This window comes from Erpetoichthys calabaricus, chromosome 15 (genome assembly GCF_900747795.2).
Source record: "Erpetoichthys calabaricus chromosome 15, fErpCal1.3, whole genome shotgun sequence".
NCBI lineage: Eukaryota > Metazoa > Chordata > Cladistia > Polypteriformes > Polypteridae > Erpetoichthys > Erpetoichthys calabaricus.
Genome location: NC_041408.2, coordinates 82,559,478 through 82,703,656, shown reverse-complemented (window position 1 = coordinate 82,703,656; position 144,179 = coordinate 82,559,478). Strand labels below are relative to the sequence as shown.

General features: G+C 37.7%; 1 protein-coding gene across 3 annotated transcripts; it reads left to right on the top strand.

Annotated features, from left to right (window-relative positions):
* The first annotated feature begins 54,095 nt into the window (after window positions 1-54,095).
* Window positions 54,096-137,516, top strand: edaradd (EDAR-associated death domain). Of its 3 annotated transcripts, none has more exons than XM_028820496.2 (7): window positions 54,096-54,281; window positions 105,840-105,965; window positions 121,216-121,274; window positions 124,410-124,455; window positions 131,220-131,290; window positions 136,620-136,665; window positions 137,105-137,516. In XM_028820496.2, exons 1-7 carry the CDS (start codon window positions 54,242-54,244, stop codon window positions 137,458-137,460), a joined length of 744 nt encoding a protein of 247 aa, XP_028676329.1. In that variant the 5' UTR covers window positions 54,096-54,241; the 3' UTR covers window positions 137,461-137,516. The 3 variants fall into 3 exon arrangements, with proteins under 3 accessions (XP_028676329.1, XP_028676331.1, XP_028676330.1); XM_028820498.2 differs by having other exon boundaries at window positions 131,217-131,290; XM_028820497.2 differs by lacking the exon at window positions 105,840-105,965 and having other exon boundaries at window positions 131,217-131,290.
* Window positions 137,517-144,179: the final 6,663 nt, after the last annotated feature.

Here is a 144,179-nt window from a genome sequence, read left to right as displayed (position 1 = left end):
AAAGACATGCAGTCTAGGTGCATTGGTGATCCTAAATTGGCCCTAGTGTGTGCTTGGTGTGTTTCTGCGTCCTGCGGTGACCCCTGTGACCCTGTGTTCGGATTCAGTGGGTTGGAAAATGGATGGATGGATTATCTCTTATATATATATTTCTCTTGTGGTTTGTCCTGCTTCCACTTCAAAACCGGTCCCGCCCACACGCAGCCAACACGGCATTTCTCGATTCCTATTCATCCTCTTCCATGTCATGCACTATACTGGCCTGTTGAGCGTAACACATCCAACAAGTACTCGAGGTGCTGCCACAACGGTAAAGTAGCTTTACCACCTTTGCGGGAGCCACCTGTGTCTTTACAACAGCTCCTTACACAGCAAACATCAGAAGCTAAAAATTCGAGAATACAACTCTTCTCTAGCGTTTGCTTCCATGGGTGCACAGATAATTCAACCTCCTGGCCACGGACCATACTGTTTTAAAATACACGGGCAAATTTATAACCAAATCTCTCCACTATACGCTAACACCTCTACCTCTCCAAGATATGGACAGTTGTATGTCTTTGACAAAGCGCAAGCTGCTGAAGTACGCTTACAAAATAAAGTAAACTCTGCATGCAGCGAAAATGTACTTCTCCAGCTAGATTTCACACTCAGAACCATCAACCCCTTCGCTAAATCATACAAACACTTGCATGAAATCACTCAGTCCAATCCAACAGCATCTGTACAAATGGTTTTCAAGGAAAACTCTAGGCAGGATTTACGATGATACAATGACCCGACATGTCACACCGATGTTGCAGCGATTTTCGTCGGAGAAGATGGCGAAACGCCTGCCGAAAGGGATATTTGCATCTATCCCATAGGCAACTCCTGTAAACAGATTTCCACGCTCATTATGAATTGTGATCCTATGGTTTACCCACTTTTATTCCCTTACGGAGACATTGGCTGGCACAAAGATTTACAATATGTTCCCGATAAAAGAACCGGCAATTGAATAAGGCTTACTTAATGCCAATTTTATGCGTACAGATTAGCAATGAGGAATACATTTAGTATTTTGCACTCCAGCTGCAAACTATTCCAACTGTACGTCGTAGATGCATATGTTAAAACAGAGGGCGTGCGTCTCAACTATCTCAGATTACATCAACAAGATCAGACGCACTGCAAGCAAACCCTGAAAATAACAACGTACGTGTAGGCAAAATGATCACATTACCGTCCACATTTCCAGGAAGTCTAAGATACATGCAACAAAACTATCAGGATGCCATGGCCATAGTACGTAAATTCGGAAAGCCTGATTTATTTATCACTTTCACCTGTAATCCTGCTTGGCTGGAAATTCCACATGCACACTGTGTCTTTCAAGAAGTATTTGTTTCTTCTTGATTTCTGAATTCCTTTCTCACCGTTTTCCCTTCCTGTTCTTACACCGCCGTTTGCTATGGCGGGCGTCGGCTAGTTATTATTATTATTATTATGATACCAGCCTTTTCAGCATTTCAAAAACGTTTCTTAAAACTCTCGTTGACCTTTAATTTACCTTAATAGTTCGCACTCTCTGGAACACTCTCACATTTAAATAACACCTAGAAATGCATATTTTCACCTCTTACATTTCAATTCATTTCAATCAGCAATACTTCTAAATTTATTCTCTAAATGACTCTTCTGTGGTGATTTTGATTTTACTGCATTTTTAACTCTTACTATTAATCAGTTTGTGTTTCCTTAGGCAGATTGTCGTAATTTCTTATGTTCTGAATAATCTTGTATGATGCCTTTTGTCTTGTTACTTTAAATTGTACTCTTGCTATTCCCATAAAACACCATGCAATTGTTTTACTGTGCGAGGTGCATTATATAAAAAAGATTAATTAACTGGCCATATATTATTGGTTGAGCCTGAAGCAGGATTAAAAAACATTCAGTGAAATTTGAAAGCTGTTTCATAATGAAATAAGGATCATTCAAGCAAAAGACTGACAGCTCTATAAGTTTCAAGCAATGGCTACTGCCAGGTAATTTCAGGTGTCCTCTTTGCCATTCGCCACATTTTAAAATGTATTGTCACAGCCAACTGCAATTGTCTGCCAGTTCACTTCAGCCACTGTTTCTGTTGACATACATCACTCTTTGCTCTCTTATTGTGTCTTTATATTTTAGTCAATGACTTCTTGCTATTGTTAAAACTTACATTTTTACATATTTCTGATCTGTTAACTGCTAATTTAGCCATATTTGCTGGGTTTCGGTTAAATCTGGTGTTAGATAAGTCACTTCAATTACCAAGGAGTTCAGTGGTAGAACGAGAAGATGAAAGCTTTGGAAAATGGAAGGAGATACTGTAGAGGTATAGACATGCTGGAGGAAAGATCGAGGAGAGCATGGGAAGCTAGATGAAGCTAGGAGAGCCTGCATGGTGAAGAGAGGTCGAGGTGATCCTGAGAGTGACAGAAATCACAACCAATGAAACGCTGTATGCTAGAGAGTAGATTGTGAGGGTTTCAACCATCCATCTGCAAGTGTGTGAGAGCAAGTACAATACAATACAATACAATTTATTTTTGTATAGCCCAAAATCACACAAGAAGTGCCGCAATGGGCTTTAACAGGCCCTGCCTCTTGACAGCCCTCCAGCCTTGACTCTCTAAGATATGGGTCTCAAACTCCAGTCCTGGAGGGCTGCAGTGGCTGTAGGTTTTCATTCTAACCATCTTCTTCATTAGTGACCAGCTTTTGCTGCTAATTAACTTCTTTTGCCTTAAGTTTTAATTAACTTGACTCAGGCCCATTTTCCTTAATTAGCAGCCAAACAATAATGAGACACAAAACATGAGCAGCTCACCTGTGGCCATCACACAATATCTGAAAATATAGAAAGGTGAAGGTCTCGGTAAAGTTGATCTGCTCAGGTCACCAAAACATTGTGACGACGTTCTTAGAAAAAACAAATAACATCAACAGTTTTGGAAATGTCTGCTGTGGCAGAATGAGAGCAGCAACAAGCCATGGAATTAAATAACATGTTTAATTAACAGCAAGAATTGACTTCTCATTAAGAGACTGGTTGGAGTGAAACTGGTTGGAGTTTGAAATGTCAGTTTAGCTGGTCATCTGTTGGCTCATTTCACGTCTCATTTCTGTTTGGCTGCCATTTAATGAAGAAACGAATCAATTCACAGGACTGAATCCTTAAAAACAGGGCTATTAAAGTGAATGTAAAAGGAGTTAATTAGCATTGAAAACTGGTCACTGATTAGGAGAAGGGTTACAATGAAAACCTGCAGCCACTGCGGCCCTCCAGGCCTGGAGTTCGACACCCCTGCTCTAAGAAGACAAGGAAAAACTCCCAAATAACCCTTGTAGGGAAAAAATGGAAGAAACCTTGGGAAAGGCAGTTCAAAGAGAGACCCCTTTCCACGTAGGTTGGGCATGCAGTGGGTGTCAAAAAGAAGGGGGTCAATACAATACAATACACAGAACAAAACAAATCCTCAATACAGTATAAAAATAAACATTTTACAAGTACGGAGCAGAATTTAACAGGAGATGATATCACATAATATGATTTGGATTTGTTTAGAGTGAGCATGAGCAAGTGAGCATAACTATCCCACCTTCAAGTGAGGGGGACAAGGCAAGGTGAGCCACTGCTTGCTCTAGTGCCTATAGGTTACTATGGGGTAGGTGTAAATGATTGCCTTTAATCCATAAATTTAGGGACATCACGGTGCTTTGATCAGGTGGTGGGGGCGCAGATCGCCACCACAGAAAACCGGTTAAAGAACAGTAGAGAAAGTAGGGGTTAGTACGGATTTCGGAGCCACCATGAAGGATAATGATAATTAATTGAATATACAGAGCATCAGGATTAAACTAAGATGAAGCTATGAGAAAGCCATGTTAAAGTAATGTGTTTAGCAGTTTTTAAAAGTGCTCCACTGTATTAGCCTGGCGAATTTCTATCGGTAAGCTATTCCAGATTTTAGGTGTATAACAGCAGAAGGCCGACTTACATTTCCAAGTTCCAAGTTTTTCCAAGTTATTCCAAGTTTAGCTCTTGGAATAATAAGCAGACACTCATTTGAAGATTTAGGGTTGCGATTTGGAGTGTAAGGTGAAAGACATTCCGAGATATACGACAGAGTGAGATTATTGAAGGCTTTGTAAACCATTAGCAGTATCCATCCATCCATTTTCCAACCCGCTAAATCCGAACACAGGGTCATGGGGGTCTGCTGGAGCCAATCCCAGCCAACACAGGGCACAAGGCAGGAACCAATCCCAGGCACGGTGCCAACCCACCACAGGACAGACACAAACACACCCACACACCAAGCACACACTAGGGCCAATTTAGAATTGCCAATCCACCTAACCTGCATGTCATCAATTCTAAATGACACAGGTAACCAGTGTAGTGACGTTAAGACTGGTGTGATGTGCTCAGATTTCCTTTTCCTAGTTAAGATTCTAGCAGCTCCATTCTGCACTCGTTGCAGTTGATTGATGTCTTTTTTGGGTGGTCCTGAGAGGAGTGTGTTACAGTAATCTAGCTGACTGAAAACAAAAGCCTGAACTAATTTCTCAGCATCTTGCAATGTTATAAAAGGTCTAACTTTTGCTATATTTCTTAAGTGAAAAAGTGCTGTCCTAGTAATCTGATTAATATCCATCCATCCATTTTCCAACCCACTGAATCCGAACACAGGGTCACGGGGGTCTGCTGGAGCCAGTCCCAGCCAACACAGGGCAGGGTGCCAACCCACCGCAGGACACACACAAACACACACTAGGGCCAATTTAGAATCGCCAATCCACCTAACCTGCATGTCTTTGGACTGTGGGAGGAAACCCACACAGGCACGGGGAGAACATGCAAACTCCACACAGGGAGGACCCGGGTCTCCTAACTGCGAGGCAGCAGCGCTACCACTGCGCCACCGTGCCGCCCAATCTGATTAATATGTTCTTTCTTCACAATCATGGTATCAAATTTTTGCATCATGAAGTTCTAGAGCCCTTCTGAGCAGTATCAACTGTAATGGGGGAACAAACACTGAATGGGATGCCAGTGCATTGTAAACACACACACACAAACTCGCTCACAATTGGCACATTTAAAGTTATTTTTTTGTTCTTTATTTCACCTTATACAATTTCTTGTATTAGGAATTTGTTAGTTTTCACATACCCCTTGGGATCAGAGCGCAGGGTCAGCCATTGTACAGCACCCCTGGAGCAATTGTAGGTTAAGGGCTTTGATCAAGGGCCCAGCAGAGTAGGATCTCTTTTGGCAGTGACGGGGATTCGGATCGGCAACCTTCTGAATACCAGTGCAGATCCTTAGCCTCAGAGCCACCACTCCACCCAGTTAACTAATTGTGCATGTCATTGGGATGTGGTAGGGAAACCAGAAAGCTGCACAAAGAAGCATTGAGAGAATGTGCAAATTTCACAAAGATAGGGTTAGGCTGCTATTTGACAATAGTCCACTGGATCTGAAAGGCAGCCAAACTAACCGCTGTTGAATTAACGTCTTAATGAAGGGTGTTTCATAAAGAACGCAGTTTTTGAATTGCGTGGGATTTTTTCATTTGAAGGTTGTCAGCACTGTTCCTATCATTTTCGTTATCTATTATTACTCTGATTAGAAGCCCATTTGTCGTTTTTCCATTTAGCAGCCATGGAGTGGTTCAGTATCGAGCAACGCATTCTGTGAAGTCGCTTCGCCATCGTTCACAACAGCTGGGTATGTCATCATCTTCGGTGTATCGAATACTGAAAAAAGATCTTCATATGCACCCCTACAAGATTCAGTTGACACAAGAGCTGAAACCAGCAGATCATGCAAAACGGCGAAGATTCGCCGATTGGATTTTGGAACAAGAGGATGACAATTTTTCAAAAAGAATAATCTTCAGTGATGAGGTACATTTCCATCTCTCGGGGTATGTCAATAAACAAAACTGCCACATTTGGGTGATGAAAACCCTAGAGTGATCCAAGAGCACGAAATGTATCCCCTACGAGCCACAGTTTGGTGTGGTATTTGGGTAGGAGGCGTGATTGGCCCCTTCTTTTTTGAAGATGATGATGGAAATTCAATTACTGTAAATGGCAACTGTTATCGGGACATGATCACTAACTTTTTGTGGCCTGCTCTGGAAAAAACGGAGGATGACGGAATTGATGAAATGTAGTTTCAGCAGGACGGGGCTACCTGCCATACATCCCAGGTGCCAATCACCTTGCTTCGTAAAAAATTCCCTGAGCGTCTGATCTCGCTTCATGGCGGCGACCAAGAATGGCCTCCAAGGTCATGTGACCTCACACCTTGTGACTTCTTTTTATGGGGATATGCGAAGTCAGAAGTTTATGTGAACAAACCTCAAACGACTGCCGAACTGAAGAGGGATATTCAACAGGTAATCGGCGAAATCAACAGGGACGTCTGCAAAAAAGTTATCGTTAATTTCAATGATCGGATGACTGCCTGCAGAGAAAGTGGAGGTGGACATATGCTTGATATCATTTTTCATTATTAAATTGAAGTATATGTTGAATGAAATTAAATAAAAGTTCTGAATTTTGCTTCGATTTTGGCTGATTTATTGCATTTTTAGAAACTGCATACTTTATGAAATACCCTCTAGTATCACTTGCTGTTCTCACTCACTCATTAACAGCTAAGTCTCCCTTGCTGTTCTCGATGGGAAAGGTTAGTCATGAGAGATTTTCAGTTAACACCTTCAGGTATGTGACCACCTGTCGTGTAGTTTGACACCCACAGCAACTCAATCAGACTGGTCTGTGATCTGCCCCAACAAAATGTCTTATCTGCTCACACTTCCTCTTCATAATTCTGCAGGGTTATGCTTTGGCTTCCTGTAACCATAACGCTGCATTAAACGGGTTCATATCGTAAAAGATCAAAATGTCTTAAGACATAGTTGCGTGCTCTTGTTTGTTAGAGAGAAACATTCACCCAAAAGTATAATACATGTTTGTGGAAAGAAAAACAGTGGATTGGGCAAAGAGAAGAGAGAGGGTTGTCTGTCTGACGTCTGTTGTTCGTCATACCAATGCAAAACAGAAAAAGGAAAAAGGACGGAGATTGTGGTTGAACACACCATACCTGGAAAACATTCATACAGACACCACCGTGGTTGGGAGGCATATAATCTGGCTGTGAGAATGCAGAGAGCTTGTCGTACTTTAAAAATTGTAAACTGTCCTATAAAGTCATCATGGAGTTGGTCATTACCTGCAATTCAAAGTCATATACCTGTGTTGGCTGGGATTGGCTCCAGCAGACCCCCTTGACCCTATAGTTAGGATATAGCGGGTTGGATAATGGATGGACTGTGGTGGGTTGGCGCCCTGCCCAGGGTTTGTTTCCTGCCTTGCACCCTCTGCTGGCTGGGATTGGCTCCAGCAGACCCCCGTGACCCTGTAGTTAGGATATAGCGGGTTGGATAATGGATGGATAGATGGATGGATGGATGGAAATTTTGACATCCTCAAGGCAAAATCCGGCAACTACAGATGTTAGGTTTGACACTAAATGATGTTTAATGTGTCACCAGCTCATCTCTGCAGCTTCACAATCTCACCACACACATAAACCGAGTCAAGAATTACGATTTTAAATAGCCTCTGACAAGCAAGTGAATATAGTTCAAAAGATTAGAGACAACAGCGACTAATTTGGAAACATGAACACACTATTCTAAGGTACAACATGCATCTGGAAGCATCCTTATCTGATTTCATTTAATTTCTCAGAAAATTCTTAGCAAACCTATCCATCTCATTATGTGCCTCTCTGAAACATTTTGGGGAAGGCCAACAGTGTGTGTGTGTGGTAATTGTGATATTCACAAAGCACAGCACAGCGGAACGATAAATCAAAGGAAAAGGCTGCAGTTTGCCTGCACTGTTAAATATTATTAAGTATAAATGACTAAAAGGGGAATCCCCTTTCAAAACTTTTTTCTTAGTCTTTCCTTGTTTTGTGGTGTGTTTATTAACTGACCGTACTCAACAAAGTTTTTTAATACTTGTCAGATCAGGTTTCTAAGTGATCAACAACACCAACAACTGAAAATATATCTCTAACAGACTGACTGTTATTAGCAGAAAAGAAACATATAGCATATTGTAATATTTTTAGGACTGAAATACAGGGTAGCATATAATTTGTTTGTTTCTAAAAAGGACTTGGCTTACAAGTAATTCAACACTGAATATGTGTGCACTTGATCCATATTCAGTAAATGATAGACCTGATCTTTCCGGTCTGTTGGTTTATAACAAAATAAATCCAAAACCCACGTGTTCCACTCATGTATAAATATCAAGAAAAAGCAAAAGGGAACTGAGAATAAATTAATTAGGACATGTTGTGTAAAGAAAACTTGACATACATGTTTTAAGCATTGCTTGCAATTGTTGAATGTAAAACAATAGTTCTACTTTATACTGTATGGAAACATTTAATATTTAATCACCAGCGTTTGCAAACTGATGACAATGCTTCATTGTTGTTCAACCTGCAGTGTTTGGTCAGCTCACTTCCTTTTGGTGGTTTAGGAGATCGCCTAATCTGCAGTCTTCTTTAACTTTCCAGTTCTAAGCAGTTGTGTCATTTTGCAAACACTGTCATCGGACCCCTGCCCCACTCGGTGATATGTTTTTGGAATGCCCTACATTTAAAATAACTGGGGAAAAAAATGTGCTTATTAGTCAGAAAGGTCTGGACTCACTATTACTCCAGTTAACAGAATTATGCAAAGAAGAAGTGATGTCTCAGTTTACATAAAATAAGATTAAAAATCACAATGGATCACAACTTTGATAGAATTTGGTAAAAAAATGCATTAGTGCAATGGATGGCACAGTGGCGTAGTGGGTAGTGCTGCTGCCTTGCAGTTAGGAGACCTGGGTTCGCTTCCCGGGTCCTCCCTACGTGGAGTTTGCATGTTCTCCCCATGTCTGCGTAGGTTTCCTCCCACAGTCCAAAGACATGCAGGTTAGGTGCATTGGTTGGCCTTTGTGTGTGTGCCCTGCGGTGGGCTGGCACCCTGCCCGGGGTTTGTTTCCTGCCTTGTGCCCTGGGATTGGCTCCTGTGACCCAGTAGTTAGCATATAGCGGGTTGGATAATGGATGGATGGATGTATTAGTGCAATTCTAAAATAAACAGACTTGGCAACAGTTGATTGTTTTTCATATTTTAGTATCTGTAAAAGACTATATCATGTTAGGTTCACTGATTGCACAGTTATCTGAATTGGGTCATGGATGGGTGTTGAGACTAATGTGAAAAATAAAGTGGATTCAGAAAGTATTTAGACCCTTACGGCAGCACGGTGGCGCAGTGGTAGCGTTGCTGCCTTGCAGTTAGGAGACCTTGGTTTGCTTCCCAGGTCCTCCCTGCGTGGAGTTTGCATGTTCTCCCCGTGTCTGCGTGAGTTTCCTCCCACAGTCCAAAGACATGCAGATTAGGTGCATTGGCGGTCCCTAGTGTGTGCTTGGTGTGTGTGTGTGCCCAGTGGTGGGCTGGTGCCCTGCCCAGGGTTTGTTTCCTGCCTTGTGCCCTGTGTTGGCTGGGATTGGCTCCAGCAGACCCCCGTGACCCTGTGTTAGGATATAGCAGGTTGGACAATGACTGACTGACTAACTGAGTTTCTGCACACTTTATCGTGTTATACACTTTATTTTAAACAACTAAATTTACCATTCTTGTCCATCAGTCTACTCTCAATGACCCATTAATGACAAAGCAAAAATATGTTTTCAGAAAGGTTTGCCATTTTTAAAACAATAAAAAACTGAAATTTCTCATTCATAGAAGTATTCAGACTCTTTTCTGTGGCACTCAATTATAGTGGTCAGGTGCATCCAGTTTGCTTGAATTCTCCTTCAGATGTGTCTAGAGCCAGGGCCGGCGCCACCTTTAAGGCACAGATTATAAGGGTGGGGGGGGCCCAGCCACACAGGTTAGCTATTGAATAGTCAGTTGTCACACTATTAATACAATACAATACAATACAATTTATTTTTGTATAGCCCAAAATCACACAAGAAGTGCCGCAATGGGCTTTAACAGGCCCTGCCTCTTGACAGCCCCCCAGCCTCGACTCTCTAAAAAGACAAAAAAAAAAACTTGTAGGAAAAAAATGGAAGAAACCTTGGGAAAGGCAGTTTAAAAAGAGACCCCTTTCCAGGTAGGTTGGGCGTGCAGTGGGTGTCAAAAAGAAGGGGGTCAATACAATACAATACACAGAAGAGAACAAATCCTCAATACAGTATAAAAATAAAAATATTACAAGTTCGGAGCACTAATAAGCTTGGCCTAAAAACTTAGGCTGGTACTGTCTAGAGCCCACCTGTGGCAAACTGAACTAATTGGATCAAGTTTAGAAAGGCACACTTGTACCTGTGCATAGGAGGTCCCACAATTAACACTGTACGTCAGGACAAAATACAAGTCAAGAAGTCCAAGGATCTTGTTGTAGACCTCTATGATCAAATTATGGCTGACATTAGATCAAGGAAAGGGTGTAACACCATTTCTAAACCTTTGAGTGGTCCCAGGAGGACAGTGGCCTCAATAACTGTGAGATGGACTGAGTATGGAACCACCAGGACTCTTCCTTAGGATTAGCTATCCAGCCAGATTGAGTAAATCTGTACATCTCCAACTATACATATAACACCCGGTCATGTCACTTGCAGAAATAGTTAGAGGACTCAATGTGTCTCAATGTCTGGTCACTTTTCAAGAAGTGGATGTAGAGGTAGTGCACTCCTACAAGTACTTGGGGGTCCACATCAATTGGACTGGTCTCTTAACACAAAGGGACCATATAAGAAAAGGTATAGCAGGCTGTTCTTCCTTAGAAGACGGTGTTCCTTTAATGTGAAAAGTGACATTCTTCACATCTTCTACAACTCTGTGATGGCCAGTGCAATTTCATAGGCCAAGCTTCAGAATATTAAACGTGTGTGTTTTGGACATCTGGTGTCGTGTGTCTGTGTTAAAGGGCTGAACTTCCACAACATATACAAAACTTGATGCCTTAGAAAGCAAACAGTATTATTAAAGACCTTAGCTATCCTGCACAGTTGTTTTTCTCACTCCTTCCACACGACAAATGGTACAGTACCAATGGTACTTGAGCCTGTAGATTCAAGGAGTTTCTCACCACAGATCATAAGGTTGCTTAACAGTCAATTTTAAGAACAAACATTGTATTATAACAAGCAATGTACACATCTATCTATCTATCTATCTATCTATCTATCTATCTATCTATCTATCTATCTATCTATCTATCTATCTATCTATCTATCTATTATATAGTGCATTTCACATCTACCTATCTATTTATATATCTATCTATCTTATAGTGCCTTTCATGATATCTATCTATCTATCTATCTATCTATCTATCTATCTATCTATCTATCTATCTATCTATCTATCTATCTATCTATCTATCTATCTATCTATCTATCTATCTATCTATTATATAGTGCATTTCATTTCTTTCTATCTATATATCTACCTATCTAGCTATCTATTATATAGTGCCTTGCACATCTATCTATCTATTTATATATCTATCTTATAGTGCCTTTCATATATATCTATCTATCTATCTATCTATCTATCTATCTATCTATCTATCTATCTATCTATCTATCTATCTATCTATCTATCTATCTATTATATAGTGCCTTTCACATCTATCTATCTATTTATATATCTATCTATCTTATAGTGCCTGTCATGATATCTATCTATCTATCTATCTATCTATCTATCTATCTATCTATCTATCTATCTATCTATCTATCTATCTATCTATCTATCTATCTATCTATTATATAGTGCATTTCATTTCTTTCTATCTATATATCTACCTATCTAGCTATCTATTATATAGTGCCTTGCACATCTATCTATCTATTTATATATCTATCTTATAGTGCCTTTCATAATATCTATCTATCTATCTATCTATCTATCTATCTATCTATCTATCTATCTATCTATCTATCTATTATATAGTGCCTTTCATATCATATCTATCTACCCTAGGTGGGAGGTAATGAGAACGGCACCTGTACGCATGCGCCGCCCTGCTGCCCGCTACAGAGAGTTGATTCTACAATAAAATAAAATAAAAATAAAAAGAGTAATAAAAATCATCACCCCGAAAGCGGACAGTAGAGGTCACATAGTACATGTGCATCAAATTTCAGGTCAATCGGTCAAACAGTTTGTGAGCTACAGGTGATTTAAAATCCTGGACAGACAAACGAACAGCCATGGTAGCGTATTATATAAGAAGATTACAGTACTTTATTATTACATTTATACCTATACATACTTATCTAAATGTATCAATGTAATCTATGATTGTTAGAAATAAATAATAATATACAGACATACATGTGTGTAGAATTTTGTATAAGGGCCCACACACTTTCTTTGCACCAGGGCCCAGATTTTCTCTCTGCAGCCCTGCAAACCTTGCTATGACTTGTGGTCAAGTTTGTGACAATTTCAATACAATATCACGCCAACTGTTTGCTAAATTGGTGGTCTATTTATGAAAATGAGAGCACAGCATACAATAGGCAACAATAAATGACTCCAAAAGCAGATCATAAAGGTAACAAACAAGTAAGCAATGACTCCAAAGACAGATTTAAAGCAACAATGTCACTGAAATTTCACTGCAGTAGTGTTGCAGTACCACATGGTGATGCAGCTGGTCAAGATGCTCTCAACAATGCAGCTGTAAAAGTTGCCGAGGATCTTAGTCGACATACCAAACTTCCTCAGCCTCCTCAGAAAGTACAGCCACTGTTGAGCCCTCTTGACCAGCTGTGTGGTGTTAAGTGTCCAAGTGAGGTCCTCACTGATGTATGATAGTTGACGTAATATTACAGTTATAGCAGCAAGAAAGAGCAGAGAAAGCGCATTTGCTCCTCTCCATGTGTTCTAAAATTGCCGTTGCAATTTCACAATTCATACTTATTCAATACAAATTAAAGTACAGAGTGGTGTACAAAAAAACTTTTTTGACCTTAATTGAAATATTTAATTGTTTTTAAATGCTTTTAATTCTGATGCTTTAATCAATTTTAATACAGACTGCTCAACAAAAGGATATTTTATTTAAGGTCAAAATTTAGTTTTTAAATATTGGATTTTTTTTTCTTATTGTGATCCTATTTTTATAAAATTTAAAACCGTTTATGGTCTTACCTTTATTTGTAAATGAAGTCAATGCGCCTATCCTTCTCCATGAAAATCTTTGTCTCTTTCTTGTATAAGTCCTGCTTATTTTCCTTTAGTTTAAAAACTCTTAATCTTCCATTTTTGGCAGTCAGTCGGAACAAAAAAATAAAAATAAACGGACCGCTGCAGTGCACCTGACTTTCTGATATCGCTAACTTATTGGCGCTTTGAGCCTATGCGTAGAAGAACAGCAGCAACAAGCACATGTTGGGTCACAACCTTGTACCTTTTCACTGCGCTTTTATAAGTTCGATCAGCAAGACTAGATACTGTATGTCATACACATTTATTAAAGATATTAGCCAGACTGTGGAAAGTCAGGGTGTATAATAAACACATCTGTAAACATTTTATTGGCAACATACAGAGAAACAGCAACAGGCACGCGCCATTTGCATGTATCAACCCTGTGTGTGAGGGACAGCCCATTCTGAGGTGAGGGCTCGTCTCGTTGCACCTCACGTTTCTCACGTTGAACAGGAAATGCACAAATTCAGCGCTTTTGACTATAAAATTATCAAAATGATTGGAATCATAGAGAAAACAAATTTATAGCACAGACCAGTGGACACATTTATTTTATGTTATCATTATTAGATTTTTTTTACTTTTTCATGATGACAGGTGAGACCGCATGTCTCTGTATGAAGTGCAGTCATCATGGTCCAGGGAAGTGCTGGACTTTCACTAAGCACTGATCCTGCTGGCCCTGCACTGAACCTCTGAGACTCTTTCCTTCTTCTTGCACGCTACATTTGCTTTTAATATCATAAGCACTGTAATTAAAGTATTTGCACATGTTACTTTCTACCTGTAAACATCTGTGCAAAACTCGCTATCGTCAACCTCAAGCTATTCCTACTTCAACCCGACGAGCTAAATTTGCACTCAACAAACAAACAACAGTCCTTTACGGAAGTTGCGCCATGTGACACCAGTAAGCCCAAGTTACAAGATCACCGCATAGTAAACAGCACAACGTAAGTGAAGGCTCAGGGCGACCTACAAACAACCCCTCTGTACGACTGAGCCAGACTGAATGAAAATGCTACTGCTGTTTTTTTCGTTTTTACTTAATTTTCCTTCTCGTTTTAGTTCGTTCACAAATCACTCATTTTTATTTAGTTTTAGTTTCTCTGTTTGCCTTAATTTCAGTTCTCGTTCTTATAAAACGAAAAATAATATTTTTAGTTCTAGTTCTCATTTTCGTTATGAAAATATCACTGTGCTACTGCAATGGACCACAAACGCCTGCAGAGAGTGGTAAAGACTGCTGAGAAGATCACCAGGACCCCACTGCCCTCTCTGCAGATCATCTACAAGTGCCTCGATCCTCATGGACCCCACCCACTCCCAATACGAACTGTTCACAATTCTACCCTCAGGCAGAAGGTATTGGAGTATGAAATGCAGGACTTCCAGGCTAAAGAACTCTTTCTTTCCCAAGGCCATTAGACTCCTAAATACCTGACTGGAGTTTATAACTGTCGTTCACCTCATTCTATTGACCTCACACAACTGTATTTGACTTGTCCATCACACACCTACCTGCACATTACACTTTATACTTCTATTCTGTTTTTATACTTTATGCGGCCTCTGTTACTTATTATCTATTTGCTACTTATTATTTATGTTTATCTTTATACGTTGGTTTGTTAACCATTGGCATTTCGTGTGGACAGCAAAGAAAGAATTGCATTGTACAAGGAAACGTGGTTCCTTACTGTGCACATGACAATAAACTTTGAACTTGAACTCAGATAGTTATAGATCACATGGTCCACAATACACCAGACTCACCATACAGCAGAAAATCTTCAACTTCTGGTAGACTTGTCCATTTGTTAAAACAAGTGTGACAGATGTCCGGGGACCTTGCCCCACCGGGACACCTGCGAGAAGGGACGGACCGGGAGAAGGGCAGTATCTTCCCTGGAATGTAAAGAGGGCAGCCACCCTGGATTATATGGGGGTCACAGACCTCGGGGATCTCAACCCTGTGGAGCAACGTGGCCACCGCCAGGGGACGCCTGGGCAGCTCCGGAACTGGGGTATGCAGCGCTTCTGCCACACCCGGAAGTGCTACCAGATGTTAATTGGGGACCACCTGGAGCACTTTCGGGTTAGGCTTAGGGTTAGAAAAGAGGCCACCTCACTCCACTCGGGGAGCCGGAGTCGGGTGAAAGAGGACAGAGCTTGCATGCAAGGAGTGGAGGCGGCAGAAGAGAAACAGAAAGAGCGTTATTATTGGTGATTTGCGCACTGTGTTATTGTGTTGTGCAATAAACACGTGTGTTTTGGGACATTCTGTGTCTGCCTGTTTGTGTCAGGGACCGAATCTCGAAATAAGTGATATTTGCATTGTACAGGCATTCATGGTGTGCTGTAGGAGTACAGTAGTGTATAAGATCCCTACAGTCCTACTTTATCTGATCAGGGCCTTTTCATGCTGATCATGGTCATAATGTAAATGAAAACCTACAGTATACCTGATTGTGCTTATGTCCTTATTTATTTTTCTTTCACACTACATCACCACAGCTGAACGCAATGATTTTTTGCTGAAGACAGTATACAGCTGTGTGGGGGCATGGCACCTACAGTATATATAGCTTACTTCAATTCAGGTTGAAAATGTCAACTGTCACCAACACGCACCACCTGACGAGTAGGCGGCACGTGTTTCTGTTGGTATAGATGACTGTCTGCTGTGTGAATTACCATTAAAAATAGCAACATGAGATGGGAAAATAATGACAAAAATGTTCCAATGAACAAAATGGCACCTTCTCACTGATTATTAAGCATCTTTGCCTGGTCAGGATGCAGCACCAGACTTTCACTTCAGCTTCTGTTTAAATGCTTACCTATATATTGTGTAGACTGGCCCGGACACAGACAAGCGGACACCAAAGGCTCAAAACCACACACACATTTATTATACATAATTATATACAAGTGCACACAACCCAGTACTCCGTACTAAATCAACTTCAGTCCAGGCCTCTCAAAATGCCTCTCTCTCTTCTGACCGCCTCCACTCCTCTCCTCCGAGCTCCATCCTCTTCCACCCGACTCCAGCCATCGAATGGAGGGAGGCGGCCCCTTTTATATCCACCTGGACATGCTCCAGGTGCCTCCCAATGAGCTGCTGCCAGTACTCCCTGGTGTGGCAGAAGTGCCGGCTGTGCACCCGGAAGCACTCTGGGTGTCCCTGGTCTTCTTCCCCCCAGCACTTCTGGGTGTGGCAGAAGTGCTGAGGGCCAGGGCTCCACAGGCATCTAGGCACCCCCTGGCAGTGACCACGGGGCCCTATAGGGTTGAGCTTCCATGCTCCTTTCCCGTGGTCCCCATAGCCACCAGGGTGGTCGCCCCCTCGTGGTCAGGAGAAGGCGTAATCCCTCCTTTGGTCCTTCCGGGCGTCCCGGCTGGGTACCACCCCCAGCCACTCGCCACAATATGTTTTATAACTTTAACTCCTATCTCCAAAAACACTGTAATTTCCCTGATCTAAAATCTGCTCTGTACCTGACTTGTTTAGCTCCTTGTTGCCCATTTTGTAATTCCCATTCCATACTCCCTCAGAACCATAATTTTGTTTGGCTCTATTGCTAGAATGGTGTTTTGATCCTGCTAGTCCCTCATTATGCTGTTATCATTTTTGTTAGTGGCCTTTATGGAGGGAATGGTGGCTCTGAGGTTAGGGATCTGCACTGGCAATTGGAAGGTTGCCGGTTTGAATCCCTGAAACACCAAAAGTGACTCTGCTTCGTTGGGACCTTGAACAAGTCCCTTAACCTGCAATTGCTCCATCCTGGGTATGACGTTAATCTGCATGTAGGTCCTCCAACCTGCAGGGAAACACCTGGGGGTTGGTGGCAGAATTGGCACTCCAGCCACCATATAAAAAACCTCCCATTTGTTCCATTCCATCTGAACTGGTGTGGTTCTGAGGTGTCACCCGTCCATCGCATGGATGCACTCGGGTCCTAATCTGGGATCCTGAGGTGGTTTGTCATGTGGTGGGTGCGGCAATGTGCTGTATCAGTGTGTGCTCCTCACCTCTCTCTAATTACATGTCTTTACTCTGTGACATTTATACCACTGAAGGGATACTTGCTATGTTAGTTCTTTACAATGTGAAATACCACGTTCTTCATCTGTTGGTTGGGGCAATTCCTCTAGATAGAATTTAGATAGAACTTTATTTGTTCCCTAAGGTGAAATTTGGTTCTTCTTCATATATCACTGAGGATAGAACCTTGATCTTGGTCTTAATCAAAAGCTTATGACATGTGTGAAAAGGCACTATATAGGCGCCCGACTCGACACAAAGAGACAGGGAGGCATGCGTAAAAATAAAACAAATATTTATTTTTCTTCAGCTGGGAGACATGTCTTCCCTGTGCCCCTCAGCCACAGAACAGTCCCATAAGCACAAAAACACCCAAAAAGCAAACAAAAAGCACACTGGTCTTCACCACCACTCCTCCTGGCAAGCGTTGTTGTTGTTGTTGTTGTTGTTGTTTTCCTCCTCCTCCTCCTCTCGACTCTGGCTCCCGGAGTGGTGGCTGCTGGCTCCTTATATAGCCAACCCGGAAGTGCTTCATGTGATAATTAACCTAATTCAGGTTGCACTTCCGGGTGTGGCTGCTTTCCAGCCCACATGGGCTTGTTAAGCCATGCAGCTCCCCCTGGTGGTGGCCATGGAGTCCAGCAAGGCTGAGCTCCAAAGTCCCACGCCTGTGGCCCCGATGCAAGACAAGGGGGCTGCCACTAAGCATTCTGGGGGAAGTAGTGTGTAACCCATGGCAATTCCCCCATACCAAGTGTCAAAGGGGCATCCTGGCCAGGCATGGGCCCTGGCCATCCGTCACACTAGTGAAGGAAAAACAGTGTCTAGCATTAAGCTTGCCGATGTTTTTGGGGATTGTGTCATTCCTACAGAAAATTGTATAGGTAAACTGATTGAGATGGTGACATGAGAAAAGATTAAAGAAATTGAACCTTTCAAGTTTAAGCAAAGGGAGATTAAGAGGCAGGGGCGAGCTGGCCATTAGGGCATTTGGGTAATGGCCGGTGGGCCACGGACTCTGGTCTGGTCATAGGCCAGCCGTTTCATGAAATAAATTTTATATACTGGTTACTGTTTGACATTAAAATTAATTTTCGAAACTACTAAACATTATTTGTCCGGTACTGTGATTTATATAGTCCTATATAATATACCGTCTTACGTCATCAAGTTGTTTTAGTTGTTAGTACACAACGTTGCAGCAAAAAATTTGGTCAAAACTGTCTGTTTCTGATTTTTTTTTCGATATCGCTACATTCCCGGTTAGCATATACATTATTGCAATTTATTTTGTCTCATATCTAGTATTTAAATTCTTCGGTACTAATAATTAGTTTAGATTATGTATTATGCATTTTATTGTTCTCTGATCGTCAGCGTGAGCGATATGTTTTCAGCTACGATTATTTGCATGATGAAATAAAGTTATAAAGCACAGGATAGGAATTTTTCATATTAGGGCAGAACATTTCTAGTTTATCATTAAGTTAATGGAACATTTCAATCATGTGAGGTTTTCATTATAACCTCGGTTATCATTTATACCATTGTAAATGAGCAGTTACTAGCCTACTAGGGTACTGGCACTTGGACATGACATTGACATTTGACATGCACTCTAATAATGTGTAAGCCGTGTTACTAAATTTTTATTTTTCATTACATTTTATTTCTAAACATGTCGTCAAATTTTAAGGTGTCTCTATACTACAGATTAAGTTTGCCAACAGTTTAGATAGAGTTTATATCATTGGCTCATAGTAAGTAGCGAGCCGCGTACTCATAACAAATTTTAAGAAAATTGCAATGAATAACGGGCCAAGTGGGTCGACCTCGTTACCTCCTCACTCGTTGAAGGATGGTTTTGAGACCCAGTCCGCTCCTGTTAAGAGGACACGATTGACGTGTTTAAAATTATGAAAGGAATTAGAACAGTGGATCCAGACTGTTGCTTTAAAAGCGACAGCAACAACAACAACAAATTATTTCTTACATAGCCCAAAATCACTCAAGGAACACCTCAACGGGCTTTAACTGGGGCTGTCCAATGCACAACGGGCTGTGAACTAAAACACAGGGACACAATTGGAAACTTGTTAGGGGCAAATTTTGCACAAATGTTAAGAACATTTTCTTCACATGGTGAACCACAGAGTAAGTGACAAGTAGTGTGGTAAACAGTTGGACTTTAAGGACCTTCAGTACTCAAACTGGTGTTAATTTAGAGGAAGTAAGTGGTTAGGATTGGCAAGCTTTGTTGGGTTGAATGGCTTGTTCTTGTTAAAAATTTTCTAATGTTCTAATGGCATAAAGAAAAAGAATAGCAGTTACATCTGCTGAGCATGAGGCTATGTGTAGAAAGCAATTATATGATAGGAAAGAGAAGAATGACAACTTCGGCCTCCATGAAGTTGCCAAGGTTCACGTCTTTCTTACGGTAAGCTGATCAAGAAGGTGACACAGTTGCAGAGCATGAAGCAAATTTTAGAAGCCAATTACATGACAGGAAGAAAAAGAATGACAGCTCCAGCATCCCTGCCCGTCAAGAACGTATGACGCAGCAACCTTCTGGTACTCGTGAACTATTGGGGCTGAAACCTAGATCTTGTAGGACCACAGGCGTTCTTTTTTTTTAGTATACTGTCAAACAAAGTAGACCAAAGAGTCATAAAAAGGTTTGGGGCAGCCACCCATATATTGTTCTCTGGCTGCATAGGATATGAATTATGGCACAGATGTGCACATATTGGAGTTCAACATAGAACTGATGCTGTAGATGAAAGATGGCGGCTTTAACTCTTTCAGGGCTAATGTCAACTCTTGTCGGAATTCAGGGGTAGAGGACAGTAACCGGCTGTTAACTGCGACAAAACTTGCCCTTACATTTTAGGTCGACTCTTCTTGTTAGAAGGAATGTTACATAGCTTTGTTGATTTAACGTTGATTCCCTGCACGTGTGTGAATAACGAAGAGCAAACAACCTCTAAAATGGCATCGACATCTGGCGAGAGACCAAAGCGAATGTGCAAATTAAAATACTCCATGGACGTTTTACATATTATCGCTGAATCGGACTCTGGAGATGGATATCGAAAACAAAAGTGTGGTACCAGCATCAGCTGATCAGTCCCCAGCTGATCATGGTGCTGAACACGTTCGTGTAGCTGATACGCCTACAGCAGCATTCGCCTGGGAGGACCACCACTTATGATGAAAAGAGGTGCAAACCATATTGCATCACACTGCATCTGCCGCCACCACCCACCTTTTGTGCGAAGACAGTCAGGCAGCTGGCCCACCGTGCATTCCTGCTGGCCATTGAGGCACCCCTGCACATTTAGGGGTAACTGTTGACTGTGACCTGAATTTTAAATCGCATATTAATCAGATCACTAAGACAGCATTTTTTCACTTAAGAAACATAGCAAAAATTAGACCTCTTATATCAATGAAAGATGCTGAGAAATTAGCTCACGCTCTTGTTTTCAGTCGACTAGATTACTGTAACGCACTCCTCTCAGGACCACCCAAAAAAGACATCAATCAATTGCAACGAGTGCAGAATGGAGCTGCTAGAATCTTAACTAGGAAAAGAAAATCCGAGCACATCTCTCCAGTTTTGATGTCACTACACTGGTTACCTGTGTCATTCAGAATTGACTTTAAAATACTGCTTATGGTTTACAAAGCCTTAAATAATCTCGCTCCATCGTATATATCAGAGTGTCTGACATCTTATATTCCAAATCATAACCTTAGATCTTCAAATGAGTGTCTGCTTAGAATTCCAAGAGCAAAACTTAAAAGAAGTGGTGAGGCGGGCGGCCTTCTGCTGTTATGCACCTAAAATCTGGAATAGCCTGCAAATAGGAATTCGCCGGGCTGATACGGTGGAGCCCTTTAAAAAACTGCTAAAAACTCATTACTTTAACATGGCTTTGTCATAACTTCATTTTAGTTTAATCCTGATGCTCTGCATATTCAGTTAATTATCATTACTATTCATGGTGGCTCCAAAATCCATACTAACCCCTACTCTCTCTTCTGTTCTTTTTCCGGTTTTCTGTGGTGGTGATCTGCGCCGCCATCACCACCTAATCAAAGCACTGTGATGTCCCAACATTGATGGATTTAGGGCCAGAAGTCCACATGACCGTCATCATCAAGTCCTTCCATGAAAACCCTGCTCCAATGCACAGGCCTTCAGCAGTCGTGGCAATACTACATCTGGACCCACTGCTTTGCTGGCACGAAGTCTCCTCAGCTCTCTGCTTACCTGGGCTGCTGTAATTGTGGGCCGGGGGAAAACTTTCTCCTATGCTGGTATCAGAACTCCGAGGTGAGAGTGGGTTAGGGTGGTCAAACCTGCTAAAAAAGTTGTTCATCAGGTTTGTTTCTCCACGTCTCTCTCAATGGTGGCACCCCACTTCGAGCTGCAGTCAGTGATGATCTTCATCACATCCCACACTTCCTTCATGCTCTTATTTTGCAACTTTTGCTCCAGTTTTCTCCTGTACTGCTCCTTTGCCGCCCTGAGCTGGACTCGGAGTTCCTTCTGCTTGCGCTTGAGCTCATGTAAACATGAAGATAAAAAAGAAGAACTAACTGAACCAGAATCCTTTACCCCAATAATGTGTTGCTTTCCAGTGAATTATTAGCTGCATCTTTCACAAAGTTAAACCAGCATTCAAGGGCAAGCTAAGTGCAAACTTCACTAAATTTAAAATATTTTGCTTATTTTGAGGTGTGTGTGTGTGTGTGTGGTGGGGGGATTAGGAAATAGGTCTGATTAGTAAACACTGCCTGATACAGGAACCTGTTTTTCAGGGTGTGTGTGCCTCTTGCAAAACATGCTGTGTTTGTCAATTTTGGGGGCCCCTCCCTCTCACCCTTGGGACATCTCATTCTGTTTCTAAAGTGGCATCAAGAGAATGATAATGAAGCAAATAGAGCTAAATATGACAATACATTAACACATTTACCAAATGTACAGTGGATTCTTCACACTTTACTGTGTTGTAGATTTAATTTTAAATGGACACATTAGCTAAATAGAGTGAAAATATGTTTTCAGAAAACTTAGCAAATTTATTAAAAATCAGAACCTTGTATCTCTGATTTACAGTATGTAAGTATTCAGACACTCTACTGTATCAAATTTTGGTTTGGTGCATCCCGTTTGCTTTAATTATTTTTCAGATGTTTCTAGAACTTGATTGGAGTCCAGCTATAACAACTTGAATCAATTGAACATCATTTAGAAAGTCACACACATGTGTATATAAGGACCCACAATTCAGACTGCATGTCAGGACGAAACTAATCCATGAAGTCCAAGGAACTCTTTGTAGGTCTCCGTGATCAAATTTTGGAGCAGCATAGATTAGGGTAAGGGGATAAAACCATTTCTAAAGGTTTCAATGTTCCCAGGAGCACAGTGACCTTAATAGTTGTGAAATGGAAGACATTTGCAACCAACAGAACTCTCCTATAGTTGGCTGTCCAGTCAAACTGAGTAACTGGACAAGAAGGGCCTTCGTTAAGGAGGTGATAAAGAACCCGATGTTCACTCTAAAAGAGTTTCAAAGGTCTGCTGCTGACATGAGAGAACCTGTCTGATGGATGATCATCTCAAAAGCAGTCCATCGATTAGACATTTATGATTGAGTGTCTGCGGCACGGTGGCACAGTGGTAGTGCTGCTGCCTCACAGTAAGGAGACCTGGGTTCGCTTCCCGGGTCCTCCCTGCATGGAGTTTGCATGTTCTCCCCGTGTCCTGTGGGTTTCCTCCCACAGTCCAAAGGCATGCAGGTTAGGTGCATTGACAATCCTAAATTGTCCCTAGTGTGTGCTGTGAGTGTGTGTGTGTGTGTGTGTGCCCTGCAGTGGGCTGGCGCCCTGCCCGGGGTTTGTTTCCTGCCTTGTGCCCTGTGTTGGCTGGGATTGGCTCCAGCAGGCCCCTGTGACCCTGTAGTTAGGATATAGCGGGTTGGATAATGGATGGATAGATAGGCAAATTAACAATGTGTTGGGTGCAGACACTGCTACAAAATATGCCAATTAACCCAGTTTACCACAGTACAGGCAGAATGCTCAAATCTGTAGTAAAAGTAGAGATCTGGAAAGTCATTTAAAATTGCAAACTGAAATACTGACAGCATAAGTAACATTATTTTTGTTAGTATACAGTGGCTCTTTAGCTTAATAAACTGAAACCATTTTTTGCCCAGAGTACATAGACACTGTACTGTTTGTACCTGAAATCATAAACCCCCAACAAATCCAATCTTTCACCTCATTCACCAGAAGTTAAAGTAAAAATAAAGTAAAAATAAAAATGACGTTCTTTTTAAATATATGTTTAAATTCTTATTTTTTTTGCATTCTGAAAAACCAGACATTGGTTTTTGTTACTGAAAAGTAATGATGGCTTTCCAAATACTTCATAGACATTTCAGCATTCAGGCTATAGTGTGTTAAGCTTTTTTTACAAAACTAAGCAAGCTAGGCCAAACTGAAAAATGCTTCTTGGGTGAGGGTTCCTCTTTTTAATTACTAGGTGTCAGCAATGAATCTGTACAGAAAGCCTAAATGCGAATTTTTAACTGAAACTTTATAAGAAGTCAATACATTTTTTCATTTAAGGTAAAGACAATGCACAAAGCTGTGCTGGCTCACTCTGAACTCCTAAATCATGTTGAGACCTGCAATTGTTGAAGAGGAAGGATTTTTATTTTGTTACTGCTGTATTAATTACTGTACATGCACAGTGTGCCCTTAATTACTTTAATGACTGGGGACAAATGCAAGCAACATCACTAAAAAACACTTTTGATAGAGGAGGTAGAAGATCATCATGTTCTGTACATAATCCCAATTTGTATGTAAACTAAAAGGATATAAAAACGTTCTGCAGGTTATGCTTAATGGAAGAGTTTTAATGACACTATAAATGAATATTTATTTATACAATATGATGCCTTAAAAGTATGAAAGGCTGATGTACTGATACATTTTCATATTTTGCAATATATTTCATTTTTACCAAAAATGAGCTTTACTTTCTCAAACATCTTAACCTATGGAAAAAGGAAAGCTCTCGTTTATGTGCATATAGATTGATTTTGAAAGCATTTCTGCACTTTGTAACCTCCAGGCTATCCACATTAGCAAATCTCATTATGAGATGTTTTGTCTTGGTAGAATATTATATTGCTCTACTTTCCCCTTTTGTATTATTAATGTGTAGCCTCTGTCAGAATGCCTCAAATCTCACAGACTTACCATTGTTTATAAGGTATTATAGTATATAACTTCTCCCCACCTTCCCTCCTACATCTGTAACCTCAGGCAATTAGGTGTAGTAAAAGACAAGCAGGAGTTAAGTTACAATTTAAACAATGTATTATTGGTAACATTCATAAATAATAACAATAAGCAATATTGGCAACCATACAACCTGATTAAATGTTGATGTGTAGTTTCAGGCGGCACACAGAATTGTTAGTTACTTTAAATGTCTCTAGTTAAGTCATCATTTTGTGGTCAGCTTTCTTCAGAACAGGCGGCATTCCTGTCTCAATATGGCTGCCGAGCAGTGCTCTTAATTGTGTTGTGCTTTTCAGTTCATGGTGTGTGTGAGCTGCTCCTTCATCAGAAATTGGTAAGAGAGAGAGAGGGAGATAAAGCAAGCAAGTTTATGGGTTTTCTGTCCAACCCCTGCAGCCAATAGGGCGTCATGGTACTTAAAGACTTCTGATACAAGCCAATTCCAAACAGCCATACTTCAGACCAATGGGGCAAAGAACATCTTAACACCTGCCATCCCCCAAAATCATACGTTAAGGCAGTGGTTCTCAAACTGTGGGGCGGGCCCCCCTAGGGGGGCGTGAAGTAACAAAAAGGGGGGCGCAATGATGTGAAAAAAAGAAAACAAGAATTGAAAATATGAAAAAAACATCTATTGAAACCAAAACAAATTACTTAAACTACATTCTGATACTAGAAAAATAAATATAGAGTTAGATAAATGTCGATAAAAGTTAAGTAGGTATAATAAAATATGCATCTATGATATATCATTAATTAAAAAAGAACAAATTGGTATTAATGGGCTCTTTTCAAACAAACCTTAGGGGGGCACAATTAAAACTGTTATGAAAACTTGGGTTGCAAATACTTAAAAGTTGAGAAACACTGTGTTAAGGTAAAGCTTGGCAGTTAGGCAGCCTGGGTTTGTGTGGGTGTTGAGAGACTTCAGAGAGACATTTACCAAACTTGTTTCAGGCACTTCCCCCAAATCCTGCCGTAAAATTCAAAGAGACTCAGTCCTGTTATTCTGTAAACATGAATGCTTCTCACTAATGTAACACTAATATTACATTGCTTTGCCTAATTTACAAATAAAGACATACAAAATATTTATCAACTTATATGCAAAATTTCACTTCACAACACCAGACTATATAAAATATCAGTTACAAAAAGACTTCTAACTTGAATGAAGCACTGGTATCTTAGCATTTCCACTTACAGAACAGCATGTTAAGTAAAATGATATCTAAAAACACTAGGTTCAAGAACCAGGATAGACGGATGAATGTTTAAACACAGGAAAAATTCTGACAGATTAACAGTATTATGATCCGGTCAGTCAGTCAGTCAGTCATTTTCCAACCCACTATATCCTAACACAGGGTCATGGGGGTCTGCTGGAGCCAATTCCAGCCAGCACAGGGTGCACGGCAGGAACAAACCCAGGGCATGGCACCAGCCCACCGCAGGACAGTTTCTGAAACAGAATTTGAATTGTTAGCGATTAAATGTAAGTTTTAAAATAGAAATTTGAAGGCATTTTTTTCATCAATTCAAGTGACTTGGTACTGTTTTCCTGGTTTATGACTGACAGTGCATTGATAAAGAATGAATTGCTTCTGCTCACTCTGCTAAAGCTAGTTATATCAGATATACAGAATTTTACACCATCTTCACAAATGTATCCTTTCTTTCGAATGTCAAGATCGTGTGATTACAATCTAATTCTAAATTAATCAATGCATCACTGTTTATCTTTTATAATATGCATCACAGTCATCTTTACAATGACAGATAACATTGCAATGTACTACTAAATGTCACTGTTTCGAACAAAGAAAGTACAGTATTGATAAAGAAATTAAATGATAAAATCTATTGATAAGATTTAGTCGGGGTTTCATAAGACTAATCATGTTAATCACATTCTAATAAACTTTGATGTAAGGGAACTCTGCATCATTATGCTTTTAAGATTTGGCAAATTCTGTTTCAGAAACTGTCCTGCGGTGACTGACATGACTGACTGTTTCAGAAACTTGATACTTTTGAGTTCTATTTTAAGGTCATTTAAATCCTACTTTCCAAATCATATATTCAAATGTCTGATAAAAGTCCCCTCTCATTCCTCCTACCAAGCTGCATGGTGCTCCTCAGCATTCAGTGTGGAACTGAGAGCCATTTATCTTCTTATGCTGCCATTACTAGATATAAATTGGAAAACACATAAATTTCCACTCATATGCCAAAGAAATTCATTTGTATTTAATAATAAAACCTGATTAAAATTGTCTGTATCATTTTACTGCTTAGCTATTTCAATTAGGTGAATCACTACTTAAACTATGGAAAAACAGAAGTTACATGGAAATTCTGTAAACATACATACAATATTTCCAAATCTAAACTAAGAGGGGGTAATTTTATTTACATTTCTTTGGCACTTATGTATTATTTAATTTTTCAAATTACCCTAAAATTTAAATTGTGCTTCCTTAACCTTATACAGTTCAGTCATATTAAAAAGTTTGGGAACCCCTCTTAATTCTTTGGAATTTTGTTTATCATTGGCTGAGCTTTCAAAGTAGCAACTTCCTTTTAATAGATGACATGCCTTATGGAAAGAGTAGTATTTCAGCAGTGACATTAAGTTTATTGGATTAATGGAAAATATGCAATATGCATCACAACAAAATTAGACAGGTGCATAAATTAGGGCACTCCAACTGAGATATTACATCAATACTTAGTCGAGCCTCCTTTTGCAAATCTAACAGCCTCTAGACGCCTCCTATAGCCTTTGATGAGTGTCTGATTCTGGATGGAGGTATTTCTGACCATTCTTCATACAAAATCTCTCCAGTTCAGTTCAATTTGATGGACAGCCTGCTTCAAATCATCCCATAGATTTTCGATGATATTCAAGTCAGGGAACCGTGACGGCCATTCCAGAACATTTTACTTCTCTCTCTGCATGAATGCCTTTGTAGATATCGAACTGTGTTTTGGGTCATTGTCTTGTTGGAATATCCAACCCCTGCGTAACTTCAACTTTGTGAATGACGCTTGAACATTATCCTGAAGAATTTGTTGATATTGGGTTGAATTCATCTGACCCTCGACTTTAACAAGAGCCCCAGTCCCTGAACTAGCCACACAGCCCCACAGCATGATGGAACCTCCACCAAATTTGACAGCAAGTAGCAGGTGTTTTTCTTGGAATGTGGCATTCTTCTTCCGCCATGCAAAGCACTTTTTGTTCTGACCAAATAACTCCATTTCTGTCTCATCAGTCCAAAGTACTTTGTTCCAAAATGAATCTGGCTTGTCTAAATGAGCATTGGCATACAACAAGCAACTCTGTTTGTGGCGTGAGTGCAGAAAGGGCTTCTTTCTCATCACCCTGCCATACAGATGTTCTTTGTGCAAATTGCGCTGAATTGTAGAACAATGTACAGATACACCATCTGCAGCAAGATGTTCTTTCAGGTCTTTGGAGGTGATCTGTGGGTTGTCTGTCACCATTCCCACAATCCTGCTCATATGCCACTCCTGTATTTTTCTTGGCCTGCCAGACCTGCTGGGTTTAACAGCAACTGTGCCTGTGGCCTTCCATTTCCTGATTCCATTCCTTACAGTTGAAACTGACCATTTAAACCTCTGAGATAGCTTTTTGTAGCCTTCCCCTAAACCAGGAGACTGAACAATCTTTGTTTTCAGATCTTTGGAGAGTTGCTTTGTGGATCCCATGCTGTCACTCTTCAGAGGAGAGTCAAAGGGAAGGAAGCACAACTTGCAATTGACCACCTTAAATACCTTTATATCTCATGATTGGACACACCTGTCTATGAAGGCTTAACGAGCTCATCCAACCAATTTGGTGTTTCAAGTAATCAGCATTGAGCAGTGACAGGCATTCAAATCAGCAAATTACAAGGGGACCCACATTTGTGCACAGCCAGTTTTTCACATTTGATTTAATTTCATACAACTAAATACTGCTTCACTAAAAATCTTTGTTCGGAAAACACCGCAGTACTCGGATGTTCCTAGGAAATGAAAGAGATACCACTGTTATCTTTTTTGTTGAGAGTCAATTATTATGCAGGCTGAGAGGGGTTCCCAAACTTTTTCATATGACTGTAAATACGGGGAAATTATGTAACACTTTAGTTACCAAAAATGCTTCTATTACTTATATAACTTTTACATAATAAGGCCGTAACAAAGGCTTCTTTAGGTCTTATTAACATTTACAAAGCATCGATAAAGTGAATATTTATCTCTGCAATGCTTCCTACTAAAATAACTTTGGAATGACAGAGGTGGCCTAATTGAGATCTACAGTATTTATCTTGATATGGCACACTTCAGTATAAGAACAGAGAATGGATTAAACTCTCTGAGGAAACCAACACCGTAGCCTTAACTGTGAAGAGAGGAGGCTTGCCTTTTCACACAGTGGCTTCAGGAAAGGAATCTCACCCTTAACATGAGCAAAACCAAGGTGCCATTCATAGAATTGAGGAAGAAGGAGGCAGACCACATTGCCTTCTACATGTTAGAACTTTCAAAGCCTTACTTACAATCTTCATAATAGCCTGGTACAGCACTTGGTCAACTCAGGACCACAAAGCACAGCACAGTGCAGCCAAGGAGTAACAGAATACTCAGATTAACAGCTGCCTTCTATCTAAGACATACAGTATATAATACACACTGCTTTAGAAAAACATACAGGGTCATTAACGATTTCAGTCATGTTGCATGGTCAATTTTCTCATTCTCCTTTCAGGACTATTAGCACTTGCACCACCTGATTTAGGGACATGTTTTATCCAGTGGTCATAAGGCCATTTAATAACAACCCTTTTAGAAAGTCAAGCAAACTCTACAACCCAGAAATTCTTAAGAAGTATGACAAACTTTCAAGGAAATGGCAGACAAAAGGAGTTGAGAAGTATAGTATGCTTAGTAACAGTAAATACAAACAGGGGGTCTTTGTTCAAAAAGCGAACACCACTTGTTTTCCCTGCCCCAAACCCTTATCTGAAGGTTCGTGGAGTGTGGTCCCTAATGTTAAAAATTAGAATGGGTGCATGATCTTAAATTTTAAAAGGCACCTAATCTTAAAATTGTCCTTCCTGTTGTTTGTTTTAGACTGGCCTACCCCTACTGCAAACCCTGAACTTAAAGTCAAACAAGATGGCATCCGCTTTTTGAACAAGACCCCAAACAGGAACCACAATATAATCCAGGTGTCAAGGAGTTGTAGATAGATTAAACTAGAGAAACTGAGATAGTGATGTATTGCTAGCTATGGAGGAAAAATACAATATGATAATCACTAACCAGATTACACTCTTGGTACGCTTCCATATTAAAGAACAGCCGGAAGCAAGGTTGGAAACTGTCTTAACAGGTCACAATGAATGAGCAGCGGCCCATCAAGGACAAATTGTGTATTTGGTATATGATAGAATGGTAAAAACTATAATGAAACTGATTTCAGCCTTTCTGTCTCCTTTAAGAACATAGGCTGCACATTTAGATGCATACTTTGTGCAGCGCAACTGAGTGAAAAAACAGGCCTAATGTTTAATTGTAAACATTGTTCAAAAAAGACATCTTTTATTGAACCTGTCTAATTCAGTTCAGGATTACAAGACCAAAGTCTATCCTAATAGCACTGGGGAGGAATAAATCAAAGACAGGAATCCAGTCCATCTTAAGGCATAATCATGCAAACACACTCAAGCACACAGGGGCAACTTAGATATGTATGGATGCTGGTGTTAGGGACTCCATACAGAAAGTGTTTAAAATGTATGTCAGAAACAGTAAAAATTGCAATAGCCTATATACCATGATTTAAAAAAGTACACACATTAAAACTCCATACAATAACATACAACAGTCCATGCATAATATACATACAGTAGAAATGCATATGGCCAAGGTCCGGCTTACTTGTCTAAACTTATCATGACCTACAAACCAGAGTGCACATTAAGATCTCAAGATGCCAGTCTGCTTATGATACCAAGGATTAATAAAATAACAGTGAGAGGTTGAGCTTTTAGTTACAGGGCCCCTAAACTATGTTGTGGTCTGCCTGCTACTATAAGAGATGCCCCTTCAATCTCAACTTTCAAATCTCACTACTTCAGTTTAGCACACCCTGACTAGAGCTGCTGATTAACTGTACAGACTGCATCTCTGTTGTTAGTCATTAGCACTAAAATATAAGTAACATGATAGTTATAATTTGTTACTCACCCTAACCTATTCTGTTTCTCTTCTCTATACTCAAATGTGGCACTTGGTGCCACGGCCAATCTGCCAAGTTGTTCGGCCTGCCTAAGGTAAAGTCATCTCTGATGGAGGATCACAGGAATCGTCTGGTAGTGGGGTCCTTTCATCGGACTGGCTGGCAAGCACTGACTCAGCTGTGGAATGGCTAAAGGCCAGGACTCTGAACAAATCCAAATCATATTATGTGATATCATTTACTGTTAAATTATGCTCCATACTTGTAAAATTTTTATTTTTATACTGTATTGAGGATTTTTTCTCTTCTGTATATTGTATTGTATTGACCGCCTCCTTTTTGACACCCACTGCATGCCCAACCTACCTTGAACTGCTTATCCCAAGGTTTCTTCCATTTTTTCCCTACAAGGGTTTTTATTGTCTTCATAGAGAGTCGAGGCTGGGGGTCTGTCAAGAGGCCAAGCCTATTAAAGCCCATTGTGGTACTTCTTGTGTGATTTTGGGCTATACAAAAATAAATTGTATTGTATTGTAATTGTATATACACATATGTTCATGTTGAAATCTATGATGCTCTTTAAGGGCATTGATCCTCTAAATATTGTAATAAATTATGATACAAAGTACATTAAAATAACTATACAATATTATAAAATTAATAATAACCTCTTAATTTTAAAAAGGAGCAGCACACTTGAGCAGTGGTAATACCTACTTCTTCATGGATCCAGTGTACCCAGTCATTGTCTGTATGGAGTGTGTATGTTTTTCATGTGTCTGCATGGCTTTTCCTCCTGGTAGTACAATTTTCATCCTGTATCTCGAAAGATGTGCAGGTTAGGTGAACTGTAAATTTGGGAACCCTAAATGTGCCTTGTGCGACTGTGAGTGTGGAGTTGTCCATGTGAGAGGGTCATAAGTTGGACTGAGACTGCTTCCTGCATGCACAAGATGCTGGTCAGATCGAGTTTAGACCAACTGTGATGGTGAACTGAATCAAGCAGACTTTATTGTTATCCATCCAGCCATTATCCAACCTGCTATATCCTAACTACAGGGTCATGGGGGTCTGCTGGAGCCAATCCCAGCCAACACAGGGCACAAGGCAGGAAACAAACACCGGGCAGGGTGTCAGCCCACCACAGGACACACACACACACACACACACACACACACACACACACACACACACACACAATGCACCATGCAGACACGGGGAGAACATGCAAACTACATCCAGGGAGGACCTGGGAAGTGAACCCAGGTCTCCTAACTGCGAGGCAGCAGCGCTACCACTGCGCCACCATGCTGCCCCTTCATTGTTAGGATAATCTTAAAATTAAAATTTTGCCCAGTATTAAGATTATGCAATATTAGAAGAACTGGGACAAAATGAAAAAATGCAACTGAGGGAAATGTCAAAAGATGCATTTCTTCACATACTCAGTGGTTTCAAGTAAAAATGATCAATTCATTTTCTGATCCAGCTTTCGGCATTTGGCACAAAGTACAGCGCACCACAGAAAATACACAAACACTCCACCCCCAACTCTGACCCCCCCACTCACACGCAACATAAGATGTGAATGGTTGAGAGGAAAATGGAGTGTTCAGTCTTATCTACAAAACTCAGCCAAGGTTCACCATTATGCTTACAAACAAAACAGAGTTAGACACTATACACCTTATCCAAAAATTAAAGTAATGAGTAATGCAAGTAAACTCTTGTATTGTGAGTGCTGAAATCAACAATATTCAGAATGGTCAAAATGAAAATGTACATTTCTAAAAACAAATGTGTATAGTACAGTATAGTCTTTCAAAACATTTCTGTAGCAGAAGGGCAAAAGAGGAAGTAAATGTTATTATTAGATAGTCTTAATGATGTAGGATGTAGTCAGCCTATACTTCTTGAAAAAAGTTGCCCCTTCCTCCTTCACTTTTAAGAATTTACCACATTCTGAACATAAACAGCTCGAGTCCCCACCTCCATCTGCTAGTATTACTGCGTCATAACAGTTTTGCGGTGGCTCCCCCTCCTCCAGTGCTGACGTAGCTAAGCTGTAGCAATTCTCATACAAAATCCTTTAACAACCGTTTGGAAAAAAGTTGTTATATATATGTATCTCACAAAAGCGAGTACACCCCTCACATTTTTGTAAATATTTTATTATATCTTTTCATGGGACAGCACTGAAGATATGACACTTTGATACAATGTAGAGTAGTCCGTGTACAGCTTGTATAACAGTGTAAATTTGCTGTCCCCTCAAATACCTCAACACACAGCCATTAATGTCTAAACCGCTGGCAACAAAAGTGAGTACACCCCTAAGTGAAAAATGTCCAAATTGTGCCCAGTTAGCCATTTTTCCCTTTCCTGTTGTCATGTGACTCGTTAGTGTTACAAGGTCTCAGGTGTGTTAAATTTGGTGTTATCGCTCTCACACTCTCTCATACTGGTCACTGGAAGTTCAACATGGCACCTCAAGGCAAAGAACTCTCTGAGGATCTGAAAAAAAGAATTGTTGCTCCACATAAAGATGGCCTCGGCTATAAGAAGATTGCCAACACCCTGAAACTGAGCTGCAGCACGGTGGCCAAGTCCATACAGCGGTTTAACAGGACAGGTTCCACTCAGAACAGGCCTCACCATGGTCGAACAAAGAAGTTGAGTGCACGTGCTCAGCGTCATATCCAGAAGTTGTCTTTTGAAAATAGATGTATGAGTGCTGCCAGCATTTGCTGCAGAGGTTGATGGGGTGGGGGGTCAGTCAGTGCTCACACCATACACCCGCCACACACGGCATCAAATTGGTCTGCATGGCTGTTGTCCCAGAAGGAAGCCTCTTCTAAAGATGATGCACAAGAAAGCCTGCAAAGTTTGCTGAAGACAAGCAGACTAAGGACATGGATTACTGGAACCTGTGGTCTGATGAGAGCACGATCAACTCATTTGGTTCAGATGGTGTCATGCGTGTGTGGCGGCAACCAGGTGAGGAGTACAAAGACAAGTGTGTCTTGCTTTCAGTCAAGCATGATGGTGGGAGTGTCATGGTTTCGGGCCGCATGAGTGCTGCTGGCACTGGGGAATGAATGCCAACATGTACTGTGACATACTGAAACAGAGCATGATCCCCTCCCTTCGGAAACTGGACCGCAGGGCAGTATTCCAACATGATAATGACCCCAAACACACCTCCAAGACAACCACTGCCTTGCTAAAAGAACTGAGGGTAAAGGTGCTGGACTGGCCAAGCATGTCTCCAGACCTAAACCCTATTGAGCATCTGTGGGGCATCCTCAAATGGAAGGTGGAGGAGCGCAAGGTCTCTAACATCCACCAGCTCCGTGATGTCGTCATGGAGGACTGGAAGAGGATTCCAGTGGCAACCTGTGAAGCTCTAGTGAACTCCATGCCCAAGAGAGTTAATAGAGAGAGTTAAGGCAGTGCTGGAAAATATTGGTGGCTACACAAAATATTGACACTTTGGGCACAATTTGGACATTTTTCACTTGGGGGTGTAGTTGTACTCACTTCACTTCATCAAAGTATCATATCTTCAGAGTTGTCCCATAAAATCTTATAATAAAATATTTACAAAAATGTGAGGGGTGTACTCACTTTTGTGAGATACTGTATATCTATATATATATATATATATATATATATATATATATATATATATATATATATATATATATATATATATACATACACACACACACACACACACACACACACACACACATATATATATTCAGTATATATATATATATATATATATTTCTGTGTCATGATCACAAACAAAATTACTCCTCTATATATTTATACTTAATCTCAGCATGCTATACAGTACAATGTTACAAAATAAAGCTGAGTCAAAACAGACAGAAAACTGCATGTAACACAAGTATAAAATATACAATCAGAAAGGGTAATTTAGGAAGTAGCAATGAGACTAGATGCCTTTCCAAAAAACTTATAAGAGAGAGAGAATGATAAAGAATTAGCAAAAAGCAACCAAAACAAGAACAATTATCAGTTGAAAAAACATGAATAACTTCAACAACAACTCTATCATAAGCATTCCATCTAGAAATAATGTAGTGAGCCTTTACTTTACCTGGGCTCGCTTCCCAGGTCCTCCCTGGTGATCCTAAATTGTCCCTAGTGTGTGCTTGGTGTGTGTGTGAGCGCACTGCGGTGGGCTGGCGCCCTGGGTTTGTTCCTGCCATGCGCCCTGTGCTGGCTGGGATTGGCTCCAGCAGACCCCCGTGACTCTGTGTTAGTATATAGCGGGTTGGACAATGACTGACTGGCCTTTACTTTAATACTGAAATTGATGAGTTCTAATTACAGAGTTTGGGGGATCTATAGCTAGAGGTTCTGTCCATAACTAGTTGTTTTAATATGTTTAGAATTTTAAGCAGGCCAGCCAAGCCATTTTAAACCTTGCCGTGTCAAATCTTTGGTGTTAGCCAATGTAGTGATTTAAAAACTGGTGTTGTATGGTCATTCCTTGTAGTTCTAGTTTTAATCCTTGCAAACATTTTTGGTTAAACAGAAATGTTGTAAGAGAAAGATCAGAAATGATTTATTATGTACATAATATTTTAAAAGACTATAATCCAATTCAGGGTCGCAGGGGGCTGCCTATCATTGCAACACTGGCTACCAGTTCATCACAGGGCCATGTCACTCGCACATCCATACCGACATTTAAACAGGTTCAATCACCAATCAACCTAACACACAAAGCTTTGAGCAGAGGTTGAAAAGTTGAAGTACCTTGAGAAAAATCTGCAGAGACATGGGGAGAACATGTAGACTCTGCCCAGTTAGCAGCTGACTACAGGATTCAAACCTAGAATGCTAGTCCCGTGAGGCAGCAGTAATACTAACCCCTCAGTGATAAGTTAAACCTAACTTCTGATTCTCTGAAAAATTTGATTTGGTTTATCCCCTTTACTGTGGTGGGCTGACACCCTGCCTGGGGTTTGTTTCCTGCCTTGTGCCCTGTGTTGGCTGGGATTGGCTCCAGCAGACCCCCGTGATCCTGTAGTTAGGATATAGCGGGTTGGATAATGGAAGGATGGATTATCCCCTTTATTAAAACACTGCCATGATTTTACAAAATTTCTAAAATGTAAAATTTGGATTTAGAAAGTCTGAAAACATGATGAGTAACAAAGATAACACATACATTTGTAGTGAATACAGCCAAACTAAACTTTAAGTGTACTGGAGTTTTAATGTCGGATTGTTTTTGCATACCACTTTATGTGTTGATGTGGACTCTCACAAAGACTGTAATGGAAACAGTGGGTGTAAAAGAACTTTCATATTTCATCTTATTATATTTCTCAAGTGTACATTTAAGGAAGTTTGAAAATATTTGTCAGAATAAATTGATAATGATATAAGCAAACATTTAGTGCAACTCCATTAGCACACCTGCTTAAATATTTGTACAGTTCTCTTTGTTCTCAGACATCCTGAGCATTATTGACATCATTTTTTATAATTCATAGTTAATATTGGTTATCAAAGTTATTAGGACTGCAGTTAAACAAACGAGGTACAAAATATTTTCACTTTAGATAAGTTACAGTTCAACAATCGAAATCCATGGAGATAAGTTTCATAAGAAAAGGCAGAATAGGATTGGCATTGTTAAGGTGTCTCTCAGGTAGAGATTTTAGGTATTAACCTTTTTGGATTTGGATTTGTTGGATTTTTTTGGTGATTTGTTACTTTATTGATAGACTTTTAACTATATTATTTTTTTCCTTCCATGAAATTTAGACTAATATAAATTTAAAATGCATTACCCCAGCTTGTTTCATCAGAGGGGTGGCACGGTGACACAATGGTAGTGCTGCTGCCTCGAGTTTGCATGTTCTCCCTGTGTCTGCGTGGGTTTCCTCCCACAGTCCAAAGACATGCAGACATGCATGAAATTTAGACTAATATAAATTTAAAATGCATTACCCCAGCTTGTTTCATCAGAGGGGTGGCACGGTGACACAATGGTAGTGCTGCTGCCTCGAGTTTGCATGTTCTCCCTGTGTCTGCGTGGGTTTCCTCCCACAGTCCAAAGACATGCAGATTAGGTGCATTGGCGGTCCTAAAATTGTCCCTGGTGTGTGCTTGGTGTGTGTATGTGTGTGTGTGTGTGTGTGTGCCCTCCGGAGGGCTGGCACCCTGCCTGGGGTTTGTTTCCTGCCTTGCACCCTGTGTTGGCTGTTATTGGCTCCAGCAGACCCCCATGACCCTGTAGTTAGAATATAGCGGGTTGGATAATGGATGGATGTTTAATCAGATCAGCTTTATATTATGAGTTATATACTGTAAATGTTCACAAATCTGCATCAGGAATGCAGCATTATTTGACTGTTTTTACTGTTTTATTAAGCCAGAACATATTATCTCATGTGTGGTTTCAGGATCTCTACTAAAAGTACTATTAGATTAAGATCCTTTTACTGAGAGCACCAGGGCATATCAATAACTTTACTATTGTATCCTTCAAATCACTCCAGTTTGAATCCTGCAACGCAGAGTAAAGCAAATAGGAAACTGTTTGCTTTTTCGACAGCTACTCTGTTTCAATGAAAACAACTTCTTAGAAAACAATGTTTATTTTTTAGCTTATTTTTAGCTTTTAAAAGTTTTTAGCTTTTAGCTTCATTTATTTTGGTCTTGATAAATTTTTCTTTAGTCTGTAGTCATTTTTATATGGGTTTTGAAACATTTCAAAATCCACAGTTATATTCATTTTCTATGTGAAATATTTATTTAGTTTTATTTTAACATCATGTTTTGGAAATGCCAAGATGCTGATTGGTTTTCTTATGGGCGCCACTATTTTCCAGTTCTTTTGCCAGACGCGATCCTTAAAGTTGCACTGTGTGACGTCACTGACATGACTGTATTTAAAGTGGACTCCAAGATGGTGGATGTTTTATCGGATTCCAAGATTGTGGATATTTTCCCAAATTGTTTTGAAAATACTTACTGTAGTTATGATCTCTTGGTTTCAAACAAGTAGGCTTTGTACTTTTGACTTTTGAGTTCTGCTTAACGATTCACCTTGAACTTTTTGGTAAAGATTCTCACTTTGATTTTGACTGTTCCTTCATCTCCTGGTCCATCGTGCTTTCCATCTATTCAAATTTCATCTTGCACAGTAGTACTAGGGCAGGGGTCTCCAACCTTTTTTCCCCGTAGAGCTACTTTTACAAAATGAAAATGGCCGAGAGCTCCTCCTGTTTTGTAACATTTATTCTCATAGCTTATTTCAACCCAAACAAACTGAATAAGCTTGATTTGCCTGAACATTTACAAAATCTTGATGTCCACAACTCACATTTTGCATTAAAACATCACAAAGAAAATTTTGTTCACCTACAAGTGCATTTTGTATGTCTGTATGCATTTTCTACACTACTGAATTAAAACATGAATGCTGTCAAAACAAAACAATGCAATTCCAAATACACAGATCTGACTTATTCATTTGTCATTTTGTCACATGTCACTGTGTCACTTTATTCACAGGTCCAGTTGCATGTGCGATGTGTTTTTTAGTTAGCCAGATGACTGGCACTGAGGTGTCTGGTAGAGTGGAGCCACTGAGGTTCACTCTTATGGAGTCATTTCAATGTTCGTCTGTCAGTCTTGGTCTGAACTTTGATTTTATGACATTCATGTCAGACTCACAGAGGTCTGTAGACCCAAACAAAACAGACATTTTCAGAGGTGCTTGGTGAAGCACCTACTAAGCTCTACTAAGCTCCAGAAATGCTGAGAATGCTGCTGAGACTTTAACTGCACATTATTTTGAAGGTTTACTAATCTATAATATACCAGTAATGGAGCACTACACGATAACGTGCAGTGAATCCACTTGACTTGAGCATTTCTAGTTTTCAGACTCTTTCTCTGTACATTTATCATTCGTTTGCTCAGAGGTTGATGTACTTGCTCCTTCCTGACCAGCTCTTCTTTTCTCCATCCTAGCGGCCAGCTTCTTCTCTTCTTCCGTCTGCATCTTTTCGCATTAAAACTGATTAAGCCAGTGTTTGTGTTGCAATTACTTAGTACGTTTTCTTTAATTTTTCACTTAAGCTGGCACTTAAGTCTTCAATCTGCCTAAAGAATGATTTAAAATATGAAGTGGTAGGGGAAGTGACAGCAAAGGTGCAGGGAATGAGAACGACACCCATACGCATGCGCTGCATGGTCGCCTTGCTGGTTGATTCTACAATAAAATAAAATAAAATAAAACATTTTATATGTACTAAATTTCAGGTCAATAGTTTGTCAAAATGGTTTGTGAGCTACAGGTGATTTAAAATCCTTGACAGACAAACAAACAGCCATGGTAGCATATTATATATAAACATATAAAATCCAATGTCTGTCTGTCTGTCTGCTTTTCACGAGAGAACTACTTCACGGATATAGGTCGGGTTTTTTCTATAATTTGCTTGAACATTCCGGTTGATTTTGCGACTTCTCTCATTTCGCTCTGTATCAGAGTTCACTTGCGGTACTGATTTATTTGTGCGAATCCATGAGAGACGTAGCGGGCCGAGGGGAGGGGCCTTCCTCATTCACTCACCAGCTTCGGGGTGTGTTCCTTAACTCTGTTTGGCTAGTGAACGAGAGAACAATTGAATTCAAATTTGTCTGATATTTAAAATAAAGTGTTACTTAGGTCTTGATGAGTTTGAGTCGAGTTTGGCGAGCTACTTGGTAAGGGGTTGTGAGCTACCAGTAGCTCGCAAGCGATGTGTTGGAGACCCCTGTACTAGGGTGGTGTACCGTGTTAGCCATTATGGATGTAGTGAGAAGTCAAGCAAAATAACCCCTTTTATTGGGTAACTAAAAAGATAAATTACAATATGCAAGTTTTCGAGGCAACTCAGGCCCCTTCTTCAGGCAGGATAATATTGTAATCTACTTAGTTAGCCAATAAAAGGTGTCATTTTGCTTGACTTCTTGCACAGTACAAATGGAAAGCATATATTGTGGCAGTCTAAGTTGAGCAGTTTACTTTTACTAATTACATTTTCTCTTTGGTCTAATGTTTTTCTTTTATTTTGTTGTAATGCACAAATTCCCATTTCCTGTTCAGTGATAACAAAGTTCACCTCAACCTTGTTTGCAATACAATTCTCTTTTCTGAAGGAAAGGAATGCTGTAAAGTGGAAAGGAGGTTAATTAATGATTAAATAAAGATTAGTACTGACTTTGTCTAACTTTGCCCTGTGTCATTGTGTAACTGAAAAGACTCTTCACTGTTAGAGATTTTCACACAGGCCTCTATACTTCTAGTTTCCAGTGCCATAATAAGGTGAGATAAACAATGCCCATCTTCAGGTCTTTCTAATTAGTTTTGTGTACTGTTTATACTGTAAATGTGTATTTCCAAGAACAATGATTGCAATTCAACTAAAACATTCACTTAACTGGCACATTCTCAATAGAGTAGTCTTGATAAAACTGCCTTCTAAGGGTATAGTGTGAAATTCTCAATTAATTCATTTTTATATGGCTTCAGCTTTAGCATCCCATGTCAAAGTATAGGGGTAAATCAAAAAGTAAAGGCTATTTGAAAATTACATGGTAACCGCAATGGATAGAAGCTGACACAATACAAAATGTTTGTGATGGCTTATGGGTAGTCTGAACACACAGCACAGCGCTCTGTCGTTAGTCTAGTTGAAGCCGAGGTTAAATAAACATGGATGCTCTCTGCGGGATTGCACCATTATTGAACAACACGACATAGTGAGACGAGGGCTGTTGGATTGGGCAGAACAGTAAGCTGTTCTGGTACTCATTTTGCGAAAACTTAGCGGTACCCCAAGTCATCATGCGCTATGGCACATGCAGATCCATAGCTGATATCCAAATGTGCAGCAACAGTGTAAAACATAATCCGTTGGTCTTCTATGATAAAGGCATTTGCCATGTTAATGTGGGCTTGTGTGGACGATGTTGATGGTCGGCCATTTTGAACTTCATCAGTTACACTTGTTCTTCCTGCTTTGAATCTTTCTACCTATTCATAAACTTTTTGTTGAGTCATGTTGTTTTCACTTCTGTACAGAGCTGAAAACCTTTGGTGAAACCAGGATGACATTTTACTGCATGTTGTATGTATATAATTGTGTATTTGACAAATAAAAAAATCTGAAATTAAAGTAATCTAGTATATCAGAAATGAAATAAGATAAGTCCATGCCAGATTTCATCCTTTATAAAAAGAAACATATAACCTTATACACAACACAACATCACACTGGCAAAGTTCATACTGTGTTTAGTTATGTCTAAAATGTATAAATCTATAGAAACGTCAAAGTCAAAATTTTGACTTCCATTATAATACTTTTTCTTATACTACACAAAGAAAAAAATAAAAAGCAGGTTTTAGAATATTAATAGCTTGAAAGGAAATACCGTATGTGCCATTTGATGGTTCAGAGTACTTTCTAGGGTTACTGTCTTAGGCAAAGTTAAACTCCTGCTCACCATCATTAAAAAATTGAAAAAGAAGGTACAGAAAAACACTAACATGGTAACCATGATAACAGTTGTTTTGTTTTAATATAATGCAGTCAGGAAAGTAACAGTTGTTTTGAAGTTTGCTACTTTGAATCGAAGAGAACAACAGCCACAGCAAATAAAAACAGCAAATTCATCTTTGGCTAGAGACTCCCAAAAGTCAACTTTATTGCAAGTGGTCTAATTAAATTGATGTAAAGGATTGCATTACAGTCACAGCAAATAATGTAACAACTTAGAAAGGAAACTTAGAAATATAATTGTTTTGAAAAGAAATTAATTGCCAGCAGCATATGCACTAAGGTATTCTAAAAATATTTTTAAAATATATTGCATGTGTATTAATCAAATAATGCACATAATGTGAAGGTAATACTGTACTATACTGAAATTCTATATATATTTTTATTTATATTATTTGTTCTGTCTTTTTAAGCCTGCATATGCTGGGCTTGTGTCCAAATGTCTGTTAATGACATTTTCATTTGAGAGCCATGATTCAGCCAGCTCTCTGGCTCTTTTAGCATTAGCCTTGATTTTTTCTTGCACTGTGACCCAGTGTCTCTAAATAATAAAAAAAAACTTTATGACCAACACCCTCTGAACCCCACCTTATTGACCCCCCACCCCCACACCACCCACATTTGCTATAGATTGCCTTTGATTCTTGTATGTCTAATCATTTTCCTCTGATGATCGCACCTGGTAGGTTATTGAAAGCTTAGGATCTCCCTTTGTGGATTACTAGCTAGAAATAGGCAAACTGTATCATAGACTTCCACTTCTATCTATCTATCTATCTATCTATCTATCTATCTATCTATCTATCTATCTATCTATCTATCTATCTATCTATCTATCTATCTATCTATCTATCTATCTATCTATCTATCTATCTACTACATCAGTGACCTTCTCCATCACTATGTGCCTGTCCGCCCACTAAGGTCCTCTGATTCTGGCAATCTTGTTGTGCCTCACACTAATCTACACTCCATGGGTGACAGGGCCTTCAGCTGTATAGCGCCCAGACTCTGGAATGACCTACTGGAATTAATCAGGTCAGCTGACTCCATGAATTCTTTTAAAAACAACTCAAACCTCATCTGTTCAGGGAGGCTTTTAGCTCTACTTGACTTTATTACCCTTCTCTCAGTTTACCTTTATGTCAAGTTGCTCTTGTAACCTGTGTGTGTGTGTGCTAGACCATCAATTATGTTGTCTGTTAGGCTTTTTCTCTGAGTTTACTGTCTTAATCTTCTTTATTTATTTATCTGGTTTATACAATGCTTTATACTGTATACCCTGCCGTTCTATCTTAAACTCTGTGAAGTGCCTTGAGCTTGGGCAAGGTGCTATATAAATAAAATGTATTATCTATCTATCTATCTATCTATCTATCTATCTATCTATCTATCTATCTATCTATCTATCTATCTATCTATCTATCTATCTATCTATCTATCTATCTATCTATCTATCTATCTATCTATCTATCTATCTATTTCATTTTTATACTCTGTAAACTATTGTAATTTTTCCTAATTTATATACTTTAATCATTCACATTCAACTTAAACCTTAATTCTTGCACAAAACCTAAGAAAACTTTTGAGTCAACCTGCCATTTTAGTTTGATCTTACATGGTCTTCTCTAGCATCCTCCCTCTGAAATCAGCAAACTATTTTTTTTATTGCATCTTGAATCAAATAATTGAGGTACTGTAGTTTATGGCTGTGCTTAATTAATAATTTCTTAGTGTTGGTTTGAATCCATTTATTGTTTTTTAATTATTAATGTAACTTGAGTTTATGTCAGTGCTCCCAGATCGGTGGCCTCATGCGTCAAGAAACAGGTTTGCTTCATGCAATGCTTCTTTTAAATCTTCTACTTGGCCAAATAAGTTATGTTTAAGTAGCTGAAAAGTTGATTATAACATGCCCAAGTAAGAAGATATATAGAGATGCACTTAGATGTGCTAAGAAGTAAGTATGCAGTAAGTGAAAAAGTAACAGGGACAATGAAATATGCCCATTCCAGTATGGTAGGAAGTCTTTTGCACTTGTGTATTTTCTTAACATTCATTGATCATTTATTCATTCATTGTTATTAATCTGATTCAGGATCACAGGTATTATTCAGAGCCTATACCAGTAGCACAGGGTGCACAATCCTGGATAGGAAGCCAGTTCATTAAAGAGCCTTCTCACAGCCACATCCAGGACAGTTTAGAGATGGAAACTCCACTATCTTGGACATGTTCTGGAGTAAAACCTTCACAGACAGGACAAGAATGTACAGACTCTACATTGATAATGACTTAGTGTTCAAACTCAGGACACTAGGTCTATGAAGTACCTGCGATATCCACTGCACTATTGTGGCACCATGTATGACCATTTATGTTTTTATTTTGTTTTCAATAATTAACAACATTATATTACACTGCACATGCATATAAAGGTTCTGTTCAAACGGGGGAGGAACGATCTCCTCAGTCTGTCAGTGGAGCAGGACGGTGACAGCAGTCTGTCGCTGAAGCTGCTCCTCTGTCTGGAGATGATACTGTTCAGTGGATGCAGTGGATTCTCCATGATTGACAGGAGCCTGCTGAGCGCCAGTCGCACCGCCACAGATGTCAAACTGTCCAGCTCCGTGCCTACAATAGAGCCTTCCTTCCTCACCAGTTTGTCCAGGCGTGAGGTGTCGCTCTTCTTTATGCTGCCTCCCCAGCACACCACCGCGTAGAAGAGGGCGCTCGCCACAACTGTCTGATAGAACATCAGCAGCATCTTATTGCAGATGTTGAAGGATGCCAGCCTTCTAAGGAAGTATAGTTGGCTCTGTCCTCTCTTGCACAGAGCATCAGCATTGGCAGTACAGTCCAGTTTATCATCCAGCTGCACTCCCAGATATTTATAGGACTGTACCCTCTGCACACAGTCACCTCTGATGATCACAGGGTCCATGAGGGGCCTGGTCCTCCTAAAATCCACCACCAGCTCCTTGGTTTTGCTGGTGTTCAGTTGTAGGTGGTTTGAGTCACACCATTTAACAAGTCCTTGATTAGATTCCTATACTCCTCCTTCTGCCCACTCCTGATGCAGCCCACGATAGCAGTGTCGTCAGGGAACTTTTGCACGTGGCAGGACTCCGAGTTGTATTGGAAGTCCGATGTATATAGGCTGAACAGGACTGGAGAAAGAACAGTCCCCTGCTGTGCTCCTGTGCTGCTGACCACAATGTCAGACCTGCAGTTCCTGAGATGCACATAGTGAGGTCTGTCTGTAAGATAGCTCACGATCCATGCCACCAGGTATGAATCTACTCCCATCTCTGTCAGCTTGTCCCTAAGAAGCAGAGGTTGGATGGTGTTGAAGGCGCTAGAGAAGTCCAGAAACATAATTCTTACTGCACCACTGCCTCTGTCCAAGTGGGAGAGGGATCGGTATAGCATATAGATTTGAACAGTTATAGGCTGGGTTCTCCAGTCTCAAGTTTAAAATGACTTACACTACAGATCCACACTAACCAGACATACCTACAAGTCCATATGAAAGCTTATTCTAGCCACTCAAAAAAATAAAAACAAAAAAGATAAACTGAACCAAATTTTTCCTGTACCAGCAAATGGGGGGAAAGTAGGAATGAACTCTGTAAAAGATGCAAAACCTGCCTTTGTCAGGTATGCTTGCAAAGGCATGAAAGTCAATTTGAGTGTCTTGCAAACCATTGCATTATTATTATTATTATTATTATTATGTACTTATTTGTCTGACCCCTTTATCCAAAATAATTGATTACATGTGTCTTTTTTTCATTTGACGAACAGACAGGTGAAGTGACTTGCTCATGGTCACACAGTGTAAGTAGCTGGACAGTTTACCTCAGGGTTTGTTTCATATATAGCATAATAGTAATCTGGTCACTGAATACACAAATTTGAACATAGCAGCCTTGCTGAGGCCATGCGCATCACCGACTGTAGAAATCCATCGGTGGCATAAAAACAAAGAGCTGCCAGAAGCTGCACAGTGGGATTGAAAGCAAAATTCCAGTGTGTTCCTCATTCCAATTTATCCTGCACCAGACGAAGGAGGGTTATTATTTCATACCCAGGCAGCCTGTATTTATTAATACTGAGATGGTTCAAGGGGTTCATGTCCACCCACAAAACAGCATTTAGACCTGCGACTTGGCTTTTTAGATAGTTGAGTTACACAATTCTCTGGACAGCTGCCATTGGCATTGCTGGTACTAAGGGGTGAGTCACCTTTTGACTATAAAGAATTTGACTGATTACATAGTTAGTTTTATTAGTTAACTCATTATGTACTCAAAATGTCTACAGGAATTAAAAATACTCCTTTTGCACTAGCCTATTGCCTACATTATAATTTTAAATTTACATTGCAAATTCAACTTATTATAATTATTCTATTGATGTTTTTTTACTATTGTTGTTGTTATTTGAATTGAACTGTTCAAAACAAGATTAAAGACTCATTTCTATTCATTTGCATTTCGTGACCTTCAGTAATACTGATGGTCTCCTCATTGTGATTATGTAACATTTCTTCTATTTATTATTTATTTTATTTATGTTCATTTATTTTATTTCTATTTATGTTATTTATGTTAATTGTATGTTTGTTTTCTTCTATTATTGTAAAGCACTTTGGCCACTGCATTCCTATGTTGTTTTAAAAGTGCTAAATATATAGCACATTGTTATTCACTTGTCCAAATAAGAGCATCAGCGTGTTTCTGTGATCTTTCTAAAATGCCCTCAGTCACTCTATGACAGAATTGCAGCAAAAAGTCCAAATAAAGAACGACATTGAAAAAAATGAGTGGGGCAGTTCACTCGTTAATTTGCAAATGCGATTAAGTACTACTTTAGTTATGGAAGGTTTCGGGAATCACTCGTTAGATAACGAACAATCTTGAATACAATGTAACAAAGTATATAGCGTTACAAAGCTTTTGGTAAACGCACAACTGTGTATTTCAGATTACTAACTGGGATTACTAAACAGAACTTGACTACATCACTATTATTGATTACTGATCTGAGTGATTGAATGGGCTTTTTTAGGGGGCTGTTGATCATTATTGATGATTTATACTCTGTGTGGCGGAATGATGCTTTTTTGGTAGTTAATGATAACAATAAGCACTAACTGAATTAGGCTTTAGAATTAGGTGCACCTATCACTATTACCGATTACAGCCTCAACTGATTAGTACTATTTACTAACTTGACAATTAAGCTTAAGAATGAATTGTTTAAAACACATTATGAACTTTTTATTGCTTATTATAGCAAGTTTAGTTTAGGAAGGAGTATTTGTAGTTTGCTACCTGTATCTCAGGTTTAGGAGAAAGGTATATACTGTATATCATTGCTATTGAAAAATGCTATCTAATATAATATGAGAAATTTCTGGGAGAAGGTTGTCCATATCACTATGATTACAACCACATTGTTTAAGTGACATTCACATCTTAGTGACCAATTCCTTCTTGAACTGATAAAGTTATGGAGGTGTTCTACACATTATTATTGTTCATTGATGATTTTTGTTGTTAGGATAGTATTAGGAGGGGGAGTCTTCATCACTGCTGCCCAAAACTAATGTAAATGAGCTAGTGAATTTAAATGAACTATGCAAGGCAGAGTAATTTAAGCAAAAAGTATTACTAATCATCTTGGTTACGTTATGTTTCATATTTTGTATGCCCACATCACAATTACTGATTACTACTTGAATTCTCAAAGCAATGTCAGATAGGTACATCACTTGGGTTGATTAATATTTTGTATGCCTAGTTAAGCTTATGACAGAATGATGACAATACCGCAGTGAGTTATTAACTGTGGTAAGTAGCGCTGCTGCCTCGCAGTTAGGAGACCTGGGTTCGCTTCCCGGGTCCTCCCTGCGTGGAGTTTGCATGTTCTCCCCATGTCTGCGTGGGTTTCCTCTGGGCGCTCCGGTTTCCTCCCACAGTCCAAAGATATGTAGGTTAGGTGGATTGGCGATTCTAAATTGGCCCTTCAGATTCAGCGGGTTGGAAAATGGATGGATGGAAGTTAAGCATGGTAGGGAGATTTCTACATCAGTATTATTGATTGCTGTCCCCAGTGTATCTGTGAGATTTATTTGCAGCATCATCATTTCTCTTAAAAGAAAGAAAATGTTCCACAACCCATCCCCTACACATGTATGTATTGTGCAATAATTGGGAAACAGTTTACTCTGTTCCTGGATAAACGACAACATGTCATTTGCATGGAGGCATTTAAAATTAAATGTGTTGGAGCCTTTGAGGCATATAATATTTACACTTACGACACAGTGGTGCCTAATATTCATGAGAAAAAAAACCTGATACTTCCTGTTTTCTACAAAATAATTGAAAAAAGAAAAGCTTGCAATCACCATCTTTTATCAGGAGATAAATATTGCCTTTGTTTTCCTGCCTTTGAACCACAGAAGAGTGTGTGTGTGTGTGGGTAAAACTACCAGAGTACTCCGGTTTCCCTCTACTCAGAAGCATGTAGTTAACGTTATGTAGCAATTTTAATTTCTAATTTGCACTGTGTGTGTGTGTGTTTCTGTCTGTCTGTGCTTGTGTGATAGTATCATCTACTCTGTTTTTCCTAACACTGCCAGGACAGGTTGAGGCTGCTTGTAACCCTGATTTGGGATAAGGTGGATCAAAAATGAGCTTGTGTGTTACACACGGTTTCTGATGTCAACCTGTGAGATGCACACTACTAAAGCTGCTATATAAAATCAAAACTGATTGCCCACACATTTTGTTATGAATGTAATTTAATATCAATAATTTTATGTCATTCTATTTGCCTATCCACTGGTGACAAACCCAAACATTTTTACATGTAATTGTTGTCCCTGATATGATTTTTAATATCTGTCTTTATCTTGCTGTTTTACCTTATTAACGAAATGTGACAATTTCTTTAGATTTTGTATGTTGTCAACCAAATCTTGTTTTCTTCTGTGAATACATTTTGAAATAATCAAACAATATAATCATCACAGCACAGCAACCAAATACTTTGAACCACATTTGAGAAATCTTTGCACAATCCAAATTTAGTTGTTGTTCTCACATGTAAGTTACTTTTCCATGCCTTCCTTACTTTTTCATAAGGTTACTGAAGTTGACCTTTGAACAAGCCAGATTATACTAAAGATTTGTCTGTTTAGATAGATAGATAGATAGATAGATAGATAGATAGATAGATAGATAGTGCTTATTTTGTCCTAAAGGGAAATTTTACAGTTTCAGAATGCATTTTTACCTTTTATGTGTCTATGTCAGGGATGACATCAACTTATACTTTTAGGAAGTTATTTTTATTTTGCATTAAACAATCAGTAAAGGAATTAATCAAACATTTTTTAAAGTTTATTTCAGTTACAATGCTTCATCTGTCTGAACAATTTCTGGAAAGGAGAAAGTTTTCAAATTTTATCTACACAAATACTTTATCATTCAAGTTAAAAATCAATATAAAATCAACCCAACACATTCAATCTTGCTTTTGAAAGTCAGTAAGTAAAACTAAACTAGCACCATTGCTGAGTAAAACTGGCACCATGAAAATAAACATTGTAATTTTTATTAAGAAATATTATTACACTTATATTGGGCAAAAAGGTTGATGGACTGTTACCTACTAGTTATGCACACAAACTGTTTTTTTCTTGTTGCAACTCAAGTGAACCAAATTCAGTTACACCTGTACCTGTAGGCTATTTTAATACTTTTATTGCAAGGACTCTTTTCGCCCTCTGAAACTTTGTTTTTTTAATTATAATTCAAAATGGATTCTGACAATCAAGTTATTTATTTATTGATAAACCAAAGTAATTACTAGTGTTCTCCTCACATTCATTTGGTCACAATGCTCAAGCAAACATGCAACATTTTTGTATTGCAATATATTGCAAATATTTTCATCATAACCAATGAAATTTATTTTCTCAGTTTTGTGTCATTCTTCCTAATGTCCTTGAATTGCACAGACATATATCTATCCATTTTCATAACCTGCTTATATACAATTCATGTTTACAGAGTTGGTGTGCAAGACAGGAATCAACTCACCCACAATCCCAAACTCACTCACACCAGGGTAATTTATATTTATCAATGTAAAAAAAATGACAAATTCCTAAATGCAAAAATTTGTGGCAAATAAGTGAATTATCATTACCATTTTCCAACCTCAACATCTTAGGATATGCGAAGAAAATGAAATAACCAGAGACAACCCACACAAGCGCCATGAGAAAATGGAAATTTCAATGAGACAGTGACCAACTGTGTTAATCATTGTATTCACTCCATGACACCCTAGGTAAAATCCTTCAAATTATGTAAAGTGCCTTTTTATATTGAACACCATCATCATTTACTTTGATAATATATTTTTGAACAGCAGCTAAAATTAATTGTTTTTATTCTTGCTTTTTACAATATACTACTGTATGTTTTTTGTGCATTTTTTTTATTTTTTATTTTTATTATTGTCACTTCTTTTTTCTATTAATAATCACTTTGAATTGCTAAATTGTTTGAAATATTCCATATAAATACAATTATTCATATTATTGTTGTTATGCAGTTGTTTACACACTTTTTTTCAAAACTGAACAGTAACAAAGTTAAGTAAATTGCTCAGAACTGTATAATGAAACATATATAGAGGAACTAAACTGGCAACTAAGTAGTTTAAAATTTGAAACATTTTAGTGAGTAGCATTAAAAAGGAAATGAAAAGGAAGCCAAGGCTTCTTTGGAAATGACTTCAAAGCTACTAGGAAAACTGTACAAAATAAAAAATATGAAACAAAACCAAATGATAAAGTATTATGTTTTAAGTAAAAGATTTTAAAACAGCATAGTGGCACAGTGGTCAGTGCAGCTGACTCACAGCTGTTTGAGGAGTGGCTTGGAATTCCACCTCAATTATCCCATGTCTTTGTGTTTTGTTATTTTTTTTTCCACCAATTCCCTACAGTTCTTCCATGTTCCAAAGAATCATAACAAAAATAGCTTACTCGGATTCCCTTAATCCAGTTCAGAGTCACAGGGGCCTTCCCTGCAGCATTAAAGGAAGGCAGGCTCTAAATATGAACTGAATGCCAATTCATCGTATCAAGCACTCACACACATACACAATTGCATCATAGAGTTTCCGGGAGTCTCCTGGAAATCAGTGACTTTGCCCTGAATCTCACAAATAAGCTATCAGTTTTTTGTGTTGTGCTGTTGTCCCACCCTCAAAAATGATTTACCGGTAATTGGTATTTAGTTATATACCTGTGTTTTTTTCCAAACAGGAATCCTAGGTCAGTAAGATTTCACAGGAGTGATGACTTTTCTCCTCCCTAAAATAAATACAGAGAGGCACTAAATTATACAACTATGTTATGTTCATATCACTTTCCATTAAATCACTTTTTCCGAAGTTAGGTTATCTGCAATGAACCTTTGCCTATTAACTTGACACCTGTGGGAGTACTCTAAGAAAGAAATAAAAATCACTCACCCATGTATAGCAAGCCAAATTAACATTTACAGATATCTCATAATGCATTTTAAGATATCTGAAAATGTATTTAAGATATCTTAAAATGAATTACAGATATCTGAAAACATTTCCTATTTCAAAATGTATTAAATGCATTTGGAGACATCTTAAACAGATATCAAGGTATCTTTAAACAATACTCTGTTCATTTTAAGGTATCTCAAATCAAATCAAGATATCTTGGAATAAGCTCCACTTGCATTCTGACTTATCTGAAATATATTTCAAAATATTTTAAAATAGACCTGCATGCTCTATGAGATATCTGAAATGCAATTCAGGGCATCAAAACAAATTACTTCCTGTAAAACTGCCTATGCTTTAAATAGGACATTTTGTCTATTTTAAGTTATCTTGAAATGAATTTGCGGTATCTTGAAATGGGCAGGAAGTTATTTTTGATATAAGTTAAAATCCATTTCAGTTAACATATTGTTATATTTCAGTTCTTTTTTGGAAAACCAAGACACAAAACCTGAAATCAAGACATTCTGTCACCCCAGACTAACCCCATTACTTTTTTTTCTTTCATACACTACTGTTTACAGTAAAAGTTGGAGTTCACCCATAAATTTTCATTTTTTGATAGAAATTGATACAATTTACTATTAAGATACCATTATATTGATTTTAACATATAGTCAAGGCATCAATAGTGTTCATAATGAAAATTACTGCTTGAAATTACACTTTTTAAATTTATTGTTCACATATGGCTACAAAGCCTCATTTTCAGCAGCCATTCCTTTAGTGTTCTACTGGTCAACTCCCTTAGCTTATCCTTAGTCATGTTTATATGCTAATTGCCTATTTGAGAAATCTTTATAATTGCATTAGCACAGCTAAAACCTGCTATTCTGTTCACTTGGGTTCCAGGGCATTGGTATTCCTAAAGTTCAGCTCTGGGTTCAAAATGGCCAAAATGAAACGGGCTTCTCATGAAACAATGTCGATCTACTGCATTGTTTTATTTTTTTTTCACAGAATGATGGCTGTTCCATATGACAGACTGCCAAGAAGCTCAAGAATGCACACAAAGGTGTCTGTTACTGTCTTGAGAGAAGAGGGCAAACTAGATTAAACCTGTATAGAAAAAGAGGGGAAAGGCCCAGATGCACATTTGCATAAGAGGAGAAGGACAACAGAATCACTCCTAGCATACCTGTACCAGTCAATAAATGTATTACAAGTCTTCAGGTGAATTCTTTTTTAAATACATGCCAAATACCAGTGTTGTTTGCAAAAGAGAATGGATGATTTTGGGATGCTGGCCTTAGAAGCAAAGTTTCAAAGGAAAAAGACAAAAGTGAAACCTGCAAATACAAAGAAAAGGTTAAAATTGGCAAAGGAACACAGATATTGGACAGACACTGACTAGAAAAGTGCATTATGGTCAGCATCCTGGAGTCGTCTTTTCTCTGCTGCAGATGACATTGTTATTTGGTGTGTATTTAGTGAAGAAGACAACTGAGGACATGTAATGCATTTGTTTCTAAAACTACAGACTCTGATGTTCTTATTCTCTTATTTAGTTGCCTATTTGGGCCTTCCTCATCTTCTTCCACTGTGGTTAGATCCAGTTTGCCCTCTTCAAGTAACAAGACACCTTTGTATGAAATTTTGAAATCTATCTAATGGCATAGCCTTCATTCAGTCAGTAATGTTCAAACCCACTAAGTTCTGAACAGTGTGGTATAGGGTGCTGGAGCCTACCCCAGCTAACGTAGGAAGCAAGGAGGGAAAAAAACATGGCCAGGATGCCAGTCCATCACAGGGCAAACACACACACACACAAACACACCCAACCACACACTAGGGACAATGTAGTATCACCAATTTACCTAACCTGCATGAACAGTGGGAGGAAACCGCAGCACTGGGGGAACCCATGTAGACATGGGGAGAACATGCAAATTCCATGCAGGGAGGGATGCAAACCCTGGTCTCCTTATTGTAAAGCGGAACCCATCCATCCATCCATCCATTTTCCATCCCGCTGAATCTGAACACAGGGTCACGGGGTCTGCTGCAGCCAATCCCAGCCAACACAGGGCGCAAGGCAGGGAACCAAGGGCGCCAGCCCACCGCAGAAGCGGAACCCTAAAAAATAAAAAAATAAAAAAAAAACAATAGACTGATACTGTATGTTTCTTGAGAAAGCTGTTTGATTTTGTCCATTTCTGAACCCAGAACTGAACTCTGGTAATGCCAGTTCCTTGCAACCCAAGTGAACAGAATAACAGGTTTCAGTGGTGCTAATGCAATTATGAAGGTTTCTCTAATAACCAATTAGCATCTAAATATTAACAATGAAGTATGAATTATGACAGTTTGCCAGTAATAGCCATTATAAACACTAGTCATGCTTTGGTAACCCAAACTTCTGAACGGTTGTGTATATTCATTAAGTGTATCCATAGTCGTTCCTAGTTCAAGTTCACATCAATACGTTACAAACCTCACCTTTCATCAACAGAAAGAATCTCTTTGACAATTTAATAACTCGACTTACCCTATCCCGCCCCTGGTTTACAGAGTGGGAGTCACTCATGTGTAATGGAAACTCTCATAAGAAAGAAAGAAAGAAAGAAAGAAAGAAAGAAAGAAAGAAAGAAAGAAAGAAAGAAAGAAACCGAGTGTGGCAGCCGGACAGATCGGTCACATTCCGCGAAGTGAACGCGTCTCACACCAACAAGTCAGTGGAAGATGAAAGCGCAAAAAACAGCAACGCGGAAAGACAGAACTTAATGCAGTTAAAAGCAAATTACCTGGAACTTCCGCCTTGGTTAAAAAAAAAAATAGCAGTTACTCAGGTGTAGGCACGCCGCAGCCTCCGCGCGCACGAACAACAGTTTGCGCGCGTCCGTCCACGAGTAGCACAACGAAGTCTGCGCGCTTCCGTTCACGAGAAGCTCGACAAAGTCTGCGCGCCTCGCACTGCCCGCTCATCGCACTCGACTTCTGGCGCGACTGGCGTTTGCATTTTCTCTCTATTCATTACTCATTTACGGGGACACAACGGAGGACACCCATGGCGAGTTTGGACTGTCTGGAAGAGCGAGTTTCTTTCGGTAGGTGCCTTTCTTTTCATCTTAGCGTGGAGGTGCGGAGAGTCCGCGTTGCACGCTGTTTCTAGAGTCTTTAATAAGGGGTGTCGCGGTCTCGTGGCTTATTTAATATTAATGCTATTAACAAATGTCCTATTATTACACGGATAGAAATGAATTACGCCGACTTGTTACGAACATTTTGTTTGATATTTAGACTGGACGTGAAGCTTCCAAGCCAATGCTTGTGTATTTGGTAAAATGTTACATTTGAACTTTTGGGCAACCGTGACTCTTTTTTTTGTACGGCACTTTTGTTCATTGTTGGTTGAAAAGAGGCTGAAGCTCTTTCGCCTGCTGAGAATAAGAACTTTATCAAGAGTGTTCACTTATTAAACGACAAAAGAGGGCAACCTCCTCTGTACTTGATATTGTTTCAACCTGCATCGGTAGGTCAGTACAGCGTCATGCCAGTCTTGGCATCACAATCCAAGTGCAGTGAGGGGTTAAATGACAGACCACCGCACAGTAGCGTTTGTCTTTGAGCCGGTATGTCTTACTTTCACGCTGCTTGTTATGGATTGCTTTTTAGATTGATCATTTTACCTTTCAAACTTCATGATTCAGTTGATTGCTTCAACGCTGACCACCTGGGAAGATTAGAAATACAAAAAAATGTGCTGATCTTAGTGAATGCTAGTTATACACTGCATTTACTTCATAAGTCATATTTTGTCATTTTCGTTAGATATTAAGTTGTACGTTTTAATGTTTTAGAAGGCCTGGCCGCTCAGATCGTATAATTTTGCATTTCAGTTATCAGCTGCGTTTTAGATTGTTTGAGCTTACCATAGAGGCATTAATAAAGTTGTTCCTTTTGCATTTATTTATCCATTTATGTATGTATGTACAGTGGTGTGAAAAACTATTTGCCCCCTTCCTGATTTCTTATTCTTTTGCATGTTTGTCACACAAAATGTTTCTGATCATCAAACACATTTAACCATTAGTCAAATATAACACAAGTAAACACAAAATGCAGTTTGTAAATGGTGGTTTTTATTATTTAGGGAGAAAAAAAAATCCAAACCTACATGGCCCTGTGTGAAAAAGTAATTGCCCCCTGAACCTAATAACTGGTTGGGCCACCCTTAGCAGCAATAACTGCAATCAAGCGTTTGCGATAACTTGCAATGAGTCTTTTACAGCGCTCTGGAGGAATTTTGGCCCACTCATCTTTGCAAAATTGTTGTAATTCAGCTTTATTTGAGGGTTTTCTATCATGAACCGCCTTTTTAAGGTCATGCCATAGCATCTCAATTGGATTCAGGTCAGGACTTTGACTAGGCCACTCCAAAGTCTTCATTTTGTTTTTCTTCAGCCATTCAGAGGTGGATTTGCTGGTGTGTTTTGGGTCATTGTCCTGTTGCAGCACCCAAGATCGCTTCAGCTTGAGTTGACGAACAGATGGCCGGACATTCTCCTTCAGGATTTTTTGGTAGACAGTAGAATTCATGGTTCCATCTATCACAGCAAGCCTTCCAGGTCCTGAAGCAGCAAAACAACCCCAGACCATCATACTACCACCACCATATTTTACTGTTGGTATGATGTTCTTTTTCTGAAATGCTGTGTTCCTTTTACGCCAGATGTAACGGGACATTTGCCTTCCAAAAAGTTCAACTTTTGTCTCATCAGTCCACAAGGTATTTTCCCAAAAGTCTTGGCAATTATTGAGATGTTTCTTAGCAAAATTGAGACGAGCCCTAATGTTCTTTTTGCTTAACAGTGGTTTGCGTCTTAGAAATCTGCCATGCAGGCCGTTTTTGCCCAGTCTCTTTCTTATGGTGGAGTCGTGAACACTGACCTTAATTGAGGCAAGTGAGGCCTGCAGTTCTTTAGACGTTGTCCTGGGGTCTTTTGTGACCTCTCGGATGAGTCATCTCTGCGCTCTTGGGGTAATTTTGGTCGGCCGGCCACTCCTGGGAAGGTTCACCACTGTTCCATGTTTTTGCCATTTGTGGATAATGGCTCTCACTGTGGTTCGCTGGAGTCCCAAAGCTTTAGAAATGGCTTTATAACCTTTACCAGACTGATAGATCTCAATTACTTCTGTTCTCATTTGTTCCTGAATTTCTTTGGATCTTGGCATGATGTCTATCTTTTGAGGTGCTTTTGGTCTACTTCTCTGTGTCAGGCAGCTCCTATTTAAGTGATTTCTTGATTGAAACAGGTGTGGCAGTAGTCAGGCCTGGGGGTGGCTACGGAAATTGAACTCAGGTGTGATACACCACAGTTAGGTTATTTTTTAACAAGGGGGCAATTACTTTTTCACACAGGGCTATGTAGGTTTGGATTTTTTTTCCTCCCTAAATAATAAAAACCATCATTTAAAAACTGCATTTTGTGTTTACTTGTGTTATATTTGACTAATGGTTAAATGTGTTTGATGATCAGAAACATTTTGTGTGACAGACATGCAAAAGAATAAGAAATCAGGAAGGGGGCAAATAGTTTTTCACACCACTGTATGTATGTGTTGTATTGCATATGTGTCATATTTTAATATATTCCTTGTAGTCAGTCTTACTGTTTGTGGAAAAAACTGAAGGCAGAACAAAAGTTTTTCTTGGCATGAGTGACTACCTGGCTGTGTTAGTGGTACATTTATTTAAGAATCATATTTTAGTAAATTACTTTGAATTTATATTAAACCTTTCATTTTTTTTTGAAGGAAAACTTTTACACTCTATAATTTATGTTTCAGTCAGCAGTTGGTGTACAATTTTGTTCTTCTATGTTATGTAGCGTGTGTGTTTTGCCTTTTACAGTAGACGGTTAGCGCTGTTTTTGGCTCTAACATTCAGTGTGTAGTATCATATTTTCTTACATTCCAACTTGCAGTTTGTTGTCATTTCTAGAAGTTCCAAAAACAGATCAAAACTTGCGCATGGTTTGAGTTATTGTGTACTATGTCATGCATGTTTTTAACAATTCTCGTTTTACTAAATGCCAGTGGCTTTTATGTTGAATCTTTTACAACTCCGAAGGTGCGTCTGAAAGAATTTTACACTGTTATTTCTGATGACTATACAGTAATTATGTTTTACAATTTATAGCTACATATTTTACTATTTAAATGTCATGTTTAGTAGGTGAGTTCAAGTTGTACATTTTGCAGTTTGGTTATGTTTTAGGTTGTATATATTATTGTACAGACATCATGTTTTGGTAGATTATTTCTATGGGTAAGCAATATCTAAAAGCAACATTTAAGAGAGTACAATTCATCCAGGGTTTCTTTCTGCCCTGCACCCAGTGCCTCCAGAATAGGCTCATATCCCCAAATACTCCAAATTGGATTATACAGTGTGAGTTTGACACATTACCTTTCAACATAGATTTATTTCAGATCATGCATATTGTGCTTTGGTTTGTGACTGTGGTTTAAGTTGTACATGTAACTATTCAAGAATCATGTATCTGAAGAAGCTATTTAGGTGTATTTTGTTTCAGTAGACTTCTACAAAGGTGTATATTTTCTGCCTATGTTGTATATCTCCTTCTTAAATCATATAGTAGTTTAGTTGTTGCCTTCGTATTGTAGGTTGAATGTTCAGAAGATTCATTCAATTTTCATTGGATCACTTTTATATTGTACTTTTGTTTTTCTTTCACATAGTAGTTGTATTTTATGGGATGTATATTTTATCAAGTAGGCATTTTATTTTGGTAAATTATTTGTAAATGGTAATTTTCTATAAGTTAGTTTCATTTTGGATATGATTATTTGGTAGCAGGTACAGTATTGCACTTTGTTCACAGTATTGGATCCAGTTTTGATTTTTAGCTGAGATACACTCTGTATGGTGTTTCCTGATCCCAACGTGATCAGATGGATTTCCTCTACAGACTAGAGTTTCCTACTATGGTCTGAAGACATTCCGTTAGGTTGCTTGGCGACTTTATTTGCCTCCTTTGCGTGAGTGAATAGAGACCCTCTTTTGACACCCCATCGATGTTTAGTTCATGCTTTATGATCATTGTTGCCAGGAAGTGTGGGTTTCTAACCATATATAAAAATAGGTTTAGATAAAGAACTGGTAAATTTTACTCCTTCAGAAAACTTGCTTTTAGCATTGTATCTTTTACATTTTGGCTTTCAGTTACTAGTTCTGCCTGAGAATTGAACTTTACAAAATTCTGAATATTCATTGTACAGCGTTCATGAACTAGCCTGTGATGAGCAAAATACAGAAATGTATTCACTTGGGCTGTGGTTTTATTGACGGTACAGTTTCTTGGACAGCCATGCAGTAGGATATCTGTAAAACATTCAGGTTCTGTCGTCAGTTTTTTTAAAGACTAAATTTCATGTCAGTAAAACCAGTTATTGATTGAGAGGCAACTTCAAACTCATCCTGTACTTCAAAAGATCTGTAAAACCACAATATAAGCAAACTTGCTGTTCAAAAGAATGATCTGGTTCTCAGTGTTTATTTTGAAAACCTGACCATAAAAGTTAGTGCATTACAATACTGTAATGCACTTTTTATTTTCTGTTTACTGGTATGTTTTTACTAAAGAGTTAAATAGAGTATCATAATTAATGATTTTACTCCTGAGCTTTGTGGCACATGATATGTTATACCATATTTATTCTTAAGCATCAGCTTGTCCATTTAGAATCATGGATATCAACATTAAAGGATTATTTAAACCCTGGTCAGAGTGAAAACAAACAATGTAAACAAAGCACAATCGCTCTATATTTCTCCATCTCTAAACCTTACGTTACTGCCTTGTTACTGCATACATTCACAACACCTTGAATTTAAAACTAATTTCTTTATACAGAAAATGATTAAGTTTTACCAGTTCAGCCCCAAAAAAGGTAAAAATCAAACTTTGCAAAGATCTATTAGCTATATCTTACCAGTAACAAAATTCAAATGTTCATCTATGAATAAAAAAGGCAATTTTTTTCAAAAAATTTCACAAGTGTTTAGATGGCCCACAGTGCTACATGCAAATAAGACCCCCTGAGACAATATGGAGACTGTTTAAGTATTTAATAATTTTTTTTTGTGATATGTATTTGTGGATGCCCTTTTCTGTATTATATATTTGCTTGCATTACTGAGGGCAAAAAAGATTTTTTTTTCTTTGTTGTAACATAACACAATAAAGCAACTGAAAAAAGAAAATGTGATGCAGCAAGCCAACAGAATAATACTTCAATCCATTAAACCACATTTTTAATGTAGTCAGCATTTTAAGATTTGTGACCAGTAGGAGGCATTGCAGCACCCCAGACACAACCACCATGACACAAGTCTCAGGTTAGAATAAAAGGTTTTTTTGTACAAATACCTTACAAAGGGCTTTTATGTAATCACAACTCTATTCTTTCTATCTCTCTATCTCTCTCTCTCTTTTCTCTTCCACTCTTCCCAGATGAGCTTTGTCTATCCTGCACACCTGACTTCAACTCACCTGGATGAGGTTGAGCAGCTTCATTTATTTCAGACATGGAAGTACTTCCAGTGCTAGGGCATAGCCTGATGAAAGCACTTCTGGGTCAAGTGGAAGTCCCACAAAGTAGGGATGATGTGTGTTAAAGTGTCCCTGAGAGCTAGGGAAATGTCTGCCAACTATACTGGACCAATTATTGTGGCCAAAAAGGTGACCTGAGCTTTGTGGCAGTAATGGCAAACCACTGAAAAACACCGTGCCTCAGTGAGATCAAAGAAGTATGAACGCAGTCAGAGATGTGCAATCATATATTTCATCAAAACAAAGAGGAAGTACTGAAATCGTAGTCAAAAGACAGAAAAAATACGTAGGTCATTTAAGGCAGAAAATTAAAAGTGCCATGTCATGACTGAATCTGCACACTGGCTTGTTCTATTTTTTGATGTTGCACTGAAGCCTCTCCAAACTGTCTATGCTGATGCTTTGCACTGTGTCTTCTATCAAAAAGATAGAAATGTCTTGTAAATAGTAATAAATGTTTAGTTATTATTATTATTTCATAGAGTCTCCTGTGTTTGGGGGGGGGGGGGGGATTTGGGTATCACTCTCTTTCAAGGTTTGTTTTTTATCTCCACATTGCTAATTATGCATGCATAGGGCACATGCCTCCTTGTCTTATACTAACGTAGGAGTTGAAGATTGACCAGCACATTTGGCGACAAGCAGAGATAACTTGTTATTTATGCTGTACGTATATGTTTCATAAAAATACATTTTTGAGAATGTGCATTATTTAGTTATCTGTTCTACTACAAACAAAGTCCCTCAGAGTCTGAAATGCAAGTAATCAGCATTATATACCTAGGGGACGGTCCCATCCAGTGTTGGCTGTTACAGCTTCAGGGTATGTTGCACTGGTGTTGCAAAGTATTACGGGGCGCTGGGGAAAAAGTTCTCCTAAACTGTCCGAATTACCAGTATATAATTCGACAAACGAGGGTGAATGTGAAATTTGCTGATCAACACTAAAAATGTCAAGTATAGAATTATGTTTTACATTTTTGTACAGTTATTGTAAATTTTTTTATCTAATGTTTTATGTGATCTAATACAGTTACCTGTTAGATCACACCAGCTGCTTCAAGTTAACAGTAATCTGGCATTTTGATGTTCAAATGAAATGATCAAATGAATTGTTTCAATTGGAGGTACCATCCATCCCATAATTGGACTGTGCTGTCCTGTAGCCACTTCAAAATAACATCATAGTGGGTAGAAGCCAAAGATGAAGAAATATTTGTGCTTAGTGCAATGGTTATTGTTGCGTCCTGTCAGCTCCAGGATTCTGGGTTCTTTCCAGTGAGGGTCACTCATTTTCTGAAGTTTGTAGATTTTTCTGTTCTGCCTTCATTAGTTTTTTCTGAGTACTCTGCTTTCAGCCAACATCCCAAATATACTTTATGCCGTTGGGTTAACTGATACAGTAACTATAAGTTAGCCTAGTAGAAGTGAGTGGATGTATGTTTGTGTATAACTAGATCTTAGCAACAGTATTTTGGAATAAACCTGTTGAGGAGAGAATGAATAAATGGACAAATCATTGATTGTAAAAAATTTTTGAACATTTTCAAATGTCTTTACTGTTGCTGAGCTACTGTAGAATTACATTCTATTTAAAGTTCTAATGTGTAGTGTTTGTCCTGGGCGTTCAATGTCTTAGTAAGAGATCTGATAACAGATATGTTACTAAAGAAACGTATGGAAGCAGCTTGATCAGTTTTGAGTAGGCAGCAGAAAATTACATTTTTTTTGTCCAAACTGGCAACAGCAATTTTATACAATTTATATCAGTGACATGTTTTAGGTACTTCTGGTGATCCATATCAAAGCTGACTAATTTTGCATGCATTTGGTTTTGAAGTGCTTATGCATAAATTATTTCATTTGGTCATTTTTTTCATTCTGTTTCAGAATATTTTAACTTCTCTTTTTAAAATTTAAGTAGGCAAGAAAAAAAGCATTGTTTTCACAGGATATAGCACATATTGCTGGTAAAGAATGATAATAAAAATTATGCTTACCACAGACAAGTGAAAATAATCCATAAACATAAAAAGGAATACAAAATGGCTAGAAATTATAAAAATTTGCATTTTACAACTTAGTAAGTCCTTATTATTCTTTAACTTCTTTCAGCTAGCTATGCTCTTTGCTAGTATAACCGTAATTAGACAGTTTAGTTACAATAGCCTACATCAATCTGGAATATTTTGTTTAGGGATAAGAGTAAGTACTGTATTTTCAATGTTGTTTTCAGTTGTACACAATGTGCAGAACACCCCGTGATAACTTGTGGGTCCCATTAGAGCTGCAGTGCTAGCACAACACTGAAATCTTACACTGATACTGTGAAAAGTTCAATTAGCTGTAAAGAATGCTTTCGGTTAGCATATGAATATCTTAAATACACAAATCACATCATACAGAAATATGCAATCAAAAGCCACAAAAACTGCTTCCCACTATGTATGACACCGCACTACTGTATAAGAAGGCAAATCTCTTCTATGTAAGCGGTCTTGGCTTTATTGGAAATTGTGCCTTTAATAGTGGTGCCATCAGCAGGTATCATGATAGAATCAGAGCTGTGCATGGACAATCAGCCATAGGTGAACAATAAGTACATCAAGGTGCTCGGCACACTACATGTACAATGAAGTGAAAGAACAGATGCTGCCATTTGGCATTTGCTGGGATCAGCCAGTTAGAAAGTCGGACATCTAGTAGCTGGGGATGGCACTAAGTCCTGTTCTAGTGATTGGTTTTAATGATACAAATTTGGTTAAAGGCCAGGCTATAGTCAGTACAAATGCACGCATTTATTATCCAGGAGAGAACAGTATTCTTTGTGCACTGGTTGTGACAGTGTGCAAACTGGAGGTGATCTAAACTATCTGGAATATTACATTTATTGTTACCAAGCACCAGATAAAGCATTTCATCATCAGGGGTCTGATTTCCACCAGTTTGTAGTCACTGAGACAGTTCTGAATATCTTGTTATATTTTTAAATTAGTTGAGGTCTGTTGATTTCTTTAGTGAGGCAATAATAATGTTAGCAAAAATTCCAGCTAATTGGTCAGTACAAGTTTTTAAAATGGGTTATTAATGTCAGAATGTCAACTCATACCATGGTTCTACTGAAAGAATTTGGACAGCTACGGACGAGCGGTGAGGCCAGTCTAGAACCGATATTATCTACCAGTGCTATCCGCTCCTTGAGAACAAGATGGCGGCAGTGTATGCGAGGTGTCCGCGGTGGGCTGAGCGTTAAGGCTAAAGCTAATCCATACAGAACGCCACTACCATCGATCTTAGTGGCAAATATCCGCTCACTGGAGAATAAATTGGTCTACATTCAGTTGGATTTAACATTGAAGCGGGAGATTAAGGATTGCTGTGCTTTTGTCTTTACGGAGTCCTGGCTCACTGACTCCACAACCAACACTGCTATTAGCCTAGAGGGGCTAATGATCCATCGGGCAGACAGGAGCAGCAGTCTCAGCGGCAAAACACGGGGCGGAGGTATCATCGTCTACATAAACAACAGATGGTGTGTTGACTCAAAAACAATCCACACATGTTGCTCTCCGGACACTGAGTTTTTGGTAGTTAAATGCCGGCCTTTTTATTTGCCACGGGAATTTTCCGTTGTACTTATAGTAGCTGTTTATAGTCCCCCTGACGCTGACACCAAGGCAGCCATTGACACACTCTGCCACTATATCAACGATTTGCAAACCACACATCCAGAGGGAGTAGTCATTGTTGCTGGGGATTTTAACCAGGCAAACATGAAGAGAGATTTACCCTATTTTTACCAACATGTGGACTTTGCAATTCGTGGAACCAATATATTGGATCATGTCTACACCAACATTAAAGGAGCATTCAAAGCATCACCACGTCCCCATCTTGGCTCATCAGACCACATCTCTATTATGCTAATCCCAGCATATAGACCTGTGCTCATCAGATCAAAACCATCACTCAAACAGGTGAGAGTTTGGCCAGAAGAAGCCATGAATGCACTACAGGATTGTTTTGAGTGCACCGACTGGTCTGTGTTCAGTGAGGCAGCTACTACAAATCAAAGGATAGACATAAATGAATATGCAGAGGCTGTGTCTGCCTACATAAATAAATGCATGGATGATGTCTGCGTCACCAAAAACATCATTGTCAGGGCAAACGATAAACCGTGGTTGACTGCTGAGGTGCGAGTTTTGCTGAAAGTGAGAAACTCTGCTTTTAAATCTGGAGATATAGCTGCCCTTAGAACAGCAAGAGCCAACCTAAATAAAGCTATCAGAAGAGCTAAAAGGGCTCATGGAAAGAAAATAGAGAGTCATTTTCAAGATCACAGGAACAGCAGAAGATTGTGGCAGGGGATTACATCTGTTACAGATTACAAAACAGTTTCTTACCCCTGTGATGATGGCTTCAACTTCCTGAATGACCTAAATAAGTACTTTGGACGGTTTGAAGCATTGAATGATACATCACCAGTGAAGGCCACCCCTCATCCTGACGAGAAGGCACTGTGTCTGGAACCAGATGATGTTCTACGGACTTTGAGGAGAATTAATCCAAGGAAAGCTGTGGGACCAGACCAGATACCAGGTTGCATACTCAAAGGATGTGCGGAGCAGCTGACACATGTCCTTACGGATATATTTAACATCTCTCTGTGTCAGGCTGTTGTGCCATCTTGCTTTAAAACCTCAGAAACCATCCCGGTTCCAAAAAAACCCATAGTCACAACCATGAATGACTACTGCCCTGTAGCCTTAACACCAATAGTGATGAAATGTTTTGAGAGGCTGATCAAGGACCACATTACGTCTGTCCTACCCTCCTCATTTGACCCACTCCAATTCTCCTACCGCTCCAACTGTGCCACAGAGGACGCCATATCTATTGCACTCCATTTTTCGTTGGAACATCTGGAGAACAGAGACGCTATGGTCCGCATGCTGTTTGTTGATTTTAGTTCGGCTTTTAATACCATCATCCCTCAGAATCTGATCAGCAAACTGGGCCCATTGGGACTGAGCATACCTCTACAAAACTGGATATTGGACTTTCTAACGGATAGGCCTCAGTATGTACGGGTAAGGAAGAATAAATCAGATACCATCTCCTTGAGCACAGGTTCTCCACAGGGGTGCGTTCTAAGTCCCCACCTCTTCACGCTCATGACCCACGATTGTTGTGCCAAGTTCAGCACAAACCAAATTTATTGCTTCTGTAACCCCAATGTTAAAAAAGTCTGGTCTTGATGCTGACAATCTTAACAATTTCCGGCCTATTTCCCACTTACCTTTCCTGTCAAAAGTTCTTGAGCGTGTTGTAGCTTCCCAACTCACCAATTACCTAACCTCTAATAATTTGATGGAACCCTTTCAGTCTGGATTCAGGGCGCGGCACAGCTGTGAAACTGCTCTGCTACGGGTAACCAATGATTTGCTTATGGCAGCAGACTCTGGACAAACTAGCATATTAATTCTGTTAGACCTCAGTGCAGCATTTGACACAGTCAGACATGACATCCTACTGTCCAGAATGGAGAACATGCTGGGTATCTCTGGCACTGCCCTCCAGTGGTTCAAGTCCTATCTGACTGATAGGCAAGAATTTGTTAGTCTTGGCAACAGCAGATCCAACTCCGTGCCAGTCACACAAGGAGTCCCTCAGGGCTCTGTCCTTGGTCCTCTGCTTTTCTGTATTTACATGCTTCCCCTTGGCCATATTATCCGTAGTTATGGATTGGGTTATCATTTTTATGCAGATGATACCCAGCTCTACTTCAATGTTAAAAGTGGAACTTCATCAGAGCTTTCTCAGCTCACAACCTGCCTTAGTGAAATTAAAACCTGGATGGAGCAGAACTCTTTAAAATTAAATTGCAATAAAACTGAACTCCTGCAAATTGGGACTAAAGTGCAACTTAATAAAATGAGCTCCTTCCCAGTCCATCTTGGCAGTGATCTCATCAGACCTGCCTCTACTGTAAAAAATCTTGGTGTCATTTTTGATTCCTCCCTCACTTATTCCACCCACATAAATCACATTAAGAAACTTTCTTACTTTCACCTCCATAACATATCCCGTGTTCGCTCCTTCCTCTCCTTCTCTAATGCTGAGAAACTTGTCCATGCTTTTATCACATCCCGCATCGATTATTGTAATTCCCTACTGGCAGGTGCCCCTTCTAATCTTATATCACAGCTCCAGCTTATTCAAAACTCAGCTGCAAGAGTCCTTACTCGAACCAGCAGCAGCGAGCACATCACACCCATCCTGCTCTGTCTTCACTGGCTCCCTGTGTCCTACAGAATCGAATATAAAATCCTACTAATAACCTACAAAGCTTTAAATAACCTCGCACCAAACTACATCAGTGACCTTCTCCATCACTATGTGCCTGCCCGCCCACTAAGGTCCTCTGATTCTGGTAATCTTGTTGTGCCCCTCACTAATCTACACTCCATGGGTGACAGGGCCTTCAGCTGTATAGCGCCCAGACTCTGGAATGACCTACCAAAATTAATCAGGTCAGCTGACTCCATGAATACTTTTAAAAAACAACTCAAAACTCATCTGTTCAGGAAGGCTATTAGCTCTGCTTGACTTCATTACCTTTCTCTCAGTTTACTTCTCTGTCAAGATGCCAATGTAACCTGTATGTGTGTGCGAGACCATCAATTATGTTGTCTGTTTTTTTTCAGAATTTACTGTCTTAATCTTCTTTATTTATTTATCTGGTTTGTACAATGCTATATACTGTATATTCTGCCGTTCTTTATTATATTCTGTAAGTGCCTTGAGCATGGGAAAGGCGCTATATAAATAAAATGTATTATTATTATTATTAAGTATGCAGACGACACAACAGTGGTGGGTCTCATTCGAGGTGATGGGGAGGGGGATTACAGAGAGGAGGTGAAGTCATTTGTGGAATGGTTTGATAAAAACAATCTGATACTGAATGTCGAAAAAACGAAAGAACTGGTGATTGACTTCAGAAAGAAACAGCTGATACACATCCCGGTCTACATTAAGAACACTGCTGTGGAAATTGTGCAGTCTACCAAGTTCCTGGGAGTCAATGTGATGAACAACCTCACCTGGTCCCTGCACACCTCCTCCATCATAAAGAAAGCTCACCAGCGCTTGATCTTTCTGCGGAGGCTAAAGAGGGCCCATCTCAGTAAGTCAGTCCTCACCACTTTTCACAGAGGGACCATAGAGAGTGTGCTAACCTGCAGCAGCTCTCAGTGGCAGGAGAGCTGCAGCACTTCGGACTGGAAAGCACTGTGGAAAGTGGTGAGGGCTGCAGAGAGGATCATTGGAGCCCCGTTGCCTAATGTACAAGACTTGGCAAAACAACGCTGTCTGGCCAGAGCTGTGCGGATTTCTAGAGACCCTACTTATCCTGCCTCTGAACTCTTTTCCCTCATGCCCTCAAGCAGGAGGTACCGCAACCTGAAATGTAGAACTACAAGGTTTAAAAATAGTTTTTTTCCTACTGCTGTTCGTCTTTTAAATGAAGCATTTTAGTATTTTATTGTAGGCATTTTTAATTCAGAATTTTATGTATTTTCAATTTAGACTTTTATGCACTTTTAATTAGAAATTTTTATCCACCTCTAATCAGAATTTTTGTGCATCTTTAATCAGAATCTTTCTGCACTTTTAATTAGAATGTAATTGATTTTAACTATGTGTTTTTATTAATGTCTTGTGCATCGTATTTTCGTTTTGCAGCACATCTTGGATGGTCTGCTGAATGACAAATAAAATTGAATTGATTGAATTGATTGATTGATCATTGGGTTATTTAAAAAGTACAGTGAGCAATTAATAATATTCTTATAATATGTAAAAAAACCTGCTTCTAGAGTTTGGCAATAGTAAGGTATAGATAATTATCAAATATTATAAACTCCTCAGTAATAATATTCTTGTGTTGGCCTGTTATTTGATGAAGTCTTTGAAGTTTATAGGGCTTCATGAGGCTGAGTTTAGCGATGTACCAATTTAATAATTATACATTTTATTTATTTTATTCATAGGCACCTTTCTAAACATTCAAGGACACTGAACAATAGATGAAACACACATTATAAACAAAACTAAAATGCAAAATTTAAAATCAGACAGAGCAATTGTAGTCAAAGAGAAAAAGCAGTCTTAAACAAATGAGTTTTAAGTTTAGATCTGAAAGTGAGAATGAATCAATAGTTCTAAGCTCAGATGGTAGTGATTTCCAGAGCTGGGGAGCAAAGCAACTGAATGCTGTGCTCCCCATGGTGTTAAGATGGACAAAAGGGACAGTCAGTTGGATGGATGAAGAGGATCTGAGGGTGTGGGAGGGAATGGCAACATGGAGGAGGTCGGACAGATATGGAGGGGCAAGGTTGTGAATAGCCTTAAAAGTTAACAGAAGAAATTTGAATTGAATGCGGAACTTAACTGGAAGCCTGTGAAGCTGCTGCAAGACGGGGGTGTAACAACAGCAGATTAGAACCTGGTGATTCTGGACCTAAATATTGTCAAATTGGTGTATAACTCACCAATTATTATCCTGTTTTGTGATCTAGAGGGAAAATACGTAAGACATGTGCATGTGTACTACACTTCTAGGTCTCTGTCTTTGCCAGTAAATCAATTTAAACAAACTTTGTAGTACATTGGAGTGACTGAAGATGGAAAATTTGCCAGCTGCAAAGTATGCCAGGAAAAAAGTAAAATTGTGGTTACACTAAAGTGAAGACATGTGGAACTACTAATCTGATATGACAGAGTATGCCAGACAACACAATAAAGAGGCAATGTTGGACTATTAAGCAAAGTGACAGCAACACAGTATCTAAAACAACTTTTACATTTGAAATTGGGCTAAACATGTTCAAAGTGAGTGAGCTTGCAGATGAAATGAGAAAGTATCACTCACATAACTGAGTCCATGGATTGCTACATTAATCTATCTATATATATAAAATTATTTTCGCGTTTGAAACGGAAATTACGTATGAAACGGAAATTACATATGACCACGCAATATGGAAATTACGTATGACCACAGAACATATTATAATACAGGAACTAATCACTTCGTTTGTGGACGCCATTTTTATATCGTCTTTACGAATTGCTATTATTTGTGTGAGAGTTATTTTACTGATATTGAAAAGAAGTAAACACAAACACGCTGATCTATCCCATAAAAGTACACCCCACGTCGTCCTCTCCCAGCTCTCCTCTCTGGACTACAGCGCTGACCCGTCCGCCACCAGGCGTGTTCTGACAGAGAAGTTTTATTTATTCGTCCACGTGACTGTCGTGGAAACTGCCACATTGTAACTTTTTTTTAGTTGGCAGTACTTGATAGTAGAAGAGATGAGGAAAACAGCTTTGCGTGTTTCTATCTTTTTAATTGCGGTGAGCTGTAAACAATATGCGTGAGAACAAAGTGGACGCTGGGAGGCGCGGAATGTCGGGCTGCTCTGTGGGGTCGAGAGCTTCGCAGTTTTGGGCAGCGTCCTCTCTTCTCACACTGTTTGTGACACTTCAAGTGCCCCGTCGGCTCCTGGGAGAGTGGAAATCTTTGCGAATGAGTGTAATCAGCGCCATCAAAGCAGGACTCTGTTTGTAAATTACCCTGCACTACTACTTACTGTCCCTTAAGGTGAGTTTGGGTCACTAAAACCCCACAACATTCAAAGTTCTTTTTGTGATGAATTATTTTAAGAAGTAAATCACAGGCAAGGTAGTGAAAGGTTGTCAGGCAGAAATTTAGACGATCACATAGAAAATGTAATTTCTATACCACAGCGGTCGTGTAACGCCTATCACAAGGGATCTACTACCGAGAGATAATCCAAATACATTTTATCTACTGTTAGTACTACTTACCTGTTGTGTTATAGCGCCTTTAAAATGTAGTTTACCCCAAACCCCTAAAGTAGTGCTCAATATATCTTTACATCTTAAATGTTAATGTTTTACTGTTTAATAACCTATAGACTACATTTTATTTTCTTCCCTTGCACTCAGTGAGCGAAGCCACTGGGTAATCAACTAGTCAAATATACAAAGTTAAATGTGTGCTTGTGTCTGTCCAATATGCAATTCTACACCGTTTATGCTGTTTGTACCCCATTTTGAACAGATTCTTCATTTTTACCAGGGAAGACTATAGGCTGTGTTTCATTCTGAAAGTTGCTTGGTGGCCCCAACACAGGAGAGTTGTGCCCCTGCTAGAAGGAAAGTAAAAGAAAATCATGAAAGGTTTTCTGCTGGTTCACCAAAAGCTGAGAAGACTGTGTCTCAAGATTGAGCCACATTAAAAACAATCAAAACTCAATTAGAATGTGTGAACCCCACGCACTGACCCAGCCGGAGATTTAAATACTAATTCCTATGATGGTAAAAAAGTATTTTACCTTCTGCACCACAATTGATATTGCATGTAATGTGTTTGTTTGGTTTTATGGTTTGGCTTTATATGTGAGTAGTGGTGATGAAGCATGAGAAATGACTATATTATGTTACTCTATAGAAAACAATTGTTTCTGTTGTCGTTATAGACTTTTTCTTGAATGTAAATTGTATTGATGTGGAATAATTTTGTGCAGCATTGTCTTGCAATGTACCTTTGCTCTGGAAGCTGCTTTTTGACCAATGTTTTACAATGTATGAAAACTTTTTCATTTTGTTAGGTTTGGGGATAGCTTACTGTAGAGGTTTAAGCAGTTTAATGTGCTTCCGCACTGTACTGCAAGAAAGCAGGATTATAGTATGGGTGCAGTCATATTCACTGGATATTAATAAAAATGAAAATGTATCTATAGCAACTTGTAGTCTTCCACTTTAAAGTTCAGGTCTTAATTAATCAGTGCTCATAGCTGTCAAAGCGTGTTTCAAATTAATACAATTTACTTATTTTCTCATATATTTATATCAACTGACATTTTTTTTGTTTTTTGAAATTTTTAGCTAAGTTTGTTCATTTAAAGTGCTGGGTGAGTGAGGTAGATTACCTATGGCTTATTATATGCGAAAATATGTAAAAAGATGCAAGTAAACAGCATCTGGCTTCTTGTCTTATAAATGACATTTGAGTAACCCAGCCAGATGACTATTTTTACTTTTTTATTTTAATGGAATTAAAGTAACAATTTTGAGAACCTTTTCAACACTAGCAACACTTTTTTAGCAGCAACACACAACGTCTAATTAATAAGCACAATGCATGTCATGCTGTCTTCATTTTCCCTGGGTGCAATGTCAGAGGGACCACCAAAAATTGTGAGCTGTAAAAAACAATGTTTTATGATTTTTTGCATCAACTTAACAAAAATGTATTTGTGATTTCAAAAATGCAATATCACCTATCCTCAATGGAAGATTCACATAGCATTGAGGGTCTTGTCCAAACAGTACCTGTGCATCCCTGCCTCCAGCTCCCCCACGACAACACGTTTTCCACACATGAAGCACTATTATATCCTGCATCCTCAAAGTCAGAGACATTGGACAGACTAGTATTTCTGGCCAAATATATTAAAAAGAAACATAACACTAACAATACATTTGAACTTGAACACTAAGTATGAACTGTGTTATAAAGTGTATTTGTACAAGCATCTTTGCGTCATACAGTATATCATAAATATTCTGCAGCATTTCAAATTAATTTAATAAGCAATAGACAATTAAGATTTTAGCAGTGTTCAGTCATTAGAATACCTGTTTTTTACTGCTACATACAGTGGTGTGAAAAACTATTTGCCCCCTTCCTGATTTCTTATTCTTTTGCATGTTTGTCACACAAAAAGTTTCTGATCATTAAACACATTTAACCAGTAGTCAAATATAACACAAGTAAACACAAAATGCAGTTTTTAAATGATGGTTTTTATTATTTAGGGAGAAAAAAAATCCAAACCTACATGGCCCTGTGTGAAAAAGTAATTGCCCCCTTGTTAAAAAATAACCTAACTGTGGTGTATCACACCTGAGTTCAATTTCCGTAGCCACCCCCAGGCCTGATTACTGCCACACCTGTTTCAATCAAGAAATCACTTAAATAGGAGCTGCCTGACACAGAGAAGTAGACCAAAAGCACCTCAAAAGCTAGACATCATGCCAAGATCCAAAGAAATTCAGGAACAAATGAGAACAGAAGTAATTGAGATCTATCAGTCTGGTAAAGGTTATAAAGCCATTTCTAAAGCTTTGGGACTCCAGCAAACCACAGTGAGAGCCATTATCCACAAATGGCAAAAACATGGAACAGTGGTGAACCTTCCCAGGAGTGGCCGGCCGACCAAAATTACCCCAAGAGCGCAGAGACGACTCATCCGAGAGGTCACAAAAGACCCCAGGACAACGTCTAAAGAACTGTAGGCCTCACTTGCCTCAATTAAGGTCAGTGTTCACGACTCCACCATAAGAAAGAGACTGGGCAAAAACAGCCTGCATGGCAGATGTCCAAGACGTAAACCACTGTTAAGCAAAAAGAACATTAGGGCTCGTCTCAATTTTGCTAAGAAACATCTCAATGATTGCCAAGACTTTTGGGAAAATACCTTGTGGACTGATGAGACAAAAGTTGAACTTTTTGGAAGGCAAATGTCCCGTTACATCTGGCGTAAAAGGAACACAGCATTTCAGAAAAAGAACATCATACCAACAGTAAAATATGGTGGTGGTAGTGTGATGGTCTGGGGTTGTTTTGCTGCTTCAGGACCTGGAAGGCTTGCTGTGATAGATGGAACCATGAATTCTACTGTCTACCAAAAAATCCTGAAGGAGAATGTCCGGCCATCTGTTCGTCAACTCAAGCTGAAGCGATCTTGGGTGCTGCAACAGGACAATGACCCAAAACACACCAGCAAATCCACCTCTGAATGGCTGAAGAAAAACAAAATGAAGACTTTGGAGTGGCCTAGTCAAAGTCCTGACCTGAATCCAATTGAGATGCTATGGCATGACCTTAAAAAGGCGGTTCATGCTAGAAAACCCTCAAATAAAGCTGAATTGCAACAATTTTGCAAAGATGAGTGGGCCAAAATTCCTCCAGAGCGCTGTAAAAGACTCATTGCAAGTTATCGCAAACGCTTGATTGCAGTTATTGCTGCTAAGGGTGGCCCAACCAGTTATTAGGTTCAGGGAGCAATTACTTTTTCACACAGGGCCATGTAGGTTTGGATTTTTTTTTCTCCCTAAATAATAAAAACCACCATTTACAAACTGCATTTTGTGTTTACTTGTGTTATATTTGACTAATGGTTAAATGTGTTTGATGATCAGAAACATTTTGTGTGACAAACATGCAAAAGAATAAGAAATCAGGAAGGGGGCAAATAGTTTTTCACACCACTGTATATATTGAAACTAGTTGTATTTCTGCTTGTTTTCTCATAAGGTAAAAATTCCCACATGTACATTGATATATGTTGCATGAATATAGGTAAGTTTGCTCTCTACAAAATCTTTCAGAAAACATGCAGAGCCAACATCTGTAGTAGTGATGAGCCTAAACATGCTGAATTGGCTTTGCCTCAAGTTGAGTGAAATTGCAAAAATGTTTGGAAACTTTGCTGAAATCAGCACAGTGCATTAATATCAGAGGAGAAACAGAAATTGAACTAGTTTTGAGTTCATTATAATGGTGCAGTAGTCTTTTAAGAGGCCCTGATGGCTAGAGAAATATCCACTAACTATGCTGGACCAATTACTAAGGCCAAAAATGTGACGTGAGCTGTTAGGCAGCAATGCTAACCACTGCACCACTTGCCTCCCTGAGATAAAATTAACAGAATTAAATATCAATACAGTAAAATTTCTTACAGACAGGTTGCATGAATTCACTAAGGCTTTTCCCCCACAAAATTTACATCATGTACTCACCTCCCTGGAACCGAATAGTACAGTTTGTTGTTTCTTTTTAGTCCTGACGATTTTTCTTGTTCATCACTGCTGCTACCAAATAAGTTCAACGCTAAAGCATTTGGAATTTTTCCGTTCCTCCTGTTTGCATCAGCTGCACAGTATTGTGGGTAATACTATTGGGGTAGGCTCACGTATTGCACTCAGGTCATATACAAGTCCATACAAAAAGACATTACCCTTAAGACATACAGTATTTCCAGTTTTCTTCTGCATGCACATTTGTGTTTAAATGTATTCACCAAGTTTTCAAATAATTTATAACCCACTAATAGGATCAGTGTTATATGCTTGAGGAGCAACCCCATCCAACATTGTCTTCTGCAGCTCTTTGATATCACGTTGGCCTCAGAAAAGTATCATGGAGCTCTAGGGGAAAAAGAAAGTTTTTTTTTAAGCCAGCTACAGTGCACTTCAAATTTCCAGGAAAATATTCAGTAAACAAGGTCACCAGCAAACACAGCAAATTCACTGAAAAAAAAAAAAAACAACTTTTTTTTTTAATTTTTCCAAATCAACACTAGTCTGTAGCATTGTGCTCAGAAAAGGAATCAGCCCAGGAAGAAGTTGCCCCTGTAGTTTACTGGACATATTCATACACAATTGCTTATAGAAATCAACCCACACAAACACTAGGACAATGATAAAGCTAGGAATTAAACCTGAACCTGAGAAGCTTTGAAGAGGGAGTACCTAGCGACTGATCCACAAAATGTACCTGTTTCAAAATATTATATGTAGTAAATGAGAGGTTTACAACTAAACTGAAAACTTTTTTTTTTAGATTTCTGTTACTGAACTGCATTTAGCACCCCTGCTGAATCTTTATCTGCTTATGTTTGTTGACTGACTGTGCCCAGCGATAGACTGGTTCTTTTCCACAAGTGTTGCATCCTGCCTTGGCCATAGTGATCATTGGCTCCCTCTCTGTGCACTGATATAATTTACTCTATAGCACGTTTAGGTATAAATAGAGAGTAATCAATGACACACTGTATACCAATGTTGTATAACTACTAGACAGCATGTCATCAATTTTAACCCTGCTTCCATGTTCAATAAACAAAGTCTGAGAAGAGTTAAGAACGCATGTCTCGGCTTGATTCAGAGAGTGCTCTCCTACATTTATGTTCCTCTTTGAAGAAACACTTAATTATGTTTCATGCAGCTTATTTAGAATCAGCAAAGCATAATAATGGATTCATGAAAATGAAGCAAGTGAAATGTGAGCCATTTCCATAAAAAGAAACATGCAGGACAAAATTCAACATTTCCAAGTATCTTGGAATTCATATTCTTGCTTAGTTCTCTAATTAACAGTAAAACAAAAGGGGAAGTAAATGAAGAAGAAGAATGAAACCAAAAAATACAACAATGCGCTTTACTAGACCCTGCCAGGATTGCTACCTTGTCTGGGCCTGCCCTGTACCCAGTACTGCAAGGATAGGCTCTAGCTCCCACAACCCTGACTTGAATTAAGTGAGTGGGAGTATGTTATGTTAAGTTATGCTTTGTTATATTAGGAAAATATCAGGAACAAATAGTGGATTGAAAAAGTTTACATGCACAGTTTTGCCGAATATAGGCAAGGATTATGCAATAATGCCCAAAATATCACATTACAGTATTTTTAGTTAGTATCACAATCCATGATGTTGACCATAATTTGTAAAACAATTTACAGACCAACTGAACTAGAAATTACAGAATGTAGTAAACAATATCCGCAATACTTTTCAGTAATTCTGTTCTAATAAGGAACACTGCCCATAACATTTAGAAATAGGGAATACAAGTAAAAAAATAGTTGTAAAACCATTAAGACAAGCAGAAGTACTTTTTTCATATATAGTTTAATTAATACCAAACAAGTTTCAAAAACCACAGTACTAAAAAAAAAAGATTGTTAAATATTTGAGTGTAACTCTGAAAAGTACATATTTGCAGTATTTTTAATAAATGTGGCACCTTTTATCTCAGTTACCTTCAGGTACTTACAGTCAAATGCCTGAATGGTATCCTATGTACAATATTCTGAGTGTCATAATGAGGATTCATCACAGTCTGGAGTAACCTCTTTTGTCAATAAATCCATACTAGATAATATCAGAGGTAAGACTGGTTTCACATAGAAATTGGAAACCCAATTTTCTATTTCCCAGAAACGTGACTTATAATTTTTTTTACTATGGTATTGACTAAACAGAATTGGTGACTTATCTGTAGTTTTTATAACTGCAGTATTGACTGAATTGGCAGGAAGAAGCAAATAAGGTAGTGTGTTTTTCGTGTTAAACAATCAGTGGTGCACAGGCGTTAAAATAGTCTCTCAAAACTGCTACATAATTAGATTATTTTGTGATCAAGTGTACCTTAAATAATCTTGCTCCAGTGTTTCTCTGATTAATGTGTACAACAGATCATATGCTAACACCACCATTGTGCAATCAAACTGTGCACCTGTGCTTTGCTGGTCATAAGAAGCAAGAGGCCAAACATCATCCTATTTGTGGGAATGCTGCGGAGTGGTTTGTCTGCCTTAAATATTTTGGAGTTACTATCACAAATTATATAAAATGGCACATCATGGTGCTATTATTATTCTGCATATCGAAGGCATCTACAGAAAGTTATGTTTCTAAGTGCTATTTTCATCTTTTTTATCTGTACTTCATGTCCCTTTTAACCCTCCGTGTCATTATAATGGTATTTCTTTCTCCAAATTTGTGAGTTCCATCCATGTATTTCCAATTGCTATATCTGGATAATAATCGATTTTCTCTTTGTGGTTAATTTAATGCATTAATGAACTCATTATTACTGAAACCTTTTTGGGGCACTGATAGTTTGGCCAGAGATAGGAATTCATAATAACAAATCAAGATTTACAAAACCCTAAAGTCCTACTCTCCACCACACTACCTGGTAATTTATTCCATGTGTCTATGGTTCTTTGTGTGAAGAAAAACTATCTAACATTTGTGAGGAATTTTCCTTTAACAAGTTTCCATCCATGTCCCTGTGTTCCTGTTGCATAATTTATTAATAATTTAATAACAGCTTGGATCCACTGTACTAATTCCTTCCATAATTTTAAACACTTCATTCAAGTCACCTGTTAATCATCGTTAGCTTAAAATGAAAAGGTTCCGCTCCTTCAGTTTCTCCTCATGGCTTATATCTCTTAGTCACAGAATCACCCTTAATATTCTTCACTTGACTTTCTCTAGTGCTGCTATGTCTTTATTTGTAATACAGAGACCAAAACTATACACACTACTTCAAATAAGGCCTCCCTGGAGCCTTATATAACTTAAATATAACCTCCCTTGACTTGTACTCTACACATTGTGATGTACAGTCGACCCTTGATATACAACCGGCCTGACATGCGAACAACCTGATTTGTGACCAAAATATTTGTTTTGATTTATGACCAACATCTTGCGTTACGACCTGAATGTGGTCACGTGTATCCGCTTGCGCGATTGTAAACAAACAACCGAGAGTGTTTGTAAGTGTCAGTCGTAGCCCAGATACATGTGTTTGTGGACGTAATTTCGGTCAGTGCAGTGATTTATATAATTTTTTTCGATAATTGCTAAGGAAGGAAGAGAAGGTAACGAAGGTAAAGAAAGCGATCACAATCGAAACGAAGAAGGAAATTGTGCGGAAATATGAGAGTGGTGTTCGTATGACCGATCTCGCTAATATGTACAGCATGTCGAAATCCACCATCTCGACAATTTTACAAAGAAAAGATTTGTATAAGGAGGCTCCTTCCAAACAATAACCACCTTCCATTTCATTCTCCTCCTCCTCCCTTCCTGCAGCCCAAAGATGTCAAATTAAATGGTAAGTACAGTATGAAATTGTTGTTTCTGGTAGGCTAGGCACTTTTTATAACTTTTTGGTTAGTAAATTAGAAAAATTATTGGTGTTTTGGTAAATTATGCACATTATACAACCCTTTTTTATTATGAAAAGGTTAAGTAATTGTTGCTGTGGGAGGTTCGGAACGCATTATGGGTATTTCCATTATTTCTTATGGGAAAAATAGTCTTGACTTACAACCAACTTGAGTTACGACCAGCCCTCGCGCACGAATTGAGTTCGTAAGTCAAGGGTCCACTGTATAACCTAACATCCTGTTAACCTTCTTAATCTCTTCTGTACTCTGTCAGGATGAAGATAGTGATAAGTCCACTGTGACTCCTAGATCCTTCTCATATGGTGTACTTTTAATGTTTCAGATATTCCATTGTGTATTCATATTTTACATTATTAATTCATATGTGTAATACCTTACATTTACTTTTATTAAATTTAATCTGGTTTGGTATCATCTGCAGACTTAAACAGCTTATTGATTTTTTTTTCCAGATAATTTATGTATACTAAAAAGAAAGATAGATAGATACTTTATTAATCCCCAAGGGGAAATTCACAAAAAAAAAGAGCTGTGGCCCTACCACTGATCCCTGAGGGACATCGCTTTTAACATCACCTAATTCTGAAACGGTTCCCTTCACCATTACCTTTGGCTTCCTGTATTTGAACCAAGTGTATACCCCTCTACACACTGTACCTTGAATTTCCACCTCTTTTAGCTTGATAACCAACTTTAATGTGGAACCTTATCAATAGCCTTCTAAAAATCAAGATAAAATATTTTCTACTGTATGTACCTCTCTTATAGTATACTTTTGTTGCTTCCTCATAGAATTCCAGTACAATAGTGAAAAACGACACCCTTGTCTGAACCCATGTTAAGTATTTGCTAATACACCTGTTCTGAACATGTGCCGCTAGAGCTAGTTACTTGGATCAGCCTGACCACATCCTTAATACAACATGATAATATTTGCCAGCCTCCAGTCTTTAGGAATTTCCCCAATGTGCAGAGATTTTCAAGAAAAACATGCCAATGGTTTATATACGGTATGTTCCCCCTTAACTTCCTTAGGCCCTTCAGCATAAATGTTATCTGGTCCTGCTTATTTCTTAGATTTTAGCTGTTTCATCTAAGCTGTACTGCTCCCTGTACCTGTATAGTTTCAAACTCACTCAGTAGTCCCTTTTACTTTTGTGAGTTTTATCAACTTCTTTGCACATATAAACATCAATAAAATGCAAGTTCAAAGCATTTGTTGTTTCACTGTCTGTACAGTATATTCTAGCTCACCTTTACTATTCCTAATACAGTTCACCTTCTCCTTGACTGTTCTTTTAACACTAAAATACTGATAGAATCTCTTTAAGTCATCTTTCACCTTTTCTACAAAATTTCTTTCCAACTGTCTTGTAGCCTTCTTATTATTCTTTTTTAACCGTTGCTGTCATGCTCTCTCTATGCCATATGGTTAGAGTTATTAGTCTTATAATTAACTATTAGTCCTATACATAAATGGCAGATTTTAACTGGGTTTACAAGAGAAGTAATCTGAGCCAAGTTATTGAAAAGGTGTCTCCCTCTGCTTATAAAATTTAATTTACTAATTTATAATTGGTTATTTACATGAACTGTTTTATGTTTATTTTTGACAGATTATCTTCAACTCTTTGTTTCACCACCTGTCTGTTTCACTTAATAGTATTAGTAGCATAGTCACATGTAAATAGTATAGTGAAATTCTTACTTGCATGTCTGATCAACATGCTCTTGTTATGAAAACAACTGTCATTTACTTTCTTTTTACTAACATGGGGGTGTAGTACATCAAGCATGCATGCCATATTTATTGAATAGCTGTGTGCTTTTATAAACACAGGAAATTCTAGAAGGGTAACACTGCAGTCATTAATGAGTGAACATGAGTTCAGAAAATGTATGGTTAGATGCACAGAATTGTAGTTAGTGAAAATCAAAGTAGTGAACAATATGGCCAATAACTACTCAATATCAGCACTTTCAAAAACATGAAATGGAAAGTTTATAATTAACTTGTTATTTCAACTGTGTTTTAAGCTTTTGGAATATGTCTTAGTTATTTTTTTAAATTTTGAATTTTACTATTTTGTTTTAATTAATCCACTTTATGTTGGAAAGTGGTGGCTTGCCCTGAACTTGGTAAAGTAAATGGATTTGAAGCCAGGTGATTTTCGATAAATTAAAGGCATTCAAAGTTATGTGTAAAACAATCCTTAAAAACAGGCCTTGACTGATATCACTAAATCATCATTAATGATCAATATTTTTTTCTTCCTTTAATATACAAAGCTATTGTCAAATCTGCTTAATTCAGTTCAAGGTCACAAGGGAATGGAGTATAGTGCAAGACAGGAACCAACTCTGGATGGTGCATCAGTTTGTCCACAGTGGCCACTTGAACATTCCCAGTTTTGAATAGCCAGTTAACCTAACACACATATTAGAACTTGGGTGGAAAACCAGACTAACAGAGAAAAAGCCATGAAAGCATGGGGGAGAATGTGAATCTCTGTATGCAAGCAGTGTATTGCCTTCTAAAGAAATAAATATCAAACTCTGACTTAGGATATTGCTTTATTCTTGTAAGATCAGTTATACACACAATGCACTGGAAATATACTTTCTGGTTTCACAGATGATTAATAAGATATTGCTAACTACTTCATCATGATCATATTAAATACTAAGAAACACTTTCGATTCATGTTTGTATAATTTTTGTTTTCAGTGCTATTATATATTTATGTCAATTACTACTTTTTTAAGAACTGATTAAAAGGAAACTCAAGTGATTAACATTTAAGAACCAGTTAGTCACTAGTCTCTTGTGAATTGGGAATATGCTATACTGCCCCTCAGAGAAAAAATATATAGGCAGCTTGTTATTCCTCACAGGTGGTGCAGTGGTAGTGCTGCTGCTTTGCAGTAAGGAGACTGTGGAAGATTGTGGATTCAGTTCCTGGTTCCTCCCTGCTCTTTGAGTACTGAGAAAAGCGCTATATAAATGTAATGAATTATTATTATTATTAATTAAGATATCCATCTTTAAATACTGCCTTACAGTATGTGTCCTACACTATGCCATTATTTGAGTATACGTTATTTTATATTGTCTGAACAGACAGCTTAAAGTCTTTTCTGACAAAAGTATATTTTTTCCGTCTCATGGTGTTTGCCTGGAATAAAGGGCATGCCTTTTTGAATTCTATTATTGGTGGAATTAAGTTCCATAAGCTTACTAGCTTGCTATATTTACATTTTTTTGGCAGTCAGAACTGAATTAACTAGACAGATAGAAATTTTAAAAAGAACTACAAATATATATTATATCTAGCAGGCATGTAAAAATAAAAATTAAAAACTATATGACATAACCATTGTGGACCACCAGGCGGGCACACCGTAGTCCAAACTTGACACAGACACACGCAGAGGCACAAGTACAAGCACATGCTTTTATTTTTCTTCTTTTTTCGTGAGAAATGCCTTCCCCTGTTTTCCACAAGCACAGCACAGATCACAAGCACAGCACAACACAATACTCTTCTCTCTTTTTTATCTCTATTTCTCTTTCTGTTTTCTTTCCTTCACTCCTCTAGGCAAGCTTCATTCACTTCCTCCTGACTCTGGCTCCCCGAGTGAGGCAGCCTGTTATATAGTGCACCCGGAAATGCTGCAGGGGTACCCGGATCCTCTTCTAGCAGCACTTCCGGGTGTGGTGGAAGTACTGCAGTCCAGTGCTCCGGAACCATCCAGGCGCCCCCAGGCAGTGGACACAGGCCCCAGCAGGGTTGAGCTTCTAAACTCCAAACCAGTGCCTCGGTGTAAGCTAGGGGGGTTGCCCTCTCGTGTTCTGAGGGAGGTATTCCACTGAATTTGTCCTCTCCCCCAGTCCTTCCATCACAAGGGTGTCCCGACAGGGCAAGGGGCCCACCATACACCTCGTCACTTTAATTAAATAGCAGTATAGATATACATAGCACAGGATGTTAACAGAACCTAGCACTAAGCCATAAAAAACATAAAATACTAGCTGTACTAGCTAGCTGTAAGACAAGTACACCAATGCTTGCCTATTTAAACTAACCTTCACTTAGTACAAAAGCACCAGAAGTGCTTTAATATAACAAAAGCAATGCACAAAATTAACGTGTCCATAGGGACCAACACCTACAGTGGTGTGAAAAACTATTTGCCCCCTTCCTGATTTCTTATTCTTTTGCATGTTTGTCACACAAAATGTTTCTGATCATCAAACACATTTAACCATTAGTCAAATATAACACAAGTAAAAACAAAATGCAGTTTTTAAATGATGGTTTTTATTATTTAGGGAGAAAAAAAAATCCAAACCTACATGGCCCTGTGTGAAAAAGTAATTGCCCCCTTGTTAAAAAATAACCTAACTGTGGTGTATCACACCTGAGTTCAATTTCCGTAGCCACCCCCAGGCCTTATTACTGCCACACCTGTTTCAATCAAGAAATCACTTAAATAGGAGCTGCCTGACACAGAGAAGTAGACCAAAAGCACCTCAAAAGCTAGACATCATGCCAAGATCCAAAGAAATTCAGGAACAAATGAGAACAGAAGTAATTGAGATCTATCAGTCTGGTAAAGGTTATAAAGCCATTTCTAAAGCTTTGGGACTCCAGCGAACCACAGTGAGAGCCATTATCCACAAATGGCAAAAACATGGAACAGTGGTGAACCTTCCCAGGAGTGGCCGGCCGACCAAAATTACCCCAAGAGCGCAGAGACGACTCATCCGAGAGGTCACAAAAGACCCCAGGACAACATCTAAAGAACTGCAGGCCTCACTTGCCTCAATTAAGGTCAGTGTTCACGACTCCACCATAAGAAAGAGACTGGGCAAAAACGGCCTGCATGGCAGATTTCCAAGACACAAACCACTGTTAAGCAAAAAGAACATTAGGGCTCGTCTCAATTTTGCTAAGAAACATCTCAATGATTGCCAAGACTTTTGGGAAAATACCTTGTGGACTGATGAGACAAAAGTTGAACTTTTTGGAAGGCAAATGTCCCGTTACATCTGGCGTAAAAGGAACACAGCATTTCAGAAAAAGAACATCATACCAACAGTAAAATATGGTGGTGGTAGTGTGATGGTCTGGGGTTGTTTTGCTGCTTCAGGACCTGGAAGGCTTGCTGTGATAGATGGAACCATGAATTCTACTGTCTACCAAAAAATCCTGAAGGAGAATGTCCGGCCATCTGTTCGTCAACTCAAGCTGAAGCGATCTTGGGTGCTGCAACAGGACAATGACCCAAAACACACCAGCAAATCCACCTCTGAATGGCTGAAGAAAAACAAAATGAAGACTTTGGAGTGGCCTAGTCAAAGTCCTGACCTGAATCCAATTGAGATGCTATGGCATGACCTTAAAAAGGCGGTTCATGCTAGAATACCCTCAAATAAAGCTGAATTACAACAATTTTGCAAAGATGAGTGGGCCAAAATTCCTCCAGAGCGCTGTAAAAGACTCATTGCAAGTTATCGCAAACGCTTGATTGCAGTTATTGCTGCTAAGGGTGGCCCAACCAGTTATTAGGTTCAGGGGGCAATTACTTTTTCACACAGGGCCATGTAGGTTTGGATTTTTTTTTCTCCCTAAATAATAAAAACCACCATTTACAAACTGCATTTTGTGTTTACTTGTGTTATATTTGACTAATGGTTAAATGTGTTTGATGATCAGAAACATTTTGTGTGACAAACATGCAAAAGAATAAGAAATCAGGAAGGGGGCAAATAGTTTTTCACACCACCGTATGTGCAAAAGCACAATCAGAAAATATCAGAATAACTAAAAAGTAGTAAAGAGAATTGAACTTGACCACTTACTCTGCCAGCTACAGAACATAGCGCTATAGAGAAGAATAATTTATAAATACATAAACACAAATTACACATTCCAGCTGGAGCATAATTTAAAAGGACAACCAACTATAATCACATATTTTCTGACTTAATTAAAAATTTAGTAAGATAAATATGCTCAATTATTTCTTCCATATCATTAAGTAGTATTTTTGTCATTAACTGTTTTATTGAAATTAAAAATCCTCTTAGTCAAAAGATATTTTTGTCAGTTTTTGTGCATGAAAACAAGTTGATTGCGGCATTATCCAAAAATGAAAAAAACAGTAAAAGCATGCTATCTCAAAATTTCATATACTATGAATGAACTGAGAGGTGCATCAATGGACATCTGTTTATTGGGAGCATCCCTCCAATCAGCCAATCTTGGGAAAATGTCATATTTTTAATGATCATGGAATTGCTTTCCATGTTCCGAAACTCTTGGGAAATTGTTATATATTTAATGATCATGGAGTTCCTTCCATGTTCCGAGACATGTGTGTTATGTTAACTGGGTTAGTCAATGGTAGGCCAAATATTATATGATGCTTCTATATTTTGTGTTACACTCTTAAATATTCTTTAATATGCCAGAGTAAGAAATGCCCTAACAAATCAAATAATTTATGATATGACACACACACAAATTATCCTGAGCATCTGAAAAGAGAATTAATCCGAAAGAATGGGAAGAGAATTAGGTTAAGGTAAAAGCCTTCCTGTTGTTTTTTAAAAGATTGAATGGATTCAGCTGATCTCATTCATTCCAAAGTCTGGGTGCTATACAACTGAAGGCCCTGTCACCCACAGAGTGCAGGTTAGTGTGGGGCACAATAAAATGGCCTGAATCAGAGGACCTTAGAATGTAAACAGGAGCATAGTGATGGAGAAGGTCACTGATTGTAGTCCTGTGCCAGACCATTTAAAGCTTAGTAGGTTATTAATTGAATTTTATACTCAATCCTGTGACACAGGGAGCAAATAAAGGTAAAGCAGGATGGGTGTGATGTGTTCGCTGTTGCTGGTTTATGTAAGGACTCTTCCACTTGAGTTTTGAATTAACTGGAGATGTGTTATAAGATTTGAAGGGACCCTTGCCAGTAGGAAGTTACAATAGTTAATGCGAGATGCGATTTAAGCATGGATACATTTATCAGCATTAGAAAAGGAGTGGAAAGAGCGAATATGGGATATGTTATGGAGGTGGAAGTAAGAATGTTTCTTAATGTGGTTTATATGGGCGAAGTAAGAAATGGAGGAATTAAAAATGAAGGTCTAATGAGATCACCATCAACAGTGACAGAAAAGGAGCTAATTTTCTTAAGTTGTGCCAATTTGCAGGAGTTCAGTTTTGTTGCAATTTAATTTTAAAGAGTTATGCTGCTTCCAGTTTTTAATTTCACTGGGGCCGAGAAAGCTCTGATGAACTTTAACATTGAAATAGAGTTGAGTATCAGAATATATTGAGTATAAACTCTTGCCTATCAGTCAGATAGGACTTAAACCTCTGGAGGGCAGTGCCAGAGATACCTACAATACTGTCCATTCTGGACAGTAGAATGTCATGTCTGACAGTGTTAAAAGCTGCACTGAGTTCTAATAGAATTAATATGCTGGTTTGTCCAGAGTATGCTGCCATAAGCAAATCATTGGTTACTCGAAGCAGGGCAGTTTCACAGCTGTGCTGCACTGTGAAACCAGACTGAAAGGGTTCCATCAAATTATTAGAAGTTAAGTAATTGGTGAATTGGGAGGCTACAACACACTCAAGAACATTTGACAGAAAAGGTGAGAGAGAGGCTGAAAATTTTTAAGATTGTCCGGATCAAGATCAGACCTTTTTAACATTGGGGTTACAGAAGCGATTTTAAAAGGGGATGGGACAAAGCTGGTGTTAGGGATGTATTTATTATTGCTGATTATGGCATGCAGGCAGGAATGCGGTGTGGATGGAGCCAAGTACACAGGTAGTCAGCCTCATCTTACAAAGCAGGTCATTATCAAATGCAGACGTTACTGGTAAAAATTTAGTAAAGGAGCTGGATAGAGTGGGAAGACAGGGAAAGATATAAATGCATGATGGATTTATGTTAGTTGAATTATTTAGATGTTTAGTTTTATTAAAGAAGAAGTGGAGAAATTTTTCATAGGCTTCAGTAGAGGTGATAATTGGGCTAGATGCAGGTTGAAGTAGTTTGTTAACTACAGCAAACAAAACCCTCAGATTATGATGCATATTCTTGGCTGCAATTAGTGCATCCCTGTTATCCCTTTAATGGTCAAAGAAAGCCTGCATTTGCACATTGTGGCCAGTCTTACATGACATTCTCGCAAGGAATTGGCCAGCTGCTTTCATAGACCATAATTCTGAATTATACTGTGGAGCTGAATGCTTAAAGGAAACTTCCTTATGTTTTAATTGAGCTGTTTTATCTAGGGTTGAATCTGCAAGCTTGAAGTTTAAAGTCCAGTTTATTACCAACTAGACAACCAAAAAATTAACAAAAAAATGTGAATTTTTGGAAAGGATATTAGAAATTTTATTTGTCTATAGCAAGCCCCAAAGGGAAAGGTATTTTTTGTCTCCAAAATGGAGGCAGCTTTTAAATGTCAGGAAACTTTTTTCTCTGAATTACAGAAACTCCCACTTCAAACAAGAATTCATGTAAAGACGTGTAGAAAGTTATCTCTGTACATCTTATTAATCCAAAGCTCAGTTGAAACATGAATAATGCCAAAATATCATTTTGTTCATTTTAAATGTTAGGTTTTCAAATGAAGTTGGAAAGCATATCCTGTTCTGTGATGTTCTTGAAAAACCAGTTGTTTTATACTTTCATTCTTGTGAATTAACATTGGACACAAGCACAGTGAGGATTGATTAGAATTTTGTTATTTTGGAAAGATTTTTTAATCTGTCTGTATTTCTCCAGATTAATAAAAGAAATGGTTATTTCTGTCAACAGTAGTAGCATGACAGCTGTCTCCTAAAATTAGGTACTGTAGTTTCACAGATACTCTCAATAACTATAGTTAACAGAGTCAAAAACTAAAAAGCAGTATTGTGTCATACTTTGTTTTCTAGTACATATTATACAAAAATGCCTTTACTGTTGATTTCAGTGATCAAGCAGTGAAGTGACAGTTAAATAAAAAGAAAATACTGTACATGCCTCTCAACTCCTATCTTAGCACAAGCCATAGCTAAAAAATATTAAATGTAGTAAAAGGGAATTGAAAATATTTTAATTATATTTTTTTGTTTTATTTTCACAATCTAGTTGTGTATATTTATGTAACATTTTAATTGAAAGGCCACTGAATTCTAAATAGCTACAGACATGTTTTACTTAAGCATTATTTGTGATACTCTAATTCACAGTGCATCCAAAAGCATCCTTTACATAGCCTGTTGCTTATATGAAAACTCCACTATTGCAAGCTGTTGTGAACAGAAAACCTACATCCTTCCTACAGAAAAGATAGAGCCAAGAGTGTGTAATAAAAATTAATTTCCATCTTTGCTTTGTATGACTAAAATAGAACATATATATTCTGACTTCAATGTAGATGTATTCAGTAAGTTTTGATTTTTTTTATTCTTCTGATTCCCCATTGGCCACTCTATAGTGTCTTTTAGGATGATATTCTCATTGTACTTTGCAATACAAAGTGTACAAAGGATACAAACAACAGAGGGCAGCATTCCTATTTTGATCTAACAACATAAAACTGCTCGGAGGAATATTACCATGTCAAGGCTTTTTTAGTGCCTTTCATAACAAGTGCTGCTCATGCGTACAGTTGATCTTTCTCAGATTACAGCTCAGGACAATATTAATGATTCAAGTTTTATATAGCAACTATTTTTATTTTGAGTGAGTTTTGCATGGTCCAACCCATGGAACTCTTGTTTTTTTTCACTACCCAAAGCACTGTATCAAGTGAGTAAGCAACTCTAGGCTTATGTGTGTTTGTGTTTGTCAGTGTGTCTGTGTGGTTGTGATTATATTGTCTGAAGGACTAGCATCCAGTCTAGTGACACCCTATTTTGCTTCTATGGCTATTGTGATTTCCGGAACTGGACACAGCTAAACTGTATTTACAGGTTTTATTTTACATAATACAGTTTGGTATTCTACTAAAGAGTGATATAAAGACAGTTATACAGATTTGTTGGTTTATGAAAATGATATACTTTGAGGATTATAATACATTATTTAGCCTTTTTAATTATGATCTATTGTTATCTTTTCTTAACTAGTTTAACTACTACAATATCCCAACAGTAAGTGACTTGTTAGTTTTATTCATTGAGACTTGATAGTAAGAATATTGAAAGTTTTTTTTTTACTTTTCCTTAAAGTTTCAATCTATTAAACTAAACCCTTGAATGTAGTGATCGCATGTTCATTTCTTAAGCTGCTACCATTAACTTTTTCTATTCCATGAATGCTTATGCTTTAGTAGTTTCTGCCTAAGGTGTTGATCCAGTTTAAATAATAAATCTTGATTCATGTATTATTTTAACTACAAAATGTAATTTTTGATCATCTTGATATTAGCGGTGTTTTACCAAAAATACAAGGGTAAATCTAAAAGTGATGCTGATGCAATACAATACGTTCATGTTGACTTATGGATAATTCGAACACACACACCGCAGTGCTCTGCCATTAGTCTAGTGGAAGCCATGGTGAAACAAACATTGATGCTCTGCTACAAGATTGTATCAGCCACCGTAGTGACATTTCTTTGGCAGACGAAGTGAAACCTGCTGAAATTCACCAAAAGATGTTGGCTTGTGCAGATTAGTAAGCTGTTTGGGTACCCATCTTGTGCAAACTTTCATCATGCACTACAGCATGCACAGATCCATAGCTGATATCCAAATGTGCAACAACAGCAGACAATGTAATTCATCGGTCTCTCTGATGAAGGAATTCACCATGTTGATGTAGGTAGCTTCTGCAATTACACTTACTCTTCTTATTTTAAACTTTTCTAACCATTCATAAACTTTCTTTGAGTCATGTTGTTTTCACTTCCATACTAAGCCAACATCTTAGGTGAATTTCAGCAGCTTCTATTCATTGTGGCTACTGCATAATTTTCCAATTGCCTTTACTTTTTTATTTATACTCATACTTAATAGTCTGTATACTTTTTACTGATTCTTGTAGTTGTTTGATATAATATTTATGAATTTTTATTTATTGTTTTAATTAATTCTTGAGCTTCTCTAAAAAGACAAATTTCTCCCTATGGACTAATGCATTTCCCATCTCTCTGGTCAATGCATATTAGTCATTAATGCTACCAAAAAGTTTGTATTAAATTGTAGCCATGTAATTATATATGACTTATACTATACCATTTGTACATTGGCCATCATCATGTCCCCTTTACAAGCCAAAATAAACAGAAATGTAACATTAAAAAGAAGGGAAGGGGGAAAGAAGGGTAAATGTACTGAACAGTATAGAAAATAGGCAGTTAGAGACAGTTATTTTCAGAGTTTAAACATAGCTGGGGATTACTTCAAAAAGTGATAGATCAGAATGGACCTGGTAAAGATAAAATACTGTATAATGAAAAATATTTGTTCATGCTTCAGTGAATTTGATTTTCTTGTTTTAAGTGTTAGAAGATATCTCTTTCCTCTTACAGTATAAACTAGGCAGGTTAGGATTTATCCAGTTGAGAAATGCAAGATGGTTGGTTATTATTGCATTAAAATTTATCATATTAGAGTGCTCCAACACTAATGGTGGTTCATCCAGTATTGCTCTAAACTGTGTGATTAAAGAATAAGGGTCTATTGTCACCCTTGAGCTGCTTAATAAGTTGCAGAAAACTTTAGTCCTCTAAAATATAAGCAAAGAGCATAGCCAAAACATTTGCCAAAGTTGTGGCGTAGCTACAATGGGGCAAGGGGTGCAATGCACCCAGGCCCCGGGCCTCGGGAGGGCCCATCAGGCGCTCTCATCAGGTGATCAGGGCATCAGACCATCAGTCACAGTCAAATTAGTTAGACTGATCGTATTGCTTATTAATTTAAGTAACTTTGTAGTAAGGACTTTCACATGTCCGTATTTAGCGATTTTAGCCACCGTCAGTCAGCATTTTTACATTTTCCCACAATTACATTATTTTCATTAGCGCCGTCTGACTCGGCCGGCGGGGCGGCACATTGTGTACAGACGGCGGCGGCTAAAAACAAAGCGACATGTTCGCTTCATTCTCTGAAAGGCTATAGCTTAGTTATGAAGCAGGCAAGCAGCTTCCCACGATCGTCGACGAACAGCTTCCCGCTTCCGTCTATTTCTCAGTCAGTTCTGTTAGGTAAGTGAATCGATCAACATCAAAATGGCCGTATGTCGAACAGCGCAATCACGTATGCCGTGTGCCAACTGCCAAATTAGTGAATCTTTGTCCAACGAGATGGTCGTCTAGAAACGATCCGTTAGTGGCCATTCGATTCAGATATGCGAATGTACTGAAACTGCTAACACAAATAGTTTTATGTTCCAAAAACAAGAAAGAGCGTGACAATGCAGCAGCAATAAAGGGAAAATTGGAGACATTTGAAACAGTGATTCTTTTGGTTCTTGAAACCAGAGTTGTGACAGCCATAAACGTTGTGTCAACGTTACTGGAAGCAGAACAGCAAGATTTGAGCAAAGCTGTGACCCACTTGGAACGTGTCTACAATGAAATAAACGACCTGAGGAATGATTTTGAAGGGGTCAAAAACGAGGCTGTAAGAATGGCTCAAGGATGGGGTATTAATCCTGAATTTAAGCCAAAAAGATCGCGAGCTGTTAGGAGACATTTTGATGAACTTGCAAGAGATGAAAGAATTGAGGGTGCAGAAAAGAATTTTGAAATTTTAGTTTTTAACAAAACGCTTGATATCATTATTTCTCAACTTCGTACGAGGTTTCTTGCCCATCAGAAGATTGCAGACTTGTTTAAGTCAGTGACGCCCAAGTTCATGTCTCAAGCTGATGACCAGGAGCTATATGATGCCTCTATAAAGTTAGTGAATATGTATTCAAAGGACATAACTGCAGACTATTGCACCGAAGTATTGTCCTTCAAAAACGCGTTCAAACAAGATTTATGTCGAATGAAAAGTGTCCGTGATTTGGCTGATTTTTTGATTGTGGAAAATTACTTATCATCATCAAGTTTTCCAAACATAGTCACAGTTCTGATCTTGTTTCTGACATTGCCAATCACTGTATGTTCAGCAGAGCGCACATTTTCAAAATTGAAGATTATAAAGAATTATTTGCGGAGTACAATGACAGAGATGAGACTTTCTGCATTCGCTGTGCTATCGATTGAAAGTCGACGAGCCATGAAATTGGACACCAATGAGCTTGTAGCAGAATTTGCAAGAAAGAAAGCAAGAAAACAAAAATTCTGATGTGTGCAGACAGTGCAGTGTCAGGTAACTCACTTGTCAGGTTATCAGTCACGTATTAGTATTACATGTACTTAATTTATGATATCATAATAATCATAACAATGGTATTCAGTGTATGTAAGTTTGTATAACAATTTTTATTGACGAAATATAAAGATATGAGAGATTAAAATTGTCTGATTTTTACATAATTATAGACGTTCCGTACTTCTGTATTGTATGGGATTGGGACAATTTCGTATTTCGGCGCCCCTGTCTGTCCCGTTTGCCGTGAGGCCTGAGCCCCTGACGAATATTGAACGGAATGCTGAAATGCTCGTTATATTCCGTATTAAAAGTTTTATCCGTCGTGATTTTGATATGTAAACATAGATAATCCCTTATTTTTATTGTTCTATAGTACCGGCTGAGACAACAGACGAGTACAGTGTATATACACTATTAGGCAATAATGCCAAGTCGCCAACACACGTCTGTTTTTACGCTTTACAAAACAAAACTATATTTTTCTCCGAACATCGTTTTTAATGGTTTCCTTCTCAATCTATCTTGTCTTCAAGCATTTCAGCAGCGAGAGCCCCCCCTCCGGAGCGCGAGCACACGAAGCGCGCAGGTTTGGGGGCCCATTCAATGATGATTGCACCCGGGCCCCTGTGTACCTTGCTATGCCGTTGTGCCAAAGGAAGGGGGGCAATGGAAAACATTTCTTGCAAGGTTGGTTTTTCACAGTCTGATTCTAGAAGTAAAATTAACTTGAGGTTTAGCCCATGTCTCGCAAAATTTGAAGGAAACAAGAATGTTGGCTTCAGTTCATTTCCCAGTAATCTGCTTATTGTGTTGTGTACACAATACTGCCTCAGATTACATGATTGTGAAAGCAATAGTATAGTCTTGACATATTTCCTTTATCAGCAACAGTGCTTAGTGAAATATTCTCTACTAGCCGACACCTGCCGTAGCATACGGTGGTGTAAGAATAGGAACGGAAAACGGTGAGAAAGGAATTCAGAAATCAAGAAGAAATAGATACTTCTTGAAAGACGCAGTGTGCATGTAGAATTTCCGTCCAAGTAGGATTACATGTGAAAGTGATAAATAAATCAGGCTTTCCGAATTTACATACAATGGCTATGGCATCCTGATAGTTTTGTTGCATGTATCTTGAACTTCCTGGAAATGTGGACGGTAATATGATCATTTTGCCTACACGTACGTTGTTATTTTCAGTGTTTGCTTGCAGTGCGTCTGATAATTCCACGCGCAGATCTTGTTGATGTAATCTGAGATAGTTGAGACGCACGCCCTCTGTTTTAACATACGCGTCTACGATGTACTGTTGGAAGAGTTTGCCGCTAGAGTACAAAATACTAAATGTATTCCTCATTGCTAATCTGTACGCGTAAAATTGGCATTGAGTAAGCCTTATTTGCTTGGCGGTTCTTTTATCGGGAACATATTGTAAATCTTTGTGCCAGCCAATGTCTCCGTAAGGGAATAAAAGTGGGTAAACTATAGGATCGCATTTCATATTGAGCGTGGAAATCTGTTTACAGGAGTTGCCTATGGGATAGATGCAAATGTCCCTTTCAGCAGGCGTTTCACCATCTTCTCCAACAAAAGTCACTGCAACATCGGTGTGACATGTCGGGTCATTGTATCATCGTAAATCCTGCCTAGGGTTTTCCTTGAAAACCATTCGTACAGATGCTGTTGGATTGGTCTGAGCGATTTCATGCATGGGTTTGTATGATTTAGCGAAGGGGTTGATGGTTCTAAGCATGAAATCTAGCTGGAGAAATACATTTTCGCTGCATGCAGAGTTTGCTTTATTTTGTAAGCGTACTTCAGTAGCTTGCAGTGTGTCTAAAACATCCAACTGTCCACATCCTGGAGGGGTAGAAGTGTTAGCATATAGTGGAGAGATTTGGTGGTAAATGTGCCCGTGTATTTTTAAACAGTATGGTCCGTGGGCAGGAGGTTGAGTTATCTGTGCACCCATGGAAGCAAACGCTAGAGAAGAGTTGTATTCTCGAATGTGTTCACGATAATTTTTAGCTTCTGATGTTTGCTGTGTAAGGAGCTGTTGTAAAGACACAGGTGGCTCCCGCAAAGGTGGTAAAGCTACTTTACCGTTGTGGCAGCACCTCGAGTACTTGTTGGATGTATTACGCTCAGCAGGCCAGTATAGTGCATGACATGGAAGAGGATGAATAGGAATCGAGAAATGCCGTGTCGGCTGCGTGTGGGCGGGACGAAGTGGGAGCAGGACGAACCAGAAGAGAAATATACATAAGAGATAGTAGGTAATGCAAGTGATAAAAGAAATATTTTGAGATTTTTATGTATATACTAATCATTTAGCCCGTTACAATAACGGGCGCTAGAACAGTAGTGCATAAACATTAGTGGGAACAGTCTATATTAAATGGCAAGGGACTTTGACCTCATTCTTTTTGTTGGTCGTATTTTTCTTTCTTTCAGCCTTTCTTTTGTTGATGCTTACTTGCTGAGCTGACCGTTCTTCGTGGGCTACCACCATGTATTATGTGTCATTAATTTTCTGTGACAGTAATACTGTCTTGTACGTCCGCTGGCTTGAACGTCCATAATATACCTTTAATTTTCTCTGGCGGTAATACAGGCGTGCGCGTCGGTAATATGCCTTTAATCTCCTCTGACAGTAATACTGGCTTGTATGTGGCTGTAATATGCGTCACTGTATTGTGTACCTTTAATTTCCTCTCGCAGTAATACTGGTTTGTATTTCTGTAAAACGCCTGTAACTTTCTCTGACAGTAATATCGCGCATCGCACCGTGCCCCGCGTATGCGCACTTCACCAGAAGACACACACACACGGACACCTGGACGCACATAGGGATTTTATTAAAGAGGATATATATATATATATATATATATATATATATATATATATATATATAAATAAATATATGTATATGCGTGTATACAGTATGTATGTGAATGTATATAATGAAGATTTTCAAAAGATGCAAATCAATTTTCAATATGCAAGTTCTTGATACCGTGTGTGGTATTTATTGAATACTGTGTAGTAAGCGCCTCGGGCATGGGAAAGGTGCTATATATATATATATATATAAAATTTTATTATTATTATTTGCTTAAGAAGGAAACGTGGTTAGCTACTAAAGGTATCATTTGACCAGAGCATCTTTTCCCTAAAGTATCACAAACAATAGTACCAGATTCTCAGTGAGTTCTGAACTAGCAACAGTTTGCTGTGTAGAATAGTGTTTATAAAGAGGAAGGAATGCATTTTTTTTTCTTACAGCAAGTTATGCCAATATGAGTTCAGAATTACTGTATTTGCTCACTCATTCTTCGTTGTCGTTTAGGCTCAGCACCAGCCTTGGAAGAAGGAGCACGTTTGGGAGCCATTGCAGGGGGTGAAAATTGAAGCGAAGTTCAACACAAAGAATCCACAAAAAAATCACACACAGCACAGTGTAAAGTAAACCGCTCGGCGAGAAAGCTTGAAGCGAAATGACAAGGGGAGATACTGTGGGATCTAGGCATCAGTCAAAGCACCAATCACAGGCCCGATTAGAAAGCGGGAAGCTGTGATTTGTCGTCTCCCTCCCATGTAACAATCACAGCCCGTGTTACAACACACTTAGTCACCAAACTTGTTTTGTTGTTCTTAGACTAGGAAATATTACTACTATATTTAAAAACCCGCAAAGTCGTGAATCCACGAAAAGTGAACCGCGAAGTAGCGAGGGATTACTGTATTTGAAGAAGTAATTATTGGGATTTCTGCAGTGTCTCATTTATATTTTAGTTTTGTCATTTCCCTGGTATCTTTGCCTTTGTTCCCTTTCATTTAATTTTTTTCCTCCCATTCCCTTGGTCTTTGTTGATTTAATTGATTACAGGAGTTTCTAATTAATTTACAGTAATGAAGTCCTGAAGTAATTAGAGCTGCAGTTACCTGAGGGGAAGGGGTCTGCTACCATAGCCTCTTTGATGTACTATTAACAATGGTCTTATTTGACTCCTGTTTGTGCTGCCCACACTGGAATATTTTCGTTAACCATTTTTAAATTTGGATTTGTGGATCAAAAACTCTCTCCTGTTTGAACTTGCTTCCAGTTACTATAGATTTAGTATTTTGTAATAATCTAGATATAATTGAGGGGGTAATACTTTTAATAAGGCGTATATTCAAAAACTAAAGCTGTTAAAATTTGCCCTTTAAAAGTTAACTTGAGAAAATTGTGTGACAAATTTTTCCCATATGAAGAATACGGTAACCTCCCAGCAGGTACAGGGACTATCATGGAAGTATTTAATGGTTTGGAAATTGTAGGGAGAGAGAAATGCTACATAGATTAAAATGGGTGAAATTAAACAAATCACCAGGTCTAAATAACATCTGTCTAAGAGTATTTAAATGAGTACATACTGTATACTGTATAAACTCCTTCACCTTATTTTTCAAAATTCATACAAGGGAAATTGATTTAAGAGTTGTCAGATTTTATCCCATGTTTATATAAGAAAGTGATTGGGCTGATCCAGGTAAATATAGGCCAGTAAATATTCAAGAAAGGTTTGATATTTTTCAAGTTGAACTTATTTTGCAGCATGAACATGTGTTCTAAACTGTAGCATTTTTTATAATTTAAAAAATGTCTGTTGCCGTGGTTTAAAATGGGTTTAAAAAGTCACAAGTCCATCCATGTAAACAAAAGTCTTAAGACTTTCTGAATAAGTTATCGTTAAAAGTGTTACCAAGTATTGAGTGTTATCTGCATCTTGAGGTTGCATGCATATTGTAAAACAGCATATCCATATCATTATAGGGAAAAAAGCAAACCATTTTTGTAAAGGAGACCAGCTGTGCCCTTCACCTCACTGTTCATTTCCCACTATAGCATCCTTTCAGACCCAGGGAAGTGATTTAAGCTGTTTTCACTTAGAAAATCATATCCAAGAGCTGTTGTTGACATTATTGAATGTTGATATGTAGATGTGAACTGCCATCTCTGTTTTATAGGCAACATGACAATAACTACTACAAAAATTTCGCACAGTCACTCAGTCTTTCACTATGCATGATGAAGAAGATCTTAGACAAGTCTGAAAAACTATCAGCGCTGAGCGTATTTCAGTCATGGACTGAAGGAAGCATCAACAGCAGGGTTATTGTGGATACTTAGATACAATATTGCCTCTTGATTCCATATTAACATGAGACAGCACAAGCAGCAGTTTCATTGTTTTCTTTTTTTCTGGGGACAATTTTATTATTCTTAAAGACAAAAGAAAAGACAACCAGTTATGAAAAATTGAATATTAAAAAGAGAATAAAGTCCCCATCCCACCAGCAATAACCCCCATTCAGAGATGGCTAAATATGGAAAAAAAAGCCCTCCAGCCATCTGGAGTTTTTTTGTTTTTTCTGTTCTCCCTGGCCTTACTTTTATTCTATGTTAATTAGTGTTCCCTTATTTAAATTCTTATTTATTTTGTCTTTTTTCTCTTTCTTCATCATGTAAAGCACTTTGAGCTGCATTATTTGTATGAAAATGTGCTATATAAATAAATGTTGTTGTTGTACATCTCACTTATAGCAAAACAGGTGATTTTTAATAAGTGCAGCTCCATTTTCTAAAGATGATAAATTGGATGGACAATAGAAAGTAATGTGATTTTCTTAAAATTATAAAAGAAAAATGGTTGTAAAATAAGTTCCTTCATGGATTTTAGTAGACATTGTCTTGCATTTTTCAGTGAGATGCCAGGAAGAGGTCTTTTGTTTTCATGTTTGGATTAGCACCACTTGAGCTCATTTTAAAAATCAAAACCTATGTATTTTTTTAAAATGTGTGAAAAATGCTTCACTTCAGAGCACAATTTCAGGAGGCAAAATAATATACACTATGATTATAAAGAAATAACTTCAACTTGAAAAATCCAGAACTCATCCTTTAACGTGCATCACGGGTAAATTAGTGGAAGCAATTACTAAGTAAGATACTAAACATCTGATGGCAATAACAGAAAGCATATGTTTTGACAGGGGATGTTGTTTTATCAGTATGCTAGAATTTTAACAGAAAGCGAAAAAACATAAGATCAGAGGTCCATATGATATTATTTACCTTAAAATTTTCAGACAAATGGAAATTCATGGCACTGAGAATACTGCATAGATGAGCACAAAATAACTTAAATATCAGGTGGAAAAGTTATAACACAAGGAATATTTGCAGAAGTAGGTGATGTTAAAAGTGGTGACTTCCAAGGTTCAGTTCTGGGCTGCTGCTGTTACCTAAATGATCAAGCTGGTTAATTTGGCAGATGGTACTATACTAGGTGGAATGGCAGATAATGTAGAATCAGGCAAATCATTAGAGGAGCTTGGACAGAATATGGGCTTATTCAGATTTGTATCAGATTAAATTTAATGTAAACAACACAGAGATGCAAAATGTTACATTTCAATTTACAGTGGGAGGTTCAAAACTTGAACGTCCATCTTGTCAGAATGACCTAGGTGTCATAATGGACTCTTCTCTATCTACATCAAGACTGTACAGAAGAAATTGAGAAGGCTAATTGGGTGTTATGTTGTATAGCACAACGTATAGAGAACAACTCAATGAAGGTTATGCTTAAGCCATATAATATACTATAGAGGCCATGTTGTGTGCAGTTTTTTGGTATCTAATTATAAAAAATATTACAAAAAGGACATAGCAGAGCTAACAGAAGAGTGACTAGGAGAGACATGAGCTATAAGGAAAGGCTGAAGGAGTTAAACCTTTTTGTACTTTATTCAAACACAGCTCAAGAAGTGAAATGATTGATGTGCTCAAAATTATAAAGGGAATTTGGTATATTGGATCCAAGCTCTTACTTTAAAATGCATTCTTTCCAATAAAAACAGGGACACGGACAAAAACTTGTTAAGGGCAGATTTAGCATAAACATTAGAGGGGTTTCAAATAGAGACATGAAATAATTTACCAATTGATGTGGTAGGTAGAAGTGCTTTGGGGACCTTCAACACTCAACTTGATGTTATGTTGGATAAATAATATGAATAGGATTGACAAGCTTTGTTAAATTATGTTTCAGATTGGGATGTTGCAGTGGCTTTCATTATTTTTTGTTTATGTAATCTTTTATTTTCTTTTCAAGTATTATTTTGTGCATTATGTTGTTAATTCTTTTCTTTGTTTTCATTATGTCTGTTTATTAGTGTTTGGTTTGTTTTTATTTGTCCTGTCTCCTGTATGTATAGCCCTAGGAGGCATGACCATCTGAGTATGCAGCTGGGGTAATACCACTACAAGTAGTTATACGAAGTAGCGGAAGCTTTTACTTCAGCTTCAACGTTGTTACTTTGTGAATCCTGATTTGACTTGTGATTCTTGTGTTGTTTTTTTAATTTACTAGGTTTGATTCCTGCTATTTCTTAAGGTGTTGTGTATTGGATTCTGTTTTGGACATGTTTTCTTAAGATTTTTGTAAGGTTAGCGACTGGCCATCACCTTTATTCTTCCCCTGAGCACTATTAAACAAGACCCCATAAGGCACTTACCAGCCTCACATGTTTGACTATATACATATTATAGGTCTTTCTGTGAAATATTAACATTTCAATGAATCCCTTATGCACTAAGGGGTGCTTGGCATTATTGTGCCTAAATTACATACCAAAAAGGAAATGGCTATTATTGTGCTTATGTAATAAAGGAGTTGCAAATGAATTAATAGTAGCAAGTACAACACTTGACATTTTTAAAAGAAACTATATGATTTAAAGCAGGGGTCTCCAACACGTCGCATGCGAGCTACCGGTAGCTCACAACCCCTTTCCAAGTAGCTTGCCAAAGGGTTAATGAATCCTACATAAATTTGAAAACTTGATTAGTGAAATTAGGGGTGGGCGATCTTTCCAAAAAATCACATCACAATAATTTTAACATAAAATCACGTTCCACTATCTCAATTGCAATCTATCTTCTCAATGTGGCATACACTTAAGAGAATATCCGGACTCAAACTCATCAAGACCTAAGTAATACTTTATTTTAAATATCAAAGTTGAATTCAATTGTTCTCTCGTTCACTAGCTGAGCAGAGTTAAGGAACACGCCCCGAAGCTGGCGAATGAGTGAGGAAGGCCCCTCTCCTCGGTCCGCTGCATGTCTCTGGGAATCGCACAAATAAATCCGTACCGCAAGCAAACTCTGATTCTTAGCGCGATGAGGGAATTTGCAAAATCAACCGGAATGCAAATTATAAAAAAAAAAAAACAGATCTAAATCCTTTAATTAGTTCTCTCGTTCACTAGGTAAGCGGGGGTAAGGTACACGCCCCAAGGCTGCAGCATGAGTGAGGAGGGCCCCGCCCCACTCCCCTCTGCCCACTGCGTCTCACTCAGATGAGCGCAAATAAATCGGTACCGCAAGCGAATTGCAAAATGAGAGATGTCCCAAAACCAACCAGAGTGTTCAAGCAGATTATAGAAAAAAACACGATCTAAATCCGTTAAGTAGTTATCTCGTGAAAAGTGGACAGACATACAGACAGACAGACATTGGATGTTATATATTATATATTAGTAAACCTTCAAAATAATGTGCAGTTAAAGTCTGGACAGCATTCTCAGCGTTTCTGGAGCTTAGTAGAGCCAGATAACTTTAAGAATCTTCACCAAGCAGCTCTGAAAATGTCTGCTTTGTTTTGGTCTACATATTTCTGTGAATCTGACATGAATGTCATAAAATGAAAGTTCAGACCAAGACTGACAGATGAACATTTAAATGACTCCCAGGGGTGTGGAAATCAAATTTTTTTCTACTTGTCCACGGACAAGTAAACTTAGAAAATCCACTTGTCCGCCAGTTAAATTCACTTGCCCATAAACAAATAACAAAAGTGAAAAATAGTTTATTTTTTCTGATCTCTTTTATTGATACCAAAACTGCCTTCCATTTTAAAACTGAAAAAAGTTCTTTCAGGGAGTAGTATTTTGCCACCTTGCTCTAGAACATTATATAAAAGATTCTCTTATCATTTTAACTCACTAATAAACAATGCCTTCATTATAGCTACACTAGTTCTATTTCACATACTGTATTACAGTTACATAACAGAACACTGTCCTGATTCATTTTTTGCCATGTTCTTCAGCTTTTGTCTTGCAACATCTCCTCCCCCAAGAATCTTTACCATCTCAGACAGCATGGGCTGAATGCTGTTAATTTCTGCTTGAGCTGAACTGCATGGTTCCTGGACTGATGGTCCTGCAGAAGTGGATTGCTGATGACTTGTCAGGTTTTTATGTGTGATGTGCCTGTTGCCAGATGACAGCCAGAATTCCACAGCTGGTGGTGGGTCATACTCTTCTAAAGGTTTGCCATTAACAACAATGCGCATCTGGTTTTGAAGGTTTTCCTGAGTCAGGCGGGTTCTTAGAGAACTCTTTACTAAATTCATATTGGAGAATAATCTCTCACAAGAAGAAAAAATAATCACGTCTAAGTGAAGATTTTTATAGATATTTCATAACATTTGGAAACCGTTAGAATGTTTTCTTCTTTATTTTTAATAGACTGACAGCATGAAACCAACTTGTTTTATATGAAAAATTCTCTAATCAAAAACGATCTATAGACAGCTCATCAAAGTTGATGTTGTCACGCAATACATTTCTTAACTCCTCAATATAACCTACGCGAAATCGCAAATTTCAGGAAAGATTAACTGCCTAACAAGCTTTGTTATGTGGTGAAAACATTTGCATTGTAAGTAAAATGACCGCATTTTTATGTAGAAACAATGAATTTTATCAATCGTCTTCTATAATACGCTACCGTGGCTGTTCGTTTGTCTGTCCAGGATTTTAAATCACCTGTAGCTCGCAAACCATTTCACCTATTGACTTGAAATTTGGTACACATATACTACGTGACGTCTACTATCCGCTTTCGGGGTGATGATTTGTATTACTCTTCATTTTTATTTTATTGTTGAATCAACTCTCAAGACCGCGCAGCAGGGAGGCCGTGTGGCGCATGCGTATATGCGCCGTTCTCATTCCCCCACCACCTTCGCTAATCATTCTTGTGGCAGATTGAAGACTTGAGTGCCAGCTTAAGTGAAAAATTAAAGAAAACGTACGAAGTAATTGCAACACAAAAACTAACTTAATCAGTTTTAACGCGAAAAGATGCCAACGAAAGAAGAGAAGCAATGAGCCGCTAGGGTGGAGAAAAGAAGAGCTGCTCAGGAAGCAGCAAGCGCATCAACCTCTGAGCAAACGAATGCTAAACAGAGACAGAGAAAGAGGATGAAAACTAGGAATGCTCAAGTCAAGTGTATTCACTGCACATTATCGTGCAGTACGCCGTTACTGGTAATTTATAAAAGTTATTGATTAAAATGAAAAATCATCAGATTACATCGTAATGTTAGCATGAAAAAAATGACCGCATCTCCAAAAGCGTGTAAATAGTAGGGTAAAACACTTATGTAAGACCATAAGAATGCTTCCCCTTTGAAAAATCAGCCATCATTTTGTAAACAATATTGAAGACCAATTTCAGACATGAAGAACATGCTTAAGTAGACGGTTTCCGCACGAAGTACATACCCAAATGTTTAAAATTTGAAAGTAGTGGTAAAGATGTGCCCTGCACAGCACATATAATTATTTTTTCTCTTGTCTCTTGCACTTGTCCGCGGACAACTGAAACCAGAAAAACACGCTTGTCCGACGGTCAATTTACCCGTGTCGGACGAGTCGGGCATTGGATTTCCGCACCCCTGGCTCCGTAAGAGTGAACCTCAGTGGCTACACTCCACTATACACCTCTCTTGTTGACTCCATGCAGTGCCAGTCATCTGACTAACTAAAAAACACATCACACATGCAACTGGACATGTGAATACTCTTGTGACATGAAATAGTGACATGTAACAAAATGACAAATGAATATGTAATATCTGTGTATTTGTAATTGCATTGTTACAGCATTCATGTTTTAATTCAATAGTGTGAGATACATTAGAAAATGCATGCAGTCATACAAAATGCACTTGCAGGTGAACTAAATATTTTTTGTGATGTTTTAATGCAAAATGTGAGTTGTGGACACCAACATTTTGTAAATGTTCAGGCAAAACAAGCTTATTCAGTTTGTTTGTGTTGAAATAACCTATGAGAATAAACATTAGAAAACATGAGTAGCTCTCGGCAATTTTCATTTTGTAAAAGTAGCTCTCAGAGGAAAGAGGTTGGAGACCCCTGATTTAAAGCTTTTGTTTACATCAATAGCAACTAATTAAAAACAAAACAATTGGTGCTTCAGAGATTTCTCTCAACAAAACTGTGGTTTATAGTACATAACCAAGAAATTTAATGATGCACGGCCCAGAAATCAAGTTTCATATGTGCCCCGGTCTGTCAGCTATCATTGTATGAAGTTTAGATATCATACTCCATAGTGTATAACATTATCCCATAAACAAATGTTACTTTGTTTGGCACAAGGTGTCCCCCTGTTTGGAATAAGTCTCTTGCATGTAAACAATTCCCCAAAACAAGTATTGCAGTAGCAGTTATATTTTTTTATTTATAAAACATTTGTCTATATGTGTGTGTGTGTGTGCATGTGTGTATACAGTGTGCATATATTTATATTTATATATATATATATATATATATATATATATATATATATATATATATATATATATATATATATATATATATATACACAATCATACACTATATATCACTCTGAAGCCACAAGTAAAAAAATCTATAACTATATACATAAAATTATGTACTCATCCAAATTGTTGATTTCAAAATTATTTCTCGTGTCAGACCTTGAAACAATTTCTGTTTACCACCAGACACATTTCTTTGTGCTGCAATTCACACATACTGTTGCCCTAGGGCAGTTGCCCTACAGAAGTTCAGTGCATTTTTATTTTTTTATGTTTGTTATTGTTTTCTTGCATTTTACGCCTGGAATAAACTAAGTACATACATACATTTTTGTTCTGGCTTTTTTCAGTGCTGGGTTACGGGGGCAGGGACAGTGCCTAAGTGAACTAAGTGCTTTAAGGAACCAGATGGATCACATCATTTGTTTAGCTGAAACATGATTAAAATAAAACAATTAAACAAAAATATCTAAATAAAGAATTATACCTTAGACCGCAAAATACAGTTCTTACTATATGCCATTACTTCATAATTTTTCTCAGAACTAAAACAACAAAATCTAGATGGAGTAGAATTCTATCATAAAAGACAAGACTAGGCCTATTTTAGTAACATCAACTATTACTTGTACTTGTATCTATGTATATGTATATAAGTGGACTCCCATTGTAACGAAATTGATTGGACCATAAAAATATTTCAGTATAACCGAAATTTCATCATAAGGAAAAAATTATTGACAGCGTTAAAAACGTGATTCTGAATGCTTTCGTCATGTCACTTTTCTTCATTCCAGAATTAACTGTTTCCAAGATTGTTCATTTTTCTTTCAGTGTTAACTGACGCTGTTTCTCACTTTTTTTTTGCTCATCGCAAAGAAAACTTTGAAAAACGCTATGAGACTCGAACAGAACAGTATCTGAATATGACACAACTACTCCCGTGGATGCTTGGTGGAGCACTGACTCAGAATTCCACTTTGTATATGATGTCTCACCTACACTCACCGAGACTGCCCAAGACCAGAAATTTCGCAAACAGACTGTCACTTTCTTTTGGTCTAAAAAAAGAGACATCCGGTTGCATGTTTCCCAAGACTCGGCAAAAGTTTAGGCACACCATAAAGTATTTTTTGCATCACATTATTATCTTCAGTGCCCATTTTCCATCGAAAAATCATTTGTTACACTGAAATTTACATTTCATTAAAATGAAATCTGTTTTAACATGATGTTGTATGAATGTTTGTGCAGGGCCAGCACAAATTATCCATTACTCTGTATATTTCGTTACTTTGGTATTTGCTAAATGCTCAGACTTGTCTGTCTGTCACACAAAAATTCATGCACCCTGGCCTTTGAAGTTTGATCTTGGTCTCAACAGTCAGCTTATGCCATGACACATGCAACGAGACCCATGACATGTACCATTGGATAACAGCGAGACCAAAATTGGGCTTCATGTTCCTCTCACAGCCAGCACAGATGCTGCAGCATGTCTGACCTTACAGATATGCACAGCTGCATGCCCCATTCTCCGACTTGACACCTAGCTGACAAAACAACTACGGCAGATCAATCACACCACTGGTCTCATATGGATATGATTTGCTGCAATTTAAGCCTTTGACACAACACTCACACCCCGCATAGCAGTGACAGGCCAGACTACTAGCACGCACCATGCTACATCACCGACACATCAACTGCAGTCTAGTGGTCACACTGCAAGTCTAACACAAAAAACAACTTCACCAGATGAAGACCCTTACAGTAATCTCGACAGTGACTAGTAGTGCCTGCTTTCGTAAGAGGTCCATGCACCACCTGCTGCTGTGACGAGTGTTCAGGCCATATACCTGGCATAACAGACCTATGTTACACAGGAAGGCTGATCTTCTTCATCATTCACATGAGCCAGACATTTCTAAATCCTGGCTCAAAAAGTAATTCCTCATCTCTTTTACACAAGACCAACACCATTATGACACACAGTACTGTACTCAAAGCTTTTGGTTTATTGTTTCATCATATCAAACAGTATTTTTAGCAAAATAGAAACCATATGTACGAAATATTCAAGTCATACTATCAATTTAACATTCATATATCTGTAACTATGTATATATATTGTGGAAGTTAATCCCGACACAGACAGGCAGAACACATGAGTGCAAGCACACACATTTTTATTTTCTTCGTTTTTTATAGCACATAGTGCACAATCCCCAGCAATCACTGCACAATCCTTTCTTCTTTTCTCTCTCTTTCTCTGTTTCTCTTTCTCTATTCTTTTTATTATCTATTATTATCTATTTTTCTGGGTTTTTTTTCAATGCTTTAGAGTCATTCAGTCATTTATGATAATAATGCACTTCACAAATGTTTAATAGGATACAAAGGATGGATAACTGAACAGATCCAATCACGTTATCCTATATATTTTCTTACAGTATGTCATTTCACATAGTATATACGTATGGTATTATACACGCATATATGAGTAGGAAACAGTTGGACAGCATCACATGTTCTGGATAAGGGCAAATAGCATTATCTCTTTCCAGGAAAAAGTTTTGATTATCTTCAAAAAATTCACTTTTGAAGCACATTCTGATAGTACCTTTTGATGGTACTGGCCATAAAATGACGTAAAATACATATTAATTGAATAATTAATATAAAGGCATATGTAATCAAAATGGATTTTGCTTACTGTTAGTGGAAAGTATGCATACCTGGAATGTATATTTAAATTGCCAAATTTCCCCCAGTGACAAATAAAGTTCTATCTGTTCTATTTCATGAAATTAGTTTTCACTTTCAAAAGTTGTATGTAATATTTAATTAAATTACTTATGTTAATTATTTCTGTTAAACAAGATTAGCTTTTTATGTTTTAAACTGTGAAAACACTACAATGCAGTTTAGGTTCCTTCACAAAAAAGAATTTCTATAGTCAAATAACAAATTTTCCTTGTATTGATTTTTCTACTGAAAGCAAAGACAAAATTTAAAATGACTTATTTTTGTATGCCTGTAATAGTTTCTAGAAACTCACTAAAATCTTTATATTTTCTGTCTGTCTTTCTCCGTGCAGATTTGCTGCTCTTCTCACAGACCCCGGACACACTGACCACTTGCAGACTCTCGCAGCAACGGAGCTCTGCTCTGTTAATTTTAAAGTATGATACTACTGGGGAAACAATCCTTTTTCCTACTACAGGTATTTAAAATGATAGTGGTCACTAACCTAGAATTTGTTTATGGCACGTTTTGCACACTACTCGCACGCACACGTAAAAATGTAAGCGCTTTTTCTTTCATTCTCATTTGCCGACTAACAAAACTGTCAAAACTCTGTATGAAACGCTTTTTTGACCTGGAAAGTGAAATTTATTTTTTCCACTACCTTTTATACCATTATTATTCTTGCTTCCAATTTACTGACACATTCTTAACATTCTTTGGAAAGAAATCCGCAAAAGCTACATTGCGTAATTAAAGCATTTCTAAATATTTTGAGACATTTTTATTCAAAATATTTATTTCTCATAAATTTACATGCATATAATCAATGTTAGTCACAGTTTTCTATAATATCTACTTTTGGCAAGGTTATTGTTTTCTTTAAGTTTATTTTCTTCCTTATTGTTGCCTACTGCACATAATTTAATCTGTTCTACTGTTGCAATTCTGCTAGTATTTGCACTATTGTATATAGCATCAGACATGTTAACAATGGTATGAAAATGATCTCATCATATGTATTAATTGTCACATCAATAAATACAATGGACATTTAACCAATTTTATTGGAAGCTCCTAAGGCAGAGAGAGAACATAGTTGAAAGGCAGCTTATAGTAAAACATAATAGTTAAAAAAGAGGTGTGTTGTTGTGTCCCACAAAATCCATTGAAGTATTTAGAGTGTTGTCTTGACAAACCCTTGGGATATACAATTCCATTCAGATTTTTATTATACAACAGTTTTCTTTAATGAAATAAATGGGTTTACCAAAACAAATTATATGCAGTGATGAAATGAAACAAAACACATTTTCATTTGAGGTGACTACAAATTTCACATTTATCAGTGGATGGGCTACGGCATACAATAAATTCAGCATTGTCTTTCCTATTTTTACCAAGAAAAGTCTTCTGTGTGAAAAGATGCAGTTATGTCAGAATCATCTATCATAAACAAAAAGCAAAACAGATACATTTTGACGGTTAGAGGTGGGAGTGGTGAAACTGCTGTGACTGAAAAGCATTAAAATCATTTAGTCTAGCAGTGGATGCTAGCATTTTACAGGGTTGGCTTCCCTCTTAACTCAGTGCTGATAGGATTGGTTCCAGTCTCCCACCTGGCTGCGTTAGTGCATGAGGAGAGGAATTGCTGCTCTATGAAGGCAAGAGAGGAGGGAGGTCCAAGAGGAAAAAATATGGGTGCAAGAAAGGAGTTTCAATAGAGAGGACTAAGGAAAGAGATTCAGAGATGAGGGACCAGATAATGGGTTTGGGAAGGTGGGCAGTATAAAATCATATGGAGTACCAGGAACATTTACAAGATAGAAGTATCTCATTTTGGTAATGAATTTTGTCAGTGTACTTATGACAATAAGCAGCACTAATGTTACTTGTCTTAATCAGTTTCTAAATTATGAAGAAAAATTGTGTTTTGAAAAAGGTTTACAATGGTAAAGACAGTGCTAGTCATAAAACAATAATGTATGTGTATACTACTGAAAAGAACTGAAAGTGGGGAGCTTCCGGGTTGAACAGCTATGCAATGAATCAAGGGTCGTACACTCATTTGTAGTGATGCAAAACATATTGGTGAGTGTAGTGAAATCATTTTACTATTTAGTTTGCTTCTTTTACAGTGCACTTTTTGAAGCCAGAATTGAATGTCCTAGATATTGGAATGTCCTTAAGATATTGCTTAACTTGTTCTTTCTAATGGGATTGAAAATACTGTATACCTTTTGAGATTTTTCAGACAATAAAAAAAACATGGCTGTGATGTTTATGTGTTTAATTTTTGAATATCTCAGTCTCTTTTTAAGAAATCAGAAGTCAAGTAATTTCTGAACTTGTGGTTTGGACTTCCTTCTAAAATGTGTTCCTGAACCAAGTTATATTAGGTAGCTGACTACTATTTTTGTAGTTACAAGCCTTTTTCCGTATCCTAGAACCATTGGATATTCCTATTACTCAGTTTTGAGCTCACATTCGCTGTTTGTGTTGGGTTACATCATCCATTTACTGCTACCTGACAAATTTAAATGCTGTATATGCAATTGTCTGTCATAATCAAGTGTGTACTGTTTTTTTCTCTTTTATGTAATTCTGTTCTTGTCACTTTTTATATTATGATTTTGGATTATGTGTTTGCCTGGTGGTTTTATGAGACTCCATTTGTATGTTGTTATACAGTACTTTTTGCCTGCACTATTGATCGTTTTTTTGTGTCTTTTATTTGTGTAACAAATTATGTTACTAGCCTTTTCCTGTTTTAAACATGTCTTTACTTTGGGTGTATGAATCCAAACTCTGTCCGTTCAGTGGTTGTGAACTCACAGTTGTAATGATGTGTGCATAACATCATAGAATATATGCATGTAATAAAATGGCATATCGAAACTGTGATTAATTAATTAAATTCAAATACAATAAATTTACCCACATTAAAACAGCTATTTTAAATTAAACACAATACACACTGTAAGAAACCCATGTTTGTTATACAATGTTATACAGGGTAGTCTAAATTTAATAGAATAATATTGTACTGTTCATATTGTGTATCTGTTGTATGTGCTCCCTCTATTTCAAAAAATGTCAAGGGTGCAAGATATGTTTACTAATAAATGGTACCGTGTTGCAGCACGCTCATTGTCTGTTATGAGAGACCAGAGGCGCTGTGATATTAATACCCTGTATAATGAAATTTACCTGTAAACATTACTGCCTTTGTGGTGATGATAGTGGATACTAACTCTGGAACGATCTATCTCTTTAATAACTTGGTCTCCATACTTGAAAATTAATTTCCTCATTAACTTAAACACTAACACATTTTTTACAGATATGAATTTAATCAGTGACTACTGTGCTATCAATCAGTCCTGGAAAGAATACTACTTTTTCTGGCATTTTAAGAAATCACAATCCACATTAAATACATTTTGAATTAGTCAATCTCTTCTTGATGTGTATCTCACTGAAAATTTTCTTCATCATTAATATCATTTATGTTATTCATTTGTCGTTTTGGGCAATTTCACCCTCTAATGTGAGTCTGAGTAACGAATCTCAAACATTAGTAGTTGGGCCAAAAAAAAATTGCAGTTGTAACCAAGATCACAAAATAGGAAGAAATTCTGCTTGATTCTCCAGTTTCTCTAGAGGAGTTACAAGGAGCAATTTTTCCGTCTTTAGTAATTGTAAAGGTCCCAGTATCCCCTGAATTCTGACAGAAATATTCTCAGTATTTTTTTTAAACTACTGTCTGAAACATAGCTTTCAATGCTTCCCTCTTCAATGTCGTTTATTGTTAAGTGTACATGGTACAATGAAATTCTTACTTGAATGTCTACTCAGAACATATAGATTGCATGCAAAATACCCATATATAATTACAAGTAATATATATTTACAAGTATTGTTTTATCCTGTATATATTTATATATATATAAATAAATTCCAGAAAGTGTGTTCACCTGATGAGCCCCAAATAGGGCGAAACACATGTCATGTTCCCTTTGTATTATTTGGCAGGCATAATATATACATACACTGCTCAAAAGGGCAGCACAGTGATGCAGTGGTAGTGCCAGGGTCTGCGTCCTGGGTCCTCCCAGTGTGGAGTTTACATGTTCTTCCCATGTCTGTGTGAGTTTCCTTCAGATGCTGTGGTTTCCTCCCACAGACCAAAGACATACAGGTTAGGTAAATTGCGATCCTAAATTGGCCCTAGTTTGTGCTTGGTGTGTATGTGTGTGTGTGTGTGTGTGTGTGTGTGTGTGTGTGTGCCCTGCAATTGACTGGCGCCCTGTCCAGGGTTTGTTGCCTGCCTTGCACGCTGTGCTTGCTGGAATAGGCTCCAGCAGACCCCCAAGATCCTGTTCAGGACAAATAGAAAATGACTGATTGACTGACACTGCTCAAAAAAATAAAGAGAACACTTAAATAACACATTGGATCTCTATGAACAAAATATTCAAGTGGAAAATTTTTACAGAGTAATACTGTGTAATTCGTTAAGAGCAAAATTATGTAATAAGGGTTAATGGAAACCAAAATGACCAACCCATTGAGGGCTTTATTCAACATCACACTGACAATCAAAGTCAAAAATTAAAATCACAGGCTGATCTAACTTGCGTGAATTTCAGCACGGCAACTCATAATGTGACTCACTAGTGTGTATGGCCCACACATGGCTGTATGCACTCTTGCCAACATCTGGGCATGCTCCTGATGAGACGGCAAATGCTGTCCTGGGGGATAACTCTCCCGGACCTGGATCAGAGATTCAGTGAGCTCCTGGACAGTCTGTGGCACTACTTGGCAGCATCAGATGCACTGATGCATAACATCCCAGAAGTTCTCATTTGGATTCAGGTGTGGTAAAAGTGCATACCAGTCAATGACATCAATGTCTTCGTCATCCAGGAACTGCCTACACGCTTTGACCACATGAGGTTCGGCATTGTCTTACACCAGGAGGAACCCAGGGCCCACTGTACCAGCGTAATTTCTGACAGTAGCTCTGAGGATTTCATCCTGGTACCTAACAGCAGTTAGTGTATCATCCCCTAGCACGTGTAAGTCTGTGTGACCCTCCAAGGCATGCTTCCTCAGACCGTTAGTGCCCCACCGCCAAACCGGTCATGCTGGATGATGTTGCAGGTTGCATAACATTTAGCAAGTAGTCTTAAGGCTATTTCACTTCTGTCACGTGTGTTCAGTGTGAGCCTGCTCTCATCTGTGAAGAGAAAATTGTGCCAGTGGCAGAGATGCCAATTGTGTCCTCTCTGGAGAATGCCAATCGAGTTGCACAGTGATGAGCTGTGAGAACAGGTCCCACTAGAGGACATCAAGCCCTCATGCCACCCTCATGGAGTCTGTTTCTGACAGTTTGATCAGAAACATGCAGACCAGTTGAAGGTAATTTTGTAGGGCTCTGGCAGTGCTCCTCCTGTCCCTCCTCACACAAAAGAGCAGATACCGGTCCTGCTACTGGGTTGATGAACTTCTACAGCCCTGTCAACCTCTCCTTGTGCAATGGCCCATCTCCTGGTGTCTCCTCCATGTTCTTGAGACTGTGCTGGGAGACACAGCAAGCCTTCCTGTGACGGCATATATGGATGTGCCATCCTAAAGGAGATGAACTCCCTGTGCAATCTGAATCAGCTGCAGGTACTGCCTCATGCTACCAGAAGTGACAAGGACACTAGCAAAATGAACAACCAGAGAAGAGTCAGTCAGGAAGTTTAAGGAGAGAGCAATTGTCTGTGGCCACCACCTAAAAAACCATTCCCTTTTTGAGGGTTGTCTTGCTCTTGCCTCTCCAGTGCACCTGTTGTCATGCCCCCTTAAAACTTGTAGGTAGAAACTTTCTCTGAATCTGCAGGTGAGATTGTCATTGGCCATGTACCATTTTTCAGGAGGGAGAAAATCTGCTGAACAATATAGGTGAGGTATTTTTTAATAATCCTGTATGCCTTTCTAAAGGCACCTAGTTTTGAGAATATCATGAAAAGAAGACAGCTTGGTGCCAATAATAAACGGTGCTATCTTCACAAGCCTTTACAGTGCCTTACGATCCTATATCAAGCAGGTGCTATACTATGACGTTATGCAGCTGATGAGAATGGGCTCCACTGCACACCTTTAGAAGTTCATAAGAACAAGAGAAACACAAGCTGTCCTCAGACATTTGATGAAGTAGTGGCACTAGTGAGCCTTTTCTTGTGCCCACTTAAGTTGGTCAGTGATAATCACTCCAAGAAATTTGCTGCTGTCTCTTTCAACAGCACCTCCTCTAACAGAGATGGAAAAATAGTCTTTGTTACATTATATGTTATCATCCATCCATCCATTTTTCAACCCGCTGAATCCGAACACAGGGTCATGGGGGTCTGCTGGAGCCAGTCCCAGCCAACACAGGGCGCAAGGCAGGAACCAATCCCGGGCAGGGCGCCAACCCACTGCAGTATATGTTATCAGCTGTTCCTAAATTTAAAAATTACTTTACTTTTTTATTACTAACTCATGCCGAGCATTTTAAATGCTTTCAGAATCAAAAGGCCTTCACATTTTTTGTGATCATGTTTTTCTTTGTTTATAATAAACAATAGTACATAAACATCAATAATCCTAACTGACAGTAACTTCAGTTGAGGTATATTATAAAACCAGTTGTAAACCAGAGTAGACTTTCCTAGAAGGTATTGAAGGATAAGGTGGAAGTGTCATAGAGCATAAAAATATGTGAAGTACAAGACAGTGTAATTAATAATTCCCATTAGGGCTGAAGAAACACCCATTCAAAAAAAACATACCGAAGGTTAATGCTAAAACAAATAGTATGGAGGATCCGGAGAAAGCTTCATAATGAGACAGTTCCATGGTTGAAGGTACAGCTTATATAACCATTGAAATTGAGTGAATTTATCTTAAGGGTTTTTTAGCATAAGTTAACATAAATTGTATGGTTGTAGTGATAAAAAAGATTAGCTTTGTGATTACAAAAGATTAACAGTATTCAGAAATTAGTCCATCCAAATGGGACTACCTTCATTAGCTTCTACTTACCATCAAATGGTACAAATCAATTCAATGTTAATTTACACAAATCAATTCATGTTAATACAACTGTCATTTTTGAAATATCTGTAGTTTTTTCATCCTTGGATGCAGAGTCGGTTTGAACATCTCAGTTATAATCTCCTATTGTCTGTTCCTCAACATTTTGTATTAATAATATATTTTAATTAATATGACTAAAATTAGGGCGGCACGGTGGCGCAGTGGATAGCGCTGCTGCCTCGCAGTTGGGAGACCTGGGTTCGCTTCCCGTGTCTGCGTGGGTTTCCTCCGAGCGCTCCAGTTTCCTCCCATGCAGGTTAGGTGGATTGGCGATTCTAAATTGGCCCTAGTGTGTGCTTGGTGTGTGGGTGTGTTTGTGTGTGTTGGCACCCTGCCCGGGATTGGTTCCTGCCTTGTGCCCTGTGTTGGCTGGGATTGGCTCCAGCAGACCCCCGTGACCCTGTGTTTGGATTCAGCGGGTTGGAAAATGGATGGATGGATGGATGACTAAAATTAGGGTGGCATGGTGGCACAGTGGGAAGCGCTGCTGCCTTGCAGTTAGGAGACCTGGGTTCGCTTCCCGGGTCCTCCCTGTGTGGAGTTTGCATGTCTGCATGGGTTTCCTCTGAGTACTCCGGTTTCCTCCCACAGTCCAAAGATATGCAGGTTAGGTGCATTGGTGATTCTAAATTGTCCCTAGTGTGTGTGTGTGTGCCCTGTGGTGGGCTGGTGCTCTGCCCGGGGTTTGTTTCCTGCCTTGCACCCTGTGTTGGCTGGGTTTGGCTCCAGCAGACCCCCGTGACCCTGTAGTTAGGATATAGCGGGTTGGATAATGGATGGATGACTAAAATTGTACACTTGTGTGATTTATCCCTTTTAAGAGGATGCCTTCATGATTGGCCACTTTCTCCCAGTTTTGTTTGATCTATCTCTGAAGCTATTGACAATTATTTGTCACCTGAAAATCTTAGTTTACTTCACTGAGCCTGTTGTAATCTGAGGTTTCAAAGTTCTAGTGGCCATTTTTGTACCTTTTGGATATGTGTAATTTGTTTTTGCACGTTCTGAATTATTGTATCATTATTTTGGGGGACCTCTTTTTTTGTTTGTTTTTTTCGATAGGTGCCACTATTTCCTAACTGTGTTTACATGGCCATGACCATATTATTTATGCCATACTCATTGCCAGTTATGACATATTGTTCCTGTCATTACTGTCCCACCTATGTAAGATGGCAGTGCACAGCTTCTGGTATACAAGTTTTGGATATACTTAATTAGTCCTTTTCTGTTCTGCAATTCTGAGCACAGCGTAACAATGTTCATTGTGTATGTATGTGTGTCTCTTGTGTGATATAGATGTTGATATAAAAGTCTACCAATACTAGTTTTTGCGAACTAGATATATTTTCTTTGCAAAATATAGTGCCGGCAGCTGTAGTAAAATATATTATTTTAAACATTGTTTTGTTGTAAAAAATACCTCAGAAACACCAAAGACATTTTTTTATTAAACCAGGACCTTTACCTCATAAAATTTAATATTTGGTAAGTTCTAAGGGTCCATAGTTGGACTGGTGCTCCTTGGATGCAGTTGATTGAACCTTGGGGAGAAATGTTTTTAATGAATCTTTTAAGGCACAAACCTGAAAAATAAACCTTTACTTCAAAAGTAGTGAAATCGCCCTTTAAATAAATTACTGGGCAGTAAATGTCAACAGTCCAGGACATGCTTCTTCACAAAAGTCTGTTCATCAGAATTCATCACTGTTTGCAGAAAGAGTGGTTTCATTTAAAGATTGCCTAAAATATGGGTAGCCGTGAAATCATTTGTATGAGTTCATTTTAGTTAAAACAGCCCAGAGGTAATAGATCTGTGGAAGATTTTTTACTTGCATGTTTTATTAATGTGCGTGTTTGAGCATGTTAAAATGTGCTTTCAACAACATCTTGAGCACTACTTAAGTAGTCATCTTCTATGAACTGTGTTTAGACTTACTGAAAACTTTCTTTTCAGTATTACTGTATTTTCAAATAATAGAAAAATATAGCAGAACTCTGCATTATCTTTTTTACATAATTTGTGTAGTTGTGCATTATTACAGTCACTTCGTGAAGGCATTTAAAAAAAGATGATAATCACTTGTGCTAATACTGTATATAATAAAATACATAACTTATACAGGCTTGAAAATGTAAACGTGTAATTAAGAAAGTCCGTTCTACCTCTCTGTTCCTTGAATATGTTTAAGAGCAAAATAATATTATATTTGTGACGTAAAACTTTAATTACTAATTAGTAGAATATTCCAGTATATCCTTTTTTCCTGTGCTACTTCTCCCTTCATTTATAAGCTATGAGAATTTCTAGGCCCAGATATTCAGTATAAAGAACGTGATATTTCAGACATTTGGAGGTGAGGTTAAACACATGTATCTTATTGTCTTTGTTATAATGGAGACCATTCTGGGGGTGCAGCAACTTTAAGACAGTACCCAAGATCACATCCTTAACTTTTTTCAGATAAGGAAGGGTTTGAATAGTTAGCATCTGAAAATATATGTTTTACATTTAAACCAAAGTTTTATTTAAAAGTTTTTTTTTAGGGGAGGTAATGAATTTCTTTATGCATTGTTATCTCCAACAGCTCTTACTTGCTGTAGGAGACCTGTATCTGTCATTAGTTGAATTAATTGCAATTGAAATGGGAGAAAATAATTAAAACAGAAAAAAAAATCAAGATTCATTATTGAAGACTAAGACCCTACTTTTTTCCTTCTAGAGCATTAAACTTTTTAAATACAGCTTTTAAGCTCAGTGGACTGTTTACATTTAAAAGTATAATACATAACATTCTCAAACCTGCCAAATTCAAGTAACACCCCTAGGAACGTAACCCCAAAACCCCCACCCCGAACTCCTGTCGAAAGTTGAGGATTGACTGTACATAAATAGTCTTTCAAGAATATGCCCCCAAAAAGACTAAATAATTATAAACAGTCAAAACAATCTGCTTCACCATATTAAATATATTCATTGTCATCACTTCGCAAGGATCAAACAAGCAGCTTGTAAAAAAATATGACAGATCATATCATAAAGTTGAAAAATGCTTTCACAGAAAAAACAATATAAAAAATATAAATTTACTTCGTAGCATTATAAATTACAAACATTATAATTGAATATTAAGAAAATACACAAATTGTAGGAGGTTTATTTGGATGATTATGATGAATTTGGCATAAAAGCTGAAGTGCTTAAATATCTCTAACAGGGACCAAGAACAGTTCTCAGCACTGTAACTGTTATGAGTTGTTTACTTTAAAAATGTATTTCTACTCAAATAAAATTTCCTAATTAAAAGTATATTTTGAAATATGGGTTTTTCTTACACTCAAACATTTCTATGCAGTTACTTTACATTTTTAATGTTTTTAGAGTATAGTAAATATTTATTTGTTATCAGGTTTGCATTGCTAGTGGACACCTCCATGTTATGATTCCCGTTACCGGACACTACTCTCAGTTGCCGAGGGGCGTGGGTTTGAACATTGCCATGTCTTACATCATCAGTGTGACGTCTTAAATTCTGGCGAGACAATTCATTCAGAATCTTTAATTAGGATATAAACAAAATCAAATGTAGTGCAAAATTCTCAGTTGAAGAACTGTTTTTTGATGTTACTGATTTTGCTTTGACTTTTTATTGTGATTAGCGGTTAGGCTTTGGTGCCAAAGTAGTGTCTTATAGATTTTGACTATGCTTCATTTTCTGGCCCTCTTCCAGCCTTTGGACACAATAGTAACCAGTGTACTAAATAATGAACTTGGGAGTCCTGCATGCTTATGTTCAAGATTTTCTCAATGCCATATTAGTACTAGGGTGTTGTACTGTGTTACCCATTATGAATGTAGAGAAAAGTCAAGCAAAATGACACCTTTTATTGGTTAACTAAAAAGATTACAATATGCAAGCTTTTCGAGGCAACTCAGGCCCCTTCTTAAGGCATTACATCTTGCCTGAAGAAGGGGCCTGAGTTGCCTCGAAAGCTTGCATATTCTGATCTTTTTAGTTAGCCAATAAAAGGTGTCATTTTGCTTGACTTTTCTCTACATTCAATGTCATATTCTAAGTCTCCATTAACTTGAATTGAGGTTGGAGGAACAACACGTGTGAATAAACTGGTTTGAAATGCACTGTTTTAGAAGCTCTTTGAAATGGTTGGGTAAAGTAAGTTTGTGTTTTGTTTCAGCCAGGTTTCCCCCAGCTGGGGTTCAGATACAATATTTATTTCCTTTGTGTTCATTTTTAATTCTTTTGTTAATGTTAAGACTGTTGGTCATTTAGTTTCTATGCGTCTATTTATTTACTGTTATGTTCTGTATGTCTTGTAGGTGTTAAACCAGATGCTGTGGCCACCTGCCCATCACCTCAAGTGACTGCCCTCAGCTCTATAAAGGCTGAGGGCAATCCACAGTGCATTGAATGTTTGAGGTGGTTAGTGGTGGCATTGATCTTTAGATTATTTTTTTAATCACTAGATTTTTTTGATGTGTGTTTTTTGTATTATGACAATACCTTAGATTCTTGTTTTGGGACATTGTTTACCATGCATTGCCTTTATTGATTCATGCAACTCCTTTGGCCTCTTATGTTCCTCCTCATTTACATCACAGCATATTTTTTAAATAAATATTTTTATATATAAAAATGTTTTGTTGTTCTCTTGGTGTCTAGCTGGGGTTTGACAGTACATCTAGTGGACATTTTATTGGGATTTTTTAGGACTTGGTGCTTAGGACCACACTAGCTCATAACAGTTTGTACGTGATTGGCCCAACCTGTCTAATAATCATTTTGCTACATTAAACTATACTATTAATGTTTCTGGCAGATTGCAGAATACATTGACAAATGCAAAATGTATTTGTAAAAATGTTAAATGTCAATTGCCACTTTCTTTTTCAGACTCCAGTTTCTGACCTTAAGTAATTATTTTTAAATTAGCAGCTTGTATTACATATTTTATTCACATATTTTGTTCAGTTGTAAAGTGTCCAGCCACTATAATATATTTTATGTTTTTTTTTCTTTTTGTCCTGTTTAGTTTTTTAAACTGCATAATTGTTCAGAATAATTTACTGAAAGGCTTAAGTAAATATTGTGGTTTATTCATTGTTTAGTTTCTCATGTTTACAAATTTGGAGAATGTGCCATTCATTTGCTACTGGAAATTTCAGAATCATCCTCTAAATAACTTACTTATTTTTGATTAAAAACATATATTATTGTACATGATGTGTCAAGACAAACATTTTACTTTGTGGCCATGTTATATTTCCATACTAGAAACAATGTTGCAGAAGTTGAATTCTGAAGAATAATTTAAAAATTACTTCAGCCTTGTCTCTAATAGCCTCCTGCCAAGCTGTAGCAGTTGTGGCTTTCATTACAAGACAATATTTCAATCATAAATAACTTATAACTTCATTTATTATTTGGGCAAGTAATTGGATGTTATTCCAATAAAATGGTATGAATTTTTGCAGAGCCTTGGCTATTGGTCACTAAAACATGCAGCTGAATTAAGTGTAAAGATATGTGTAAAACAATGTATTGTGTTGGACACTATTTGTTAAAGATTCAATCACTACTCATACTATACCTTTGAGCTCAAAAGTTACATGTATCTTAATTTACATGTATCTTAATTGAACTTACTTAAATGAAAACAAAATGGAATTTTCTACGGGAGCCGCGAAAACTTTTGTAAAATATTTGAAATTGCTAGTGTTTTTGAACTTTTGGTTGATTAAAAAGATAATGTTTTAAAAAAATATTTTATGTTGGAAAAACAGATAACGGTTAATTGTTGAATAAACGAATGTTTTTATATTGAATGCAAGTTAAAATTTTCGCTGTTCACCATTTATAGAAATTAAGTCAAAGAAACGCGAGAGACTTCAAATGATCGACAAGGAAATGCACGTCTGTCTTTCAAAAATTGATCCTCGCATCAATCTCATATGTGCTGAAAAACAATCTCAACGTTCACATTAATTAAATTTAAGATTTATCCTTTAATTCCTTTATTAATAAAATGTCTTTCAAACTTGTAAAATTAACTGTTTTTATTGGCGATTGTCCATAGATTGTGCCATCACGACTTTATTTATGGGCAGTTCCTCAGGTGCGCCGCGAAAGAAAATTTTTGGACTTAGTGCACCGCAACTCGACAAAGGTTGCCTTTTGCTGATATAAAGTATAAAAAAAGTTACACATACTGTGTTTTAAAAAATCAGAATTTGTGTACCTACTGTTTGCACAGAACCTTTGCTATTGAGTATTTCAGTCTGCATATTAAGGGAAATTTAAAGTGAATCAAGTCTACTCTGGTTCAGAGTTATTTTTTAAAATGTAATTTAATATATATACTGTAAATTATTATTTTACTAGGGTTAGAAAAGAAGGGAAGGCTAAAATCTGCAAGCCTAAGTTCCAGCCATTTTGGAATAACTCAGGGTTTTATAATATCAAGCTATAAATATGGAAAAGTATGATTCTTATATTAATGCATATTTCATCTGTTTTTTTTTTTTTTCTTTCTAAAATAATTTAAATCTTGCTGTATTGGTGTCATAATTCAGAATTGTTTCCAAACATGCATTTCAGAACATTTTACAACAGCTTTAGTATTCATAAAATTAACAACATGTGTAATACTATAATCTATATGTTTAGGAGCCATTGGTGATTTAAAGCAAACCTGGGCTTGTGGTTTTGGCTTGACTAGCATCATGCTGTGTAGGAAACAGAAAGGTCATGTGATGTCATTGCCATTTCTGGATCTATAAAGGGAAAGACTGCATGAGTGAGAAATGAAAGCTATTGAGTTGACTATATATGTATATGCTGTGAGATGAGTGTGAAGCTAATTTCAGTATAAAAATGCGAAGCAACAACAAGGCAAAATTTTTTGAATTGCCCTGCTTGCACCAAATTGTAAAAAGCAGTAAAAGTTTAAAGCAAGTCACAAGGTAAAAGGATTGTCAGTAGTGCAGTAATATTACCAAATGTATATAAGGTATGTATTCATTTTTATTTACAGTCTTTCACATAAGAAATTAAGTACAGTACATGTTTAACAAAAATATTGCTGCATTTGACTGGTTTTTCTGTGTATACAAAGCATTTTAAAGTCATCTTTAGTTATTTTACTTACAGATGAAATTTAGTATTTTAAAGTTTTTTTAAAGGAACTTAAATTACGGAGTAATAAAATAAAGAAAAGAGATCACAGATGTTGAGTCAGGAAGGAAGGATAAAATTAAAAAAATACAGTAGTTAAATATGTCTCATAATGAACTTTACATTCTCTCTGAGTTGGGTGAAGGTGGAGTGTTGAGTGCTTAGTATGGTTTTAACATGTTTATTTTCTGAAATTTACTTTTTGCTTGGTTTGAATTATGTTTTGTATGTTGTAGTGTAGTTTTATACTTAATAAATTTAATTTAAAAAGTGACTGTGAAATTATTTTGTTTTGATAAACAATTACCGGTATTATTTTAAACATGGGTAGGATTTAAATGGTTCATGTTTGGCAGGACTCCTATATCAAGAACATTTAAATATTTGAAGGTGATCAAAGAAAAAGAACTTAAGCATGTTTGTGTTAGGAAAAAGCATGTATGTCCTTAATTGATAAATAACAGGCACTGCTAGTTTTATATGAAAGTTTATTTTTCAAAAATAAGCCTAGTTTAAGTAGAGAGTACTCCTTTCTCTTTTCTTCATTTTTTACCAGTAGAGATTTCTGTTTTTAGTTGTTCTGTAATTTAACTTTTATAATATCCTGTATTAAAGCCATCTATTTCTGTTTTGGTACTTTATAAATCAAGGAGGCCATATTTTCCTACTTCTAAATGAGCATACAGATCATACCATTCAATAAGCCTTTTGTTCTCCACTATAGCATCTCTATATATTTTTTATTTTGAATTTAGCTCCCTTAAATAGAAGCAAAGCACCTGTCTGAAGACAATCACCTATTTTCAACATGCAAATATACATTATTTTAACTTTCCTTAAGCCTGGAGATTTTAATACCAGTATAGCTAAATTTAAGCAAGTTTTTATTAACAAGGTAGATAGATAGATAGATAGATAGATAGATAGATAGATAGATAGATAGATAGATAGATAGATAGATAGATAGATAGATAGATAGATAGATATCAAAGGCACTATATGATAGATAGATAGATAGATAGATAGATAGATAGATAGATAGATAGATAGATAGATAGATAGATAGATTAATTATTAATTATTAATTAAAATTAAAGAGAAAGTTAACATCTGACTTGGTTCTCACAGAATCAGTGAGGCATTATGCAGCCGTATTGCTGTTGGTATAAAGGAGCCCCAGTAGCATTTCTTGACATACTTCTACTATGTATCCTCTATTGATTTTTGTATTTTGAAAACAACTAAAAACATTAGAAAGAACATGAAATCATTAATGAAGTACATATAACATATAAAAAATATTATCGATAGTATTGGTTTAAACAGATTTTTACATTGGATTATAAATACGTGATGCCTGTTTATTTTTGCCAATAAAACAGCTATTTTGTAACATTTTTGCAGGTACAGCGGTCAGAGAACCAGTGGAGGATACTGACCCTAGCACCGTAGCTACTGAAATGGTAAAAGCCCAATCTTACTTTTTTAATGTTTATGTGCATAATATTTTACCTCCTTTTTTGCATAAATTCCAGACATAACTCTGTCACGCCTGATTTGTTTTGGCATGTTTTAATAAGGGATATGTTTCTCTTGTTTTTTAAAATAATAATATTTGACCAGGTGAAACTAAGTGTATAAAAAAATACTTCCCTGAAAATTGACAATGTACCCTCTTCCACACAATGCAAAACCAATGAAAATTTAAAAGAAATACTTCTACCATATGGAATAGTAATAGGTGAGTGATATTTGACAAATGTTTGTAAACCATTCATTACATGAAGTACAAAAAGACCCAGTCAAGACAAATAGCCACTTGCAATGATATGTCTTGTCTAGGGTTCATTTTTGCCTTTCCTGTTGTATCCAGTGTCATCCTCACTGACCTGTCATCGTTTACTGAAAAACCTCTGTTAACAATAGTGAGCATTTTCAGAAAGCGAACACTTCTTCCTGTCTTTGCCTACCTATGTGGTGTAAAGTCCATCATCTAAGTAGAATGACTGACCCACTTGATTACTTTTAGTTATTTCCCACAGTTGTTCCCTTTTATGTCTCCAGTCTTTCTACCAAGACCTCTAAATGTTTTGCATTTTTTTAATGTTATTAAATTATTTTATATACCACTTTTTGAATAAATTGGTGATTTTGGTTTTGGTAACCATATACTGTAGTTAAATAGTAAATAATTTTAATTATGTTAATGGTTTTCTTAATATTGTAATTGTTATCTAAAGCAGCATTGGTTTAGTTTAGATTGACATCTGTATGCCTATTGTTTCCCAGTCTCATGGATAATTATAAAGGTAAGTAGGAGTTAACAACATCTACAAATCTGTTCAAATTCAAGTAAATGGCTAGGACTTTATTTACATTATGTAACACATTGCTGAAGCACTGTTTTCTTCAAGACATTTGTATCCTTTATTTTTATTTCCATTTTTGTACATGTTAAAATGAATGATTTTACCATATTAAGAAGCCAAAAAGTAGTGATGTTTGTAGCATATAATAAAGCCATCTATCCATTTTTGAATGAACTTATTGTCTAACCTGTAATGTCAAAATCAAGGCAAGAACTACCTTTGGACTTAATAAAGATTCAAACAATACAGCCTTTTCTCAAAGTTGTTATAACATGTCTAGATGTTAGTTATTTTTTGTAGTACAGTCATGTGAAAAAGTAAGCACACTGAATGACATTTTTTATTTCCTAAAACATATGGACATATCAAAATTTGAAATTCATTTAAACAGTATCTTGAGATGAGGTGAGGTAATTGAAAAACAATAAAAATTTGACTATAAAATATATATCATTCAATGAAAAATGAACAGATATGCCATTTCCATCTGTGTTAAAAAGTAAGTCCACCACTGGCTCAAATATATGGGATTGCCCCCTTTGGAAGAACAGCCTCAAGTAGACATTTCCTATCACTGTCTACCAGTCTATCATATTGATTAGGAGAAAGTTTTTTCTGCTCCTAAATGCAGCATTCTTTCATATGTGTGATGTTTGAGGGGTGTCTTGGCGTATACTAAAATCCCCCATACCCCCCCACTATCTCGATGGGATTCGAATCAGAGCTTTTGACTTGGCCATTCCAGAACTCTGTATTTCTTTATTTTCTGCCATTCCTTGGTGGGTTTACAGGTATGTCTAATGTCATTCTCATGTTGCAAGTTCCACTTTCTGTTGAGCTTCAGTCTATTGACAGATAGTCTTACATTATTCTCAAGCAGTCTCTGGTACAATGAAGAACTGATAGTGGATACTAGGATTGTTAGCTGCCCAGGCCAAACAACATTTCCATCACCATGTTTAACAGTTGGTATCAGGTTCTTCTATTCAGATACTGTCTTTTTTTTTTCCAAACATGTCTTCTGATGCTATGGCCAAATAATTCTGTCTTGGCCGCCTGGTTCCTCCAGATCCTTTCTAATGGTGTTCTAATCATTTGCACCTGATCTGGTTCTCCTGATTTTAATTTGAGGTATTTGAGGTAGTGATAAAAGGAAGGATGTACTTACTTTTTCCACATATATGCATTTATATTTTATTTAAATTATACAGTGGACTACAAAATGTTAATGTGGCATGGTATTTGTTATATACAATTTTTATCTAAAGTTACTGTTTAAATGATCTTCCAAATATGCTTCCAAATTGAAAAAAAACAAAGCATTCTATGGGGTCTGCTTACTTTTTCACCTGACTGTACATATTTAATAACAATTTTAAACCTTTTGTAATTTAAGAACAATTTATATTTAACATAAACTATGTGAAGTTATTGCTGAACTCTTTTTCTTTACCAACCCTCAAGACTGATGTAATAGTACTTCATTTAATCAACAACAACACAAGAATACTTGCAGGCAGTGGTAGAAGCTGAAAGCTATTTCTCTGCATTCATAAGTCACTATTGTTATACAGCCCACGTGTGATGAAAAATATTACAATTTTATTCAAGTATATTTACTATACGCACAATACTTGACTCAAATGTGCATCATGACTAAAGGACATTTACAGTAACATTACAGTAGAAAATGTCTTTGTAATAGAGCTGACATATTTATGAGATACATAACAAAAGGATTACTGTACTGGTACATTCTTATAAGCTCATTATTGCTGAAAAGTTTCTCAATACTACCGCCTCACTCAGCCAACTTGTAACATTTTGTAAGTAGTTATTAAATCTTATAAGTTCTTATAAGTTTGTAATAAACCCTAGACCTTTTTGAATGTGCCCAGCTGCCCTAGCACCATTATGCTGGTTTGTTACTAGCCAACAGCAAACCATATTTGTTTCACATGCTTTTGCCTCCCACCAAGGTAACCAGGGTAAGGCACAAAAGGTAAAAATGAACTGTACAAATATTAAAAGAGAAAATATTCCACTTTCAGATATGGCTTTCCCAGACAACAATAAGTCCTTTTTTTTGCTTGTGTTATTTATACTTTGCCAGTCCAACCTTTCATACTTTTACAGTTTAATATTTTGTGTGTTTGTTTGAAATGCTCCAGTGCCAGGTCTGAATTTTACAGTATTTATTCAGCTAAGCCATATTTCTTTCGTTTCTAGTCTTTACCATCAAAGTTCCCAGTTCAAGATACAGGTACACCCAAAGGTAAGCATAATACAATGTTTTTTAAATGTGAACTTTGTCTTCCTCCACTTGTAATAGTGTCTGTATGAAGTGGCTGAGGATGGTTTGGTGGCACAATGGTTAGCCTTGTGGCTCCAGGAGCATAAAACCATGTCTTGGCCTGGTTTCAGATTGTGTTCAAAACACACATTCTTCTAATGTTCACATGATTTTCCTCTGTGTATTCAGTTTTTCTTCTAATATTCAACACATCTGCCTGTTAAGATAATGGGGACCTCAACTGTTATAGTGTAAGTTAGTGTGACAGTATGGATCTTTGTATGAATATGCTTTGCAGAGAGTAGTGTTCTATCTACAGTGTACGATTGATTCCTTTCTTGCTCCTAATGCTGTAGTTTGTGGGTGCTTGGGTATAATAAACAGCACAATATCTCTTTAACACAATTAAAGGTGATTTCCCTGACATTGTCTTTCTGATTATAAACTTCACTTGCCCGCACTGTGTGTTTTAATGTTTTGCTAAAGTGTTAACCTTATCTGAACCTGTTTTGTTTCATGGTAGTGGGACAAGAACTTAGAGAAAACTTGTGCAGGTTTAGAAATAAATTACACACTCTAGATAGACTCTCAGGCAAGTCTTTTAAGCTATGTTTTTAAAGCTGTGAGTAATTAGTTCTGACCATTGTGAGGGTGGAGGCTGGCTCCACGCTACTGATTCCCTCCGGGAGCCTCTTGGACCTGCCCTGGGCAGTTACCAAGATGCGCTGGGCAGATGAGGACACATGCATCCATACAAGTGGTTGGTGCAAAACTGACAAAGTGTTTTTATTAAAAACAATTTTAAAATCAAAAGCCAGCAGTGCTCTTGGTGCAGTTCTGTCAGATCTTCTATAAATAAATAATCCAATAAAATCCAAGTTGTTCAGCAGAGGTTAAAAATCAAATAAATATATTTCCTTAAAAACAAGGTTAAATCTCTATAGCAAGACATTTTCTTTTAACACTCATGAGCCCTGGTGGCTCCTTTAAAACCAACGTATTTTCAGCTTATCCTATTTGAAGCTCGCAACTCAGAGAGATGTCGACCAACATGCACAGACAGCCTTGTGATCCTGCCCGTGTCCCTGCCGCCAGTCCCCTGGTGATCCACAGGGTGCCACCAAGCCTCTACTCCCTTTGTCTCTTGCTGCCATCCCTAGCCATGCGGGGGAGTCCTCTGGAGTACTGTGGTTGCTCCTGTTCCATGGCTGCTGAGCATGTGCAGCCTTCAGCCTCCTCTTGAGCTCTGGCCACATGCTTCTTCCCCAGGGCTCCATTCCTGTCTGCCTGCTTCCTCCCATTTTGGACCAGCTCTCTCTCGCTCCTGCCCTTCTCTCCGTCCTTTAACCTCCATGCATCCTTTCATCTCCCCTCTCTGCCATGCAGACTCCTCATATTCTGCTTCTCTAATTGGGCATACATGTGGTGAACTGCCCCCTTTGCGGCACCATTGAGATACCTGAATGATCCGCCCGCCTCTGCGTGTGTGTGGTGCAGTCAGGTAGCGCCACAACTAAGTGCGGAGCGAAACACAGTCACTCACACCTGTGCCCAATTGGAGCCTATGCTTTTTGGGACGCAATTAGTTATTTAAAATTTGCACAGCACCATGGACCACTTATCACAACCACACAGCACTGCATTGTCTGATTAAGCATATTCCTTATGCTGTTTTATTTTATTTTTAATGCAGAGTCTAGCCATTTATTTAAATATGTATGCAGCTAGATACCAGTAGACAAAGAGTCACTAGAAGAGAAGAGAGGACCTGATTTGATATAAGAGTTACAAAGTTTAAAAGTAAAAATAGTTTTTTAGTTGTATTTATTATAGATAGGTAATTAACACTGAAGCAAAAGGAAGTAGAAGCCCTGAGTGAAATTATTTATTATGCTGTATGGTGAAAGTTATTAGTAATAATTCAATGCATTCATGAGCAAATTTTCTCATGAATGCATTCTGATATCCATCCATCCATTTTCCAACCCGCTGAATCCGAACACAGGGTCACGGGGGTCTGCTGGAGCCAATCCCAGCCAACACAGGGCACAAGGCAGGAAACAATCCTGGGCAGGGTGCCAACCCACCGCAGGACACACACAAACACACCCACACACCAAGCACACACTAGGGCCAATTTAGAATCGCCAATCCACCTAACCTGCATGTCTTTGGACTGTGGGAGGAAACCGGAGCGCCCGGAGGAAACCCACGCAGACACGGGGAGAACATGCAAACTCCACGCAGGGAGGACCCGGGAAGCGAACCCAGGTCCCCAGATCACCCAACTGCGAGGCAGCAGCGCTACCCACTGCGCCACCGTGCCGCCCGCATTCTGATATTTCAAATGGAAAACAATTAATTATTTCACAATCAAAAAGTGATTCTCAATGTAATCTCCAATTCAGTTTATTAAAGCAAACATCTTTTGTAAATTCAAAAGGCACCATAAAATTACAAGTATAATTATAAGTATACCTGTAATATGATTTAAACAAAATGCTGAAAAACAGAAATAGCTGTATGTTTGACTGAGTGTCTTTTCTTGAAAACTTATTATATGCTTTTTTAATAAATTAAGCTTTTGTCATGTCCAAACCGTATTTGTATAAGTTGAGACCAGGTGGCAACAGAGAATGTAAAAACAGATCTTCATTGCTAGATGACAGTACATCTCTATGCAGGCATACTGTATGCTATGTGTTATTGCAAAGTGAGGGGTAAAAAGGACAGTTACATCAATTACTGCCTAACAGTGAGCAGAAAATGAGAATGGAAGGGCTCGATAATAGGCAGACAGGGAGATTGCCTCAACTGTTAATAAAGTAATATGAGCAGACTCAACAGAAAGTCTAACCAGAGTATTGTTTACTAAAATAATGTTTTTTAGCCTTAATTTAAATGCTGGGACCAGTAAGCTTACTGTTTGATGAGGAGATTATTCAGCAGTTTGGCAGTGTACAGGTGAAATGTGTGCCTAGTACAGGTATTTTATTAGATCAGGTAATAAAAAAAAAATCTACATCTTATGATCAGAGTGTGTGCTCTCCATTATATGCTATGTTTGGCTACCAAGTTATTTATATGTTTTCTGTGTGTATTAAAATATAATTTTAAAACTTGTGTTATGGGCGGCACGGTGGCGCAGTGGGTAGCGCTGCTGCCTCGCAGTTGGGAGATCTGGGGACCCGGGTTCGCTTCCCGGGTCCTCCCTGCGTGGAGTTTGCATGTTCTCCCCGTGTCTGCGTGGGTTTCCTCCGGGCGCTCCGGTTTCCTCCCACAGTCCAAAGACATGCAGGTTAGGTGGATTGGTGATTCTAAATTGGCCCTAGTGTGTGCTTGGTGTGTGGGTGTGTTTGTGTGTGTCCTGCGGTGGGTTGGCACCCTGCCCAGGATTGGTTCCCTGCCTTGTGCCCTGTGTTGGCTGGGATTGGCTCCAGCAGACCCCCGTGACCCTGTGTTCGGATTCAGCGGGTTGGAAAATGGATGGATGGAACTTGTGTTATCTTAGCTGAAACCTACAGTAAAAAGATTTACGGATTGTAGTTACTTTGCATGTTCCATTTTTTTGCTTGTTTAATTCAAGCTTAGTGTCACAGAACAATTTCAGAAAAGAACTGCCATAAAGCAGGAACCATGTTTGAAGTTACACATAGACCAAATGTTAAGTTTTTAATTCATTTAGCATGTATGTCTTTGCATATGAAAAACCAGAATACTGCCATGAAATTTTATAAGTCTGTGCAAACAGCCAGGACTTGAATTCATTATTATGAAGCTATAAAACAATAGCGCTAATCACTGCACCATTATGCCACCTGTAACAGCCTGACAGTATGGCATTACGTAGTCAATTCTGCTTGGTGCACATTAATAAAATTACTTGTTTATCATACATTTTATGAAGCTGTGATTAAATGAGCAACCTTTATTAGGTGTAGAACATAGGTCTCATCTAATGCAACCAATATTGATTTAAATCATTACTAAATTTCTACATTTTTTGTGCACTCAATCAAAATAAAGTCCAAGAACTTTGTATTTGATTTTGTTTACTTTATCTTGTCATTTGTAGAATTAACCCCCACTAAAACAACTTCATTTTTTTAATTTAATAACAAAAAATGTATTTCATCTCAATAAAACAGTTAATTATTGACGTTAATCAAGGAGTTTGATTTGCTTTTACTGTTACATACACCTGCATATAAATAAAAATGAGTATTTACAAATTATAGTACATCTCCTTAGTGACACTAAATAAAGAGAAGAAACAATGGGTCCCAGGATTGAGATGTGAGGGATACCACATCTAATTGCAGGAACGAATGAGGGATCACTGTCTTCAGACTTTTACACCGTGACAGAGTGTCATACTGGCAAGGAGGTGCCATAGAGAAAGGGGAAAAAGGCTAGACATGAAACATGATTGGCTTAACCTGTTCAGGAGAAGAAGAGTTCTATCAACGTATACTGAAATCAAATGTTAAGAATGGTATGCTTCTGATTGGTATCAACAATCTAAAGATGGTGTATTTATTCGTTTGTTTGCTTTCTTTACTTTTGCAACTGCAGTAACTTAGTGATTTGTAATATTTAAAAATGAGCTATAATTACTTGCATATGTTTTATAGATATTAATGAATAACAAATATTTTAATTTTTCTTCCTCAAGAATACACATTAGGAAGTTGCACTATTGGGTCAGTTTCTATTTTTGGCCCTGAGTGCAATCTATAAATTGGAAACAGATTGACACACCCCATGTTGGCTGATGTTAAGGAATATAAGTTAGGCATTCCTTCAAACGGCAAATGCACACTTGTTAAAACTCCCATTTCTTAATGCATATTGTAGACTGCTTAAATTCTTCTCACAATTAAACACTGACATCTGTTGTCCTTAAAACTATAGCTGAGCAATATAATTATGTACTTAAAATACTACTAAGAATTTAACAAGCTGAACAGTTTGCGTAAAGGATAAGTTAGGTATTTCTCAAGTCAAAGTTATTTATTCACATTTATGGTATACTGTATACTAATTTGCCACAAAATATTGTGTTCTAAAGTGAAGTGTTTTTTTATAAATTTAACATGCCATTTCTGTTATTGCAGCTTACAATAGGGCTAAAGTCTACATGGGTCCATAGATGAGTGAAAACGTTTTAAAACTTACCAAATGCATCCATTTTTCAAGGCAAACATGTTAGTGAGTATTAATCCACGTCTTGAGATTATGTACTGTACATATTGTAAAATAAAATATCCATATCATTTTAAGAAGGAAAAGCATAAAGCAAAATGTTGTGACATTTAGTCATTTTAAAAGGAGACTGTGCACTTTACCCTGCCACTTGTCTTCCTTTACAGCATCCTTCAGGACCAGATACATTATTGAGTTTTGATGCCCAGATGTGAACCGCCTCTCTGTTCTATAGATAACTAGGCACTAATACAGTAACTGAAAAAGTCACACTTCCAATAGCTTGTATTCTTTTACTATACAGAAGCTCATTTCATTATTTCACAGAGATACTTCCTGCTGCTGCCGGATTGATAATGAGAGAGATGGAATTAGCTACTTTATGCCATCTGTTCGTGAGGTGGCCCGAAAAAGGACATTCTGGTGTCTACAATGGCTGTTTCAACTCATATTTGCCACCCAGCTCCACCAGTCAGCTCACCCGCTGCTACAAGTAAGGGCTGGATGGATACACAATCTCACTGTGTTGGCTATGTAAAAAATGGCACAGAATGTAATGGGCAAAAAGTAAATGCCATTTAGACTAAAATAATCATATGATGTGAGTGCACATCAGTCTGTTATTACAAGCCATTACAGAGCATAACTTTTGAAAAAAGAGAATTGCAGAAGCAAAACTAGCATTATAAGCAGAATATACAGGAGCTTGGCACTGGAAGTCTGGTTGGATTTGTCATAACTCCACCCATGGCAGAAGCTATGAGCAGAAAAGCGAACAAGAAATATACTGTTACCCCAAGAAAAATAGTTCCAAGAATCCATGATAAAATATTATTTCTAGTTTCCTTTCATTATCACAAGGATGCTTCACGAACATGAAAGGCATATTTTTAAAATTGAAACTTTTGCTTCTTTGCTAGGTTTTAAGGCTTTTTCATTTACCTATGGACCCATGTAACCTTCATCCCCATTGTAAGTTGCAAGAACAAAGTATTTTTAAAATTTATAAAATAACACTTCACTTTAGAACACAATTTTTGTGGAAAATTAATATATATAATGATTGTGAATTAATGAGAAATAAAAATACCAACCTATCCTATAATTCAATTGTTATCATACTATATGAAGACTGTATAATATGTGGATATTGAATACATCAGAGTTACTTGGTTTCTTTCCAACTAAGGATATATTTTTGGCTAATTCCTTTTTTCAATGAAATCATTGTTTATCTATGCTTCAGGGTATGTACCTTTTTAACTGAATGTAAAAGTTGATGTAAGGCTGTATTTACAAACTCTCATCTTTAGGATATGGCTTTTTGCTGGTTTTCATTCCATCCAAGATTACAGAGAGGCTATATCCTGATATGAACTCTTTACGTAATTGTATGTTTTTGACAACTTATGCCAAGGATTTAAGTGTAATTTGAAAAAATAAAATCCTTCAGTTACTACATGTGTGATTACAAAGTGTTTTATCATTTACATTATTTTGTTAAACATAATCTGTTTTTGAATTTGTTTTGTTTTTAGCAGACACCTTTGCTATTACAATTGACACAGTAGAAGATAGCCCTGGAAATCTTATGTCTAACAGAATAAGGCAGGTAAGTGCAATTAAATGCAATATTTCTACTTTTTGTTATTTTTCACTACCACTGTTCTTTTCCTTTTTAAAAGACACAAGAAATGTCTATTTCTGCCATTGATATGTTATTCTCATATGTATTCCCATAATAGACATAAAGTCATATGAATGAAAAAATAAAGAAAAAAACGAATTAAAAAAGTAATCATTTTTGAGTATCTAAATAAATGAAAAATATTTCCAAAAAGCTTAATTCCGCCTATCAATCCTGTATGCTATGCCATTGTACAAATACAGCATTAGTTAGTAAAACACGAAACACCATGCAATGAAAACAATATTAAATGCAAAAATGGCAAAAAAATATATACAGAAGTAGGCACTTATATACAGTATTTTTTTTTTACAAATTGTTGCACAAAAAAACAACATTTTAAAGATTTAAAAACATACATTATAATTGTTATAATGCTATAGTGGTTCTTTGCTTCAAAGCAAATGCCTAAAAGACAGTTTGTTTTTCCTGTGGAAATGATAAACTGCCTAGTCCAATATTCCTAATAGAAAAGAGACACAAACCTGACACTAATCTATAGAGATGGTCTTCCTCTGCATTTGGGTCTGACATAAGCTGCTATGTGTCTGCCTGTGAAGAGGGTCTGTAACTAAGAAAAGTGCAGTCTGGATAGAGAATAAAGACTATCTTAACACTACTGCAGATGCAAGAGTATAGGTTGCATGCTTTATATAGTTTTTTGCCTATAGTTTTATTTACTGTACAGTATTTTATTTAGTACATCTTGCGCTACATGTACTTTCAGTTCCTTTCCTCTGTATTCGTATGTGTCTGAACCACTCTTCACTGAAGCTTCATTTCTGAAACCTGGTCTGGTGTGGTTTTATAATTTACATCCTTGAAGGTGACTCTCTCAGCATGTACCTTTACTCCTCTTCGGGCATCTCACACTCATACTTCCTCAGATTACTCTGAAGGACTGGACAAACAGACCTTAATGTTTTATACCTGATTTATTATACCAATATTTGAGCTGTACATCTATGTGCTCTCTCCTAATGCCTATCATGTGTCAACTTTGTGTTTTTCATTTAGCATATGATATAGTCACTGAACAACAGTGAAATTTTCTTCCATTGTTGGAAGTAATCTGAGGAAACATATGAAAAAAGAGTTTTTTAAGCTACTACTTGAGGATTGTTTGGTCGTCCCCCAAAGCCTCTGTCAAATTTACATAAAAGTTCCAGACTATGGTCTCTATGGTTCATGTGAGTGGCGTGAAACACAAACTAGCCCTTCTCACTAATCCTTGTGTCTCTTTTTTGAGTCTTCTTCTTCTTCTTTCGGCTGCTCCCGTTAGGGGTCGCCACAGCGGATCATCTTCTTCCATGTCTTTCTGTCCTCTGTATCTTGTTCTGTTACACCCATTACCTGCATGTCCTTTCTCACCACATCCATAAACCTTCTTTTAGGCCTTCCTCTTTTTCTCTTGCCAGGCAGCTCTAACCTTTGCATCCTTCTCCCAATATACTCAGCATCTCTTCACTCCACATGTCCAAACCAGCGCAATCTTGCCTCTCTGACTTTGTCTCCCAAACGTCCAACTTGAGCTGATCCTCTAATGTTCTCATTTCTAATTCTATCGATCCTTGTCACACCTAATGCAAATCTTAGCATCTTTAACTCTGCTACCTCCAGCTCTGTCTCCTGCTTTCTGGTCAGTGCCTCCGTCTCCAACCCATATAACTTAGCTGATCTCACTACCGTCTTGTAGACCTTCCCTTTCACCCTTGCTGATATCTGTTTGTCACAAATCACTCCTGACACTCTTCTCCACCCATTCCACCCTGTCTGCACTCTCTTTTTCACCTCTCTTCCACATTCCCCATTACTCTGTACTGTTTATCCCAAGTATTTAAACTCATCCACCTTCACCAACTCCTTGCATCCTCACCATTCCACTGACCTCCCCCTCATTTACACACATGTATACTGTCTTGTTCCTACCGACCTTCATTCCTCTCCTCTCTAGAGCATATCTCCACCTCTCCAGGGTCTCCTCAGCCTGCTCGCTATTATAGCTACAGATCACAATGTCATCAGCAAGCATCATAGTCCATGGGGACTCTTGTCTAATCTTGTCTGTCAACCTGTCCATCACCATTTCAAATAAGAAAGGGCTCAGAGCCGATCCCTGATGTAATCCCACCTCCACCTTGAATGCATCCATCACTCCTACCGCAAACCTCACTATGGTCACACTTCCTCGTACATATCCTGTACAACTCTTACATACTTCTCTGCCACTCCCGACTTTCTCATACAATACCACAACTCCTCTCGAGGCACCCTGTCATATGCTTTTTCCAGGTCCACAAAGATGCAATGCAACTCCTTCTGGCCTTCTCTATACTTCTCCATCAACAGCCTCAGAGCAAACATCGCAACTGTGCTGCTCTCTTTTTTAAGTACTCCAGGGAAAATTAATAATTTGGAAATGTGAAAAAAAAACACACTAAGCACACAATTAAGTCAGAACAACTCACTTAGGTTTTTGTTGTGAGCTTTCAAATCATGATTTTATAGTGGAATTTTTATTAATGTGATTTGATTTGCTAATTAGGTAAAAAAAAGTTACTGGAGTTTTGACTCATATGTGGTACATTTACTGTGGTAACTAAAACTTGAAAGGCACAGTGGCGCAGTGGTAGCGCTGCTGCATTGCAGTAAGGAGACCTGGGTTCGCTTCCCGAGTCTTCCCTGCACGGAGTTTGCATGTTTTCCCCGTTTCTGTGTGGGTTTCCTCCGGGTGCTCCGGTTTCCTCCCAGAGTCCAAAGACATGCAGGTTAGGTGCATTGGCGATCCTAAATTGCCCCTAGTGTGTGCTTGGTGTGTGTGTGTGCCCTGCAGTGGGCTGGCGCCCTGCCTGGGTTTGTTCCTGCCTTGCGCCCTGTGTTGGCTGGGATTGACTCCAGCAGACCCCCCGTGACCCTGTGTTAGGATGTAGCAGGTTGGATAATAACTGACTGACTGACTCAAACGTGTTTAAAATTGAATTCAGTTTATAAAAAATCTTATTTTGTTTTATGATGATCAGTCGTCCCATATGCTAAGTCAGTTCTAGGTATTAGTTGTATTATAAATACAATGCAATATGCAGGCATCGAAGCCGCGGGCTCAGAAGACTTTGCTAACAGGACGGAGTTGTCATCCTTTAATAACTGTACATTTCCGGACGCTGGTGGCTGTACCTCAGATAACTCACTGACTGAATTATCTTCGGTTCGTTCAGAAGTAGACAAGGCAGGATTTGGACGAGCGGACATTGAGAAAAAGTCGGAAATTTTTCGTTTGGCCATTTTGCGTGTTTCATGGAAACTTAGAACATTTCGTGTGTTACGTGGAAAGTTAGGACAGAATTCGAGGAGTAGTCGTGGCCCAATTCTCTTCTACAGTGATCCCTCGCTATATCGTGCTTCGCCTTTCGTGGCTTCACTCTATCGCGGATTTTATATGTAAGCATATTTAAATATATATCGCGGATTTTTTGCTGGTTCGCGGATTTCTGCGGACAATGGGTCTTTTAATTTCTGGTACATGCTTCCTCAGTTGGTTTGCCCAGTTGATTTCATACAAGGGACGCTATTGGCAGATGGCTGAGAAGCTACCCGGCTTACTTTTCTCTCTCTCTCTCTCTCTCTTGCGCTGACTTTTTCTGATCCTGACATAGGGGGATTGAGCAGGGGGGCTGTTCGCACACCTAGACGATAGGGACGCTCGTCTAAAAATGCTGAAAGATTATCTTCGCGTTGGCTACCTTCTGTGCAGCTGCTTCGTGAAGTGACATGCTGCACGGTGCTTCGCATACTTAAAAGCACGAAGGGCACGTATTGATTTTTTTATCTGTCTCTCTCTCTCTCTGCTCCTGACGGAGGGGGTGTGAGCTGCCGCCTTCAACAGCTTTGTGCCACGGTGCTTCGCATACTTAAAAGCAAACAGCCCTATTGATTCGTTTGCTCCTTTGAAGAGGAAGATATGTTTGCATTCTTTTAATTGTGAGACTGAACTGTCATCTCTGTCTTGTCATGGAGCACAGTTTAAACTTTTGAAAAAGAGACAAATGTTTGTTTGCAGTGTTTGAATAACGTTCCTGTCTCTCTACAACCTCCTGTGTTTCTGCGCAAATCTGTGACCCAAGCATGACAATATAAAAATAACCATATAAACATATGGTTTCTACTTCGCAGATTTTCTTATTTTGCGGGTGGCTCTGGAACGCAACCCCCGCGATGGAGGAGGGATTACTGCATTTCAGATCCCTATCCGCAGCAGTTAGCGAGATGACGTTTGAAGCAGAGTGGGCGTGTCAGATGATGCTTCGCTTCGGTTTGGCTTTAATCACGTGATAGTGTAATAGGAAAGGCAGATGCGGGCTGAGAGTGTTTGCACATAATTAAAAGCCGTTTCTGCTGCTTTAAATTTAAAACTTTTCTTAGATTGAGAGAGAGAGTCGCCACCGGCGACTGGAATGAAAAACTAGTCGCAAAATAGAAAATCAAGTCGCATTGGCGACCATTTTAGTCGCCATCTGGAGCCCTGATTATGTCACTTGACTAATCATCTACTTTTATTTACTGACCAATTAATATTTCAAGCAGAGCTGTGACTTCTTAAGGACTGTAATATTCAAAGCTATGATTTTAATTTGAATGAAATATTTTCTATTATTAGGGAAGGGCTTTTTTTTTATTTTGATTCACATCAGGTTCATTTTAATGCTACTGTGTAATGGTGTAAATTTAAATTGTGCAATTTTAAATAATTTAGTACAACAAAATTCTGCCTCTGAGAGTCCAGTAGTAGTAATTGTTTGAGCATTATAAACCAAATCATGCCTTACAGGAAGATTCTACACACATAGCAGCGGATATGACAGTGATAATGGAAAAAATTAGACTTGTCTAAAAACCACCCACACTACTGGATTATCAAAGTTTGAAAATGAAATGAATAAAGGGCTGTAAAAGAACTCACTAATTAAAAATTAACTGCAGCAGTTTTTTCAACATTTATTGTACAAATTTGTCTTTTAACTGTTTAACACATTAACTAAATTATATACTGTATTTTTAACTGAATAATTGATTCTGAATATGTATTAATACAAACAGTATAGCTTTAGATTTCCATTATGTATGTGTTTTTAATTTAGTCATTGCATGAAAAATAAGGAAACAAATGATAAATTACACTGGAAATATTAAATGTTCAATATTTCCTTTGTTATATTCAAGAAACCTTTGCTTATTATATATTTTTTTATCATTGCAGCCTGAAGATAACAGTGATATCTATAAATCCCCTTTATCAACAGAAGGTAAATATTTTGTTATCATTTTAAAGCTGCCTGAACATTATGAACCACATCAGTTGTACAACAGCACCTGGTATTTTTCATAATGTTTTTAGTGTGATCCAAACTTGTTGAGCAACTTTGTTCACATGAAGTTACACAAACTTACAAAACAATCCTTACTTAAATACATCTATTTTTTCCCTGTGCTTGACAAAACTGCGTTTGTTAAACCTCAACAAAAAGTATACCAATACATGCCAAAGATATTGCTTCCATAAAATTAAGAGGGACCTGAGGCAGGTTCCATAATCTATTTAACACATTATTTATGAAATGTGACATCAGAAAAATGTAAAGCTTTTACAACCAATTAAATATAAATCATTAATCGATTTTTATGTCATAGTTTTAATAAAAGCCTTTTCATCATAGTTTTAATAAAAGCCTTTTCATTGTTTAGAGAGAACCTGTGAGAACTGCACCTGTTCTGTGTCTTCTGTTCCTCCGCCAATGATCAGCGACCTTATGAATGATGAAGATCTTCTGTATAAGCTGCGGCTAAAACTGGATACATACCATCCCACTGTCAAAAACTGGAGGAACTTTGCCAGCAAATGGGGAATGACCTATGATGAACTGTGCTTTTTGGAAAACCGTCCACAAAGTCCAACTGTGGAGTTCTTGTTACGGAACAGTGAAAAGACAGTTGATCAGTTGATTGATCTATGCAAACTGTACAGGAGGATTGATGTGCTAAATGTTCTGCAGCACTGGGTAAACAAGGACTGGCCAAAAAGGTGCCTTCCAACCCATTAACTCAGAATACAATGAACATTTTAGTAGTTCTTGTTGACTGTTCATTTTCAAATAGGGGTATTGTTTTCCTTATTAAACCTGCCAAAGTTCCAGCTGAAAGAATACCATTGACTGGTAAGCTGTATTGTGATATTTGTTATTCATATTTTGTTTAATGAATTATGCAGAAACCTAACTAAACTGAAAGTTGTTTTGCATTCTACTGATCTATTCCTTTCAGGATGTTGACAAAAATAGTGCAAGTGTGTTTTTCAGAGAAACAGATTCTAGATTATATGATTTTAAATATTCCTAATTTCCTTTTATATGAATCTTTCAAGTTGCATTATACTAAAAACATCAGCTGCTTTTCACATTGTTATGTAATGATATACTGTATTTTGGAGAGCTGAGTTAACTTGGTGAGGTTTCATGGTTTGTGTAACACAATCAAGGCACTTACACAATACTAAACTGATGATTTATAAGGAAAACATTTACTTTTGCATGACTTAGTAACTATGCACAGCATTCAGATATAGCAGGTATCAGAAATGTGGCTGCTATTTATACACTGGAACATAAAATCAATTTCCAATAGCCAAGGTGTTAAACATGATCTGTCCCAGCAGCCAAAAGCTTAACAGGTTGACTGCTAAGAAACCTAGAGGGTTAGAAGGAAATATAGGAAAGAGAGATGTGTGAGAAAGGACTTGTCAGTTTAAGTAGAGGATGGACAAACTTGTAGGTTTCCTGCCCAATCTTTAAATGTTTAAGGCAGGATTTACTAATTTTATTCTAATTAAAATGTAGGTATTTTCTTCAAAAGACAGTTGCCCATGCTAAAAAAGTAAACGTACTAATTTAAACATAAGTAATTAAAATGATTTATACAGTGGAAGGTTTTACTTTCTTGTTAAAATAATTATATGGTTAATTTAATAAAGCATAATCAATTCTTTTGTGTATTTACAGAACCCACTTTAAACAAATTCTAGGATTACAGGCATCCAACTGTTAATATTTGGGTTCAAGAATTATGAAACCTAATGCAATTTTAATTTTATAGATTGATTGAGGACTTTGCTAATTGTGATTGTCCCCAAGGCATTGATGTTTTTATTATTTGGTTGTTTGTGATTATTGTGCATTAAGCATCAAGGTTGCATAAACTTTGATATGTACATTCAATGATATGAATAACTGTTCTCAAACTTTTTCTTACAAATGTATATTTATTCCTTGATTGTACTTCACACTCTCCTTATGTAAGAGAGGTACAGTATATATGCTATGATTATCTACTATGTGTAGTATAATATAGTGCCTTAATTACATTTTCAGGGTTATATTAAAGAAGTAAATTTTGTCATAATATGAAGAAAAGCATTCTTGCAGTTTCATTTAGTAAAGGGTGGTCAACTGAATTCTGCATACATAAAAAAGGTGAGATTTTTTGTTGTATGCTTGTGATAGCAGCTTTTAGGGCTCTTTTATGTCAGAGGCTGCCTGAACAGATTCAATCCATAAATTTGTCTATTAAACCTTTAACAATTGCACCTTTATATAATACATATATTTATAAAATGTATTCACTTGGGCGGCACGGTGGCGCAGTGGGTAGTGCTGTTGCCTCGCAGTTGGGAGACCTGGGGACCTGGGTTCGCTTCCCGGGTCCTCCCTGCGTGGAGTTTGTATGTTCTCCCCGTGTCTGCGTGGGTTTCCTCCGGGCGCTCCGGTTTCCTCCCACAGTCCAAAGACATGCAGGTTAGGTGGATTGGCGATTCTAAATTGGCCCTAGTGTGTGCTTGGTGTGTGGGTGTGTTTGTGTGTGTCCTGCGGTGGGTTGGCACCCTGCCCAGGATTGGTTCCTGCCTTGTGCCCTGTGTTGGCTGGGATTGGCTCCAGCAGACCCCCGTGACCCTGTGTTCGGATTCAGCGGGTTGGAAAATGGATGGATGGATGGATGTATTCACTTGTTACAAACATTTTCTCAGTCAAACACTGAAAAATAGAATAGAGGGTTCATGTCACTCTTCCATTTGATTTGTTTGAACTTTACCCTATGCAAATTTCAGTGGACAAAGCACAGCTTTGTTGTGTTGGTTAATGTATACATCTATAACTGATTTTCTTATCTTTTAATGTGTGTAAGAATTTTACAACTGTAAAATTTAGAAGTCTGATGGTAAAAGCCAAATTAAAAAAAATAATCAGTCACACTAATAAATTGTAAATCAAATAAAGAATTGTCAGCTTTATTACAAAAACTAAAGTGTCATTTTAAAGTAAGCATTTGTGTGTCTCTTTTCAATTGCTGCTATGCTTATTTATGAATTTTAGTGCTATCGTATTCACTTTGTGCACGTGGCTAAGTATGTCTTTCCATTAAAAATACCTGTCACTAATTTAGACATTCATGTGGCAGGGGATGGAAACAAAACCAGAATCCTGAATTAGTAAACAGGCATGAATCAAATGATTCTGCAGACTTCAGTAATGGGACAGAATGGCATTTTTAATTGATAGATAGTTGAGATCAGAAACTGAAATTCTTTTGGTAATAATTAGAAATTCTTGAACAGATCTTTCTTTATTTTGATTTACAGCTCAGATGAGAAAGCATTGACAAACCCTTTCCCTTAAATAAGATGGTGACTGCTACATCACAAATTTGTGCAAAAACAGCGGCCTCATCACAACAGGCAAGTGTGACAGTAGCACTGAAGAGTTACTTAGGTGTACAACAAAAATAATATAAAACATAAATGAAAGTTTATTTCAAGGAATCCAAACATATAAAAAACAGCCATTCATAATGACAACTGCATCAGTGTTTTATGTATGTAGCTTCCAATATTTTAACATGTTGTTTGATGTATGTTTTGTCTGTATTTGCATTCATTTGTGATAGATGATTTTGTCTTATTGGCACTAGTCTGTGGGAGACATGCAAGTAAGAAATACAGTACAAAATACAGTAAAAATGTCACCCTAATTCGGAGTGTTCATAAGAAATGTAATGATTTACTTCATGAGGTAGAAGTACATAATAAATAAGAATAGTTTTGTCAAATATTAAAATCTTTGCTTCAATTAAAATGTTTAAAGTCTAAGTATTCTTGATGGCAAAAGAAATGTGTTTTTTTTCACCCTCTCTTAGAGGTCCATAGAGGGCTAGGTCCCAAGTAAAAGACAAAAAATCAAAAAATAGCATCATATTAGTAATTACTGACCTTGTAATAATCTAAAACACTAAACCACATGTATATGTCCATCCATCCATTATCCAACCCGCTATATCCCAACTACAGGGTCACGGGGGTCTGCTGGAGCCAATCCCAGCCAACATAGGGCGCAAGGCAGGAAACAAACCCCGGGCAGGGCACCAGCCCACCACAGCACATGTATATGTTTTGTTTAATAAATTTTATTGATTTTATTGTAATCATTCCATACAAATAGATCAATTTTTACAAAAAATAGGATTGAAAACAAATCAACCCCCACCCCTGAGAAAGAGAGCATGGCCAACTGAATAAAACTTAAAAATAGTAAAAATAAATGAATTGATGAGTTTAATAGGCGGATACAGATAAATGGAGAAGAAAAAGAAATGGAGAGAGGATCTACTTCCTCAGTGCTTTAAGAGCTTATTCTAAAATATTATTGATTAGATCCTGCCAGGTTTTGAAAAAGTTCTGCACAGATCCTCTAAGTGAGAATTTGATTTTTTCCAATTTCAAATAATATAAAACATCAGTTACCCACTGACTTAAAAGTGGAGAGTTAGGATTCTTCCAGTTTAGCAAAATAAGTCTGCGTATAGTGAAGGCAATCACAGTTTGTTTGTCCTTCTCCACTTTAAGCCCATCTAGAAGAACATCAAACACAGCTGTTAGTGGATTAAGAGGGATTGTGACACCAAGGCTGTCTGAAAGGCACTTAAAAATTTTTGTCCAGAATGATGTTAATTTGGTGCAGGCCCAAAACATGTGACCCAGTGAGTCTGGAGCTCGATTGCAGCGTTCACAGGTTAGATCTTGCCCTGGAAACATTTTGGACAATTTCAAGCGAGACAGATGTACTCGATGTATAATTTTGAGTTGAATAATTGTATGCTTTCCGCATAAGGAGCTTGAATGAATTCTCTGCATTGCTACCTTCCACTCCTTTTCTTATATGTTGAGTGAGAGATCCTTTTCCCATTGTCCTCTTGGATCTTTGAAAGGGAGGAACTGTAAAATATTTTTATATATTGCAGAAATGCTGTCTGAGTCCTCGAGACTGAGCAATATTTTTTCCAGCATAGAGGAAGGTGGAAGATGGGGAAAATCAAGCAGGTTCTGTTTGACAAAGTTTCTAATTTGAAGATAGTGAAAGAAATGTGTTGCTGGAAAATTAAATTTGTAATGTAATTGTTCATAGGATGCAAAGATGTTGTCTATATAAAGATCTCTAAGCAATTTAATCCCACACATGTATATGTTTTAAATGTGTAAATGTGTGCCTTCTGGGAGTGGTTTCTGGAAGCCTAGGGCTGCCAGTAAAGAATCAAATATTAAAACCATTATCATATTCATGATCAGCAACCTCAAAATAGCATAAAATGACACTCCATATACCTATATTACCGATTCCCTTTTTTAATGAGTTTCTTAAAATTATTATGCATTAACCATCAAGGTTGCATAAACTTTTATATGTACTGTACATTCACTGACATGAATAACTGTTCTCTAACTTTTTCTTACAAATGTATATTTATTCCTTGATTGTACAGTACTTCATTCCCTTCTTATGTAACTACTGTATGTAATTATTCACTATTAAGTGGGACCTCATAAAGCAGACACTCAGTATAAATGGAATGATGAGGGAGAGATAATTGTATAATTAAGAAGGTTGACTTTCATTAGTTAAACTTAAAACTTTATTTTTTAGAAAGTGTTTTTCAGGGTACATAAGAGGAAGCAACTTCAAACAAAGTTATTCAGAAGCCCCCATAGTTATATAGCAGCTGAGGCAGAAAGTTAGTAACTGACCTCATAGATTGTACATCAGACATAGATTGTACATCAGACTACCTCAAGGTACTTGCAAAGAGTTCATTTTAATATTTATTAACATTGACACCATATCTTTTACTTACAGTGGTTTTTTTATTTGATATTTTTGGAATTTGGTACATTGTATTAGTCCCAGAAGGGAAATTGTCCTTTTGTATGGTCTTTGGGTGGGTTAGAGCAAGGGTCAGCCATTGTACAGTGTCCCTAGAGCAATTTTCATGTTAAGGGCCATGCTCAATGGACCAATTGAGTAGAATCCCTTCTGGCAGTAATGGGATTTGAACCGGCAACCTTCCAATTACTCCAATAATAATAATAGGTTTGAGTAGCAAGCTGTTATTATTAATATTAAGGACGGAGGAGCAGTACAGCTAAATCCATCCATCCATCCATCCATTTTCCAACCTGCTGAATCCGAACACAGAGTCACAGGGGTCCGCTGGAGCCAATCCCAGCTAACACAGGGCACAAGGCAGGAAACAATCCTGGGCAGGGTGCCAACCCACCGCAGAGCAGTACAGCTAAATGACAACTTTTACAAGACATGGAGACTAACATTGCCTGTAATGCACACAGTCAGTGATGCTGTATTATTTTATTCTTATTTCGTGTTGGCTTTATATTTTCTTATGCTGTATTTCTTTTGTAAGATGTATTTCAATCAACAAACAGAAAAGGAACAGCACCTTCACACTTTGGCTCACATTAGAACTATGTAAACTTGTAGTGGAAGATGTTATGTCATTTTCTAAGAAATTGTTCTAAGAACAGACGAAGGTCACAGAGGGGGATTGTGCAGCAGCCCATCTCAGTAAAGGACACAAGGCAGGAACAAACACTGGACAGGACGTCAGTCCGTTGCAGGGCAAACACAAACACACACACCCACCAAACGCACACTAGGTCCAATTTGGCATTGCCCATACATCTAACCTGCATGTGTTTTCGATAGTGGGAGGAACTCAGAGCACCTGCAGGAAACCCACACAGACATGGGGAGAACATATAAACTATTTGCAGGGAGAACCTGGGACACGCACCCTGGCCTTTTTACTACGATGCAGCAGCTCTACCTCTGTGCCACCATGCCACTCTGAAGTGAAAGATACCTGTGCAAAATTTTACATGGTTTGTCAAAAATAATTAGTAAATTACGGTAGTCAGCAGCGTTAGACACTGCCATTAAAATCTTTTTATATTTTCCAGTACTTTTTAATATAAATCCAGGTAGATAACAAAAGAAAAAGACATTTCAGCCATACATGCATCTGGGTCTGATTAAAGTAGTTAAGTGGAGTAAATTTAGCAATGGAGGAGTTTCTTTTAAACTTTGCGTATATGAAGTTGGTAGAGCTTTTATTTTTGTTATTTACCAATATGCAGCATTTGTAATTTGCCCAGATAATATTCATTTAACATATATACATTTATATACATATATATATGTATATATGTTAAATACATATATATATATATATATATATATACATATATATATTAAATTTACTATCAAGTTTTAATTTATGCTGATACCACACAATATTAAATTTTCATGTGCATTACCATTTCCACAACAAAACACGACTGCCCTCACTGTAATGTGCAACCTATATGATTTACTGCTGCTATTACTTATGCTGACTTTGCTAGATGAATGCTTTAAAAACTGTG

Coding starts and splice junctions, on each gene's coding strand:
- edaradd (XM_028820498.2), top strand. CDS start 54,242: ATGGCGAGTTTGGACTGTCTGGAAGAGCGAGTTTCTTTCG. Junction 124,456..131,216: donor AGATACAGGTACACCCAAAG/GTAAGCATAATA, acceptor TTTTGTTTTTAG/CAGACACCTTTGCTATTACA. Junction 131,291..136,619: donor TGTCTAACAGAATAAGGCAG/GTAAGTGCAATT, acceptor TTATCATTGCAG/CCTGAAGATAACAGTGATAT.